The sequence below is a fragment of the Bufo bufo genome, chromosome 2 (assembly GCF_905171765.1).
Source record: "Bufo bufo chromosome 2, aBufBuf1.1, whole genome shotgun sequence".
NCBI classification, from domain to species: domain Eukaryota; kingdom Metazoa; phylum Chordata; class Amphibia; order Anura; family Bufonidae; genus Bufo; species Bufo bufo.
The window spans coordinates 212440260-212584438 of record NC_053390.1 but is presented as its reverse complement, the minus strand read 5'-3'; the positions used below and the strand labels follow the sequence as shown (position 1 = coordinate 212584438).

Genomic DNA, 144179 nt, shown 5'->3' with positions numbered 1-144179 from the left:
TACAGAGAGGAATTAATGTGTGTGATGAGGGGGGGGGGGGGTCTGATGTGCAGGGGGGTACTGGTACAGAGAGGAACGAATGTGCGGGGGTGGGGGGGGGGGGGGGTACTGGTACATAGAGGAACTAATATATATGTGTCTGATGGGTGGGTCTGATGTGTAGGGGGCCCCTGCACATCAGACCCCCCCATCACACACATATATATTAGTTCCTCTATGTACCAGGACCCCCCCCCCCACCACCGCACATTCGTTCCTCTCTGTACCAGTACCCCCCTGCACATCAGACCCCCCCCCCCTCATCACACACATTAGTTCCTCTCTTTACCAGTACCCCCCCCCCCCCCACCACCACCACACATTAGTGCCTCTCTGTACCAGTACCCCTCTGCACATCAGACCCCCCATCACACACATATATATTAGTTCCTCTATGTACCAGTACCCCCCCCCCCCCACCACCGCACATTCGTTCCTCTCTGAACCAGTACCCCCCTGCACATCAGACCCCCCCCTCATCACACACACACACACATTAATTCCTCTCTGTACCAGTACCCCCCCTGGCAGGGGGGTACTGGTACAGAGAGGAATTAATGTGTGTGTGTGTGTGATGAGTGGGGGGGGGGGGGTCTGATGTGCAGGGGGGTACTGGTACAGAGAGGAACGAATGTGCGGTGGTGGGGGGGGTACTGTACTGGTACATAGAGGAACTAATATATATGTGTGTGATGGGGGGGTCTGATGTGCAGGGGGGGGGAGCACCGGCGCCTAATAGAGTACCGGCACCTCTTTTGGCCCACTTAAAGCACTGCACGATAGCATCTTGCAGTTGATGGAGATTTGAGGTATGCACATCCAGGGCACGAAGCTCCCGTTCCACCACATCCCAAAGATTCTCTATTTGGTTGAGATCTGGTGACTGTGGGGGCCATTTTAGTACAGTGAACTCATTGTCATGTTCAAGAAACCAATTTGAAATGATTCAAGCTTTGTGACATGGTGCATTATCCTGCTGGAAGTAGCCATCAGAGGATGGATACATGTTCTCATTCTGTTTACGCCAAATTCGGACTCTACCATTTGAATGTCTCAACAGAAATCGAGACTCATCAGACCAGGCAACATTTTTCCAGTTTTCAACAGTCCAATTTTGGTGAGCTCGTGCAAATTGTAGACTCTTTTTCCTATTTGTAGTGGAGATGAGTGGTACCCGATGGGGTCTTCTGCTGTTGTAGCCCATCCGCCTCAAGGTTATGCGTGTTGTGGCTTCACAAATGCTTTGCTGCATACCTCGGTTGTAACGAGTGGTTATTTCAGTCAACGTTGCTCTTCTATCAGCTTGAATCAGTCGGCCCATTCTCCTCTGACCTCTAGCATCCACAAGGCATTTTTGCCCACAGGACTGCTGCATACTGGATGTTTTTCCCTTTTCACACCATTCTTTGTAAAACCTAGAAATGGTTGTGCGTGAAAATCCCAGTAACTGAGCAGATTGTGAAATACTCAGACCGGCCCGTCTGGCACCAACAACCATGCCACGCTCAAAATTGCTTAAATCACCTTTCTTTCCCATTCTGACATTCAGTTTGGAGTTCAGGAGATTGTCTTGACCAGGACCACACCCCTAAATGCATTGAAGCAACTGCCATGTGATTGGTTGACTAGATAATTGCATTAATGAGAAATAGAACAGGTGTTCCTAATAATTCTTTAGGTGAGTGTATATACATTTTTTTCATACACATTGATATCTCTATACACTTTCACTTTTTTACAAATGTAATGCTGATACAAAACCTATTACACACCTAAATAGCTCAACACCAACCCACCATTATCGATCAACCACTATTGGCGCCCAAAAGGGTTTATTCAAAAATAGGTGAGACCTGGAGGGTATCTCCACCCACCAGTCCCCCTATTTTGGCATACTACCATATCCTTTACAGGCAGACACCCTTGTCGACCTGACTAAACCCGGAGCAGCCTCTAGTATCTAGCACCCAACCTTCTTTTCACCCCACTCCTACAAACCCGAGGCGCCTCAAGTCTTTCAGATCTAGTGGAATCCTTTCCAATAGATCCGTCTGACCCTCATACTTTCTCTCTGCTTCACTGAGCCAGATATGCCAAGCAGCCACCTGGTCCAATCCTAACACGTTCTTCAGGCATTACAGACTGGACGTTGCTTCCAACAGGTACCTTTCCTTTGGCCGGAAAGTGCTATCCGCTGTAGTCCCACCCTAAATGGCTAGTGATTTCTCAGCTAGTCCTCCTGCTCAGTGCTGTTGGGGAGGCGTATGGAAAAGATTGTTACTTACCGGTAATTGGATTTTCCATTTAGCCTCCACAACGGCACTGGGATTTTTACCCACCCTTACTTGTTTTTTGATGTCCTTTCTGAGAGATTGTCTATATTTTGTTTATCAGTTAATGTGTCCTAATGGCCATACACTGTGCTCGCTTGATTTTTTCTTTTGTTGATCAGGGTGCTACAATAAAGTCGTTTTTTCTGCATCATCTTGAGTTCTCGGATACTTACTGGAGAAGGTAAAGGGGAGGAGGCTTTTAAAGGTTAGTTCTCCACGTTGTTTCCTGTCCCTGGGAGGCGGGGTATCCTCCTGCTAAGTGCCGTTGTGGAGGCTAAATGGAAAATCCAATTACCGGTAAGTAATTATCATCTTTTCTGTGCATTGCCATATTCTGACAGCCATAACTTTTTTTTTTTTATATTTCTGTCTACAGAGCTGTATGAGGGCTTGTTTTTTGCATAACAAACTATTTTTTTTATTGGTATCTTTTTTCTAGTATGTAAGTCTTTTTGATCACTATTATTTAATTTTTTGGGGGGGACAAGATGACAAAAAAAATGGCGAATGGTGCGTTTTTCTTTTTTTTGTTTATATATTTTTTGTGTGGGAAAGGGGGGTGATTTAAACGTTTAATATAGTGGGGTTTTTTCAATTTTTTTTTTTAACTTTGTTTATTAGCACCCATAGGGGCCTAGTACATGGGACATGGGATCTTTTGATCCCCTCTCCTAATAACCCTAATAGATCTCTATCAGTGTGAATAGGCTTTTCGCACACTCCATTCTGAGCTATGCCTCGTGCATAGCTCAGTATGGAGAAAGCCATGTCAGGCCTGGATCGCTTCAGCAGCGTCCAGGCTGCCATGGCAACCGATCGGAGCCCTGTGATTTTACTGCGGGGGCTCCGATCGGAAGGCAGAGGGATCTACATCCCTCTGTCTTCACTCACAGGTGCCGCGATAAATGTTGATCACCGGACCTGAGGGATTAAATGACGGGTGCGGCACGATCGCCGCTTCCTGTCAGTGTGGGCGGGTGCCGGCTGTATGATACAACCAGCACCCGACGTGTATGGAGCGGGCCTGCTGCAGGGGCCCACTCCATACATTCCCTCACACATTATGACGTATAGGGGTTAAAGAGGTTGGCCACTATTTATTACTACCTGCACATGTGCTGGGAACAGCACATACAGGCAGCTAGTAATTTAAACAATCGACGTGGATGTCACTTGGTTTTTTTATGCTTACTGCTAATACTAATTGATGTTTACATGCTGGTTTCTCACCTGGTTTCTGGCGCTGTGCTTCGAAACTTTTGAAGGAGGATCCTGTCCACGGTACTAAAACATTAGAAACACCCACAAAGTGACTACATTTTAAAACGTGAGGTTTTCCTCTTTGGGAAATTTGGATGTTTTAAGCTTTTGCCTTTTTAGGAAATTGAATGGAATTAGGTGGAGAAAATGAAAATAGCATTTTTTTTTTTTTTTCTAAAATGCTCTGATCCGGGGGCCTTCTGTCATTTGCAATGATACAATATATGTGCTTTTTACACCTTGCTTTGGCTTCCCGCAAGCCTTCAAAGGACTGAAGTACATTTTGGAGGCCTATTTTTCTATTTCTGGTTTTATGGCACCATACTGTCAGAACAGATATTGTACAGTGCCAAAACATTAGAAGCACCTTCAAAGTGACTACTGACTTTTTATGTTAAAAAGTATTTATCTTTTAAGGAAAAATGTATATTATTGGGTGGAAAAAAATATTCCTCCCCCCCCCCCCCCCCCACAAATTGCTTGATTCAGTGCATACTTTTCACTTTCACCATGTGTCCTTGGAAAAACACACATTTCCACACATTCCTATAATTCTGCTGTTTACAATGATACCCTACATGTGCTTTTTGCATCTTGTTTGGGCCCTCAGCAAGACCTTAAATGACTGGAGTGCATTATAGTTTGGCGGCCTATTTTTCAATTTTGTTTGTTCTCTGGCTGTCTAGTAACTGTGAGTTCACAGTGATCTGCAGAGCCAGCAGATTGTAAGGTAACCTGATACTTTTATGCGTCAGGTTACAGTTAACAGCCTACCACCATGATCTGTATAGTCATGTGGCAGTAGGCAAGTAGTTAACAATGCAGACCGACTGTTGTAACTAATAAGTAACTAATATGAGATTCTACATATCTTCTTGATATCGGTTATTTCCTTATAGAAATTGTATCTCTCTGTAGTGTTGCTGATGATATCACAAATTCATGTACTTTTAATGTTTCTGATCCTCTCATTTCACTTGCTTTTATGTAACGCTCTAATGCAAATACTATGTAAATTGCAGTATCATATGTAATGTTTTGCTGCACAATAGTTGGAAGTATATATGGTTGTAATAGTGGCGGTAACTGTTTTATAGTGGCACAAATTGTATTACAATTAACCAGATAACGGCAGCATCTGGCAATCTCATGGATTAGCAGAGACCAGAGTAATGTGATTTATCATTTAATAACGCCGGCAGTACCCTGCTTTATCGGATTGACCTCTGGTCAGATAATGTTTATCTCACACAGTTTTTCAGTGTGTTGAGTGATAAATATACATAAGCTTTATTTTAATGAGCATGTACAGATGTGCGCCTGACATTTTCATAATTTAGTACCACACAGTATTCAGGCAAATCATTATAACAGGCATGCATCCATTCATTTAAAGAAGTATTGCAACAAATGGTTTCGTTTTTTTCCCCAACATAGAATACGATGTGGTAACTCATCAGCAATATTCATCCTAGCTCAGTTGCATCCATTATGGGCAGCTTTGTCATGTAAACACCTGTCCAGAACTTTCTCCTGTGGAGATCAGTCTCTCCTATGTGGCTGATATCTTGTGAACTACAGGCTTACCTTAGAATCTATCATATCTCTTGTGGGGGCACTCAGACTTCTCCCCACGAGCTGCACCCTCCTAGTTCCTCTTTATGCCCCCTAGTGCTGGAAGGGCAAAGATGGAGAAGGAACCTAGTAGCAGGAATCAGGTAAGTATGATTACCACCACTGATCCAGCCATACTGTGGTGGTGTGTACAAAATTTCATGAAGGTACCCCGAGAGAGCAGTGATCTCAGGTGTCCCTGCGCTCATCTAAACAGCGGAAGACCATGTGAAATATGTTCTACTCTTTACAATGTTTTACTTGACCTACTGCCTATACTTCTCAAGGGGGGGGGGGATCCTCTCTCACCGTTTTCTGGTCACCCCAGGGAAACCCCCGTCTTGCAGATGAATATAGCTGTGTACTGTATTTGTTCGTTAACTGTTGGATAGCTTAGTCGATGCTTTCATTTCCCCCTTGCTTTGATAGTGGTAGCAGAGGGGTGATTTGCTTGGTATTTGTATCTCACTCTGTTGGTTCACATGTGTTACAGTGAGCTGTTTGTTTCCCTTTGTTTGTTCCGCCCCCCACCTTTGTTCTTCCCACCCCTTTCTAATCCCTGATATACAATGATGGTGATTATGCTTTTCCCTATAGAAATATGGCTTCTATCAAAATATGCTCATGCAATGTGAATGGCTTGAATGAGCCCGCCAAGAGGAACCAAATCCTGTATAACTTTCATAAGCAGAAGGTTGCTATAGCCCTCCAGCAGGAAACGCACTTTTAAATTGAGACACGTTCTCTCTTGCAGGAATTGTTTTTTCTCGGTGTGGTCCCATAGCACATTCGCCGATTCCGAAGCCAGAGGGGTCTCTATAACCATTCACAAATCGGTCCCTTGCACCATACAGTATAATGACCCCCCAGTGGCCCCCCACACAGTATAATGACCCCCCCCCCCGTGGCCTTCCATTCAGAATAATGACCCTCCGTTGCCCCCATTCAGAACAATGACCCCCCCCCCCCCAGTGGCCCCCACACTGGGGGTTATACTGTATGGAGGGGGCACTGGGGGTCATTATACTATATAGGGTCACTGGGGGTCATTATACTGAATGGAGGGTTATTGGGGATCATTATACTAAATGGGGGGCACTGAGGTCATTATACTGTGTAAGAGGCCATCACTAGCTAGAACTGACTGGGCCCCACAGCAAATTTTTGTACGCAACCCCCGGTGAGTTCACATCACGCCTATATTAGGTGAATTTCTGACAAAGATTGTGGCCGGGTCCTTTGCGCCGCAATCTGCAACTTTTCCCCACTCATGCCAGGTCTAAAAAAGGTGGCGTGGGCAGGGAAGGGGATACAGTTATTGTTAATCATGAATAATAAAATAGATGGCCCTCATGATACACAATTAAAAACAAAAACAAGCAAAAAAAAGCTTGTCAGAATAAGGCATCACAAAATAAATCAATAATTGGAAACAAGATGCTTTAGAATTAATAGTGATAATAGTGCACGGCGGCACTTGAAATAATAGCCAGTTGTCCTACCACTCAGTTGTAAGTTTCCAGAACTGGATTCTCCCAATAGGCAAGATGAAGGTATCCAGAGGGATAAATAAGGGAAAGGTTGCAGGCAGGGCAAAAGGAGGACTGTAAGTCCCTAATATAGCCGTATAATTGAGGTGCCACTCTGGCCCTGATGACCTAACCACAGAGCACCCGCCCTGACAAGAGCGACCCTGTCCGGAACCTTTCCCTAAATAAACTGGCCCTAGTTTGCCCTATAGTAGTTAGTCCCTACATGCATGTTTAAAAAAAAAATCTCATCAGGGGAAACAGGGCATTGTATCAAAAATGCAAGTAATTGATACTGCAAAAATCCAGCTTATGATACAGCTAGGTTTCAAGCTTCACCAGTAGGTAGACGGTGCCTATGGTGTGGCACAGTGCTGGTAAGAGGGGGAGACTCATTAGATCAGGCATGCTAAACCTGTGGCCCTCCAGCTGTTGCAAAACTACAACTCCCATCATTCCTTGACAGCCTACAGCTATCATCCTACAGAAGGGCATTGTGGGAGTTGTAGTTTTACAACAGCTGGAGGGCCACAGGTTGAGCATCCCTGCATTAGATGAAAGACCCACTCCTCAACAAATGGGCCTAGTTCTACCCACGGACGGTGTTGTGGCCTAGATAGTTATTGTATAACACCACCATACAGTGACTGGATACTTCCATACAGTGACCGGATAAAACCGCCATACAGTAACTGGATAGCACCACCATACAGTGACTGGATGAAAGGGTATAAGGGGGCACAGTATGGGGTGGGGGACACAGTCACGTGACACTGTGACATTAGAAGGTCCTTATGGTGCATGAGGTTTACACACCACAATAATGAGAGGCAGAGGAGTGAGACAGGTGACCGGGGCCCTGGATGGATAGGAGGGGTGGACACAGCAAGTAGGTGGAAGGGGCTCTGAGGGGGATTCATACAAGAAGTAGGGGCAGGAGGTCTGTGCAGGGCAGCAATTAGAGATAGGGTGAAACAGGAGCTCTGGATACATGAGGGAGGAAAGGAGACAGCAGGGGATCCATGAGGATGAGATGGGACAGGATATGGGGGGCAGGTATGGAGGCAAACTGCTTAATGAGGCAGTAAAACAACAAAATAGTATGAAGCTGTTGATCTACAGCATCCAGCAGCAGCTTGAAGAGTTCCCTGACCATACCCCCCTCTGTATTGATAGAAGAGCTCATAGCAGCGCAGTGGGCCCCGGCACTTGCCCGGGTATGCTGGGTGCTGGCGCCGGCCCTGCTCAGAGACCATGTCTGCGTGACAGATGTTAGATCTGCTATTTTGGAATTTGTGGAGGTGCATGCAGTGGATTTCTCTGGTCCCACGATCCAATGGGAAGCCCTGAAATGTGTGGTATGGGGTAGACTCATATCGCACGCCTCTAGACTTAAGAAAATGCGGTCTGCAGAGATTCAAAAACTCCTTCAAAAGTTATCTGTACTGGAGAGGAGACATAAAGGTTCCCTCTCTTCTGAAGACTACCGGGAGCTGTGTGACACAAGGACGACCCTTAGGAAACTGATTGACCAAAAATATTTAGGAGCTAGAGACAAGCTCAATAGGCTTTTTTATGGACAAGGAAACAAGAGCGGTAGATGATTGGCAAGGATGTTGAGGTCCAGACAAACTACCTCTTACATCCACACCCTTAACTATAGGGAGGGAGGTTGCATTCATGCCACAAGGGACATCCTACAGAAATTCCAATACTACTACGAGGCTCTATATAACCTCTAGAAGGGGAAATTTGCAGCTCTACCCAGACCTTAAGACTAAGAAAATCAGAGACTATATCTTGAACCTACTAGGCCACAAGCTCTCTATGGCTGATAGGGATACCCTGGAAAGGGAGATAACCTTGCAGGAGGTCCAGGGGGTCATAAAGCGATTAGAGGTCGGTAAGAGCCACACTCCCCTTCTACAAGATATTCCTGGATGATGTCTCTAAGGCTACTTTCACACTAGCGTTCGGAGCGGATCCGTCTGATGTTTCATCAGACGGATCCGCTCCGATAATGCAGACGTTTGCATCCGTTCAGAACGGATCCGTCTGTATTATTACTTAGAAAATTTTCTAAGTTTGAAAGTAGCCTGAGCGGATCCGTTCAGACTTTACATTGAAAGTCAATGGGGAACGGATCCGCTTGAAGATTGAGCCATATAGTGTCATCTTCAAGCGGATCCGTCCCCATTGACTTCCATTATAAGTCTGGACGGATCCGCTCACCTCCGCACGGCCAGGCGGACACCCGAACGCTGCAAGCAGCGTTCAGGTGTCCGCTCACGGAGCGGAGGCTGAGCGCTGGCAGGCGGATGCATTCTCAGTGGATCCGCCTCCACTGAGAATGCATTAGGGCCAGACGGATGCGTTCGGGGCCGCTCGTGAGCCCCTTCAAACGGAGCGCATGAGCGGACACCCGAACGCTAGTGTGAAAGTAGCCTAACCCTCTTACTAGAATGTGCAACTCTCTTACTGATGGTTCTTCCTTCCCCCCCTCAGGCGTTAACTGCACATATGTGTACTTCCTAAAACGGGCAAGGACCCCCTGGTCTGTGGTAATTACCGGCCGATATCATTGATCAACATAGACGTGAAGATCTATGCTATACTTCTGGCCAATAGATTGAAGATCCACGTTCCTTCCTTAATACATAGCGACCAGGTGGGCTTTGTCCCAGTACGGGAAACAACACATTGGAGGGACAACACATTACGCTTTCTGGCCCTTATTGTGCGACTCATAACACTGCTTCCCCCCTTTGTCTTCGCTCGATCGATGCTGAAAAAGCCTTTGACCGGGTGGATTGGGTGGTCTTGGGAGAAGCCCTGAGATCCTTTGGTTTGGGACCCTGCATGGTAATCCATATTCTCGCTCTATATAATAACCCTAGAGCTCAGGTTCGAGTCAATGGCTCTTTGTCCTCCCCCTTTCTGATACATAATGGTACCAGGCAGGGGTGCCCACTCTCCCCTCTGTTATACAGTACATCATGGCCATGGAGTTACTGGCTAGGGCCCTCAGGGCTAATGACTCAGGAGTCAACCTGGGGGAAATGTCGTCCAAGATAGCTATTCAAGCAGACGACCTCCTCGTTTATTGTTCTAACCTGGTTATTGGTTTCCCCAATATTTTGAAGGAGTTCTCAACCTTTGGAGACCATAGCAACTTTAAAGTAAACCTCCACAAATCCGAAATAGTTAACATATCTATACCTCTTAGTACTGTATCTATGTTGCAGTCTTCTTTCACTTTTCAGTGGGCGACGGGACATATCACTTACCTGAGCACAGCTATCCCTGCAGTGGCCGGGTTTGGGGTGGCCCCAACGCTACGCTGGGTCCCCCGGACACCGTTGAGGTGTCATCACGTGTAGCTGCTCTCTGGAAGGGATAGTAAGGTATGGTGCACCTCAATGGGAAATAAGTCCAGAGAGTCAGGTTCTGCAGTGAGCCAGGGTGCTTCTTTACTGGATGAATTCAGGTACAAAACGATACAGGCGAGGCATTTGGCTGGCTTCTCCAGTCTCCTCCCTGGCCAAAGAAGGGTTTTGATGCTGAGGAAAGGCCTGGGCTAACTGACCCTCTTTCTTTTAAGAAGGCTGGTACCCTGGTCCAAGGCTGGTGATCCAGGGTCTGTGGCAGCGTATCCCCGTCTCAGCGTCTTCTTCTGGTCACTCAGTAGTCTGGTAGTCTCCTCTTCCAAGCACTGTTCCCTAACTGCAGCACACTAGGGGCTTTGACTACTCTCTTTTATATACAGTTTTTGCTAGACTAGAGCCTTCTAGTGGAAGGGGTGGAGTGGAGAAACTCAGCACAAACAGATACATTGTTTCAGCTCCCGTCTGGTATAGACTTACATTAGAGCTTCAATGATACTCCATGGCAATGACATGACAAAAACAAGTTTCCAGACATAACAACTTAGCTAAAACAAGACATTTAAAAGGTCAGACTGTCTGCTTTTTGGTGGTAAACAAGCCTAGGTTTTTCCCTCCAAAATATGGTGGTAAACAAATCTGGATTTTTCCCTCAAACATGGTCTTCTTTAACCCCTTAAGGACCCATGACGTACATGTAAGTCATATCTTGACGGGACTTAAAGACCTATGAAGTACTTCATGAGGTCTGCGGGGCTCTTGGGGAAGATCGGGGTGGAATCGCGGCACCATTGCTGCTCTTACCGGCAGGCAGCCATGCCGGGAAAGACAGCATGGTGCCGATCCACCTCTCTGCAGCTCCAAGTGCTGCGATTGGCCGATCAATGTGTCGGTCACATCGCAGCGCAGGAAGCTGTCAGCAGCTGCGGGGAGGGTCGGGAGGAGGTCAGTGGATGGTGGCCAGGGCTGAACTGGTCAGCACCGGTCACATCCGAGGTGAGGCAGGGGGCACCAGTGTTTTGGGTCCCCTGCCAGCGCTGTGATTGGCTGGAACAATGCTCCAGCCAATGGTAGCGCTATTAGCTGCACAGGAAGATGCAGAACTTCCCTACAAGCAGCGATTCTAGCTGGTGACTGCTTGCAGAGAGGTTCTGTGCTGCTGTGGCTTGCTGGAACTTATGGTGTACCACCACTGTGAATTTAACCCCTTTGCTGCTGAAAAGAAGAAAGAACAACAACATCTGCAATAGCTGCACAGATATTTTTTTTTCATTTGCAGCTGTTCTAGATCCCTCCGTTCCTGTCCCTGTCCCCTTCCACCCCCAATCATTTTTTTACGGACGCCATTCATTTGGTCCATGCACTTTTTTTGGTATTTATTTTTTTTACCATTTTCCAGCTCTGCATCACTTTTTCTGCGTGCAAGCTGTGACCGCCAAGTGCTTTTCAGTGCATACCTGCCAGATTATTTGTGCTGATTTTTTTTGCCAATTTTTAATTATTATAATTTTTTTTGTTAAAAAAGAACTGGTAGTTAGGGCTTTATATAAATATATATATATAGTTCTATATATATTTGTGGTCATGGCTACGGCCAAGAGATATCCGACGAACCCTAGGGAGAGAAACAACGGGAACAACCTAACCCAGCTAGGCGTGTCTTAGCTAACCTGACTAAATGACTTGTTGTGTGCCCTAAGCCATGATCGTGGGTAGCCCTATAAGTGGGCATACCCTGTGGAAATGAGAAGACAAGGGAGGGTGGGGCACCTGAGAACACACGCCTGTGAGTGAGGCTGTGGCTCGTATATGAAGAGCCTCCACCCCTCCCACAAATGCAGGCTGACTAATCAGCCTTACCAACTTGTGGTCATGGCTACGGCCAAGAGATATCCGAAGAACCCTAGGGAGAGAAACAACGGGAACAACCTAACCCAGCTAGGCGTGTCTTGGCTAACCTGACTAAATGGCTTGTTGTGTGCCCTAAGCCATGATCGTGGGTAGGCCTATAAGTGGGCAAAAACCAAATCAAGTAGGGTAGAAAAGGAACTCAAATGGCATGTGCAAACTAATCCCCAAGCCAACTGCAAGGCGTCAGTGATCTAGAGCGAAAAATTCGGGGTGTATGAGGCAAGGCCAGAAGGAGACCTACAACCCATCTTGTGGATGACAAGGCCAGAGACATGATGCTCAATATTGCGGATACTGCCGTTGTGAAATGGATCATGAAAACCAACTGAACCTTGTAAAGTTTTGGTTCTAGGGAGTACTGGCAATGCCCTAGCCTCAGGAGATCGTGGGACTGAAACCTAACTGCCTAGACTATGCAAGAATGAGGGCCAAAAAGAACTATGTAGATAGGAAGATAATCCTTGAATAGTTCCCTAGTTCCCCAGACAACAGCTATCTGCTAGCCGTGGTCCGCGCGTTGTTCTACTGTGTGCCCCTGAGAATTGTTTTAACGCTTGAGACGTGAAGACCGACCTACTATCTGAATCTTCTACCATGAGGAAATGCTGAACCTTGTCCAAAACCCAATTCAACGTGGTTGTAGGGAGTCTGAGGTTAGTGCGGCAAGAAGCTACGAAGCCATAATATACAAGATTCTGTCTATGACCTCCCATGAGTGAGGGAATGCAATTGCAATGAAGCTACCGGCGAAAATGAATTCCCGGTCGTGGTAAAAAGGCAAAGACTTTGCCCGGGGACCTGGTTGACAAGATATGATCGACTACGATCAGAGACTGAAATGCTAGAGGGAATTACCCTACTTGTTCCTCCTCTGGCAGGACCTGAACGAAAGCATGAACAATTAAAGCAAGACAAAATATCTGTGTTCGACATGACAATGATGCTGTAGGGCGAACCGGACCAGTTTGCGGTCATAACATAAAGTGAGCGATCAACATGGATTAATAGGAAATTAGGGAAGCAGGTATGTACAGTACAGGCCAAAAGTTTGGACACACCTTCTCATTCAAAGAGTTTTCTTTATTTTCATGACTGAAAATTGTAGATTCACACTGAAGGCATCAAAACTATGAATTAACATATGTGGAATTATATACATAACAAACAAATGTGAAACAACTGAAAATATGTCATATTCTAGGTTCTTCAAAGTAGCCACCTTTTGCTTTGATTACTGCTTTGCACACTCTTGGCATTCTCTTGATGAGCTTCAAGAGGTAGTCACCTGAAATGGTTTTCCCTTCACAGGTGCGCCCTGTCAGGTTTAATAAGTGGGATTTCTTGCCTTATAAATGGGGTTGGGACCATCAGTTGCGTTGAGGAGAAGTCAGGTGGATACACAGCTGATAGTCCTACTGAATAGACTGTTAGCTGCTTTTTTCTTGCCCTAATACAAATTCTAAGTAAAGAAAAACGAGTGGCCATCATTACTTTAAGAAATGAAGGTCAGTCAGTCAGCTGAAAAATTGGGAAAACTTTGAAAGTAAGGGCTATTTGACCATGAAGGAGAGTGATGGGGTGCTGCGCCAGATGACCTGGCCTCCACAGTCACCGGACCTGAACCCAATCGAGATGGTTTGGGGTGAGCTGGACCGCAGAGTGAAGGCAAAAGGGCCAACAAGTGCTAAGCATCTCTGGGAACTCCTTCAAGACTGTTGGAAGACCATTTCAGGGGACTACCTCTTGAAGCTCATCAAGAGAATGCCAAAAGTGTGCAAAGCAGTAATCAAAGCAAAAGGTGGCTACTTTGAAGAACCTAGAATATGACATATTTTCAGTTGTTTCACACTTGTTTGTTATGTATATAATTCCACATGTGTTAATGCATAGTTTTGATGCCTTCATAGTCATGAAAATAAAGAAAACTCTTTGAATGAGAAAGTGTGTCCAAACTTTTGGTCTGTACTGTATGTGATACATACGGGCCAAATCGGCACAGATGGACAACCAACCAATCAGCCCAGCAGGACTGAAAACAGTCATCGGGCCCCCGAAGCCATGGAGCCAAAGCAGTCATCGGGCCCCCTAAGCCATGGGGCCAAAGCAGTCATCGGGCCCCCTAAGCCATGGGGCCAAAGCAGTCATCGGGCCCCCGAAGCCATGGGGCCAAAGCAGTCATCGGGCCCCCAAAGCCATGGGGCCAAAGCCGTCATCGGGCCCCCAAAGCCATGGGGCCAAAGCCGTCATCGGGCCCCCAAAGCCATGGGGCCAAAGCCGTCATCGGGCCCCCAAAGCCATGGGGCCAAAGCCGTCATCGGGCCCCCAAAGCCATGGGGCCAAAGCCGTCATCGGGCCCCCGAAGCCATGGGGCCAAAGCCGTCATCGGGCCCCCGAAGCCATGGGGCCAAAGCCGTCATCGGGCCCCCGAAGCCATGGGGCCGAGTTTTTTTGTTTTGTTTTTTAAATCAAGAAATTATAACTATAATAAGTGACCTGAATAAGGTGCAGGTGAAATTAAACCATGAGCCTGACCGATGTGGCAGGCGATACCCAAGATAAACTATGTGGCCTGAATAACATGCAAGGCGAAATATCGTTAGGAATGAGACCTGACCGACATGGAAGGTGACCCCCAACATGAATTCAACTGCATAACCTGAAAAGACGAAGGGAAACGTGACAGAAAATGGAGAAAATAACGGACATTAACTAAAATGAAACCTAAATAACATAAGCTGGCAAGCAGGTAAAGATGTGAGTCATTCAAAAGCATAGCTGCACAGGTGGACAGACAACCATTGGTTGGACCCCTGAAGCCATGGGGCCGAAGCAATCACCAGGGGCCCATGGGGCCGGGCAGCCGCCGGGATGCGAACCTTAGAATTAAGGACGGCTGGGGAAAAGATTGGGGCTTAACCCGACTGGTTTAGTAATCAAAGAAAGACAAAGACATGGGGTAAAGCTTCTTAATGAAATGAGGCTGAAATGAACCGCAAGTACTAATCTGTAAAATATAAATGAACAAAAGAAAATTCTGAAAGGTGTGCCATGGAAAATAGTATCAGATGGCCGTATGACCTACCAATGTCGATGACAATTGTGAAATCCTCTAAGCCAAGAGCCACTCCAGCGAGTCCCTTATGGCGGGAGCCATGCGTGCGAGTCCCATATGGCGGGAGCCATGCGTGCGAGTCCCATATGGCGGGAGCCATGCGTGCGAGTCCCATATGGCGGGAGCCATGCGTGCGAGTCCCATATGGCGGAAAAAGTATCAGATGGCCGTGCGAACTACAAGTGTCGGTGAAAATCGTGAGGTCCTATAAGCGAAGAGCCACTCGGGCGAGCCTCTTATGTTTTTTTTTTTTTAAACCACTTATGCAGCACCAGAATGCCTTGGGGACTCGCATAACCATGACCCCTTCCAACAGCAAACCTGGGACACTAACCAGCCTACAACCATGTCGTACCCCTAACAAACAAAACAAAACATGAAAAACGGTCATGGGGCCCCCGGAGCCAGAGGCCCCCGAAGCCAGAGGGATGATGTTGCGGTGACGATAAGTAATTAAAACGTAAGCCGAACCTGATGGGATATGCAGAGACTTGAATGATTGGATTGGCTAGAAGGTGGCCTAAAGAACATAACTGCCAACAGGCGTTGAAAATATAGACATTAGTAATCCGAAGCACGTGCATACATAAAACACTAACCACCGCGAACCATAAAACGTAAACATTAAATTGAAACCGAGATGGGAGAAAAACAAGAGCCTGAGTCATTGCAAGTTCGCTAAGAGAAGTTTCTTATCGTGACAAACAAATGAACAGCTTGTGAAAACATAGCAGGAAACTTACTCCTATTGGCCCACTGACCTCCGCTGGGGAGCTGTTTGGTGAACTGGGGCAGGAGACCAATCTGAGTGAATACGAACCAGAAGTAAAAGGAGACCAGTCTGAGTGATTATGAACCAGGATTAAAGAACCAGAGCGGCGGGTGCAGACTGCCCCGGTGAGATTATTGAGCAAAACCATGACGTAGCAATGAACAGGAGAATGCAGCTTTGAGTGGAAACAGAGTACAACACATGATGTAACAACAAATGGGTGAATGGAGCTTTGGATGTGACTGGTACCTAAAAAACATGGTATGGGCGCAGCTCTGAGTATGGGTAGCGCATGAAAAGCATGGTATAAAGCAGACGTATGAATGCAATCTGAAAGTGAGCAGAGTATTGACGTGATGCGTAAGCAGACACGTAAACGCAGCTCTAGTAGTGAATGGAGTATAGGACAAGATGTAAAAGCAGACATGCGGACGCAGCTTTGGATGTGAACGGAATATTAACTTGATGTTACAGCAGACATGGAAAGCGGCTTTGGTGAGTGGGGTATACGACCTGATGTAGCAGTAGAAGTGTGAACACAACTCTGGGTATAAGCAGAGCATGAAATTTGGTATAACAGCAGCTCTGGTTGTGAACGGAGCATAACATAGATGTAATAGCGACATGAATGCATTTCTTGAAATGGGCCTGGAAAGAACCTGTAGTAGCATATGACGTGTGAACGCAGCTCTGGGTGCGAGTAGAGTAAACCTGATATACCGATAGACGTGTGAATGCACCTCTGGGTGTGGCCGAGAATGAAATTGGTAGAACAGAAGCTTTAAATGTGAGTGGAGCATAAACATGATGTAACAGTGAAAGTGAATGTGTATGAACATGTTGTGACAGCGGACGTGTAAACACAGCTCTCACAGTGAGCAGAGCAAACATGGTATACCAGTCGACGCAAGAACGCAGCTCTGGTTGTGAGTGGAGCAAGGTGTGAACACCAGGGTGGTGCGTCCCGAGATTAAAAATGGAGTAGCAGTTGTAAGCCGAGTACACAACCTGTAATAACAGGCGTGTAATACGGATCTGGCTGTCGGCTGGGTACGGAATGAGATGCAACAGCCAACAGGTGACCGCAGCTTGAATGTGAGGCCAATCTGAGTGAATACGAACCAAGAGTAGGAAAGTGCTGGACAGTAAAGACGCGCGGATGCAGCATAAGACATGAAATAAAAGCCGAAAGTGTAAATGCTGCTCAGGATAACATAAAAGTACATGGAGCAGTGAAATACGTGAAGTCTAAAGATGGTGGTAGCAGGGGGAGGTGGGAGACTCGTGGCAAGGAACAGCTAAAGCAAGAGGCCTAAACAATAAACGCTGCGTCCGATCTCCAAACATGACGTCACGTGCAGCCCGGGTAACTCTTCCTTTACAGCAAACCGCCTGAAGTAACTTTTCATACGAGATGAACAAAGCAAAGTAAAACTTGTAAGATATATAGGAACTAACTCCTATTACCAACAAACAAAGTTGAAAAGAAATAGAAGTATTTAGCCCCAACGAACAAACCTGAGGTAGCAGATTCTGAGGCGAAGCCTCCCGTTCGCCAGGAGAGACTGCCCCGGCCCAACCTACTTACGTAGTATGGCGAGTGCATGCTACGGTAGCAGAGAGCAAAATAACAAGCTCTATTCTGGCTCCATGCTGCAAAGAAAGATTCCTACCACCAGAGACACTAGTTTGCTAATGATGCCCAGCGGCAGCTGTGCACCTGAGAATCCATGCCTGTGAGTGAGGCTGTGGCTCGTATATGAAGAGCCTCCACCCCTCCCACAAATGCAGGCTGACTAATCAGCCTTACCAACATATATAGATATAAGTTAAATTTTTAGCCAGTGTAGTAACGTTTTATACTACAGTTTTTGCACGCACACACGATCTGTGTGCTTGCGTGCGTGCTGCAGAGCACCAATCAGTAGTGTGCTCAGTAGCATCTGCACATTTTTGAGGGGGTTTTTTCCCACATTTTTTTGTGTGTGTGAAAAAATAAGGAAGGGAAGGACCCAAAAAAGATGCAGGGTGTGCCACAAAGGAGGGATAAGAAAATACACCATTTACCAATGCGAAACCTGGCCTGTGCATGCAGGACTGCTTCAGAATCTACCATTCTTCCATGGAATATTAATTTTTATGCTCCCTGAAATATTTCCACTTTATATCTGATTTAGTCCACCACGCTTGAATATCCACTTTCCAACAACCACTACATATTCTTTTCTGTGAGACACCTGTTTGGTAAAAAGTACCCTTTCCACCACTTAAAATGTTCGTACAGGGGTGCTGTTTCAGAAATGGGGTCACTTCTTGGGGTTTTTCATTTCTGGGGACCTCAGGAAATTATTTAAATGCGACATGGCAGCTAAAATCCATGTCTGCCAATTCAGGCCTGCAAAAACCATATTTTGCACTTTGCCTGTAGAGGCCTGCTGTGTGCAAATACAGCAGGCTACAAGCACATATGGGGTGTTCGCAAAATGGGGAGAAAATGGGGAACATATACTGGGGTGCATTTTCTCCTTTAACCCCTTGTAAAAAGTGAAAAATTAAGGTCTGCTAGTAATTTTTCATTTTTACAAATGTGTGCTTTGAAATACTCTCTCTAGTATTTCTGCCTTCTGTGAGACACCTGTTTTGTAAAAAGTACCCTTTCCAACACTTAAAATGTTTGTACGGGGGTGTAGTTTCTGGAATGCGGTCACTTTTGGGGATTTCCACTAAAGGGCCACCTCAGGGTGTCTTCATATGTGACATAGCTCCCAATTACCATTCCAGCTAAATCCTCTCTCCTAACCACCATATGGTGCTTCTTCCACTCTGAAGCCTGCTGTGCGGCCATACATCATTTTTTTAGCACATATGTAGTTTTGGCGTATTCAGGGGGGAAATGGGTAACAAAATGTGGGGTGCATTTTGTCCTGTTACCCCTTGTGAAAGTGAAAAATGTGGGTGTAAAGCAACTTTTTCTTGAAATTTTTTTTCATTTTTTATTTTTACAGCCAAGTGTTTCCTAATTCTGTGAAATGCCTGATGGGTCAAAATGCTCACTACACACCTTGAAATATTCCATGGGGGGGTGTAGTTTCCAGAATGGGGTCACTTTTTGGGGGTTTCCACTCTAGGGGTACCTCAGGGTGTGTTCAATTGCAAGATAGCGCCTGTGAATTATTCCGGTGAAATCTGCCTTATAGAAGCCATTTGGTGCTCCTTTCCTTTTGACCCCTGTGGTACGCCCATATAGCAGTATACAAGCACATATGGGGTATTGCTGTAATCAGGAGAAAATGGGCAATAAATTAGGGGGTACATTTTCTCTAGTTCCCCTTTTTGAAAGTGAAAAATTTGGGCCTAAAGTCAAATTTTCGGGAAAAAATGAAAATTTTTTATTTTCACAGCCAATTCCATGATTTACCTTTTGAGGACAAAGTTATCTCTACACATCTTGAAAATATTCCTTGAGGGGTGTAGTTTCCAGAATGGGGTCACCTTTTTGGGGGTTTCCACCCTAAGATCCTGCAAAATCTGTCCTCAAAAAGCCCTTTGGCGCTACTTCCCTTTTGGACCCTGACATGCACCCATACATTATTTTTTGAGCACATATTGGGTGTTGGTGTATTCGGGGGGAAATGGGTAACAAAATGTGGGGTGCATTTTGTCCTGTTACCCCTTGTGAAAGTAAAAAATGTGGGTGTGAAGCAACTTTTTCTGCAAAAAATTGTAATTTTTCATTTCACAGCCAAGCGTTTCCTAATTCTGTGAAACCCCCGATGGGTCAAAGTGCTCACTTCACACCTTGAAATATTCCTTGAGGGGTCACTTTTTGGGGGTTTCCATTGTAGGGCCACCTCAGGGTGTCTTTATATGCGACATAGCTCCCAATTACCATTCCAGCTAAATCCGCTCTCCAAAAGCCATATGGTGCTCCTTCCACTCTGTGGGGCACCTAAAGGGTTAACACAGTTTCTAAAATCAGTTTTGAATAGCTTGAGGGGTGTAGTTTCTAAAATGGGGTGATTTATGGGTGGTTTCTAATATGTAAGCCCCAGAAAGTGACTTCATAACTGAACTAAGATTTGATTCTAAACTTCTAAGGGCTCTTTCACACCTGCGTTATTGTCTTCCGGCATAGAGTTCCGTCGTCGGGTCTCTATGCCAGAAGAATCCTGATCAGGATTATCCTAATGCATTCTGAATGGAGAGAAATCCGTTCAGGATGCATCAGGATGTCTTCAGTTCCGGAACGGAACGTTTTTTGGCCGGAGAAAATACCGCAGCATGCTGCGCTTTTTGCTCCGGCCAAAAATCCGGAACACTTGCTGCAAGGCCGGATCCGGAATTAATGCCCATTGGAAGGCATTGATCCGGATCCGGCCTTAAGCTAAACGTCGTTTCGGCGCATTGCCGGAGCCGACATTTAGCTTTTTCTGAATGGTTACCATGGTTGCCGGGACGCTAAAGTCCTGGCAGCCATGGTAAAGTGCAGTGGAGAGCGGGGAGCAGTATACTTACCGTCCGTGCAGCTCCCCGGGCGCTCCAGAGTGACGTCAGGGCGCCCCAAGCGCATGGATCACGTGATCGCATGGATCACGTCATCCATGCGCATGGGGCTCTCTGACGTCATTCTGGAGCGCCCCGGGAGCCGCACCGACTGTAAGTATACCGCTCCCCCGCTCCCCGCTCCTACTATGGCAGCCAGGACTTTAATAGCGTCCTGGGTGCCATAGTAACACTGAAAGCATTTGGAAGACGGTTCCGTCTTCAAATGCTTTCAGTACACTTGCGTTTTTCCGGATCCGGCGGGCACCTCCGGCAACGGAAGTGCATGCCGGATCCCAACAACGCAAGTGTGAAAGAGGCCTAAGCCTTTTTAAAATTATTTAAACTTTTTAATATGATTCAAACATGAAGTAGACATATGGGGAATGTTAAGTAATTACTTGGGTAAATTTGGTATTTTCTTTATAAATAAAAATGAAATTTTTTGACTCCATTTTACCACTGTCTTGAAGTACAATATGTGACGTCACGACATGTGAAAGCACGCGCTATCTGTGATTATGGATCTCTGTGTGATGCCATTCAAATTTGGTACATAGTTTTCACGGATTGTTGCTAGGCTATGCTGTTGTGCATTTTCATACATATACAATATTATCTAATGACATTATAATCAAAATGAATGATCATCTCCTTGCCTTTAAGAATAAGATCAGCCTGAACCAAAGTTATATTATGTGGCTGAGGAAGCCAAGATGAGTTCATGGCAAGTTCAGTCTATATAAAAAATAATAATTGGGAACATAAATGGACATTGTATTTAAAAAGTTATTACTAAAGATATGAGACCATCTGGTAAGGAGTATGCCAACTCCCTAAAACATGTCTGTCTGGAGGGAACATGGTTACTTGATAAGGACTCATGTCCTTGGAGCACACCTGCTGTATGAGGTTCAATTTATATATTCATAATTATATTATATATATCTTTGCATGGTATATTTAGTTTACAACATATGTTAATCAATAATTCATATAATGTGTTATCTATGTGTAACAATGTATCGATTTATATATATGTTATACCATGTATTTACCATTTAGAAGAAACAACTACAGAAACAAGTAAGTTTAAGTTAATTGGATTTCAAAACAATAGTTATTCATGGATGTAGATAAATGAAATGTACAAGTTCCGATGCCAAGCATCAAAGCCGCTATATAAAATTTTCATCAAGTCAACCTATATTTCAAAAAGATAGGAGAAGACAGTCAACTCCAACAAGTCCAGGATATAGGTAATTAAAAGTGTAAGGAAAATACTTTCCTCAGTGATTTATGGTAAGCTAGGTCAACAAAGTTCATGTGAACATATTATTAGATATTTAATTTTAATGCGTAAAAGTTGGGATGTTCACCTACAGTACCGCAGTGCCATCTGGAGGCAGATGGGCAACATTATATTATTTCATTATTTGCTCTATACCATATTAGGAGTTGAGATAACGTCATGAGGTTATTAGCATGCGAATACACCCACCCTACCTGATTGGGAATCCCTAACCTAAAGGGGATGATTCTTAGATAAGGGGGGGGAATAATTACTCGTTTGCGGAGTAGCATAAAAAAAGGCTAGCTAGCAAGAGAGAAAAAAAGGGCGAGAGCTGGAGATTAAAGAGGGAAAAGAGAGAAGTGAAGCTCTCTAGAGGGGTTTATCAAGATGAAAGCCATAATGAGATGCGCTATGATGGACCACCCAGCTTTCCTAGGAGCAGAAGTGAGATTCCTGCTAGGACTTGGTAAGAGACACAGAAAATGATATTTCATTTTATTAAGACTAATTTGATAATGTGGGTGAAATTATACCATCTAGATTGGCGAATAAATAAATAATTAAATTAATTGATCATCTCTATATTGAGATGTAGTCTTAGGATATTGTGAGGCTTTATTCTACCTGCAGAAGAATCTAGACTCATAATCTAGCAAAGCATTAAATAATTGCTTTTATATATACAGTACAGACCAAAAGTTTGGACACACCTTCCCATTCAAAGAGTTTTCTTTATTTTCATGACTATGAAAATTGTAGATTCACACTGAAGGCATCAAAACTATGAATTAACACATGTGGAATTATATACATAACAAACAAGTGTGAAACAGAAAATATGTCATATTCTAGGTTCTTCAAAGTAGCCACCTTTTGCTTTGATTACTGCTTTGCACACTCTTGGCATTTTGAAGAACCTAGAATATGACATATTTTCTGTTTCACACTTGTTTGTTATGTATATAATTCCACATGTGTTAATTCATAGTTTTGATGCCTTCAGTGTGAATCTACAATTTTCATAGTCATGAAAATAAAGAAAACTCTTTGAATGAGAAGGTGTGTCCAAACTTTTGGTCTGTACTGTATATATATATATATATATATATATATATTTGATAGAACATTCTTCGCCAAGCTAAGTGATGGATTCCCACAGGAAAGACGTCAAGTCCTTCCCATTTAAGATCCTAGATCCCTGTTATTTGTCTTGATAGTCTTACCAATGTTATATATGTGAAAATAGTCCAGGATGGGGCGGAAGGATATAGTTGTCTATTCTAAGTTATATCCTTGGATGGATTTGCCCATCTTGAAGCCATGTGATGTGTAGTTGGTTAGGGGGGCAGAATATATTTAGCATTCTATATTGATGTCTAGGATTAGACATGCCCATCCTGATATCATGAGGTTTTCTCTGAACAGAAGTAATGTATTAACTTATGTTTCTACTTTGATATCCTAACCTAATAATAGCTTGGTTATAATGTGACAAGTTATTTTCACTCACATGTATTGTTAAGCTTGTAATGCTTTATATTAACGCTATATATATTCATTTGCATGTATCATTGTGTTTATTTACTTATATGTTTATAATCTTGTAACCAATAAATCTGCATATTTTTATAATACCTGTGTTTTATTGTATAATGCAGAACTACATTTTATCATTAACGTCATCTCACGTCAAAAAGAACTTATTTATCTGAGGAAATAGTCAGACTCAGATGTGAATTGTATCAATTAGGTTGTCTACAATTCACCAGGTCATGATTTTAAGAATTTATGACAAATTTTATAAATTTAATTTTTTTATGATTAATTATTTTTATGACCATAATTAATAATTCTTAATTGAATTATTACCCACCGACAATGCTCTGGCAATTAATTTTCAGTCTAATGGTGTCTATGAAATAGGGATAACACATGGAAAGCAAAAATTACACAGACTAAACACTAATGTCATCAGGGACATGCATGTGTGAAAGAGGCCTTAGACCACATGCACACGACCATATGCTGTCCAAGAAATACGTGTGTCGGATGCATCTCCCGGACTGACGGTGGCTCCTCTGATACAAACACACTGCATCATAGTGATATATGATGTAGTGAGTTCCTATCTAAAGCGAGGCTATTTTACTTTACTCACATCATCATGGGTAGTTAGACTTAAGAAGCCGGTTGCCTCTGTCCCCAATCCCCCTCCTCCCCAATCTCCCCCAAAGCTAGAACTATAAAAAACGTTATGGGTGTCAGAATATGGCGACACAAAGCAATATTTTCCCCACGCCTCCACAACGGCACTACGTGCAGGGTTATCCCGCCTTCTTCAGGGACAGGAAATCGTTTCGAGACCAGCCAATAAAGGGCCCCCTCCCTCTTACCTCTCCAGTTGTTTTCCTGTCCCTCATAAGGTCGGGAACTCGTGGACCAGCTAACATTCGTGCGGCCTTCAAGTTTGTTATCCTGGCGCTGCCAGAGGGCCGTCGCAGGGGAAAGGATCGCGGGACACGGCAGTGTGGTCCCTCCTTCCCTAAGGTGTAATCCCAGCATGGGCTGGTCACCCCGGGCTTTATCCCCGCATTCCAGGTGGAACCGGCATCTCTGTGTGGCATGGGGGAGCGTTCCTGGGCCTGGGAATGCTCCCATAGTCCTCCTATAGCTGCCCCGCGCGCCTTAGTGACGCGGGTTATTGCGTAATCACAGGGGGCCGCGCGGCGCATAGGAAGGGGGCGGAGCTCCACAGCGCTACAGGAAGAAGTGCGGGCTGCCGGCGTCCTCGTGCAGCTAGCAAGCGCTCCTCTAACTAAGCATGATGTAGGCTGAAAGAGACTCCCCTAGAAAGCCCACAGACACCTCCAGGCCTTCTAGCCCGGTAAGCCTCCTCCCTGTTCATTGTATGTAGGGTGTTTGAAGCACTATTAAGTTAAGTTAGGCTTGCACACGTTTTCTTTTGGTGGCGGTTCCAAAAAAAAAAAAAAAAAGTTTTATGTCTCCTAGGGGAGAGAAACCTCTAAAAGGGAACTGTCCATCAAAAGAAGATGTGCCATATGCAAGAAAACGCTCTCTGGCTCATATAAAAAACCTTTGTCAGAAATGTTGCGACAAAGTGGTCTCAGAGGAAACCCATTCCCTGGTGGAAAGTCTGAGAAGCATGATTAAAGAAGTGGGGGCAGCTGTAGAAGCTAAGCTATCTTCCATACCGCCCAGACCTTCCACTTCTAGCGCCCCTATTATGGAGCAAGATTCTGACCCAGATGAAGGAGAGATTTCATCCAGTTCCGACTGATATTTCGGAAGACTACTATGGCCGACCTCTGTGTTCAGTTGAAGAGACGGAATCCTTGTTAAAAACTATCAGAGCCACCATTAATCTAGAAGAACCAAAAGAGCCACTATCTGTACAGGATCAAATGTTCGCAGCTCTGGGGGACAAGAAAAAATGAGTTTTTCCTGTCCATGTTAATATTAAGTCTTTAATCCAATCTGAGTGGAAAGAGCCTGAAAAGAGACAATCCGCCTCTAAGATATTTAAGAGGAAATATCCCTTTGCAGAAGAGGACTCGGCCACCTGGAATAAGACTCCTAGAGTGGATGCCCCCGTGGCAAGGATTTAAAAAAAAAATCTGCTTTACCCTTTGAAGATCTGGGACTTCTTAAGGATCCCATGGATAAAAAATGTGAAAGTCCTAAAAAAGACATGGGAAGCCTCCACCCCTATATTGTGACCAGGTATCTCAGCAACCTACACCGCCAGAACCCTGTCTCTGTGGTTGGGTCAGCTAGAGGAACATATTGAGTCCGGCACCCCTAGAGAAGACTTCCTTGTCTTAATCCCTATGCTGAAGCAGGCTGCCAACTTTATTGCCGATGCTTCGGCGAACATAGTAAGACTATTAGCCAGAACAGCCGCCCTGTCCAATGCTTCACGAAGAGCAATAAGGTTACGTACCTGGTCAGGGGATACAGCGTCAAAAAATAAGCTCTGTTCTTTACCATGTGAAGGGGATAGAGTTTTTGGCACGACTCTGGATGATATCCTAGAAAAGGCATCAGATACGAAAAAAGGGCTTTCCCACTGAATCTAAGTTTTTTTCACAAGAGGCGTTCCTTTCGGCTCCAAACACGTGGTAGATTTGACCAAAAGAAGAAGGATTCAGGACCGAAAAGTCCATCCGCACATCCTCCCAATGACGCCAGAAGGGCTGTAGGGAGAAGGCTCAGTTTTTGTCACTCTGCCTGGGAAAATATCCAAGCCTGCCCCTGGGTACTAGAGGTGATAGAAAAAGGATACAGTCTGGAGTTTAGTCATTATCCACCAGACCGGTATATGGAGAACACAAAATTAAAAGCGGAAAACCAGAAAGCAATGGACCTACAAATATCGCTCCTGTTGGAAAAGAGGGCCATCGTTCCTGTACCATTGGAAGAACAGAAGGAAGGATTCTATTCACCGATCTTTCTAGTAAGGAAACCGAACGGCTCCTTCAGAGCGATAAAAAATTTGAAAACCTTAAACAAGTACAAAAAGTTCAAAATGGAGACGATAAAATCCATGACCAACCTCCTTCCAAAAGATTGTTATATGGTAACATTAGACCTGGCAGATGCCTATTACCATGTTCCAATCCGGAAAAAGGACCAGAAGTTTTTGAGGACTGCGGTATGGTTCCAAGGATCTCTATGCCACTACCAGTTCCAGGTCCTTCCATTTGGCCTCGGTTCCGCTCCGAGGCTGTTCACGAAAATCATGACGGAAGTGGCAAAATATTTTCATCTGGCAGAGATTTTATTCTTCCCATACCTGGACGACTTCTTGATCGCGGCACCATCAGAAGACCTGCTGCTTCGTCACCTTCAGATTATACTAAAAACCCTGACGGGCCTAGGATGGATAGTCAACAGGGAAAAATCATGTCTGCTTCCCTCACGAATAAGGACATTTTTGGGAGTTCTGCTGGACTCTATGCTGATGACCTCCTTTCTTCCAGAACAAAAACACGACACCTTAAAGGGTTTCTGTCACCCCACTAAAGTGTTTTTTTTTTTTTGGGCTAGTTAAATTAGTTATATAGCGATATATTAAAATATAATAGTGTTCCTTACTTTGATCCAGCAGTTTAGTCAAAAAACGAAGTTTTATCATATGCAAATTCGGTCTCTACCAGCAAGTAGGGTGTCTACTTGCTGGTAGCTGCTGCAGAAATCCGCCCCCTCCTCTTGTTGATTGACAGGGCCAGCCGGGATCTCCTCCTCCGGCCAGCCCGGTCGGCATTTCAAAAATCGCGCGCCCGTGTTGAATCTGCGCAGGCGCTCTGAGATGAGGAGGCTCGTCTCCTCAGAACTCCCTCAGTGCGCCTGCGCCGATGACGTCTTCTATTTCGATGATGTCATCGGCGCAGGCGCACTGAGGGAGCTCTGAGGAGACGAGCCTCCTCATCTCAGAGCGCCTGCGCAGATTCAATACGGGCGCGCAATTTTTGAAATGCCGACAGGGCTGGCCGAAGGAGGAGATCCCGGCTGGCCCTGTCAATCAACAAGAGGAGGGGGCGGATTTCTGCAGCAGCTACCAGCAAGTAGACGCCCTACTTGCTGGTAGAGACCGAATTTGCATATGATAAAACTTCGCTTTTTGACCAAACTGCTGGATCAAAGTAAGGAACACTATTATATTTTAATATATCGCTATATAACTAATTTAACTAGCCCAAAAAAAAAAAAATCACTTTAGTGGGGTGACAGAAACCCTTTAATTTCCAACACCAAGAAGTTCCGAAAACAGAAACTTCCCTCTTTCCGGGATATAATGACAATCCTGGGTCTTATGACTTCGACAATCCCGTCGGTAAAATGGGCCCAGTACCATACAAGAACACTTCAGGCATTTCTTCAAAAAAAAAACTGGGACAAAAAACAAACATTCTTAAACAAAAGAATAAAAATCCCATCACGTGTAAAAACATCCTTATCTTGGTGGACAAATCGAACAAATCTTTCCCGAGGCGTGGCATGGAGGCAGACGAATCAGGTCGTCATTACTACGGACGCCAGCCAACAGGGGTGGGGAGCCCACATGGAAAAGCAGTTGGAGCAGGGTCTATGGGGATCACACCTACAACAAGCTTCGTCAAACTTGAGAGAACTGACCGCGGTGTGGGAAGCCCTGAAAGCCTTCGCTCCCTTCATCCACCTGAGGAATGTAAAAATCCTATTGGACAATTCAACGACTGTGGCCTACCTGAACAAACAGGGAGGAACAAAAAGTCGCTCTCTATCCTCTGTGACAGGGAAAATCCTAAGTTAGGCAGAGAAAAATCTACTGTCTCTGTCCGCAGCCCATGTGAGAGGAAAAGAGAATCAAGTGGTGGATTTCCTCAGCAGAGACCGACTAAAGGCAGGAGAATGGACTCTGAACCAACAGGTCTTCAACCAAATTAGTTCCAAGTGGGGCACTCCAAGTGTCGACCTGTTTGCCACAAGGAAGAACAGACAGATCAGGGACTTTTTCTCCCTGTCAGTTCTAGATCGTCCCCTGAGAGTGGACGCCTTGTCAACACCCTGGCCCCAGCAGCTGCTCTATGCTTTTCCTCCATTTCCCCTGATACAAAGGGTCTTAGCCAAGATCATAGAGGAGAATGCCCAGATCATACTAATAACTCCGTTCTGGCCCAGAAGAACATGGTTCCCGGTACTAAAGAACCTAGCAGGGGAAGACTTTTGGATCCTCCCTCCTCGACCGGATCTGTTGTTGCAGGGCCCAGTTTTTCATCCCCGAGTCGCCCAGCTTCGCTTAACAGCTTGGAGGCTGAAAGGCATATGCTGAGAGAAAAAGGGTTTTCAGAGGCAGTAATATCCACCCTTTTGCAAAGTAGAAAACCAGTCACATCAAGAATATATCTGAGAGCCTGGAAATCTTTTCTGCGGTTTAACAGCGGCAAATATGATCCTTCTGGAGAACCACAAGTGGCGCTAATCCTAGACTTCCTTCAGACGGAACTCGATAAGAGACTATCTGTAAGTACCTTAAAAGTCCAAGTAGCAGCTCTAAGTGTGTTTTTAAACAGCAAACTAACGGACATAAATGTTATCAAGTGATTCCTTAAGGGGGCAAGTAGAATCCGCCCAAAATTAAGGTCTTCAGTCCCGCCCTGGGATTAAAATCTGGTACTATCCAGACTAATGTATCCGCCCTTTGAACCTATAACAGAAATCTCCTTGAGAACATTGACTCTCAAGACAGTTTTTTTTGTTAGCCATCACTACAGCAAGAAGAGTAGGGGAGATCCAGGCCTTTTCCATCATACCTCCTTATCTTATGATTCTGGAGGATAGAATCATATTAAAACATGCTCCTGAATTTCTTCCTAAGGTTGTAACTAAATTCCACTGTCAACAGGAAGTTACTCTCCCCTCCTTTTGTTCCCAGGCGACCTCAGAGAAGGAAAAACAGTTTCACAACCTGGACGTTAGGAGATGCGTCCTACAGTATATGGAGGCCACGAAGGATCTAAGAAAATCCAACCAGCTACTTGTACAATATCTGGGTCTGCATCAGGGCCAAGCAGCTAGCTAGACTTCCATCTCTAGATGGATCAAGGCCTGCATTGTTCTAGCCTACGAGACGGAAGGGGTTGCTCCTCCACCTTTATTGAAAGCCCACTCTACCAGGGCATTGGCCACATCCTGGGCTGAAGGGGCCTCGGCCTCACTGGAAGAAATATGTCGGGCAGCCACATGGTCCAATCCTGGCACCTTTTTTAAACATTACAAATTGGACGTCTATACAAATAGAGACTTATCCTTTGGATGCAAAGTCCTGTCGGCAGTTGTCCCACCCTGATCATGTCTCCTATGTTCTTCCTCCATGTTGTGCCGTTGTGGAGGCGTGGGGAAAAGATGAAAATTACTCTTACCGGTAATTGGATTTTCCCTTAGCCTCCACAAAGGCACGAGGAATTCCCCCCCCCCCACAAAAAAAAAAGGGGGGATATATTCGATTCTTAATTATGTGACATTTGGTTCCATTACTCTCAGGAGAAAAGATCCTGACCTTGTATGTTGAATGATACTGTCTCTATTGTTTGTTATATACCTTATTAAATTTGGATTATTTTGCATCTATCTCCGAGTACTAGGTTACTAACTGGAAAGGTAAGAGGGAGGGGGCCCTTTATTGGCTGGTCTCGAAACTATTTCCTGTCCCTGAAGAAGGCGGGATAACCCTCCACGTAGTGCCGTTGTGGAGGCTAAGGGAAAATCCAATTACCGGTAAGAGTAACTTTCATCTTTTTCCTTAAAATTTTGTCTTTTTATTAACCCATTTGCGATTGCCGCCGTATATGTATAATGGAAGTCGTGTCTTTAAACATGGCGCCAGCTTGCATGTGCAGCAGATGCATGCAATCAGCCATAAGGCTGATTGCATACATTTAACACCTCAGATGCCGTGGTCAAATGTGACTATGGCATCTGAGTGGTCCGGAAGCTGGATCTGCACTCTTCCACTCCCCGGCTGAGGTCAGGGAACCGGTTACACCAGGGATCAACAACCTTTTGGCACTCCAGCTGTTGTGAAACTACAACTCCCAGCATGCTCCTTTCACTTCTGTGGGAGTTCAGAGAACAGACAAGCAAGTGTGCATGATGAGAGATGTAGTTTCACAACACCTGCAGTGCCGGAGGTTGCTGACCCCTGTGTTACACTATACCAATAGACTGAAGCCTCAAGCAGGCTTCGGTAGCTATTAGTAAAATATACCAATACAGGCCACTAGGTGGCAGCAGTGTATTGTTATATTGAAAATGAAGTGTTCAATGATGGCTGTATAGCCATCACAGAACACAATGTGCAAAAAAGTTAAAGGTTTTTAAAAAGATAAAAAATATAAAAGTGCACATCACCCCCCCCTTTCCCCAAACTCAAAATAAAAATACACATAATGGGTATCGCCATGTGCGAAAACGCCCATATTATTAAAATATAACAATATTTATCCCATACGGCGAATAGAAATAAATTGAAAACCGCCAATTCACCATTTTTTGTCACTTCAACTCCTCAATTTTTTTTTTTTGAAAAAGTGATCAAAAAGTCAGACACACTTCAAAATGATATCGCTGAAAATTACAGATCGCCCCGCAAAAATGAGCCCTCACAAAGCTCCCTACACACAACTACGGATCGCCCTGTAAAAAAACCCCATAAAACTATGGCAGAATTGTATTTTTTTTCCCAATTCCAACCCATTTGAAAAAAAAATTCCCGCTACCCACTACATTGTAGTAGGTCATCAATATCGGATCGGCTGGGGTCCGACACCCAGTACCTCCGCCGATCAGCTGCAAAAGGAGAATGTGCACGCAGTCTGCACGTGCTGTCTCCCGTCTCTCTTCCTGTTCGCCACTGCTTTGCCATAGACATAGCAGCAGGAAGAGAGAGGGGAGACGGCATTTGTGCGCTGCGCGTGCTGTCTTCCTCATACAGCTGATTGGCGGGGGTGCCGGGTGTCAGACATCCACCGATTTGATATTAATGACTTATCCTGAGGATGAGGATAGGTCATCAATATTAAAATCCCGGAGAACCCCTTTAATGAGTTTCACCCCAGATTTATCACTGAGACTTTTTTTTTTTCTAAAGTAGAGGGGTGGAGAAGGAAAACTGGAGTAGCTATTCTAGAAAAAAATGTTAGGTTTAAAGATGAAACATGTGACATTTGATAAATGTGGCATCGCAGACTGAAGCATCACTAACCAGATATTCCGCTCATGATAAATTTTGTTAAGATCTTTTTACACAGGACGATCATCGGGACTGATGGTTTGTAGAAATACTTGTTCCTGATAACTGTCTCCTGTAAATGTACCGCCAATCACTCGTTCATCGAGTGATCGCATCTTTTAGCCAGCATTCATAATGAACATTTCTGAGTAACAGGGATCTGCTGCCCAAAAACAATGAATCTGTATAGGCATGAGCGATTGCTCGTCCCTGTACAGAGGAAATGATTGCTGCACTTTAGGCCTTTTTCACACGAACTATACGGATTGGCTCCGGATGCGTTCAGGCTGCGTTCAGTGAACCTCGCCCCATTTTGCAAGCAAGTTCAGTCAGTTTTGTCTGCAATTGCGTTCAGTTGTTCACTGAAGCCCCATTTACTTCTATGGGGCCAGGGCTGCGTAACAAATGCAGAATATAGAACATGCTGCGTTTTTCCCGCAACGCAGAACTGATGCGTGAAAAAAACGCTCATGTACACAGCCCCATTGAAATGAATGGGTCAGGATTCAGTGCGGGTGCTATGCATTCACGTCACACATTGCACCCTCACGGAAAACTCGCTCGTGTGAAAGCGGCCTTATTGCAGCTCTCACCTCCACTAATCATCGGACAATTATTTGGAATGAACTGATACTTTCCGGAGAACTGGCCTGTGTAAAAGGACCATTATTCTGTGTGTCTAGGTAGAGGCGCTATACCCATTCATCTATGTTCTATTTTACTTCTAGGAATTACACACTCGCAGTAACCACCAGCTGCCCTTAATTCTTTCCAAATTATACATCTGCGCTCTGAAAAGCATATATTTCACTCCTACACATGTAATGGAATTTACACTGTAGACTATTGTGTGCTTTAGTGACTTGCAGGGTTTCTAGCTGCGTATAGCGATCTGGGATGGATAATAATTGTTTGGAGAAAGTCTGTCTCCATTTGTTTCAATCTATGAGAGCAAAAACTAGCCATTACATAAATTGTCATTTTTAATGGCAGTAATCGTCAAAGTACAATGTGTCTTAATTTGGTTAAGAATAAAAAATATTTTTCAGACAAAATATAAAAAAAATAAACAACATAAAACATCAAAATCTCATTTTCAGTTTTGACCTGATATTCACCTGCTGCTTTGGTAAAATAAAGCACAACCTGCATGAAATGTAAAAACAAAACAGTTGTATGGAATAGAAAAGTCCCAATTTTTGGCACAAGTCCTGTTTCGGGCCAATATTTTTCCACCACCCTCAGCAGGACCACCATGGTCCGACACAGTAGCACACAGTACACCTGAAATCTACAGCAGTTTCTTGCTGGTATAAATTTCACTCTCTGGTGCATGGAACTTCCGAAGGCACACCAAAATTATTAAGGGGCTAGTTCCTCTTAAAGGGATTGTGGGATTGTTCACCCTGGGGACCTTTTGGCTGAACCCACCGCCCCCCCCCCCCCCAAAATTTCGGTCCCCAATGCACAGAACAGCCGCGTGCATAAGCCCTAAATCTGTATCTCATTGTTAGCAATGGGACATGCGCGGTTCGAATCTCTGAGCGAGGACAGCTGAATAAGATCTAATGTGTGGGTGCCAATAGTGCTCTCGCCTGTGCATGCGCAACATTTTGGGGCCAGGCCTTGGAGCAGTGAGGATTAGGGATGAGCAAATTGACTTCGGATGAAACAGCCGAAGTCGATTTGCATAAAACTCCGTACAGTGTTAGAATGTATTGGCTCTGATGAGCCGAGGTTATTACTTTGCGAACTCTCGACAATGATGACAACCGGAAAGATGGATCCGGTATTGCAATGCATTTGTCAGACGGATCCGGATCCGATGACGGAACTGCCTTCCCTAATCCTCTGCCGCAAGTGTGAAAGTACCCTTAATTAGATTTTTGTACAGCGTTTCTGTCTCTGTTCACACTTGCAGAACTGCGTATCTATCAGGTTTTAGCTTCTTTTTTTTGACATTTACAATAATGTAGCACGCTATAGTACCCAGTCAAACAATGGACACCTGACTCATTACAAGCTAATGAGTGAGAAAAAAAGATGGATGATAACAGATCTAGGAGGATCTCTCCTATCCGTGATGGAGCCTGTAAAAACAGACGCCATGTTGTTAGTGTGAGCAGACCCTCTTTCAGATAGGCATAAGCAGGGTTGCCAACGGTCCAGAAATTTCTGGACAGTCCTTTAAGGGTTCTCTGGGAATTAAGAAAATGAAAATACTTAAAATATTACTTTATTATTAATATATTCCCAAATACCTTTCTTTAGTTATAATGGATAGTTTTCTCAGATGCAATCACACAAAACCTGTCCTAAAGAGATGCCTCCTCCTCCTCCTCTCTACCTGTCAGGGATTATGATCCTGAATACAGCTGATAAGATCTGCAGCTGAATCTCTGTAGAAATGGAGATCATGAGGAGACATGAAGTACAGAGAGGAAGGTGGGGATGTGGCTAATGAGCAGCAGCACTTGTATGTAGTGTCCTGTCCGTCCTCTCTGTACTTCATGTCTCCTCATGATCTCCATTCCTACAGAGATTCAGCTGCAGATCTTATCAGCTGTATTCAGGATCATAATCCCTGACAAGTAGGAGAGGAGGATGAGGCAGCTCTTTACCTCAGTGTTGTGAAGTAACTTGTCCTCCTGTGTGATTAGGACAGGTTTTGTGTGTACCATTAGGACAGCGGCCATTTTATTTCTCCTAATGATTGCTTCCTAGACCAAACAAGCTATTATAACTAATGAAAGGTATTTGGGAATATATTTATGATAAAGTAATATTTAAGTAATTTCATTTTCTTAATTCCCAGAGAACCCTTTTAAAAATAAATGACTTGTTTCCGGTGTCCGTGAAAAAAAATAGAGGCATCCGTGATATATTTGAGGCTGGCGGTTCTTGACTAGATTATTTTGGTGGTAATTATCACTATTTTGCAGCTCACAATACATGCTGGTAATGAGTTCCTATCAGTATATTGAGTTATAGACATGTATTACTACTATTACTCTTTATCATTCACTATGGTTTTCCAATTTGTCTGGATTGTTATTTTTTTTTAGCTGTCTGTGGTTTTGGGATAAGTTGTCCAGAAAAAAGAAAAATTCTGGTTGGCAACACTGGGCATGTAATGGTACTTTCACACTAGCTTTAGAGGAATCCGGCAGGCAGTTCCATTGCCGGAACTGCCTGCCGGATCGGGAAATCCGTATGCAAAAAATCCGGATGCGAATCAGTCTGACAAATGCATTGAAATACCAGATCCGTTTCTCTGGTGTCATCCGGAAAAACGGATCCGGTATTTATTTTTTTTCAAATTTTTATAGGGCTGCACATGCACACTTGGTACCGGATCCAGCATTAATACATTTCAATAGAAATTAATGCCGAATCAGGCAAGTGTTCCGCAATTTTGGCCGGAGAAAATACTGCAGAATGCTGCGGTATTTTCTCCGGCCAAATACTGTAAAAGTGACTGAACTGAAGACATCCTGATGCATAATGAGTGGATTGGGATAAAACTGATGCTTTTTATTCCGGTATTCAACCCCTAGGACGGAACTCAATACCGAAAAACTTTAACGCTAGTGTGAAAGTACCCTAAGACGGCAATATTTTTATATCTGTATAACGACTACGATTGCCGCAACTCCTCCAAAAAACGAACTGAGACCGCAATAAAAGCCCAATGATTGTCCCTAATAAGAGAACAGGAAAGGGGGGGGGGGGTCTTATCTCCCTGCATCATAGCAAGAGATTTTCTAAAGCTATCTATAGAGTTTCACTAGAGCGCCCTCTGTTGTTGCCCTCCTAGCATTACACTTGGACCTTCTTGTCATTTTCATCCGGCAGGTGAGGAGTTAACTCAATTCCTCTCAGTCAAAACACAGTGAGTGGGCCAATCAGAGCGCCCCTTACATCCGCGCACATCTGGACCACTCAGCGGCACGCTATGAGCAGGGGGAGGATGGGTGGAAGATGAGATGGGGGAAGTCCCGAGCAGCCAATCGTCGAGTGACTTCCATGAGCCGCTGCAGCCGCTGCCCTGGCTGGGTTCGCTGCTTCCAATGACCCGCTGCCAGTCACCCTAGAGGCAGGTAAGAGCAGAGGACTTCCGCCGCATCCAGACGGGCAGCACCCACTCATCAGATCCCCGAGGATGGCTGCTCCTTAAAGTGACCGTGCCCATTAGATGGCATTCAGGAGCTCTCCTCCACCATGGAAGGGACACTTGGCTGCTTCTTAGTAGCTGCTGCCTGTTGGCATGCTGGGAGTTGTAGTTTCTCAGGGTGCAAGGCGTGGGTCCATTACTGTCTTCAATGGCAGCACAGTCTGATGAGTGACTGGGGTGGGGGCGTGTAAACCAGTCTTGTGATGCCCATGTTTGTCTTTTTGAGGCATCTGACCTCTGGCTTAGGGTATAACTGCCAGCTTGTCCTCCCACTTCAGAGGCTGGCACACTGGTTGCTAGGAGCCTGCTGATGGTGTTGGGGTGTCCTGCCAGAGGGTGAACAGGAAACAGTGGTGTCCGGGAGGGGACAGGCGATGGACTGGGAAGGGCAGGAACAGATCCGGGGCTGTGGGAACTTTCCACTGACGAGGTCTGTATACTCTCCGCTGGCAAATCTAGATAAGGTTGGTATGGAACATGTGCCACGTCTGTATCTTTATCATGCCCCTAAGATCTTTCGTGCGGGGTTAACCCTTTAGGCTGCTGTGTCTCCTAGTGCAGGCGATATTTTAGTCGTAAGCCGGAGCCACCATAGGTAACTATAGAGCGGTCGTGAAGCCCTCTCTGGATACAGTCCTGCATTCTTTACCTAGCCAGTGCCGTATACATGCGGCTTGTCCTGGATTAGCAGTGTCCAACCTGCGTTTGTAGGTGTAAGCATAGTAGGGCGGCTTATTCTATTATGTTGCTGTATTTAAAATGCTGTCCATACAGTTTTGTGTTGTGTGTGGGGGTTTTTTTTATGTTCGCCCCCAAAAATTTTTGCCCATGTAGTGTGCTTTTGTTCATGTTTGTATGCTTTTTTTTTTCTTTTTTTAAATAGGAAAGTATGTGTTCCCCTGTGATGTCACCTCCTCTGTAGAATAGTATGGGGAAAATACCACTATTAAGAACTCCAACTCATATTGTACAAGCGTTGTTTTTTTCAAGCAGAGAAAAAAAAAAAAAAAGACAGTCGGAGAAAAACGCCAGGCAAAATGCCAGACCCAGATCCTGCTGTAATTTCCATAAACTCATTACCCAAAAAAACGTGTGACAAAACGCCACTGCACATCCTGCAATTAGTATTTCCCGTAGACTCTCGTGCAACATCTGAATCTGCCATTTCTACTATAAATGCTGCAAACATGGCAGGAAAAGATACACAAAAATACTCTCAGATGGCAAAAAATAACAAAAGAATCTATACTCGCCCTATTTCTCCCCTGACCCTTCTTGCACTGCGCCCCAGTCCTCCCCGCTGCTGTTTTTTGTTTTCTTGGCTGCAGCGGTTAGGGTACAGCTGCACGGCAACACTGGTCACATGACAGCTGTCGCAAAGTAGCGCTGGTCACATAGAAATGAATGGGATCTTCGCCCCCCAGTCGCAAGAAATCCATCCGTGTTGAATTTCTTGCGACTGGTGCGGCAATCCCATTAATTTCTATGGGATCCCGTCTTTCGGTCTGCGCATGCGCAGGGACAAAGGAGATGCTATTTTTGCTTTTGATCTTCAAATACCGGATCCGTTAAACCGGATGAGCCGGATCCGAAAAAAAAAAAAGCTTTCAGTTTGTACACGGCTTGCCGCAACTGCCTGCTGGAAAAAAAAAAACGCTAGTGTGAAAGTACCCTAACATGGCCTAAAACGGGTGTATTTGTGGGTTTTTTCATGACATATTGATTAATCTAATTTTCCCCTTCCCTGACTTAGTTTGGGATCTTTATACCACTTAGGGCGTGTTCACATTTTTGACTTCTTTCCCGTTCTATTGATCTGTCGCAAGAACAGAAAAATAAAGAAAGAACGGATCCTTTATTTTAAGTATCCATTGTTCTCATTTTGCTTCTGAGTCAGTTCTGTCAGAGATCTGCTATTTTGGACAGGAAACCTCACTGGAAAATAAAACTGATGTGAATGCAGCCTTACATAGTGCAACTGCGAACTTCCCCCAGTATATCACTGTAATTAAAGGGGTTGTCTCACTTCAGCCAATGGCATTTATCATGTAGAGAAAGTTAAAGGGGTATTCCGGTTGTTTGAAGTTATCCCCTACATGGACAGGGGATAACTATTAGATCAGAGGGGACCCCATCCGATCATGTCAGCGGGGGCCCTGTACTGCCTGCAGCCCTCCTGATATCAACAGAGCGCCAATCGTACATGCGTGCAGCTGCTCCATTCATTGCTATGGGAATTCCAGAGATTCCTAGCAGTAGAACTCCCACCGATCTGATAGTAATCCCCTATCCTATTCTAATAACCGGAATACCCCTTTAACTTTCTCTACATGATAAATGCCATTTGCTGAAGTGAGAGAACCCCTTTAAAGGATAACTGTCATTTATTTATTTTTTGCTAAAGTGTAGGGCAAGTGATGGGTAACAATTTTGCAATAGACTTTATTTAGCCAAAACATTTATTTTTGGTAGAAAACTGGGGCTGAAATGGCCCTTAGCAGCACTCTTCAAAAGAGTGTTGCTAAGGGCCATCCGTCTCCGATTAGAAAAGGGGAGACGGGCTGTGCAGACGCTGTGCTTCCCTGGGAGACAGAAGGCTGGGCACAGGAGTCTTAGGAGTTAAAATTACATTTATATTCCCCCTTTCTATGCAATCTAATGCTCCGTTACATTCACTGACCTGCGATCCCTGTGATAATAAATCATGAAGCAGCCGCCGGAAGTAGAAGCACTGTGCGCAGTGAGTCGGCTGCTGCTTCATGATTTATTATCGCAGGTGAGTGAATGTAACGGAGCATTAGATTGCATAGAAAGGGGGAATATAAATGTAATTTTAACTCCTAAGGCCCCTTGCAGACGAGCTCATCCGGATGCGTCACGGTGCATTGCGGCAAACCCGCGCGAGTAGGTACGCAATTGCAGTCAGTTTTGACTGCGATTGCGTTCCGTTGTTCAGTTTTGCACGCGCGTGATAAAAAACTGAATGTGGTACCCAGACCCGAACTTCTTCACAGAAGTTCAGGTTTGGGTTCAAGGTTGTGTAGATTGTATTATTTCCCCTTATAACATGGTTATAAGGGAAAATAATAGCATTCTGAATACAGAATGCATAGTACAATAGGGCTGGAAGGGTTAAAAAAATAATAATAATTTAACTCACCTTAATCCACTTGTTCGCGCAGCCGGCATCTCTTCTGTCTTCTTTTGTGAGGAATAGGACCTTTGATGATGTCACTACGCTCATCACATGATCTTTTACCATGGTGATGGATCATGTGATGAACGTAGTGACGTCATCAAAGGTCCTATTCCTTACAAAAGAAGACAGAAGAGATGCCGGCTGCGCGAACTAGTGGATTAAGGTGAGTTAAAATGTATTTTATTTTTTTAACCCCTCCAGCCCTATTGTACTATGCATTCTGTATTCAGAATGCTATTATTTTCCCTTATGATAATAATGATCCCGATCGTCACCTCGCAACCGTGCGGGGAAATTGCACCGCATCCGCACTTGCTTGCGGATGCTTGCGATTTTCACGCAACCCCATTCATTTCTATGGGGCCTGCGTTACGTGAAAAACGCACAAAGAGGAGCATGCTGCGATTTTCACGCAACGCACAAGTGATACGTGAAAATCACCGCTCATGTACACAGCCCCATATAAATGAATGGGTCCGGATTCAGTGCGGGTGCAATGCGTTCACCTCACGCATTGCACCCGCGCGGAGATCTCGCCCATGTGAAAGGGGCCTAAGACTCCTGTGCCCAGCCTTCTGTCTCCCAGGGAAGCACGAGGCAGAAGCACAGCGTCTGCACAGCCGTCTCCCCTTTTCGGAGACGGATGGCCCTTAGCAACGCTCTTTTGAAGAGTGCTGCTAAGGGCCATTTCAGCCCCAGTTTTCTACCAAAAATAAACGTTTTGGCTAAATAAAGTCTATTGCAAAATTGATATCTATCTCTTGCCCTACACTTTAGCAAAAAAAATCACAGTTATCCTCTAAGGCTTCATATATAAACTGGAGAATAATGGATAATTTACGCAATATTGGATAACCATATCTCCTTAATATCACTTTGTACATATAGGGATGTGCTCTTTTATTTTTATCTTCCTTTTATGTGGTTGCGAATCCAAGTGTTGTATGTATGAGCCCTATTGTCTGCCTATTATTATTACTAACTGATATAGGCTTCAGGAAATGAATATGCATCCCAGGTTGGATTACCTGGGGAGGGGGTTGTGCGCCTGGTCACTGGAGAGCGCTGCCATCCTCATGTCAGGAACATGTTACCCGAATAGTGCCGCTTGCCATTGCAAAGGCTGAAATCTGCACGGAGGAGGACATGCCATAGATTTGAAAATCCTCACTGCAGGCCAATTTCCCTGCGGATAGTTTGCGCACCATGTACAGTACTTGAGAATATGAAAGTCTTATCTACTTAGCAGGTCCTGTATTGCGCTGCGGATATTCTGTGCGAAAATCCAAATGTAATACGCGTTGTGAGGGGAGATTTATCAAAACTGCTGTAAAGGAAAACTGGTTTAGTTGCTCCTAGCAACCAGATTCCACCTTTCATTTTCGAAAGGAAAGCTGAAAAATGAAAGGAAGAATCCGATTGGTTGCCATGTGTGTGTATATACCCCTTTCCACATTCAGGTTGATGCTATTCAGGAGGGATCCATCTTGGGCTTGGTTCAAAAACTGTATCTAAAAACCTTAAGATGGAAACTCAGCCTAAGGCCTCATACACACGACCGGTTTTGTGTTCCGCATCCGAGCCGCATTTTTTGCGGCTCGGGTGCGGACCCATTCACGTCAATGGGGCCGCAAAAGATGGGGACAGCACTCCGTGTGCTGCCCGCATCCGTTGCACCGTTCCGTCGCCCCGCCCCAAAAAAATAGCATGTCCTATTCTTGTCCGTTTTGCGGACCAGAATAGGCATTTCTACAATGGGCCGTCCGTTCCGCAAATTGCGGAACGCACACGGGGCGGCTTCCGTTTTTTTGCGGATCCGCGGTTTACGGACCGCAAAAAAATGGCACAGTAGTGTGCATAAGGCCTAATAATTTGAGAAATATATATATAGATTTTTTTCACCTGTTGATATCAGTAGCCATTCTTAAAATGGACAGAAACGTTGTGCCTTCCTCTGCAAGAACTGCTGTCATAGTCAGCCCCTAACCTTATGTCAGATTAGACAGTATGGACATCAAGGAGAGATCTTGTCCATTAACCGTAGTGGGAGCAATTCCCAAAGTATCCCTCTGATGCAAGGCTCCGACATGACACCGTATAGCCATACATCGCCCATTGGTCCAAATGTGAAAAAATAAATGCCGTGCTGTGTACTTTTAGTGTAGGTTCACACTTGTGTTAAACGGATCCGGCAGAGAACAGCCTGCCGGAGTTCACCGGATCTGGTCTAGCCAGATACTGCCATTCACCTTTGGAACCCATTAACTGTAATGGGTCGCTTTCCGATGAACTGTGGTTTTTGTCTGGCCAAAAACCAGCACTTAGCCTGAAAGTGTCCAGATCCCATTTTAGCTATTGGGGTCCAGGGGTAAATGGCATTATCCTGCTAGGCCAGATCCGTTGAACTGCGGCAGGCTGTTCAATGCCGGAACAGCCTGCCAGATCCGTTTAATGCAAGTGTGAACCTACCCTAAAAGTACACAGCACAGTATACTGTTTTTTTTTTTTTTTTTTTACATTTGGGCCAATGGACGATATATGGCTTACTGCACTTTTTTAAGTAGAAAATAGGCCTCGCTGCAAAAGTCCAAGAAGACTTTATTTAGCCCACGTTTAATGCTTCCGTATTCTGTAACAAGGACCCCGCTCACTCCCTGTCACTTACCCAAATGGCCTTATTGTTGGCTGTCGACTTGCACCCTTGGTTCAGTAGGTCACTAGTCTTCAGCCCTTGTTGGTGCATGCGTGTGTTAAGAACTGTTCACCATTGTCACGGATCAGCAGGTGTGAACCCACTGTGCCACTGACTGGCTGTACTCTGGAGGGGAATGTCTAAGCAACTACCTGGTTTTCACTAGAGCGTCAGATGGGGGGGATAGACTTGAGCCGTTAGGGTAGTTGCCAGGGGCTACTCCAGAGCAATCCCCGAATCAGTGGCAGCTGTCCCAGGAGATACCTGGGTAGGTACCAGAAGTACACGCGGGGTCATTACCAGGAGCAACAGTGCAGTACCGAAGGATGAGGCAGAGGCGTAGTCGGACAGGCAAAAAGTCAGGTCAGGCAGCACAGGTACAGGTCAGGCAATCTGGGTCAGCAACAGGAGAGAGACAAAGCAAGCAAGCAGAGTCCAGGAACAAAGTACAGATCAGGAGACCAGCAGGAACCAACCAACTCAAGGACCCTGACACTGAGGCATCTGGGAAGAGGGCTGAGCCACTTAAATACCTGCAGGAGAGCCGGGGTTGGTCAGCGAGGTCACCTGACCTAGCCCACACGCCCCAGGGAGTGATGCGCTCCGCTCTTAGACCAGTGTAACTCAGGCTTTGTCCAGGGCTGAGTGGAAGCTGTGGAGCGGAATACTCAAAAGCAACACCACCTACAGACACAGAGCCCAGGACCGCAGCGGTGAAATGGGAAGCACCGAGCACAGGTCACCACTGAGCGCGTCGCCCGGGACCGTGGCGACAAGCGGGGGAACAGCGGTGTACCGCAGCTGCTTTTATAACCATCGCTTGTAAGGATAAAGATAACGGTTCTTGTGTCGCGATCACTCGTAGTACGTTACGGGGATGAGTAATGTGGTGCTCGTGTTTTTCAGATTCGATATTAATAAAAAATTCAGCATCTTTCAGTTAGTATGCATTATTGACGTGAACATTATAGTCATTGACTCAATCTTTATTCACTTTATGGAATGAGTTGTATTAAAAATGAATAGTCGGGCTGGAGCCGTTTTAACATATTTGTGCATCTCTTAAAGGGATATTCCTATCATATTACGGCCATAGGATATTCTGTATTAAGATTGCTGGAGGTCTTACCTCTGGGATCCCTTCCTGAACAAAAGACGAGAAGCTTTTCCTCTGCTGCTGCAACACTGCTTTTTTTAAGTGAATGGGGCTGAGTTGTAGTGTCCTAGAACCCTATTGTGCAGGTAAAGCTGGCCATACATAAAGGTCGGATGACATGGAGGATTTTGGCTACGTCGTCCGTGAAATAAACAATGACATCAGGCTACTGTCTACTATAAAGGTGAGGTTGGCAGAAACGATGGCATAATTGGTAGAAAATAGCTGATCCCGCGGTCAATGCTGATTGCAGCATGTAAGTGGTTAGAGAGAGGGAGGGCACCCCATCAGCCCCTGCAATGCAATTACCGGGTGCCGAGAGGTTACCATGGCAGCCAGGGGCCTAATAATGGCCCCCAAGCCTACCATGCATGGGGTCTGTGTATGGGACAAAAATGTATTGGCTTGATATTTTTGAAACTCCCCTATGGATTATCCTGTTCTGTCCTGTATTAAAATCCAGTGCATGAAAGTAAAGTAGTGCGTTGGGAGGCACGGTGTGCTGTCCGCATCTTTTGTGGCCCCATTTGAAGTGAATGCGGATCAGATGTGTCCCAAAAATACTTTTGTGTGCATGAGCCCTTACTTTTATGCCCAATTTCTACAAGTCTGTTTGTTACTGGAGCTTTCGGACTGACAATCAGAGGGATTGCTTTAATTTTTTCTTGTAGTCCCTTTAAGGCCTCCTGCACACGACCGTTTTTTTTGTGGTCCGCAAAAACGGGTTCCGTTTTTCCGTGATCCGTGACCGTTTTCTCGTCCGTGGGTCTTCCTTGATTTTTGGAGTATCTACGGACATGAAAAAAAAAGACGTTTTGGTGTCCGCCTGGCCGTGCGGAGCCAAACGGATCCGTCCTGACTTACAATGCAAGTCAATGGGGACAGATCCGTTTGATGTTGACACAATATGGTGCAATTGCAAACGGATCCATCCCCCATTGACTTTTAATGTAAAGTCAGGAGTTAATATACCATTGGATCGGAGTTTTCTCCAATCCGATGGTATATTTTAACTTGAAGCGTCCCCATCACCATGGGAACGCCTCTATGTTAGAATATACCATCGGATTTGAGTTACATTGTGAAACTCATATCCGACAGTATATTCTAACACAGAGGCGTTCCCATGGTGATGGGGACGCTTCTAGTTAGAATATACTACGAACTGTGTACATGACTGCCCCCTGCTGCCTGGTAGCACCCGATCTCTTACAGGGGGCTGTGATCCGCACAATTAACCCCTCAGGTGCTGCACCTGAGGGGTTAATTGTGCATATCATAGCCCCCTATAAGAGATCAGGGGCTGCCAGGCAGCAGACCCCCCTCCCTCCCCAGTTTTAATTTCATTGGTGGCCAGTGCGGCCCCCCCCTCCCTCCCTCTATTGTAATATCATTGGTGGCCAGTGTGCGGCCTCCCCCGTCCCCTCCCTTTATTGTATTATCATTGGTGGCCAGTGTGCGGCCCCCCTCCCTTTATTGTAATATCATTGGTGGCCAGTGTGTGCCCCCCCTCCCTCCCTCTATTGTAATATCATTGGTAGCCAGTGTGCGGCCTCCCCCTCCCTCCCTTTATTGTAATATCATTGGTGGCCAGTGTGCGGCACCCCCCCCCCCCCCCCCCCCGCCACCCCTCTATTGTGTTAATATCATTGGTGGCCAGTGGAGAGTTCCGATCGGAGTCCCAGTTTAATCGCTGGGGCTCCGATCAGTAACCATGGCAACCAGAACGCTACTGCAGGCCTGGTTGCCATGGTTACTTAGCAATATTACAATATTAGAAGCATATACTGTCGGATATGAGTTTTCACGAAGTGAAAACTCATCTCTGAAAAAGCTTTTATGCAGACGGATCTTCGCATCCGTCTGTATGAAAGTAACCTACGGATCACGGACGCGGATGCCAATCTTGTGTGCATCTGTGTTCTTTCATGGACCCATTGACTTGAATGGGTCCGTGAACCGTTGTCCGTCCAAAAAATAGGACAGGTCATATTTTTTTGACGGACAGGAAACGCAGATCACGGATGCGGCTGCAAAACGGTGCATTTTCCGATTTTTCCACGGTCCCATTGAAAGTCAATGGGTCCGCGAAAAAAATGGAAAACGGCACAACGGCCACGGGTGCACACAACGGTTGTGTGCAGGAGGCCTAAGTATGCCCCCTTGCTTTGACTGGCTTGCTTACCTTATGCTTGGAGTGGGAGGCTGTTTGTATTGTGTGGGCTGATTTTTCTATTTGCTGTGAAATGCTTCTCTATCAGCTAGTGAAGCAGATTACGCCTACCTGCTATCTATAAGGTATTTATGAGTGAGAGGTAAATGCTGATTTCTCTGCAGTGTCTGGTGCTAAAGACTCTTATATTTTCACCATTTTGTTAATTTCTCAGGGGTTTGTAAAGATAAGTGCTCATTGTGATTGCAGGGAATGATTGATCTTGATTGTGCCGCCTATGTCACGATTAATGTGGCTTGTTCACATAGTGGAGCACACGGGAGCCCAGATTTACTAATGTGTCTGTGCCTAGGATCTGTGTAAAACATGCTACAATTTGGGCAGAATTTGGCACCACTAGGGTTCCTACACTTTTTCAGACTCTTGAAAAGAGCGGGGCTTAGCATAATGAAAGAAAAGCTTCACTGGATGGGGTCAGAGCTTGATGCAAGATGTTTTGTGCCAAAATGATACCACAATTCAGGTGTAAGATTCTGTCTCGAAGTAAGCCAACCAGTAGTTGGTAAAGAGTCGGAGAAAAGTGTCTATCCCTGAGCCATAGCCTTTCTACGCTTACGCCATCTTTAGGACTAGTAAATTTGGGCCATTATGGCTTACCACTAGCGTCTTCATCATGGTGTTTTTCCTCTATACAGAAGGTGATGTGAGCTACAGCATGCTGCATTTTTGAAAAATAGCCAGAAAGGCATCGTTTAAATTTCCGTTTTTCACTGATGTGTGCTGTCCACATTTACCACTGAAAGCACACACATACTTGTTTATTTTAATGTGTTTGTTCACACATCAGTATTTTTTTACTGACCGTGGGACAGTTAAAAAAAAATAAAAATAAATCACACACAAGTCTATGTCTGTGAAAATCACATCCGCGCCGTGTCCGTTTTTCACTGACCACTGATAAGTGAAGCCCTTGAAATTAATTTTCAGCTGGGCATTGTCTGTGGAATACGGATGTCACACACAGGGTAAAAAAGTAACACATGGCCAAGACACAGATCCTTCAAGGACATCTGCTTAGATGAAACGTGGTCTGCTGGGACCCTCGCCGATCATGAGACCAAGCACCCTATGGAGGCCCCCTGAATTGAATGGAGCGGCCAGTCAGGCATGCGAGTGGCCACTCCATTCATTTCTGTGGGAGTTTCAGATATAGCCAAGCACTCTGCTTGGCTATCTCCAATAGAAATTAATAGAGCGACCAGCAACTCAGTTCATTTTGGGGACCTCCACGGGGTACAGGGTGTTTGTTTTTGTGATTGGTGGAGGTTCCAGCGGTAGGATCCGCACCGATCTAAAAGTTATCCCCTATCTTGTGATTTTAAAGGGGTTGTCTCGCTAGGATATGCCCCCATTGTCTTACAGTTGCCCTGGGACTCACACCTATATCAGGAATGGAGCCCCGCAAGGTGGTGGCTGGAGAACTCCAGTCCGGCCACCACCAAGCGCGCTTCCCATAGAAGTGAATGGGAGCTCACCGTGCATAACCGGTCACTGCTGCCATTCACTTCAACGGGCCCAACGGAAATAGCTGAACCAACGCTCGACTATTTTTGGCGGCCCCATAGAAAATAAATGTAGGGCGCATGCGCAGTGCGCCCTCCAACACTTTCGGGGCTCTATTCTAGATATACAGTCAGGTCCATAAATATTGGGACATTGACACAATTCTAACATTTTTGGCTATATACACCACCACAATGGATTTGAAATTAAATGAACAAGATGTGCTTTAACTGCAGACTGTCAGCTTTAATTTGAGGGTATTTACATCCAAATCAGGTGAACGGTGTAGGAATTACAACAGTTTGCATATGTGCCTCCCACTTGTTAAGGAACCAAAAGTAATGGGACAATTGGCTTCTCAGCTGTTCCATGGCCAGGTGTGTGTTATTCCCTCATTATCCCAATTACAATGAGCAGATAAAAGGTCCAGAGTTCATTTCAAGTGTGCTATTTGCATTTGGAATCTGTTGCTGTCAACTCTCAAGATGAGATCCAAAGAGCTGTCACTATCAGTGAAGCAAGCCTATAAGACAATGGGGTCATATCCTAGCGATTCGTGACCGAGATGCAAGACGGCACAAGATTAAATTATATATTTAATCGCCTTAAGGGCACACTAGATAACACAATATACACAAAGAATATATACAGTGGTCTGAGGTTACAAATACAGGTAATATGGTACAAACAGGATTACACAGAGCACAGGTCAGTTACCGGGTAGATCAGTGGTAAGCAAACTTTTTAGTCAACTGAGCCAAATATCAACAAAACCGCAATTGAAATTTCTTTTAAGAGCCAATTTTTTTCCCTGCCCGGGAACTTCCCCTACCCTCGTCACTTCCTGTTGTGACACAGCACGTTCCGACGTTTGGAAGGAGGAGGTTCCTAATAGTGGGAGGAAATATGGGTGATATGAGATGTACATGCCCTCTCCAGCTTTGCTAGGTGAAATGGGGCCCTGGGGCGAAAAACAATAAGGGCCCCCCCCCCCAATGCACATTTCTCCAGTCCAAACAGAACCAGGGCGGCCCCATGGCACATTTCTACAGCAGTGCCAGTACATGCACAGACATCTCTCTCATGACCCCCACCAATCCAATGCACATTTCTCCAGTCCAAAAAACAGAATCAGGGCGGGCTAGTACACTGGCTGGCACTACTGGGACACGTGGAATTGGGATCCAGAAACTAAGTTGTTACAATTAATCAACCTACCTACCTGGCTGCCTCCTGTCACAGTCTCAGAAGATTCTTCCTTGTGTGGGCGGCGGGCCTTCCCTGGCAGAGTCTGGGCTGTGCATTCAAGGGGCTAAAGAGACGCTTGTGGCTCGCGAGCTGCGGTTTGCCGACCACTGGGGTAGATGAATGTTCCTTTGCTGTATTCACCTGGAGGGCAGTGATGTCAGCTGGTTGCAGGTCCCTCTAAACACATGGCACGATGTGACCCTCCTTCAGAGAAAAGACACGCCCGCTAGCTAGCACAAGCCTTTTAAACTAGCCGCACCTCCTCTTCCCTCCTTTTGGGAAGGATCCCCTACTCCTTTCCTGGGCTGGCAGCCAAGGACCCACAAAACCCATTAGGGCCCATAGCTCCAGACCAGAACGTCACAGGGGGATGGTTCTGGGACCAACAGATCCGCCTGGGTTTCCGGCTACCAGTAGAGTCCAAGCATGGTACAGTTATTTGGTTTCTGTGGGGAGGTATGTATATCTCCCCTCTCTGGCCTCCCACCACTACACTAAGACCATTGGCATGTTCATCGTGGCCACCGGGACACAAATATGTATCCGGTTTGCGCCTGCGATGGCCGGGCGGTTCATAATTCCTTATAAATCGCTGGTTCCGTGCTGTCTGCTAGATTTGATTGAACTGGGGAATGGCTTAGACCCCCTGCAGGGAGTTTTTTTTTTTTCACATCTTTTTTTATTAGTTTTTCCATTGTCAAATATATCATCAAGTACAGATTGAATCGGTGTTACATTCCATGACATAGAGAACATAATAGTTACAAAGTTTCTGGAAGGCTAACAGAGATTTAACAGATAAAGAAAGCCTCAATACTCAAAGAAAAAAAAATAATTCCCGTCATCTGGCCCGTCATTGACCATAACCTCTCCAAAAATGGGCAACTCCATAAGCCATGGAACAGATCTGTCTTCGGCAATCTGCATTTGGGGCATGCTATTTATCACTCTGGGTTCCCTCCCTGCAGGGAGGTTTTCCTGCAGGATCCATGCTGTCTGAATGGGGTGTGAAATTGTAAACAAAAGGTGGCCTGCCATATGGCTGGGGCATTGAAGCAGGGCCCTCCTATGGAGTCCAATACCTCTGTTATCTGACAGCTGATGGCTGGTGTGAGAACTTATTTTGCATGTACACTGACCAAGGTGAATTAAATGAAAATCATGGCTGCCATTCAACGATAATCCATATTCTTGACAGAGGCGCTTTATGCCGGTCTGATTACAGCAGGCCTCACCTGCAATCACCTCAGGTAGAAGGAAATACCCGTGCTGGAAGGGTGTGGATTGGCAGATCCCACTGCCAAGCCTACCCGCCAATCCAACTAAAATCCAGCCCAGAATTAATAAACAAAACTGGCTCAGCAAACTATGCTTTGCTGAGACCATTGCCACTCTCTGGATTTTTAGCTGTCCCTCTCACCCATCTGAGGTACCTGAGTGTGACATACACGCTTTCCAGCACTGTTCACATTACCACAGTTGCTAAAAGTTAAAAATTCTGGAATATCCCTTTTTAAGGCCTCTTGCACACAAACGTGCTGTGGCCCGCAAATTGCAGGCTGCAATGCACGAACACCCACCGTGGGGCAGCCGGAACGCCATCCAGCCGTTCTGCAAAAAGATAGGACATGGTTCTATCTTTTTGCGGAACGGAAGTACTGACGAAACCCCACAGAAGCACTCCGTAGTGCTTCCGTAGGGTTCCGTTCTGCACCGGTCCTCATCTCTGCATTTGCGGACCCATTGAAGTGAATGGGTCCGCATCTGTGATACGGAATGCCCAGGGAACGGAGCCCGTTTATTGCGGATCCGCAAATGCGGTCAGCAATACTTCCACGGAGCGCACACGTTTGTGTGCAAGAGGCCTTAAGCTGTGATTTCACAGCAGTCAGATGTATGTGTCGACAAAGACCAGGAAGTACATAAATTGACAAAGGACCCGGGGAGCAACGGTGGTGGTGGTGGTGGGGGGATTGGTAAGGTGAGTATAACTTACATTATTTTAAAGCTTTTTTATTTTATTTTTTCCCTTTTAAAGCACCCAAAACTCCTATTCTTTTACCACTTTTCATTTCCGATAAATCTATTCTATTCTGTTTCAAAGAAAAAAATAGGAAAAAAGTCCCAGCTATAAATAATAATAATCCCAGGATAAATACATTAATAATACACCAGGTTCCTTTTTAGCAGTTAATGGCAGTGAACGGGTTATATCAGAGGACCTGATGTCTTAGGCAAAAAATTCACTTTAAAAGCGGACCTAGAGAAATCGCCTACTAAGTGTGGGGAGCTGTGAATTCTTGTGTTCTCATCTCCGACATCTGAATTCATGTCACACAAGAAGTTTGCTTTTAATGAGGTGAAGGATAAAAGGGGACAACTGATAGTGAGAGAAGAGAAGCCAAGTGTCAGGCAGAGGAATGGCGCGATGTGTGCAGTGTATTTCATGTCTTGCAGACACACAGCTCCCGTTTTAATGAAGAACGTGCTACTTCATTAGGTAAGCATCCTATATATGTTCTGCCCTAGGATACAAATGTTCTGTGACCCATATATGCGGTGGAATCCACTTTGAAGACTGGTATTAATGAATTAGAAATGTTCTAATTCCTTGGTAGATGGGGGTTTCTATTGCTGTATTCTCCACACTGGAAGCAGAATCTCCGCCTGACTTAGGATATTTTGTATGTTGTGTGAAAACGAGGAGCAGGTATCATCCATCTAAGGCCTCATGCACACGACATTATTTTTTTCACGGTCCTCAAAACGGAGTTCCGTTGTTCCGTGATCCGTTTCCGTTTTTGTTTCCGTGTGTCTTCCTTGATTTTTGGAGGATCACCAGACATGAAAAGTGAAAAAAAAAAATCTTAAGTCAAGTTTGCCTTGCAATTGATAGGAAAAAAACGGACACGGATTACGTACGCGGATGACAATCTTGTGTGCCTCCGTGTTTTTTCACCGACCCATTGACTTGAATGGCTCTGCGAACCGTTGTCCGTGAAAAAGATAGGACAGGTCATATTTTTTTGACGGACTGGAAGCGCGGATCACGGACGCGGATGACAAACGATGCATTATCCGAGTTTTCAACAGACCCATTGAAAGTCAATGGGTCCGCAGAAAATCACGGAAAACGGAACAACGGACATGGAACACAACAACGGTCGTGTGCATGAGGCCTAAATCTGACCTTTTAAGAACTGTTGTAATCAGTCATCAGGTGGTAAAGGTGGTGTCCCACCATGGACATCTATCACCCATCTCTTGCGGCATCAAAAAGGTGACCTTTTTTGGATGGAGTAAGCCAGCTATATCTAATTAGCTGCCTAAATTGCTCACAATTAGGCTACATTCACACAAACGTATTTTGTCTCCATGTCCGTTCCGTTTTTTTTTGCGGATTGAATGAGGACCCATTCATTTCATTGGTTCCGCAAAGAATGCGGACAGCACATCGTGTGCGGTCCACATCCATATGTCCGTTCCGTAGCCCCGCAAAAAATATAGCGCATGTCCTATTCTTGTCCGTTTTGCGGACAAGTATAGGCATAGTTAAAATGGATCCGAAAAAAACCTAAAAAAAAAAACTGATCCAATACGGATGCCAAAAGGACGTCATCCGCATTTTGCGGATCAGTGTTTTGTGTACCGCAAAACGCATACGGTCGTGGGAATGTAGCCTTATTGTGACACTAAAAGGGAATTTGTTATTCAGTTTATGCTGCACTATCGGAGTTGCATAACGTAGTGACCGAGACCCTGATATCATTGCTAGGTCACTTATATATTTTTTTTGTAGTACTTTTAATAAAAGCACACTTGCAGAGCTGCATCTGGAGCAGAGTACGGAGTCCTCTTATTCATCAGTGTTGGGCTAATCCCACCCTACAATCACTGAATAACAGCTTTCTCTTTAGGTCTCATGCACACGTCCACAAATTGTGCGCCCGCCAAAATAAACGGATGCGGAATCCGTTATTTTTGGAGGATCCGTTTTTTTCTACAGATCCCTTATAATAAATGCCTATCCTTGTCCGCAAATGTGAAAAAAGTAGGACATGCACTATTTTTTTTGCTGAAGAGAAACACGGACAACGGACGCGGAACACAGACGGATGAACTATCAGCATAGGTCCCCATCCTATCCGCAAAAAAACCGTAACGGAGGCCGAGAAAAACAACTGTTGTGTGCATGAGGCCTTATACTGCAGATAGTGAGAACGCTGTCAATCGGCAGTGGTTAGGCGGGGCATCCGACAGCTCATGAATATTAAGGACTGCATTGCATTCTCACAGCTGCAGTGGGAGGCAAACGCTATTGTCCTCTCAGCACTGTGTGGGTTCTGTACTTCCTGGCCCTTGTAGTGGGTCACCATTATGCCACTGCTCTCTCGGTCTTCACACATGCAGTGAAGTCCTCGATATTTATGAGCTGCCATCTCCCACATTCATCCACTGCTGATTGACAGCTTTCTCACTTTGTACAGAGTGGGGAGAAAGCTGTCAATCAGCAGCTGGAAGGCAGAATTAGCCTGCTGCTCAGAAATACAAGAATATAATACTTTGCTCCTGCTGCAGCTAACTAAAGGGGTTGTCCAGCTGTTATTATTAATAGGTCATCAATATCTGATCGGTGGGGATCCGGCACCCCTGCCGATCAGCTGTGAGATGAGGAGGTGACGCTCCATGCTACCACCACTTCTGGTTTTCATACTGTGGAGCGGTGGCGTAGTGTAATTACAAGCACTCGCTCCATTCACTTCAATGAGCAGGTAAACAATGGAGGGAAGGCTGCGCTCGCACAGAGCGCGGCCTTCTCTTAAACCAGATGATCCGCGAGGGTGCCAGGTGTCGGATCCCCGCCAATCTGATATTGATGACTTATCCTAAGGATAGTTCATCCATATTAACCCTTAATGAGCAGACCAGTTTTGAGATTTACTGACTAAGCGTTTTTTTTTTTTTTTATTGTCTCGTTCCAAGAGCTATAACTTTTTTATTTTTTCGTCTTTATAGCTTTATGAAAATGTTTTTGCATTGCCTCTTTCCAAGACCCAGATCTTTTTTTTTTTTCCTATGGAGTTGTGAGAGGGCTTGATTTTTGCGGGACGACTTTTTTTTTTTTATTGCTTATTACGTTTTTTCGGTGGCAACTAATAAATTAGAAACCAGAAACCGCCTGTAAGCATCGTGCCAATGTCCCAAAATGGCCGCTAATGGAAGGTCACATGATCATTTCTGTCCATCAGTGGCCCTTTATTCACTAGGGACGGACTTTGCATGCTCTAATATATAGTGCTCATTTAGGCTGAGAATACTATTGCTGTGTAGCGCTCATGTTTGCCACAGTTTATGGCATTGTTTGGGTAGATGTTTCAGGAAAACGGTAGTATTAAGCAGGAAATGGCAGCATGCAAACTAGTCGAAATACATGGAGAGCAAGCAATTAAAATGGATGAAAAATTGGCTCATGAATACGGTTATGCATTAAACCCGGGATCAAAGCTAGAGTACCAGCAAACCAGCCGTAGAGATGAGCAAATTGTCTCATCAAGTTCTTCACTTGCGAGAGGTTGTCCCTGCTGGTGAAGAAGCTCCCGCCCCGAATAGTGGCGCGTGAACAGTGGCAGATGTGGAAGCAGTGCTACAGGCGTGAGATGTTTAGCAATTTCAATCAAGTGATAGGGGGGACTTGTTGACCAGATTCTCTAATCCTTAGTCACAACACATCACCATATACTGCTCAATCAGGAGAAAAGGGTTTTATAGATAGAGCTTGAGGCCATTGGTCAGGGTCCAGTTCTGGCACTGAACGTGTGTGGGAATGAGGGGATGAAACAGATTGTGAAACATTACCAGGTGGTGATTCTGTCTGCAGGTATCTCATCCCATTGAAGGAGTATTCCTGGGATATTTATAGCCAGGAATGACAGCTTTTCAGATCAGGAAGAGGAACACTTTGCATTGGTGTTAACCAACATTGTAGGATTTCACACTTGGAGCACATGAGAAGTGATCAGCCTGTGCTGGTAATAGCTTGAGGCAGGACTGGAATGGAGGATGGAAAGGAAAGAGAAGGAATTTCGTTTTGAGGTTTTATTTGTATCTCAGAGGTCTAGTAACCCCTCATGGACATAGCAAGCCCTGAACATCCAGTACACAATGCAGGCATATTGTCCAACCCTGAGGAGCAGCAGATTCCTTCTGCCTGCCATACATTTCAGTGGAGAACAGAGAGGTCTAAACCTTGTGTCTGTGTAAATTATAGCCAATATATGCTTGGTAATCTAACGATCCTATAATGGAAATTCTCTGTACCTTTTCAAATAGGAAAGTCGGTCCTGACTTTATAAGGATATGCATTTCTTTGTGTGCTTTTCACAGACCACACCATGTCATGGCTAAAATAGTGGTGCTTATAGAGTAGACGTTGGATGGTTTAATCTAATTTTGCAAACAACTCCAGACAAAAGATTACATTTCATTAATTGTAAGTATGGAAATGGGAATATTCGAGTAAGAGAGATTAATCCCATCTTCTGGAGGGGGGGGGCTTAATGAATTCTGTATTTCTAGAAGGACAGTTTGACTGGCAGTAATTAGATCACACTAATCCAAAGTTGTCCTACATTCTCAGTAAGACACTACATTTTTTTATAGAAAAAAGGACACCTAATGTAAAGTTTCATTTTAAGTGCAATGCTCTCCTTTAGGCTACATGCACACGAACGTTGTTTGTTTCCGTGTCCGTTCCCTTTCCTTTGCGGATAGGATGCGGACCCATTCATTTCAATGGGTCCGCAAAAAAAAGCGGGCAGCACACCGTGTGCTGTCCGCATAAGTATGTCCGTTCCGTTGCCCCGCAAAAAAAATAGTGCATGTCCTATTTTTTTTCTAGTTTGCGGACAAGGATAGGCATTATTACAAAGGTTCCGCAAAAAAAACAGATGTCATACGGAGCGTCATCCTTTTTTTTTTTTTGCGTATCCGCAATTTGCGGTCAGCAAAACACATACAGTCGTGTGCATGTAGCCTTAGTCGTTGATCCTTTTGAAAGTAGCGCCCACATTGTGTTTTTTTTACTCAGATTAAGGGTTGAACGTGTACCGGCTGGGCCCTTATTGCGGCCTGTAAACAGCAGGTTCACAATATACGGACACCGGCCGTTTGTGCACCACATCACGGATCACTTGAATGGGTCTGCAATCAGGAAGATGTGGTGCTTAAACGGAGCGCTTCTGTGGCTTTCTGTCTGTTCCTCCGCACCGCAAAAAAATAGAACATGTTCTATTTTTTTTTTTACAGTGCAGACGGATCACGAACCCATTCAAGTTGAGCAGCCACGTGGATGGTGCCTGTGTATTGGGGACCGCAATTTGCTGTACCCAATGCAAGGAAGGGGCTGTTCGTGTGCTTGAGCCCTAATTGTCATGTTGTGCTGTTTTATCATTCACGATATATTGAATGCTTTACTATATGAATGGGCATCCAGCTACTTCCAGAGGGAATACGTTCCAGTGAGAGTCAATTAGGCAGTAAATGGATTACACCTCTTGTATTTAGCTTGAGCACAGCTCAGGACCATTTAAAGTATTCTGCATCATAGTGTGCCACCACTACCCAATCTATCTAGAACCTCTCACTCCATTCCCTTTGTATACACTATTTTTTCAGCAGCTGTTGCCAGAAGTGCCTTTGGCTCCTTGATGGATTTAGGGAAACTTCCCAGTTAATGGAAACATGCTTATTTTGGTATTTGGCACCAATCCTAAAACAGCCGGCAAAGGAGCATCAGAAACATTTACTTTTCAAGAGGGGCAGAATGCACTTACTCAACATGATGGAAGGAGATTAACCACATAAAGAAACTGCAACAACTGTGTCGGCAATAATTTATCTCACTTTATCTACGTTTTAAATTAAGCTATTTTGTTTGTGTGTCTTTTTTTTTTTTCCCCTTTAAAAAGTATATAGTTCAGGTAATACGGAGAAGGCTGTATACATATATAGACAGTGATGTGAAAAACTATTTGTCCCCTTCCTAGTTTCTTCTATTTTTGTGTATTTGTCACACTTTAAAAGGGTTTTCTGAGATTTTAATACTGATGACCTGTCCTCAGGATAGTAAAATGCTTGAGAAAGACTATGATTTAGTCGAAACGTTGCATCGTTGGCACTTTTTGTACATTTTTATGGACCCAATTTGAATAAAGAACCCTTGAAGGACATGCTGCCGTCTATTCTGTTTGAACTGTCCTTAGAATAGGTCCTCAATATCAGTTCAGCGGGGGTCCGACACCCGGCACCTTCGCTGATCAGTTGTATGAGGAGACACGTGCGCTGTCTCCTCATAAGGCTGATCAGCGGGGGTGCCCTGTGTCGGACCCCCGCTGATCTGATATTGATGACCTATCCTGAGAACAGGTCATCAATATGAAAAGCCTGGAGAACCCCTTTAATTTATTATAGAGAAAATGCTGTTCAGCCCTATGTGAAAAATCTACTAAATCAAGCAGTTATTCTAATTCAGTTGACAACGGGTGCATTTTGCTATCAGCACCCAGGCAGGATTACCAAAATTTCACCCTGGAAGACTCATCCAGGTAGTCACAAAAGAACGGAGATGAGTATCTAAAGAACTGTAAGCAACACTTGTCTTAGTTAAGGTCAGTGTGCATGATTCCACAATAAGAAAGACCTAGGGTAAAATGGCATCCATAGAAGACTTGCAGGGTGCAAACCTATGCTGACCAAAGGCACATCTCACATTTGAAAAAAACATATAGATGACCCCAAGATTTTTAGGATAGTATTCTGTGAGCTGATCAGTCAAAGAGGAACGTTTGGGAAGACAAGGGACTCGTTACCTCTGGTGTAAACGCATTCCACCATAAGAACATCATACCAGCGGTCAAACGTGGTGGTAGTGTGATGCTGTTTGCTTCTACACAACCTGGACATATTGTTATAATTGAAGAAACATATACTTGCATAGTTTGTAAGGTTGGAAAAAGACACAGGTCTGTCTTGTCCAACCCATAAGGCTAGGTCTACACAACGACATTTGTTGCACCAATGTCGCGCGACAATTTTTATAATGGTAGTCTATGGTGTCGCACTGCGACATACTGCGACACGACAGTCGCAAAAAACCCATTCAATATGTCGCAGTGCGACACCATATACTACCATTATAAAAATTGTCCCGCGACATAGGGCACAACTACATTGCAACATATGTGTCATGCGACTTATTGTTGTGCGATACATGTCGTCGTGTAGACCTAGCCTAAGGCTACATGCACACGTCCATGCGGTTTTTTGCGGTCCGCAAACCGCGGATCCGCATAAAACGGAAGCCGCCCATGTGCCTTCCGCAATTTGCGGAACGAAACAGGCGGCCCATTGTAGACATGCCTATTCTTGTCCGCAAAACAGACAAGAATAGGACATGCTATATTTTTTTTGCGGGGCCTCGAAACAGAGCAATGGATGCAGACAGCACACGGAGTGCTGTCCGCATCTTTTACGGCCCCATTGAAGTGAATGGGTCCGCACCCGAGCCGCAAAAACTGCGGCTCAGATGCGGACCCGAGCTATGGTTGTGTGCATGAGGGCTAACAGTGTTGATCCAGAAGTAGGCAAAATGAGACAAAAGCCAATTGCCCTATTTTTAATGAGAACATTATATCCTGACTTAGAATGAGTCCATGAATCTGTGTCCCATCTCCAACAATTAGTACCTAAAACATACAGTATCACTACCATCACAACCATGAATTCTGATAGACAGCAATTTTTTTCAGGATTTTCTAATGTTAGTTTGTGACCTAAAGCTCAAGTGCAGTTGGATTGTGTTGCAAGACAATGATCCAAATCACACGAGAGTCCACCACTGAAGGGCTCAAAAGGGTTCTGATTTAAGTTCCATTAAATACTGAGGCTAGCCCTTAAACGGGTTGTCTGGGCTCTTAATATTGATGACCTATTCTCAGGATAGGTCATCAGTGTCAGAATGGTGGGGGTCAGACACCCAGCACCCCTGCCAATCAGCTGTATGAGGAGATGGCGTGCGCAGTGCGCACATGCCTTCTCTCCTTGTTCACTGTTGCTTTGCCATAGACAGCAGCAGACAGGAAGACATGGCATGTGCGCACTGCGCGCGCCGTCTTCTCATACAGCTGATCGGAGGGGGTGCCGGTTGTCATACCTCCGCCGATCTGATATTGATGAGATCATCAATATTAAAATCCCTGACAACACCTTTTAATGAGCAATTTGTGCTTGAAAACCATCCAATGTAGCTTAATTAAAACAATTGTGCAAAGAGTAGGCCAACATTCCTCCACAGCTTTGTGAAAGACTATCAATTATTAGGATTAGGGGGCAATTACTTCTTCACATCTGTGACATAGATTTTGAATAAATCTTTATATTCATCATTTAAAAACATTTTACTAAGCTGAAATAAGCCTAAATTAGTTGCACCGCTATCTGCGACTTCATCCCACTCACGGCAGTTCTAAAATTGTAGGCGGGGAAGGGGCGGGCCGTCAGGCCCGTCTCAGTCACTATTTTCTACGACTGTTTTAGGTGTAGAAAAGGTCTAAATCTAAGACCCCTCAAAGCTGTCTTACATTTTAGAACTGACAGTGGATGCGCCAAAGTTATGAAGAGACCGATGCCTCTTCATAACTTCTGCGATCCACTGCCAGCTATGGGGCTGTATTAAGACCAGGGTCTAAAACCCTGGTCATAATAAATGTGCCCTTTTGTGTTTTATAATCTGAAACATTCAAGTGTGACAAATATGCCAAAAGAGAATGAACTGGTAAGTGGCAAATAGATTTTCACAGAACTGTATTTGTAGTAACAATGTAGTACAGAATTTCACACCAGAGCTTATCATCAAACACTTCTAAACGTGCAAATAGTGGCCTCCATGTGTAAAGAGGTTGCCCACTTTGGCCAGTCCTACTTGTTAAAAGGTTCTTTTGCAGGGTACCCTGCTGCAATCTGTAGGGAAATATGTCTGTAAATTTCCAGTTTCTCTGCAGCGTCATATCAGGGGAAATGACGGGTTATGCAGAGCCCATTTAAATCAGTGGGTTGTCTGTGTAATGTAGGCCATGTCCTCCAGAACTGGAGACCTTTTCGTAACTCTGTCCACTTTAGCTAAGAGGTAAGAATCCCCCCTCTATTAGTACACTTCCTAATGGGGTATCTGAAGTAGGAACCTCCTTCTTAGTGTAAAAATAGAAGAAGGGATCTACAGTTTTTCAGGAACAATGCCACTTTTGCAGATTGCACACCAAAATGCTTATGTAGGAGCCAACTTTTTAGTATCTTGCTTGTTTTGGAGGCTAAGACTCCATTCACATAACCGTATATTTGGTATGCATCCGATCCACGTTTTTAGTCAATTTATTTCTGTGGGTCCATAGGGGAAAAAAAACGGCACACCGTGTGCTGTCCGCATCCGTATCTGTATGTCCGTTCCGCAGTCCCGCAAAGAAGGTAGAACATGTCCTATTTTTGTCTGTTTTGCGGACAAGAATAGGCATGGTTACAATGGGTCCCCAACGAATGCGACATGGATGTCACCGGGAGATCATCCGTCATTTTTACAGACCAGAAAATACATATGGTCGTGTGAATGCACTCTAACTAGGTGCAAAAAGGTCCACTGGGTTTTCTTCTTCAATTTTGCGCCACAAGTGACCAGAAGATGAACAGTGGAAGCAGAGAGCAGGGTTATTCTAGTGAATGACCGTGGGGATGAATCAACTTCCATGTTTTTTCTGGGGCAAAAGAAAAAAACTGTGCGGTACCATATTAGCCAGTGGAAAACTGGTTTATTGCTGTCATTAAGAGAAACAACTTGAGTCTTGCAGGTCTGATACCTTTTAATGGCTAAAAATATAGAAGCAATGTAACATCAATGAACCAATTTTCTGGGGCAACCGCCATAACAATACTTTGCATTTAAGTGCGATTTGAACATATAAGGCTACTTTCAGACTAGCGTTCAGAGCGGGTCCGTCTGGTGTCTGCACAGACGGATCCTCTCCTATAATGCAGACGTTTGGATCTGTTCAGAACGGATCCGTCTGCATTATAGTTTAGAAAAAATTCTAAGTCTGAAAGTTGCAGACGGATCCGTCCAGACTTTACATTGAAAGTCAATGGGGGACGGATCCGTTTGAAAATTGCACCATATTGTGTCAACTTCAAACGGATCAGTCCCATTGACTTACATTGTAAGTCTGGACGGATCCGTTTGCCTCCGCACGGCCAGACGGACACCCGAACGCTGCAAGCTGCATTCAGGTGTCCGCTTACTGAGCGGAGCGGAGGCTGAACGCTGGCAGACTGATGCATTCTGAGCGGATCCCCATCCACTCAGAATGCATTGGTAGCTGTACGGATGCGTTCGGGGCCGCTTGTGAGACTCTTCAAACGGAGCTCACAAGCGGAGCCCCGACGCTAGTGTGAAAGTAGACTTAGCCTACATTTAGTACCTTGGAGACGAGAGGTGCCAGACATTTCTGATTTGAATGTGCATGTTAGACGATACTGTAGATGTAGGTTTGCAACATACAATAAAGTATAGATAAGGCTCTGCTTAAGTTTGGCTACTGTACATACTGCTTGTGCTAATCTTAAAGGGAACCTGTCATCAACTTTATGCTGACCTCACTGAGGGAAGTATAAAGTAGTGACAGAAATGCTGATCTCAGCGGTGTGTCACACATCAGCTAAAAGTCAGTGGTTGCTGAGAACCAGCATCATAATCATTAAAGCCCAGGCCTTGAAAAGAGTCAAATCTACCTGAGAAGAGTCACGGTTATTCATAATCTCCTAATCTCCCGTCCATCTGCTGATGATTGGCAGATTTCTCCTAGAGAGAAAGGGAGAAAACTAGGTAGAAGACTGTCAGTCATCAGCAGGTGGTCAGGAGAGCAGGAATTTATGATTAACCATGACTCTTCTCAGGTGGCCGTGACTCTTTTCCAGGCCCGGTCTGCAATGATTGTGATGTTGGTTCTCGGCAACCACTTACTTTTAAATGACAGACCGCTGAAATCAACTCGCCTGTCTCTTCTTTATGCTGCCGTTAGTATGGGCAGCACAAAGTTGATGACAGGTTCCCTTTAACATTGACACCAAAATTACTTAATATTCTTGGTAAACAGATCTTGTATATCAGATAGCAATGTACCCCAAGTAACAGGAAGCACTTGTCTCCGGAGTCTGAATGGCCAAACAAACTGTTGATTTTTAAAGGGAACTTACAGGACCTTTTACATCCCTTTATAACATGTATGTGTTGCCGAATGTATTAAATTCCTAGGCATTCTATAAAATGTCTAAAGTATTTAGGCAAAGTATGAAATGCTTAATATTTTACACTATTCCTAGGCATTCTATATATTGCCTAAAGGAAAACCGACAAATGTAAAAAAAAAATCCCTTCCAGAAGTCCTCCTCGGGCAAACCAGCAAAGTATAATATACTCACTCCCAGAGGTAATTGGGCAAAGTATAGAATGCTCCATTCTGGAGGATGTTGCACAGCTACAGTGCCATAAAATCACCCCAGTACAGCGACAGCGCCATAACACAAGTGAGAACAATACTGGTCTCTTTCTCTTGTTTATCAGTAAAAAAGTTCTCTTCTGCTATTTTAGAACAAGTGTAGTTTATTGAGGACATTTGCATTTCTTCTGTGTAAGAACAAGTGCCAAACTATGAAGTGCTCTTGTGAGAGAGACAATTAAGTACAATTCAAAATGCCACTGTAGTCTTCCTTGTTGTAACAAGTGGAAACAGTACTGATCTTTTTCTCTTGTTTTTCAGTAAGAAAGTTCTGTTCTTCCGCTATTTTAGAACAAGTGTAGTTTATTTTACATTTCTTTCATGTTCAATCAAGGCTTCCTAACATTTAGTACTTGTTACTCTAGGATGCCTAGGCATTCTGTACAATGTCTGCATTTCATAGATTGCCTGCACACTCTGTATACAATTTGCCCCTGATTAGTCTTTGGGGTGTTGCCCCTGGTCCTGTCATGCTAGTCAAAGTCTTTCTGGCTTTATTGACCTTTTTCTCCCCGGAATATGTTATCACAAGCCAGCTCTGTGGGCATCTGCCACGTGTGGTGAAATGGGGTTCACCAGCTTCTGCTTGATCGGTGTACCAAACATGGGCTATTTGCAATAGTTACTATTTAGGCTACTTTCACACTTGCGTTCGGGGTTCCGCTTGTGAGTTCCGTTTGAAGGCTCTCACAAGCGGCCCCGAACGGATCCGTACAGCCCCAATGCATTCTGAGTGGATGCGGATCCGCTCAGAATGCATCAGTTTGGCACCGTTTGTCCTCCGTTCCGCTCAGCAGGCGGACACCCGAACGCAGCTTGCAGCGTTCGGGTGTCCGCCTGGCCGTGCAGAGCCAAACGGATCCGTCCTGACTTTCAATGCAAGTCAATGGGGAAGGATCCGTTTGACGTTGACACAATATGGTGCAATTGCAAACGGATCCGTCCCGTCAGGAGTCCCTATTAATATACCATCGGATCGGAGTTTTCTCCAATCCGATGGTATATTTTAACTTGAAGCGTCCCCATCACCATGGGAACGCCTCTATGTTAGAATATACCATCGGATTTGAGTTAGATCGTGAAACTCAGATCCGACAGTATATTCTAACACAGAGGCATTCCCATAGTGATGGGGACGCTTCAAGTTAGAATATACTGAGAACTGTGTAATAATTGCCCCCTGCTGCTTGGCAGCACCTGATCTCTTACAGGGGGCTGTGATCCGCACAATTAACCCCTCAGGTGCCGCACCTGAGGGGTTAATTGTGCGTATCATAGCCCCCTGTAAGAGATCAGGTGCTGCCAGGCAGCAGAGGCCAGACCCCCCCTCCCTCCCCAGTTTTAAATTCATTTGTGGCCAGTGCGGCCCCCCCCTCCCTCCCAGTATTATATTCATTGGTGGCCAGTGCGGCCCCCCCTCCCTCCCTGCCCAGTATTATATTCATTGGTGGCCAGTGCGGCCCCCCCTCCCTCCCTGCCCAGTATTATATTCATTGGTGGCCAGTGCGGCCCCCCCTCCCTCCCCAGTATTATATTCATTGGTGGCCACTGCGGCCCCCCTCCCTCCCCAGTATTATATTCATTGGTGGCCAGTGCGGCCTCCCCTTCCCCCCCCCTAATTAAAATCACCCCCCCCATCATTGGTGGCAGCGGAGAATTCCGATCGGAGTCCCAGTTTAATCGCTGGGGCTCCGATGAGTCCCAGTTTAATCGCTGGGGCTCCGATCGGTTACCATGGCAGCCAAGAGGCTACTGCAGTCCTGGCTGCCATGGTTACTTAGCAATTTTAGAAGCATTATACTTACCTGCGCTGTCTGTGGCCCGGCCGAGTGCTCCTCCTACTGGTAAGTGAAAGGTCTGTGCGGTGCATTGCTTATAGCACAGACCTTTCACTTACCAGTAGGAGGAGCGCCCGGCCGGTCACAGACATCGCAGGTAAGTATAATGCTTCTAAAATTGCTAAGTAACCATGGCAGCCAGGACTGCAGTAGCGTCTTGGCTGCCATGGTAACCGATCGGAGCCCCAGCGATTAAACTGGGACTCCGATCGGAACTCTCCGCTGCCACCAATGATGGGGGGGGGAGGGGGTTGATTTTAATTAGGGGGGGAGAGAGGGGAGGCCGCACTGGCCACCAATGAATATAATACTGGGGAGGGAGGGAGGGGGGCCGCACTGGCACCTGAGGGGTTAATTGTGTTGATCACAGCCCCCTGTAAGAGATCGGTGGCCGTCATGTACACAGTTCTTTTAGTATATTCTAACTTGAAGCTTCCCCATCACTATGGGAACGCCTCTGTGTTAGAATATACTGTCGGATCTGAGTTTTCACAAAGTGAAAAATCAGATCTGAAAAAAACTGTTATGCAGACGGATCCGTTCTGAACGGATGCAAGCGTTTGCACTATAGGAGCGGATCCGTCTGTGCAGACACCAGACGGATCCGCTCCGAACACAAGTGTGAAAGTAGCCTTAGTAGCCTTAGCTTTAAGGCTACTAAGTAGCCTTAGTAGCCTTAAAGGTCTAGAGGCGGCTAGAGATATTTCAGAATATATTGATGTATACCAGCAGTAATAAAGCATACCTTAGAACAGAGGTCGCACTACTTTTTTCCAGAAGAGTAAAAATACTCCCCTGACTATTTCTGAGGAGTATTTTTACCCGAGGAGCAGTACGAAAGTTGCGGTTATTCAAATGCATAATACGTAGGCTGGCACTTGCCCAAATCTGCGTTGGAGGCTACGTTCAGAGCAGATTCTGTCGAAAGACCAGACAAAAAAGCCTTGTATGCAGCACTTATTCGTCTGGTTAAAAGATAGATCCTGAACGGAAACTAAACAGACTCCATCATAGTCGGCAGAGTCTGTTAAGCTTCTTCCCTGTGGGGTGACAGGAGGAGGGGGGATCAGGGTCACCAGTGGGGTGACAGGAGGAGGGGTGAGCAGGATCACTAGTGGTGGGGGGATCCTATAAGATTTTGTGTTTTCCCCTTGTATTTCTATAGGTCACATCCTTCGAGATAACTATTCTGCACACACTTAGAGAGGGGGGGGGTGCTAGTTTATGGGGTGATAACAAAGTGGACAGAACCACGAGGAAGTAGAGGAGGGTGCAGAGAACTGGGAGACAGGATAGATCTATGAATGGGGGAGGGGGGAATCACCTACTTGAAGACTAACAGGCCGGGCTTTTTACTGCCACAACTCTCCTGCACACTTAGCCCGTGCCACCTGGGGGCTGGGGTGGGGGGGACACAGGCCTGGGGGGCAGCTCTTCTCTCAGACCGGGGACCAGTCATGCAAGTCCATGACTTCTTAGGTCTACAGCCACCTCAGGATCCGGCCCCTCCTTCTACCGGCTTCCCCTGCTGCAGGACTTGTATCACTCAGTTGCGCGCCCATACCAACCAATAACAAAGCTCCTTGCTGTAAGGAGCTTTGCTATTGGTTATTTCAGGCACAGGCAGCATCGTTGCACTGCCCGTGCCGTTCACTGCGCTGATGAATGTGGGGGGATAAAGTCTAAGGCGTATTGGTATACCTTAGACTTTTTCCAGGGAGTAAAATGGCCTGACGCTTGTACAGTTGTTATTGCGACCTCTGCCTAAGGGCTCATGTGCTGGCCGGACCTGTGCTGTGGACCGCAAATTGCGGTCTGCAATGCACGGGCACCGACCGCGGGGCAGCCGCATGCGGATTGTGGACCCATTCACTTAACCCCTTAAGGACTCAGCCCTATTTCACCTTAAGGACTTGGCCATTTTTTGCAAATCTGACCAGTGTCACTTTAAGTGCTGATAACTTTAAAATGCTTTGACTTATCCAGGCCGTTCTGAGATTGTTTTTTCGTCACATATTGTACTTCATGACACTGCTAAAATTGGTCAAAAAAGTTAATTTTTTTGCATAAAAAAATACCATATTTACCAAAAATTTTGAAAAATTTGCAAATTTCAAAGTTTCAGTTTCTCTACTTCTGTAATACATAGTAATACCCCCAAAAATTTTGATGACTTTACATTCCCCATATGTCTACTTCATGTTTGTAGCATTTTGGGATTGATATTTTATTTTTTGGGGATGTTACAAGGCTTAGAAGTTTAGAAGCAAATCTTGAAATTTTTCAGAAATTTACAAAAAACAAATTTTTAGGGACCACTACAGGTCTGAAGTCACTTTGCGAGGCTTACATAATAGAAACCGCCCAAAAATGACCCCATTCTATAAACTACACCCCTCAAGGTATTCAAAACTGATTTTACAAGCTTCGTTAACCCTTTAGGTATTGCACAAGAGTTATTGGCAAATGGGGATGAAATTTGAGAATTTCATTTTTTTGCCTAATTTTCCATTTTAACCCATTTTTTCCACTAACAAAGCAAGGATTAACAGCTAAACAAGACTGTATCTTTATTGCCCTGACTCTGCCGTTTACAGAAACACCCCATATGTGGCCGTAAACTACTGTACGGGCACACAGTAGGGCGTAGAGTGAAAGGTGCGCCGTTTGGTTTTTGGAGGGCTTATTTTGCTGGACTGTTTTTTTGACACCATGTCCCATTTGAAGCCCCCTGATGCACCCCTAGAGTAGAAACTCCATAAAAGTGACCCCATCTAAGAAACTACACCCCTCAAGGTATTCAAAACTGATTTTACAAACTTTGTTAACCCTTTAGGTGTTGCACAAGATTTAATGGAAAATAGAGATACAATTTCAAAATTTCACTTTTTTGGCAGATTTTCCATTTTAATATTTTTTTTTCCAGTTACAAAGCATGGGTTAACAGCCAAACAAAACTCATTATTTATGGCCCTGATTCTTTAGTTTACAGAAACACCCCATATGTGTTCGTAAACCGCTGTACGGGCACACAGCAGGGCGCAGAAGGAAAGGAATGCCATACGGTTTTTGGAAGGCAGATTTTGCTGGACTGGTTTTTTTGACACCATGTCCCATTTGAAGCCCCCCCTGATGCACCCCTAGAGTAGAAACTCCAAAAAAGTGACCCCATTTTAGAAAGTACGGAATAAGGTGGCAGCTTTGTTGGTACTAGTTTAGGGTACATATGATTTTTGGTTGCTCTATATTACACTTTTTGTGCGGCAAGGTAACAAGAAATAGCTTTTTTGGCCCGTTTTTTTTTTTTGTTATTTACAACATTCATCTGACAGGTTAGATCATGTGGTAATTTTATAGAGCAGGTTGTCGCGGACGCGGCGATACCTAATATGTATACAATTTTTTTTATTTATGTAAGTTTTATACAATAACTTCATTTTTAAAACCCAAAAAAGTTTTAGTGTCTCCATAGTCTAAGAGCCATAGTTTTTTCAGTTTTTGGGCGATTATCTTGAGTAGGGTCTTATTTTTTGCGGGATGAGATGACGGTTTGATTGGCACTATTTTGGTGTGCATATGACTTTTTGATCGCTTGTTATTACACTTTTTGTGACGTAAGATGACAAAAAATTGCTTTTTTACACCGTTTTTATTTTTTATTTTTTACGGTGGTCACCTGAGGGGTTAGATCATGTGATATTTTTATAGAGCCGGTCGATACGGACGCGGCGATACCTAATATGTATACTTTATTTTTCTTTATGTAAGTTTGAAACAAAAAAAATTATGTTTTAGTGTTTCTTTAGTCTGAGAGCCATAGTTTTTTCAGTTTTTGGGCGATTATCTTGGGTAGGGTATGATTTTTGCGGGATGAGATGACGGTTTGATTGGTACTATTTTGGCGTACATGTGACTTTTTTGATCACTTTTATTACCTTTTTTGGGAAGTAAGGTGGGCAAAATTTCAATTTTCTCATAGTTTTTATTTTTTTATTTTTATGGTGTTCACCGTGCGGGGAAAGTAACATGACCGTTTTATAGATCAGGTCGTTACGGACGCGGCGATACCTAATATGTGTAGTGTATTTTATTTTTTTAATTTTTATTCAGTGATGAATGTTTTTTTTTTAATCTTAACTTTTTTCACTTTTTTTATTTTTTTTTGACCCAGACCCACTTGGTTCTGGAAGATCCAGTGGGTCTGATGTCTGTATAATACAGTACAGTACAATATATATTGTTCTGTACTGTATTTTACTTACACTGAACAGATCTATGCTTTTAGCACTGATCTGTTCAGCACCATGGACAGCAGGATGCCTGAGCAGGCGTCCTGTTGCCATGGGAACCTTCCCCGTCTGCCACAACTTCGCAGATGGGGAAGGGTAAGCACAGGGCTGAGGGGGGCTCTCTGGGGGCTCTCTCCCTCTCCATCGGGGGGCTGCAAAGGCACAGCAGCCCCCCGATGGAGAGGGAGGGAGCTCCCTGACCGATGACAGTTAACTTTTTCCATACAGCGGTCCGTACGGACCGCGGTATGGAAAGGGTTAAACGGCTGACATCTGCACAGATGTCAGCCGTTTATACCAATGTGCTGGCACCCTGGTATACCCACTAGAAGCCAACGATCATTCATGGGGAGGCGGGCGGGGGATCGTGATCCCGCCTGCCGCACCGCCCGCCTCCCGCAACGCCCCCACCGCATGCGACACGGGTGAAAAATATTGATTATAGGCACTCAAAAGTTTCTGATCCGTGGGGATCAGAAACTGCAAAAAGCGCAGCAAACCGCAGGTCTGAATTGACCTGCGGTTTGCTGCGATCGCCGACACGGGGGGGTCACATGACCCCCCCTGGCGTTGTCACAGGATGCCTGCTGAAGGATTTCAGCCGAAATCCCGTTCTGATTAACCCCTGGGGCGCCGGAATACTGATTTCAAGTTAGGACGTACCGGTACGCCCTGAGTCCTTAAGGACTCGGGAAATAGGGCGTACCGATACGCCCTGCGTCCTTAAGGGGTTAAATGGGGTCCACGGTCCGCACCGCAAAAAAGTAGTGCATTCACTACTTTTTTGCGGTGCGGAGGCACGGCCAGAAACGCCACGGAAGCACTCCGTAGTGCTTCTGTGGGGTTCCGATTCGTCCTTCCGCACTGCATCTCCGGGTTTGTCTCTTGAATGGGTCCGCATGCGGGGTGCACACGGCCGGGATCCCCCGTGTATTGAGGACCCGCGATATGCAAGCCACAATATGACCACGGCGGGGCAACGGCTGTGTGCATGAGCCCTTAGAAAAACTTTTACCAACTCCCATGCCATGTGGTACATGACTGGTCCACCGGGTGTTTCTTCAGCAGACAAATGCCCTGCGAAGAAACACCCAGTAGACACTTCAAAAGTAATTTGCATGTGGTGTAGAAAAAAATTTGTGAAAATATCTAAAAAGTCTTATCTAGCTCCACCCAGGTTCGCTTTTAAACTCAAACCACAAATGCCAGTTATAACCTATAGAACAGTTTTTAATGATATGCAATGATGTGTATTTGATGTAATATTCTGCTTTATAGTTTTCTCAAATTACTAAGTAACCATGGCAGCCAGGACTGCAGTAGCGTCTTGGCTGCCATGGTAACCGATTTTTAGTCTAGGAAAATTTTTAGTCTAGGAGTCCTGTAGAGACTCCAGCAGAGATGGCTGGCAGCTAATGCAGAAAAGTGCTCTGCACCTACAGCCCCAGCAGAGGTAAGTAGGAATCTTTCCATACATGGTTATTAGTCTAGCAGTCTTGAATTATCAGGATTTACTTATAGAGGAACGAACACTGGAAACATCAATTCAGCATTGGCAAGATAAGAGGATTTGAGCATCTGTAACCTATCACACACTGTAATTTGTATGGTTGTCCTGTACACATGCCCCGAGCATAGCAATATTAATATTAAAAATTTACTTATTCAGAAAATAACATTGGTATGGTTCATAAGCTTTACAGAAATGTAGGGACGTTAGTAAAGCAGCCCAAAAACTGACCCTTAGGGCTCATTCACACGAACGTAAGGGCTCCTTGCCCGTGCTGCAGGCCGCATACGGCGGTTGCACAATACACGGGTCACCAGCCGTGTGCATTCTGCATCACGGATGCCGACCCATTCAAGAGAATGGGTCCGCAAATCCAGAGGTGCGGTGCGGAACGGAAGCACTACAGAGTGCTTCCGTGGTGTTCCGTTCCGTGCTTCCGTTACGCAAAAATATAGAACTTGTTCTATCTTTTTGCGCAACGGACGGATCGCGGACCCGATTCAAGTGAATGGGTCTACGATCCGCATGCGGTTGCCCCACATTCGGTGCCCGTGCATTGCGGACAGCAATTTGCGGTCCACGGCACGGAGCTGTTAAGTTCGCGTGAATGAGCCCTTAGAGTAGCTAAACTTTTTTACAATTTTCTTTGAAACTGTTCTAAATGGCGCCAAAATAATTTTTGTAATTTGCTTTATTATGTAATTAATTATGCTGTTTTCCATCTCAAAAAAGGACCCAAAGTCCTGGATTGTACCGTTTCTTAAAATGATCATTCTGGTACGGCGCTAGCTTGGTGACTACCCCCACCCCCAAAAATGTGGTGTCTGGTGCCCCCTTTACACCTTGTATGTACAATTGAGTATGCTGGATCAGGACAATATATTCACACTTTGAGAAATGAATAGAAATGGGATATAAATGCTCCCAGTGGCATGCCCAACCATAGTAACACGCCATAGATGCTAAACCGCAGTGCAGAAGAGCTCAGTCTGCTGTGTGCCTGTGTTACATACGCACTGGTGCGCGAAGTATGTGTGGTGCTTTGTAGCCTACGACTGCCGTTTCTATGGTACTAATTAACACTTCAGAGCTGCTAGGTGCGCTAACATTGTCTTCATGCATCAGAATGATTTTCTTCTTAATTGATATTCATGCAGAATGTATTTGCATAAAATATTATTGTACCTGGTGGAAAAAGCTAATCAGAGATTCCAAACAGATTGTTCTTTTCCTAATAATATAATGTCCCTTCAAGAGAACATTGAAGTGATTCACCATTGAAAGGAATTGTATTCATAATTGACAGCATTTGAATGAATTATTTAAAATTCATAAACTTAAACTGCTGCAGGCGTTCCAGTATCTTTATCTATAATCAGCGGGAAATGTGGTTTAGTGGCTCTTTTCAATATTCCCAGTCAAATTAACAAATTTTAATAAGCTTGCGAGTAGCAATTTGGGCTTTATGCTCATGTTCCTTTGCTGATGGTTGCGCAGTGGAGTTATGTAAATCACCGTTGTTTACTTAGTGTTATATTTGGGTATTTGTGAGGACGTTGTCAAAAAATGAGCAGCCCTTTTCACTAAATGTAGTATTTTATAAATTGCAAAAAGTGGCCCTGGCGTTCTATTACCAGTATTTTCCACCAAAGCAGTAAAGAGGACCTGCAGTGCAATCCACCATGTTACCACCCTGCACCACTTAAAGGGAACCTGTCATGTGGATATTTGATTATAATCATTAACTACTAAAAAGTACCTTAGATGTATTCACTTACTGGTGTGACAGATGGTTATCTCATAATATACACACAAAGATGCCACATGCCGCATGCTAATGAGCTGATTTGAGTCCAGCGTGATGTCATTGAGTCCAGCGTATTTTTAATTCAGAGATATAGCCACTCCCCTGCCCACCTGCTGCTGATTCATATGGAAAAAAACTGTCACTCAGCAGCAGGTAGGCGGGGAGAGTCAGGAGCTCATGAATATTCAGGACTCATCATTATCAGCTGGAGCTTCTCAATACAAGATGTTGGCAGATTGACTGGGTCAATTAAAGAAAGTGACCCAGCATTGTGCTAAGAGTCTCAGGAGAAGCTGAGCAAATTGATGTATAGTTTTGTGGCAAAAGATTCAGTAAAACCTGTCATTTATCCATGTATATCTGCTTTCTCTACCTCCTGTGAAGAGCTATCGGTGCAGGAGGGAGGGTATATCAGTGATTTATACGGAGAGAGCTGTCAGTCACTGGTAACTCCTCCCTCCGGTACCAATAGCTGTTTACAGGGCTGCAAACATAAATCTAGAAATTCCAAGTTGAACCTTTTGCCACAAAACTATACATCAATCTGCTCAGATCCTCCTGTTCTACAACATGCTGCCTGCAGATTGCACGGTGTTTCGTGGTGACAGATTCTCTTTAAAGAGCAGTAAAAGACGTGTATAGTGTGCCAGATGAGCAGTGAACGTGACCTTACATAGTACCAAGATAAATTGCATTGAAATAAATTGTAAAAAATGTATATGAATGATGGCAGCACATGCCTGAGCTTTTAGGGTTTGGTAGTGGTGCAGGTCTTAGGAGGTACTGAATGTTATGGACCCAAAAGTAATCTAATGCTTATGGTCCTTTTACACTGGCTGATTCTCAGGCCATTATTGGGGACAAACCGTTAGTTCCCGATAATTGCCGGATCGTGAGTGGCTGCATTTACATACAGCGGTCATCCCACCTGTATGTACTACGATCGCTCGTCCTCATACAGATTAATTCTTTGTGGTCAGAAGATCCCTGTTTACACAGGGTGATGGGCTGACCACAAATGATGATTTTGGGTGGTAGCCGAAGATATGATCGCCAAATGAACGAGCATTTGCTTGTTCGTCCAGTGATTGGCCTTCATCAAGCCATGAGCAGTTCTGACTGACATTGGTACTGGCACATGGCTTGATAAGGGTCTATATTGACTCTAAACGTTGTATGATGTCATTAGAGCCTTAATAAACATTTGCACTTTAATTGCATCTACCCATGTGTGCTGTCCTGAGCTGTTGAAGTGAAGATCATTTCCCCCCCATTAATTTATTCAACTAAATTTCTTAACACCTGCCAATATTTTTAGGGAAACAGGTTAGGCTACTTTCACACTGCCGTTTCTGGGTCCGCTTCTGAGATCCGTTTTAGGGCTCTCACAAGCGGCCCAAAACAGGTCAGTTCAGCCCCAATGCATTCTGAATGGATAAGGATCCGTTCAGAATGCATCAGTTTGGCTGCGTTTTGGTCTCTGCTCCGCTTTTGAGGCGGACACTAAAACGCAGCTTGCAGCGTTTTGGTGGTGTCCGCCTGATGATGCGGAGCCAAACGGATCCGTCCTGACTTATACACACAATATGGTGCAATTGAAAACGGATCCGTCCCCCATTGACTTTCACTGTAAGTCAAGACGGATCCGTTTTGACTTAAACTTTTTTTTTTTATGAATAATGCAAACTGATCCGTTCTGGTTTGCATTATCTGTGTGGATCCGTCTGTGCAGATACAAGACGGATCCGCACCGAACGCAGGTGTGAAAGTAGCCTTAATTAAAGGGGTTTTCTGAGATATTTTTATTGATAATCTATCCTCTGGATCTGATCGGTGGCAGACTGACCCCGCCTTTCCTTCATTAAAAGGACTGTGATATTTGTGCAAACCCTTTAAACACATCAATGAGCTGATCACATATGGAGTTTGCTGCTGGGACTTCCATGATTCTGCTCTTAGCAGGTGAAGCAGCTGGTGAATTCTCATTTCCAACTGTGGTGTAGAAATAAAGTATCACATGCAACCATTTAAATTAGAGGTGGGACGAATCCAATTTTTTCCGAATACGAAAAGGTTCTCAAATATATCGAATCTTTCGAATCTCGAATCCTGCGAATCCTGTACATAATTGTGTGAACGCACGGTGTAAGAAACAAAGTCAGACCACGTCAGTATGTCTGAACCTCCCAGTCACAGTCGCACCCTATATGACCGCGATGACGCCTGCTATGACCCCTGCTCCTATAACTACAGAACATACAGGGTAATACAGCGCCACATACCTCTTACATCCAGTGACGTCTCCTTTGATGTAGATGTTCTCTTTCCTCATCTTCTCTTTTCAGACCTTCAGACCAGACACCATTTTTCGGCCATTTTTCGTCTCTGCAGTTTGACAAAAAAAAATCTTAGTTTACTACTTTTCCATCATCCTCCCATCTTCTAGACAAATCATCCTAACACCCCCAATACTGTTCCGCTGTGCTCCCCAATACTATACTGCAGAAACAGATAATACTCCTGATAATACTAGTACCACACAGAGCCCCCCATATAAAATACCCCTTCTTTGTGGCCTCAGTAGATGCCCCCATAGTGCCCCCCAATAATGTGCCAATAAGAAGTGGCCCCACAGTGCCACCCAATAATGTGCCAGTAAGTGTCCCCATAGATGCCCCCCTAATCATGTGCCAGTATCAAGTGCGGAGTGCCTCTCTCCTCCCCCCCATGTGCCAGTATCATAGTGCCATCTCCCCCCATAATGTGCCAGTATCATAGTGCCATCTCCCCCCATAATGTGCCAGTATCATAGTGCCATCTCCCCCATAATGTGCCAGTATCATAGTGCCATCTCCCCTCATAATGTGCCAGTATCATAGTGCCTCCCCTCCCCAATGTGCCAGTATCATAGTGCCTCTCACCTCTCCCCCTGGCATCCACAGATCCCCCATCCTATAACAGTGCCATCCACAGACCCACCATCCTATAACAGTGCCATCCACAGACCCCCACCACCCCATAACAGTGCCATCCACAGACCCCCACCACCCCATAACAGTGCCATCCACAGACCCCCCCCACCCCATAACAGTGCCATCCACAGACCCCCCCCACCCCATAACAGTGCCATCCACAGACCCCCCCCCACCCCATAACAGTGCCATCCACAGACCCCCCCACCCCATAACAGTGCCATCCACAGACCACCCCCCATCCCATAACAGTGCCATCCACAGACCCCCCCCACCCCATAACAGTGCCATCCACAGACCCCCCCACCCCATAACAGTGCCATCCACAGACCCCCCCACCCCATAACAGTGCCATCCACAGACCCCCCCACCCCATAACAGTGCCATCCACAGACCCCCCCACCCCATAACAGTGCCATCCACAGACCCCCCCACCCCATAACAGTGCCATCCACAGACCCCCCCCACCCCATAACAGTGCCATCCACAGACCCCCCCACCCCATAACAGTGCCATCCACAGACCCCCCCCACCCCATAACAGTGCCATCCACAGACCCCCCCACCCCATAACAGTGCCATCCACAGACCCCCCCCCCCCATAACAGTGCCATCCACAGACCCCCCCACCCCATAACAGTGCCATCCACAGACCCCCCCCACCCCATAACAGTGCCATCCACAGACCCCCCCCCCACCCCATAACAGTGCCATCCACAGACCCCCCCCCCACCCCATAACAGTGCCATCCACAGACCCCCCCCCCCACCCCATAACAGTGCCATCCACAGACCCCCCCACCCCATAACAGTGACATCCACAGACCCCCCCCACCCCATAACAGTGACATCCACAGACCCCCCCACCCCATAACAGTGCCATCCACAGACCCCCCCACCCCATAACAGTGCCATCCACAGACCCCCCCACCCCATAACAGTGCCATCCACAGACCCCCCCCACCCCATAACAGTGCCATCCACAGACCCCCCCACCCCATAACAGTGCCATCCACAGACGCCCCCCCACCCCATAACAGTGCCATCCACAGAACCCCCCACCCCATAACAGTGCCATCCACACCCCATAACAGTGCCATCCACAGACCCCCCCACCCCATAACAGTGCCATCCACAGACCCCCCCCACCCCATAACAGTACCATCCACAGACCTCCCCCCCACCCCTTAACAGTGTAATCCACAGACCCCCCCATTGCCGCTCCAGTACAGTTATAAAGTGTGTAATTTAATTAATAATGAATGATTCATGCTGCCCCCTCTGTCTGTAGTACATTCAATATATCCGACTTACAGGGCTACTGACATCGTAATGCAGGCCGGCCGGGCAGACGAGCGGCAGAGTGACTGACTGACGTCACCTGTCTGTGCCGCCTGCTTTATGAATGAAGCAGGCGGCGCAGGCAGGTGACGTCAGTCAGTCACTCTGCCACTCGTCTGCCCGGCCGGCCTGCATTACGATGTCAGTAGCCCTGTAAGTCGGATATATTGAATGTACTATAGACAGAGGGGGCAGCATGAATTATTATTAATAGAATACACATTTTATAACTGTACTGGAGCGAAGGGGCCGGAGCACAGTGAACGCACCGGCCCCCAGCTCCTCCTCTCAGTCCCTCCCACCGGATTCGTATCAGGTAAATTACGTCGGGATTCGAGTCCACGAATCCAGCAAGATTCGAGGGATTCGTGGATTTGACGAATCCCCCGTCCCATCTCTAATTTAAATCAAAGGGCTGTGCTATATGAATGAAAAGGTTGAGGTCACTAGAGGAAGAACCATTTGCATATCTCAATCATCTCAACTCTCATCTAATTTGATGGTGGGTCCTCTATAGTTGAATTTTGATTGTTGAATAAAAAAATCATTTGAGCTTCGTTGTCCGCTATTAGGATTGTGGTGGAAACTGACTTCAGGTTTCATTGTAAGATGGTTATGATTGAAAAAGTGGTGATATAACCCTTGTTTAAAGGTTGCAATTTCTGGTAGACTATGGGCCAAATTTATCATAGACAAAAGGCCTATGCAGCTTTATGATATCCAGGCGCGCTCCTAGATGCTGCACCTAGTATATGACTAGACATACGCATGTTATAAATTAGGCACAGCAGCTTGCAGTCTGTGCGCCTATACTGATATCTACGCCAGCCCATTACTGGTGTAGATTGCACTGTTCTTTTACACCAGAAAACTGGCTTAAAAAATGATAAATGTGGTGAGGCTGGTGGAGAAATACCACTTGTGGTGTTTAAAAAGTAGCAAACTTGCAGTTTGTGACTTTCACACCACAGAAGTGGTGTATTTCAAGTACTGTATATCAAACTCACAGAAAAATAAGAAATTGTACCCTCAAAATATTAGGATTGTATCTGTGCACTGTACAAACAGTGACTGATCAGAGCTGTGGAATCGGATTAAATTTGTAGTGGAATCTGAGTTGGCTGAAATTAACAGACCCTAGCTTTGGCTTCAAACGAAAAAATCTTACAGGATGGTGACGAAAACATTGAAAAGCATCATGTTAATATGAATTTACTATAGAAAATGTATTATTACTAATTATGATACATGAGCCATTTATGAAGGAGTTAGAGTCAGAAGTTTGGCTTGCCAACTCCACAGTCCTATTTATGATGGCAAAATTTGAGCCTGTTAATATTGGGAAAGCATTGTCTGACCTGAATGGCTTTTTTTTTATTTATTTTTTCACAAATTTTGTTTGTTTTTAGGTTCCAATGGGATCACTTTAAGTGAGTGCATGAAGCTTGGTCATACACCATGTCATCATGCGTGTCCAAGAGGGCTTCTTCTGAGAGGTCCATCCTGCAAGACGACCATGAAGCATCAAGTCAGCCTCATATTGTCTGTAGTTTCTCAGCGCTGAGTTTAGACCTAGGGATGGAATCTATTATTGTGGTCACAGAATATGATTCCAGCATCTCTGAAAGGGACCATGACCAGAGTGGACAAACTGGGCAGCAAGTGGACGAACCTAAAGAGAACTTCAAGGAACTACCTGATTTTCATAGACTTACGGAAAGTGGATGCATAACGGTTAACACAGAAGGTATAGTTAGAGATAATACAGATCAGAGAGCCAAACTTAACATGACCAATAGAAAACTTTCACTTCAAGAACGTACTCCATCTGTGCAGTCTCCAAATGACAATGTAGGAGTGAATGGACGATATATTTATCCATCTCTTCCATATTCTCCCGTGACATCACCGCAGTCTTCTCCTCGTTTGCCAAGAAGGCCAACAATTGAGTCAAACCGGGTTTCTATTACGGGTTTTCAGGTATGCACATTGGCTCTTGAAGACTTTTATAAAATAGATTTAAAGGCTATGTACACCTTTTAGGGACAATTTTTTTTTATTTTTTTATTATTGCCTTTTACTCATTATGAGGTAAAAAAAAATTCTAATTGGTCTTTATTAAAAATATGGAGTCCTTTTCTTTGTACGGAGCATCTCGCTCTACTAACAGGATGTTAATTTTTTGTCTCTTCAGTCGGGCAGGAAACTGACGGGCTCCTTATCTCTGCTCTCTGACCTTTATAAACACTCACTAAAGCTCAATCCTTATCTCACTGATAAGAATGTGGCTTAAATAAGTGTTTACGACCTCAGGGAATTTAGATGACCTCCACAAAGTGAAAGTAGGATTCACACACAAACCGTTAACTCTTTGTGACAGAACGGCTCAATATTTTTATTAAAGACTAATTGAAAAAATAATTTTTAGCCCAAAATGAGTAAAATGCAATCATAAAAAAGCCTTTAAGCTGAGCTTGCGGAATTGTCTAAACTGTTATTTCCATGCTTCCCGTTATTCCATGCCACTTTTGAATGAAAACATTCAAGGGTCTTAGAGTTTATCCATATGTTTTAGTTGTGATATGGCCAAAAGTCTCGACTTTGGCAAATCATGTGCATTTAACCCATAATTTTCAAATTTTTTCTTCTTAAAGAATTATATTTAGGACCTGTTCCTAGAACTGCTTCTAGTAAAATAAAAATGTGATCAGCGTTTTTACATACCTAGGGATAGGGTATGTTCTCACTACTCAGTTTTCCTGTAGCAGCGGGATTGAAAAAACAGCTTGCATTAAGTTGTCACACTAGATCATGTATGAACCCAGCCTTGAGGTGTGTTCACACAATTTAAATTCAATGCAGATTTTGGCACACATTCTGTGCCGAAATTCACATGAAAAGTCAACATATCTGCATTCCATTGTTTTGACTGGGAATCTGCATTGCTATTCATACGGCTGCAGATTTTGAATGGGGCTAATCCACAGTTGGATCCATGGCATTCTATCTCTGGCAGAAATCAGAGAGTCAGCCTTGGATATCTGTTGCGGATTCCATGACACATAAATGTCAGATTTTTCTTTGAGTATTTCAAAGCATGTGAACTCATCGGTACTCGCTTTTACAGCTGTGATATATTAAATATACTCCTTCGTGCTCTCACCGACTGGAAATGAACAGAATATTTTTTCTTGTTGCTTTTATTGTGGACTTTGTAGCACCAGATGCTGTAAATGGAGATGCTCAGCCTACCTCCTGGGTTATGTTCACATGGCCACTTGTTACTTCTGTTGTTCGCACTCTGTTATAGAAGCAGAACAATGAAAATAATGGAAGCGCTGTTTTTGTAAAATTATTAAAAAGAGCGGCACCTGACAGACCTCATTGACTATAATGCTCATAGACTGTTATTTTTCTTGGCAAATTAACGCTGCATGATGCACTATTTTGTCTTGCATTTTTAGCAGACTCTATGACAGAGGACCTTAACAAAGCCTCTGACGCAGATGGGAACATAGCCTTACAGCCTCATAATAACAATTTTTGAAAGGGTGATGCTAACAAAAATAAATTGTCATTTGTCAACTGTTTCTATGCCCGTTGTGATAACGTTATTTTCTTATGTTGAAAAGGATTGTGTCCAGCTCAACCAGTACAAGCTTAAAGATGAGATTGGTAAGGTGAGTGCAAGTGATTCCCAACCAGTGTCCTGCAGATTCCATTTTTGTTCCAGAAGCTGCAGTGATGATGGAATTCTATATATCTGGGTTGTACGCTTCAGTCTTATCCCCATTCATTGCCACTGCGTAAAAAACGGAACGGAGTGCACCAGAATGCATTCCGTTTCATTGCGCTCCATGACGCGCACAGGCAAAGTTTTTGAGGTGCGTCCCAGGATGCGGAGCAAGACAGATCCGTCATGACTCGCAATGTGTAAGTCAATGGTGACCGATCCGTTTTCTCTGGCACAAAAGAAAACTAATCCATCCCCCATTCACTTACAATGGTTTTAGAGACGGATCCGTCATTGCTATGTTAAAGATAATACAACCGGATCCGTTCAAACCGGGTGCAGACTTGAAGCGTTTTTGGTGATCCATAACGGATCCAGCAAAAACGCTGGTGTGAAGTAGCCTTATGTGATATTTTTATTGTTGTGCAGATAATGCTACATGTCAAATTTGTTTTTAAATTACTGCATTTTTCGCTTCATAAGACGCCCCTGATGATAAGACGCACCTAGGTTTTTGAGGAGGAAAATAAGAAAAAAAATACTTTGAACCATAAGTTGTGCTTTTGGTGGGTTTTGAACTAATAGTGGTCTGTGGATGACACTATTATGGGGAATCTGTGGATGACGCACTGTTATGGGGGGCATCTGTGGATGACGCACTGTTATGGGGGGCATCTGTGGATGACGCACTGTTATGGGGGGGCATCTGTGGATGACGCACTGTTATGGGGGGCATCTGTGGATGACGCACTGTTATGGGGGGCATCTGTGGATGACGCACTGTTATGGGGGGCATCTGTGGATGAAGCACTGTTATGGGGGGGCATCTGTGGATGAAGCACTGTTATGGGGGGGCATCTGTGGATGAAGCACTGTTATGGGGGGGCATCTGTGGATGAAGCACTGTTATGGGGGGGCATCTGTGGATGAAGCACTGTTATGGGGGGGCATCTGTGGATGAAGCACTGTTATGGGGTGGGCATCTGTGGATGAAGCACTGTTATGGGGTGGGCATCTGTGGATGAAGCACTGTTATGGGGGGCATCTGTGGATGAAGCACTGTTAGGGGGGGCATCTGTGGATGAAGCACTGTTATGGGGGGGCATCTGTGGATGAAGCACTGTTATGGGGGGGGCATCTGTGGATGAAGCACTGTTATGGGGGGGGGATCTGTGGATGACGCACTGTTATGCGGGGGGCATCTGTGGATGACACATGTATAGCATCTTATGCTGTATATGTGTCATCCACAGATTCCCCCCCATAACAGTGTCCCCGTGTAAATAGTGACCCCCAATGCAGGGGGTGGAGGTGTTGGAATCGCGGCGGGGCCCGATGCAGTCACTGTATTACACCGGCCCCTGCTCACAGCAGTCTTTATATGTAAAGTGTAGTCATGAGAGCTTTGTTAAAGTATCGCAATCCTCTGTAGTACTCATTATCAAACTACCGTAGCAGGCAAGCCGGCAACGTGACGTGACGCCACTTACTCCGTCACACGCCTGCTCCGCCTGCTTCATTAATAAAGTGGGAGGAGCATGCGTGTGACCGAGTAAGTGACGTTACGCGGTCGGCCTGCCTGCTACGGTAGTTTGATAGTGAGTACTACAGAGGACTGCGCTACTGCAGAGGATTGCGATACTTTAACAAAGCTCCCATGACTACACTTTACATATAAAGACTGCTGTGAGCAGGGCCGGTGTAATAGAGTGCAGTGACTGCACCTGGCCCCGCCGCGATTCCAACACCAGTTTCCGGCCTCCAGCCCCTCCTCGCTGATACATCACAGGCCACGCTGTGCAGCATAGCGGCTGGCGATGTATCAGCGTCACCAGAGTAAAAATGGCAGCATTCGCTTTCTAAGAAGCACTGCCATTCCCCCCCCACACACTTTTTTTTGGGGGGTGGGGGTTGCGTCTTATAAAGCGAAAAAATTTAGTAAATAACTTTTAATTTACAACTTTGTGTTTTTTGTATTTATTTTTTATATTTTTTTTCCTTTCAGCAGCAATATATGGTTTATACCATGTTTTAGCTATAGTTATAGCAGTTACCAGCGCAACTCAGGAAGTAATTATGTTGAAATTACGGTACTTGAATTTCGAAAGGGTCGTTATTTAAGATGAAATAAATTCCCTCAGAACTTGCACAAACTGTTAACATTTACATAATCACTTTTGAAATGGTCTGAAAATATTCACATTCCATGATATAAACGCCACTTCTGAGAGCAGTTCTTCGGGACTTTCAGTCCTCTGATCAGCTCTAGGTGATATGTTTTAAAGGGGACCCATCCGCTTTCCTGACGTCTGTTTTAGTAAATACTTATATTTTACATAATATAACAGTTCTGACTTTCTTTTTAAACTTTTGCGTTGTGCCTTTCCTCAACGCTACCAGCTTTTATTTGAAAGTTTCAGAGACTGTTTAGAGACACAGCCCCAACTGGTAGCACTCAGATTTCACTTACATGTCAAATTGGAGGAATAACAGATACAGCACAATACAGAGTTAAAAGAATGATGTTATAGTGATTTACATTGTGGAGAGTACAAGTACTTTTTAAAAACGGACATGTCATGAGTTGTCTAGAGTTCTTTAAAAGGGTTTTCTGGGTGTTTTATACTGATGACCCATCCTCGGGATGGTAGTATCTAATCGTGGGGGGGGGGGGGACGGGGGACTCCAAGGACCCCGACTGATCAGTTTTTTTGAGTAGGCCATGGCTCATTCTATACACTACATCATGAAAGGCTTAAAAGCCTGCATTGCCAGAGCATATACAGTGCCTTGAAAAAGTAGACATCCGCCCAAAAGACTTTCAGCAGTAATTTCAATGAAAGGTGCCCCTACAAAGAATTGATTCGGGGGGAGGGGCTAAATACAAATGCACGCCACACTTTCAAGATTTTTATGTAAAAATTTTTTGGAAAACCATATATCGGTTTCTTTTCACTACACACATACTTGCTACTTTACTTGCTACTTTGTGTTGGTCTATCACAAAAAATCCCAATAAAATACATTTAAGTTTGTGGGTGTTAAGTGAAAAAAATTTGGAAATGTTCAAGGGGTATGAATACTTTTTTAAGGCACTGTATGAGTACAGTAGGAAATTAATAAAATTGTAGTAATTTAACTTTTGAATGGTGTGTATATGCTTTTATACCCTTCAGTAAGATATTCAAGCAAGCCCTGCCCCTATTGCCACCAGATATAGGTTAGCTATCCAGTAAGTCAGTGTTTGACCTTTTAAACAGACAGAGCTTGCTAAGAGCTCATTTTCATATCTTTCCAGAATTCCAGATGAGCGTTGTCTGGCCTATAAGACTCAACAGGCCATTTAGGCATTCTCCATAAGGAGATCTAGTATCCCCTATCCGCTTTAATAAGGAATATTATTCAATTTTTTGATATGACTAATTCAACCTGCAAATGTCTGCTTTTCATACAGTGTTTTCAAAAAATATTAATTCACCCTAGACGTTTTCCTAGTGGATGAAATGACTTTTTTTTAAAAACGGAATAGACACTTAAAGGGGTTCTCCGGGAATTAAGAAAATGAAAATACTTAAATATTACTTTATTATAAATATATTCTCAAATACCTTTCATTATTTATAATGGCTCGTTTTTGTCTGGGGAGCAATCATCAGGGGAAATAAAATTGCTGCTGTCCCATTAGTTTATAAATTCACAGCCTGATGAATGTTTAAAAATAAAAAACAAAACCTTTATTTTAAATCCGTTTAAAAGGAGGCAAAAAGCCTATATGTCACAGTGTGTCCCATTAGTTCACACAAAACCTGTCCTGATCACACATGAGGATAAGTTACTGTATTTTTCGCCCCATAAGACGCACTTCCCCCCCCTAAAATGGGGGGAAAACGCTAGTGCGTCTTATGGGCTGAATACAGGGCAAAGAAATATAAAATGTGCGGCGCATTGATTATGCTCGGTACATCGCAGGCTGCGCTGCTTAGGAATAGCAGCCTGCAATGTACCAGACAGTTACCTGAAGAGGGAGAGCCCAGCTTCCGCAGCGCTGGCTTGCAGATGAGGATCGGCCGTGGCGTGCGCTGAGTGGTAGGGTGTAGGGCAGCTGGTGTACGCTGATAGAGACCGGCCAGCCCTGTCTGGGGCTGGTTGACAGGGACCAGCCAGCATATTTGCAGGCAGATGTTGGTGGGAGCGTGTCAACTGAGGGGCGGAGCAGGCTTTCCTGCCAGACATGCCTGCTCCGCCTCTAAGTCTTCACACTGCCTGCTCCTGTGCACAAGGTATGAGGGCTGATGAGAGGCTGGGGAGCTGATGGGGGGGCTGATGAGAGAAGCTAGGGGGCTAATCTGAGGTCTGCTTGGGGTCTTATTTATATTGGGGCTGTTCTCCGAGGTCTGATCGGGGATCGTACACTTTGGTGTCTGAGCTGAAATCTGATTGGGGGTCAGCTAAGTTTTTATTGAGGTCTTATTAACATTGGGGGGTCTAATTGGGGCTGTCAGCTGAGGTTTGATTAATATTGGGGGTCTGATTGCTGGTCTGACCTTAGGTCTAATGAAAAAATTAAATCTTATTGTCATCCTCTAAAGTGTAGGTGTGTCTTATAGGCCAGTGCGTCTTATAGGGCGAAAAATACGGTACTTTACAACACTGAGGTAAAGAGCTGCCTTATCATCCTCTCTACTTGTCAGGGATTATGATCCTGAATACAGATAAGAACTTTAGCTGAATCTCTGGGGAATTTAGTTCATGAGGAGATGTGAAGTACAGCGAGGACGGACAGGACAGACTACAGTAATGGAGACTGTAAACTAGTGCTACTGCTCATTAGCCACACCTCCCCCTCCTCTCATGTCTCCTCATCATCTCCATTCCCACAGAGATTCACCTATGTTCAGGATCATGATTCCTGACAAGCATAGTAGAGAGGAGGATGAGGCAGCAGTATGGCTCATTGTGGTAAAGTAACTTGTCCTCCTGTGTGAATAGGACAGGTTTTGTGTGTATTGATAGGACGGCGGCCATTTTATTTCTCTTAATGATTCCTCCCTAGACAAAACAAGCCACTCTAAGTAATGAAAGGTATATGTGAATATATTTACAATAAAATAATATTTAAGTATTTAATTTTTTTTAATTCCTGGATACTCATTACAGTTATTAGCAAAATGTCATGTGAGTTGGGAAAACCCCTTCAATTTACATTGAGTTGTTTAAAGCACTATACTAAATTACTTGAAACACGTTGCATATAAGTGATCATCAGTTGGCTAATAATCTGTACCGAAAATCTGCAACTAAGTACAGTATTGTACAAACTAAATGATCTTACAAAATGTGATTAGTATTTAAAAGTGGTTGGTTTGCATTCCTGCAGGGCTCGTATGGAGTGGTGAAACTGGCATATAATGAAGATGATAATACGTACTATGTAAGTGGACACTACTCCTATGGCGAAAAACCTTGTGGCATACAATAGTTCTTCTATATTATACACTGCCTGTCCAAAAAAAAAGTCCCCACCTGGATTTAACTTAAGCAAATAGTTATGAGCCTCCTATTGTATAATTACTGCATGGGCGATTATCTTTTAGCTGGCAACAAGTTATTTAACCCCAACTGGTTCAATGAGTTGCTTTTCATTTCTTAAACAACCATGTCGAAAGACAGATCTCGTGGTCGTGGAAAAGATGCATTAAAAACTGGAAGGATAGTGGGGACCCATCGTATTCGAGGAAGAAATGTGGCGGGAAAAAAATCCTGAATGATCGTGATCGGCGATCACATTTGGTGAAAACAAATCGAAGAAAAACAGTAAAACTCAGGGCTATGTTTAATAGTGAAAGTAAGAGCATTTCCACACGCACAATGCGAAGGGAACTCAAGGGATTAGGACTGAACAGCTGTGTAGCCGTAAGAAAACCACTAATCAGTGAGGCAAACCAGAATAAAAGGCTTCAATTTGCTAGGGAGAATAAAGATTGGAGCAATGGAAGAAGGTCATGTGGTCTGATGAGTCAAGATTTACCCTGTTCCAGAGTGATGGGCGCATCAGGGTAAGAAGAGAGGCAGATGAAGTGATGCACCCATCATGCCTACCGTACAAGCCTGTGGGGGCAGTGCTATGATCTGGGGTTGCTGCAGTTGGTCAGGTCAAGGTTCAGCAACAGTATGTGCTCCAAGAATGAGGTCAGCCGACTACCTGGACATACTGAATGACCAGGTTATTCCATCAATGGATTTTTTTCTTCCCTGATGGCACGGGCATATTCCAAGATGACAATGCCAGGATTCATCGGGCTCAAATTGTAAAAGAGTGGTTCAGGGAGCATGAGACATCATTTTCACACATGGATTGGCCACCACATAGTTCAGACCTTAACCCTATTGGGAATCTTTGGGATGTGCTGGAGAAGGCTTTGCGCAGCAGTCAGGCTCTACCATCATCAATGCAAGATCTTGGTGAAAAATTAATGCAACACTGGATGGAAATAATTTTATTTTTTTGGACAGGCAGTGTATATATGTGTCTGCTCTTGGAAGTGGGTGTATATTTCATCTACATGCATTACTAATGATTCTGCATGAGTGAATTTGCATGTTGTTGGTTTATGTTATGGGTCATTCCATAGTGTTCCTGGTTAGCAGGAGCCTTTGTTGTACGTTCTGGCATTTATTTGGGTTACATATTAATGACAATTCTCCTGTGACAGTCCGCAAGTAAATTCTTTTCGTTGTTCTTTTCCGGCATAGAGTTCCGTCGTCGGGGCTCTATGCCGGGAAAATCCTGATCAGGATTATCCCAATGCATTCTGAATGGAGAGAAATCCGTTCAGGATGCATCAGGATGTCTTCAGTTCAGGACCGGAACGTTTTTTGGCCGGAGAAAATACCGCAGCATGCTGCGCTTTTTGCTCCGGCCAAAAATCCTGAACACTTGCCGCAAGGCCGGATCCGGAATTAATGCCCATTGAAAGGCATTAATCCGGATCCGGCCAAAAGCTAAACGGCGTTTCGGCGCATTAGTGGTTCCGACGTTTAGCTTTTTCTGAATGGTTACCATGGCTGCCAGGACGCTAAAGTCCTGTTTGCCATGCTAAAGTGTAGTGGGGAGCAGTATACTTACCGTCCGTGCGGCTCCCGGGGCGCTTCAGAGTGACGTCAGGGCGCCCCACGCGCATGGATGACGTGATCGCAACCATGCGCATGGGGCGCTCTGACGTCATTCTGGAGCGCCCCGGGAGCCGCATGGACGGTAAGTATACTGCTCCCCCGCTCCCCACTACCACTATGGCAACCAGGACTTTAATAGCGTCCTGGCTGCCATAGTAACACTGAACGCATTTTGAAGACGGATCAGTCTTCAAATGCTTTCAGTTCACTTGCGGTGTTACGGATCCGGCGGGCACTTCCGGCAAATGGAGTACACAACGGATCCGGACAACGCAAGTGTGAAAGAGCCCTAACTTGGACTTTCTGTACTGTCCGGCACTGTAGCAATCGACACAGATATGTAAACTGTTGATGCAGGGCTGTAGTTATAGGGAAGTAATGAGGAAACACTGAGATGTTTCTATGAACTGTCTGTTAAAGAATAAAAATCCACAGAAACAAAATAAAAAGCAACATACAAAGAAATTATGATAATCATAAAGTACATGGTCCACCGTTATATCAGTATATTTATTATATATTTGAACGTATTCTCTTTTCACTTTAATACAGGCAATGAAAGTTCTTTCAAAGAAGAAACTAATGAGACAGGCTGGATTTCCACGTGAGTTTTACATTAGATTTGTGACTGTATGCACTACTGGAAAATGAAAAAAGAAAAGGTGGAAAACTTGATCTGAGATTAACAAAGTTTAAGTATAAACTGCTGCTGGGCCTTGTGCAATGATCACAGAACCAAGGTGGTGCACCAGGGTGTTGGTTGAGGCAGGATCACATTAATATTGGGTAGCATCTCTCCATGCTGTGATACAGGCTGCCACTCCGACACGGTAATGGTCATACAGATGTTGGATATCTTCCTGCGGTAGATAGTCCAGCCAAACTGCTTGTTGGCTGTAGTGCATGAAAGATCAGTCATCCCATCCATTCTTCGACATTCTCGCTGGGGGAGAGATCTGGTGATCAAGTTGTCTAGGCGAGCTGCTGCATACCCTGAATAGGGTGGCCAGTTTCTGGGCGAGTGTTATCTCTTGAATCAAAAAAGGCAGTATGACTGGTTCCACAATGACCTGGACATACCAAAGGCTGGTCAATGTTCCCTCCACGAATGCCAGATGGGAATGGCCATGTTTACTAATGCACCCCATACGATGACACCTGATGTTGGTTCTATGTGTCTCCGCACTATGCATGATGGCAGTAGGAGGTCTCCAGCTCTCTTGTGAACTCTGATGCGGTCATTGTCCTCACAAAGAGTATTTATCCTTTTTTGTTCCTGCTTGGTTCTCCTAACTAGTCAATGTAAGGTATGAGACAAGCATCACTCACCCTGCCTCTAAACATAGTTTTTCACCACAAGACTCAGGACTTTGTGTGGAGATGAGAACAAAGTTATTTAACCACCATGGTTAGTGTACTTGTGAAGCTTTTGTATTAGTGAGTAGGACAGTTTTAGAGACCTGCACACTGCTTGTATTTCAGATTGCCCGTTTTATAGGGAACACATAAGTATTGCTGTATAGTGCCAGGTAATTGGCCATAATTGGTTTACATTATTTAATGTGTATGGTAATATTCCTGGGGTGCAACCCTGATGATCTAGGGCAATGAAGGAGTTAATGTTGATATCCAAGGTGGGCCAGGGTAGATAAATGGTGAATTTCCAAATCCTTGGTGGTTTAGGGCAGATAAAAGGATGATGTCAATATCCCTGAGAATCCAGGGCAAAGAAAGTGTTAATATCAAAATCCCTGGTGGTCTAGGGCAGAGAAGGGGTTATTGAGAGTATTGTTGATGGTTTCTGACAGAGAAGGGGGTAATTTTAAAATTCTCAGTGGTCTAGGGCAGGTATGCTCAACCTGCGGCCCTCCAGCTATTGTAAAACTTAAACTCCCATCATACCCTGCTGTAAGGTGATAGGTGTAGGCTGTCCAGACATGCTCGGAGCTGTAGTTTTGCAACAGCTGGAGGGCCGCAGGTTGAGCATCCCTGGTCTAGGGCATTGTAGAGGTTGATCCTTCAGTCCTAGTTCCCAGTGGGTAAGACTAGTTTCTCATTTGCGGCACAGAGACCAGGCCCCCAGGAATCGGCAGGACATAAACCGCAGCATGTAGTGGTTTGTGTCTGGCCGATTCTCCGCATTTTTGTTGGATCTCAATCGGACCCCATTATGCTTAATAGAGCCGTCGGGCATTTTGTTTGCTGAATCTGGAGAATTATAGCAGGATGTTCTCTGCCGGAATACACATCGCAGATGTGAAACTAGCCTTACATGCCTCTCCAGGCTTCAGACTTGTACTGGCTATAACAGGAGGCTGAACCCTGATTGTTCTGCCACCTGTTCTCCCCATTCACTGGTCATGGGGAGGGTACAGAAAGGATTGTGCAGCTGTACCTGTATATCTGCACAGCTCTGATTGGGCAGACTGTTCAATTAAAGCTCTGCCCTCCGCATAGAGGAGAGCTCAGGGAGCCTGATTGGGGGAAGTTTTTAACAATGCTTATGGAAACCTATAATATACATGTTTTTGAATGAACATGAATATCTAATGGAAAAAATGCACAATAGACTGGTAATAATTAGGGATAAGCGAAGCGAGCTTCGGATCCTATATTCGAAGTCGCTTCGCTCAAAACATTGGTTTAATGCTGTACGGAGATCTGTCTCCATACAGCTTTAAAATTTATGGCCTTCGATGAGGTGATGTCAGTTATTCGGAAACCCACATAAACACGGGGAGAACATACAAACTCCATGCAGATGTTGTCCTTGGTTGGATTCGAAACCAGGACCCCAGCGCTAACCACTGAGCCAAAGTGCTGCCCATAAAAAAAACATCCGAAATTATTTTATTTATTTTATTTTCAGTTTGTCTCAGGTAAATAGTTGGAGCACACAGGTGCCTTAAGCACATTTTAACCCCCTTAGAAATTGAGTTGGGAGTGAGAGCTACAGGTTTATGCGGCTCTCACTGTTGCCCCTTTCTAACGGCTGTATGGCAGCTAGCTCTGAGATTCTGGTATGGGTTTAAAGCTCAGCTTCTCATCTTTAAAACTAAACCACTTCACAGCTCTAGCTCAATTGCAGCCTGATATATTACCGGTTAAGGGCTCATGCACACGACCACGCCATATTTTGCAGTCCGCAAATTGCAGATATGCAAAACACTGACGCCCGTGTGCGTTCCGAAATTTACGGAACGGGCCGCCTATAATAGAAATGCCTATTCTTTTCCACAAAATAGACAAGAATAGGACATGTTCTGTTTCTTTTTTTTGTGGCCCCAAGGAACAGAACAACGGATGCGGACAGCACATAGACTGCTGTCTGCATCTTTTGCGGCCTCCTTGAAGTGAATGGGTCTGCACCCGGCTCTGATGCGGAGCTGAACCACGTTCATGTGCATGAGCCCTAAAGCAGCCCCTTTAGCTGGCTGTGTTCTTGCAGCTCTCACTCAATTTTAGCCTAAGAAAGAGCCCCCAGAAGCTCCTCTCCCTCCCTTCAGCCACACAGCCCAGACAGCAGTTGTTCAGAACCGCATTGTTCTTTTCTGCCTAAATGAGCGTGTAAAAAAAAAACACACAAAAATAATAATGGTTATTGTTTTTTCCTATTCAGACACCAAAATGTTAATCATTAAGTCTCATGTACCCTATAGCGATGCCAATTAAAACTATATCTCATCCTGCAGAAAACAAGTCCTTATAAAGATACATCAATGGAAACATTAAAGTTATGGCTCTTGGAATGCGACAACATAAACTATTGTCTTTGCATGAGTCATGCTATGATTGTGCAAAAGTGGTTAAAAAAAAAAATTAAAAATAGAACTACACATATTTGGCATCTTTGTAATTATACTGACTGATAGAATAAAAGTAACATGCTAGCCATACATCGTAATACAAAAAACACTGGCACATTATCTTTCCCTTCCCTCCCCCACCCCCCATCACTACCGCAAAAAAAGTTAGCTAACAGTTTTGGTCAGCTCCTGTTACACTGTCATCTGCTGACCATTATAACAACCAGCAATGGTGCATGTGGTCATCTCATTAAAGTACCTATCCAAATAAATATGTGTCATGTTATTGCTCTTTTGTGCTAGATTATTTTTTAAGTATGTGCTAATGTCTGTAAAGCGCTGTGGCATATAGTAGCGATATATAAGTGCATAAAATAAATATCCGTCTTCAATTTTTCATCCGTTTTCCTCTTGCGGCCACGTACAGGGAGGTTGGATACAGTCCTGTAGACTTTAAATTTCTGAATAATATGTGCAATTGTAGGAGCAGGAATATCATGCTCTTTGGAGATGGTCTTATAGCCTTTACCTTTAACATGTTTGTCTATAATTTTCTTTCTAATCTCCAGAGACCACTCTCTCCTTAGCTTCCTTTGGTTCCTGTTCAGTGTGGTATCCACTATGACCCCAAACAGCGCAGTGACTACTTTTCATCCTTTAAACAGGCAGACTGACTGAATACTAGTTTGTAGACCTCTGTGATGCTAATTACAGGACACCTTAGTTTCACATGTCACTATGGTCAAATTATTTTCAGTCTTTTTCTACATCATTTTTGTCCAGGCCAGTTTCTTAGTTTGTTTCATAAAATTATTGTGTTGAACCACAATTCTAAAGCTTAAAGGGAATCTGTCACCTATTTTGACCCTATTAAACCGTTAAAATAGCAATGTGCAATAAAGAACCTTCTTACCTACATGTGTCTTCTTTCTTTTATTCAACTTTTCATTCTTATAAAAAAGCAATTTTTCTGATATGTAAATGAGGTTCCAAGGTGCCCAGAGGGGCGTTATTACTCTGCTCTGGTGCCCAGTAACGCCCCTCTTTAGTGCCCAGCCGGCCTTTCTTCCAAGCCCAGCACGCCTCCTCATAAATAAATGTCCTCCCATATATTGGCTGAACGGCGCCGCCCCCTCCACCACGTCATTTAATTTATTCACTTCATCGGGCGTTCCTTCCTCCTCTCTTGGCCTACGGCGCCGCCCCCTCCCATTACGTCACATGTATTCATAGCACCGGCCCTCCCTTCCTCCTCTCCTGTCTCAGAGGCAACAGCGCTCGGATTATGTCACTGGGCTCGACGCATGCCCAGTTACAATATTGAGGCTGTTGCCCTCTGGAACAGGAGAATCGTGCAGGCGCAGGCACTCACCGATACTGCGCCTGCGCGGGATTTCTGAGGACAGAAGAGGAGGAAGGGAGGGCCGGTGCTATGAATACATGTGACGTAATGGGAGGGGGCGGCGCCGTAGGCCAAGAGAGGAGGAAGGAACGCCCGATGAAGTGAATAAATTCAATGACGTAATCGGGAGGGGGCGGCGCCGTAGGCTAAGAGAGGAGGAAGCACGATGGTGCAATGAATAAATTAAATGACGTGGTTGAGGGGGCGGCGCCGTTCGGCCAGAATGTGGGAGGACATTTATTTATGAGGAGGCGTGCTGGGCTTGGAAGAAAGGCCGGCTGGTCACTAAAGAAGGGCGTTACTGGGCAACAGAGCAGAGTAATAACGCCCCTCTGGGCACCTTGGAACCTCATTTACATATCAGAAAAATCGCTTTTTTATAAGAATGAAAAGTTGAATAAAAGAAAGAAGACACATGTAGGTAAGAAGGTTCTTTATTGCACATTGCTATTTTAACGGTTTAATAGGGTCAAGATAGGTGACAGATTCCCTTTAACACATTTGCACATATTATTTTACTTGCAAATAACTTCCATTTTCCATTTACCTTTACCTAATCTTGCTCTCTTCTCTTCAAAGGTCGCCCACCTCCCAGGGGAACAAAAACCGCTTCTGATGGTGGTTCACAAGCCAAGGGACCCATTGAGCGTGTCTACCAGGAAATCGCAATTTTAAAGAAACTTGACCATCCTAACGTTGTTAAGTTAATTGAGGTAATTTTGAAAACTGAGATTTAGACATTAAAAGGTTATCCAGCTTTCTAATATTTGAAGGCCTATCTTCAGGACAGACCATCAATATTAGATCGGAGGGGTCCAAATCGCCTTTAAAATTAGAAAAAACATCCTGAAAATGTCACTTGTTTTGTTTATATACATGTAATTTATTATTACTTTTGCACAATAAAAACATTTTGAGAGGAATTATTTTTGGGATGAACTGTAGTTTTCATTGACGTTTTAATTACATTTTTAAATGTATTTTTCTGAACACTTTTGAACTTTATTTACAGTATTGTTTGGTCCCACCATTGTATACCCGGCACAGTGCCGTAAATATGTGCCTAGTATTGTAGCTGAGTACTATTCACTTGAATGGGACTGAGCAGAAAGGCCAAATGACCATTGAATGTGTCATCACAGGCCGATGAAGAAGCAGCATCTCTCGCATAAGCACTTCAGATAGCTATTCAATTCCCGGAAAACCCAGGTAAAAAACCAATACATTTTTTTGCTGATGTGCATTTAGTTGGACAAACACTTTTTTTCAGCTGCTTTCACTTTTTTTCACTTGTGCTACAAAAAAAAAATTCAAGTTGGCCAATTCAGTTTTTTTTTTTTCTATTGTAAACTTAAAAATGTAAAAATGTTTGAGAATTAAAAAGTTTTTATTTCCCATCATTCTGCATTCAATAGCCCATAATGACAAAGTGAAAACAGAATGTTCAAAATGTTTTGATAATTTATAGAAAAGGAAAAACTAAAATATTACATTTGACATAAGTACTCAGTACTTAGCTGCAATTACAGCCTCCATTCTTCTTGGGTAAGATGCCATAAGGTTTGCACACCTAGATTTGGGGATTTTCTGCCATTCTTCTCTGCAGATCCTCTCAAGCTCTGTCAGGTTGCATTGTTTGGCGCTCAGCCAGAATGACCATTGAGTTCTTGGTGACCTGTCTTACCAAGACCCTTCTTCTCCGATTACTTACTTTGGTCAGGCAGTCAGCTCTAGGAAGAGTCCTGGTTGTTCCAAACATCTTCCATTTAAGAATTATAGAAGTCACCGTGCTCTTGGAAACTTTCAGTGATGCAGATTTTTTATTATTTGTTGTACCCTTCTCCAGATCTGTGCCTCCACACAACCCTGTCTCTGAGATCTACAGGCAGTTCTTTTCTCCTCATGGCTTGGTTTTTGCTATAATATGCATTGTCAGCTGTGAGACCTTTTCTACTGGACAGGGCTGTGTCTTTGTATATCATGTCAAATCACCACAGGTGGACTTCAGTTAAGGCCTCATGCACACGACAGTATTTTTTTGCGGTCTGCAAAACGGGGTTCCGTTGTTCCGTGATCCGTTGCCATGCAAATGATGGGTAAAAAACGGACGCGGACGCGGATGACAATCTTGTGTGCCTCCGTGTTTTTTCACGGACCCACTGACTTGAATGGGTCCGCGAACCGTTGTCCGTGAAAAAAATAGGACAGGTCCTATTTTTTTGATGGACTGAAAACACGGATCACGGACGCGGATGACAAACGGTGCATTATCCGAGTTTTCAAGGACCCATTGAAAGTCAATGGGTCCACAGAAAATCACGGAAAACGGAACAACGGACACGGAACACAACAACGGTTGTGTGCATGAGGCCTAAGGTGTAGAAACATCTCAACGATGATCAAAAGAAACAGGAGGTCCCCAGAGCTAAATTTTAGATGTCATAGCAAAGAGTATGAATACTTCTGTCCATAAAATTTTTGTTTTTCCTTTTTAATAAATTGCCAAACATTTCTAAAATTCAGTTTTCTCTTTGAGTGCAGATTACAGTACATTAAGATACAGTTTTTGCTGTTTCTTTTTTTTTGTTTTTTTTAAAGCAATTTTTCCAGTTATTTAAAAAGCTCCTTCTAGCAGGATCAACTCTTTTAAACATGTTCTATTTGTTGTTATATGGAGGCACGTAGAAAACCAACAGAAGCTCTCCGTAGTGCTTCTGTGGGCTTCCGCAGCCGTGATATGGAGTTTACACGGCCGGTGTCTTTATATCGCGGACCCACTGTTTGCAGGTCAAAATATGGGCATCGTCCGCACACGTTGGTATGCATGAGCCCTCCTTATACGGTGTTGCATACCTCCTGTATCCAGTGATGTCTCCTCTAATGAAGATATTCTCTTTCCTCATCTTCTCCATTCAGACCACCATGACAAACAGACATCTGGTTCCTACTTTTCCATCATCCTCCCACCTCATGAACACACCATCCTGCCACCCCCAATACTGTGCCTGCTGTGCTCCCTAATACTTTACTGCAGAAACAGTTCCCCTGAAAATACTAGTACCACACAAATAGTGCCTCCTTGAATATCTATTAGATCACAATGCCGTAAAAAAAATAACTGCGCCCAGAAAATAGTGTCCCTAATGTTCCCCCAAAATAATTGTGCTAAACTGATTCTGTGCCAGGGTGCCCCCCACAGTAATAATTGTGTGCATGGTGTTAAGTGCCCCCAAAAGTAATAATGCCCCCATTGTGGCCATACTAGTAATCATGTTCCCCATTGTCCCCAGTAAGTATAATTCTCCTTATAATGTGCACCAGTACAAAAACGACCCCCTTATAATGTGCATCAGTGCAAATACCCCCTTACAATGTGCACCAGTACAAAAAAAATACCCCTTTCAGACTAGACCTGCATATCAGATCCTCAGATGAGACCCCTGGCATCAGACCTTCATGCCAGACCCCCAATATCAGACCTCAGATCAGACACCCTTTTGTGAGACCCCATATCAGACCTCAGATTAGGACTCAATTTCAGACCCTCATTCCCATATCAGACCTCAGATCAGGCTCCCTTTAGACCTCCATTTCAGACCCCCACATCAGACCTCAGATCAGGACTTTATGTGAGACCCCACCCCCATATCAGATATCAAATCGGACCCCCTCCCCCAAGTATAAGACCTCAAATCAGACCTAACCCCCCCCCCCCCAAGTATCAGACCTCAGATCAGAGTTGAAAATAAATAAGTTAACTTACCTCTCCTGCTCTCCGGGTCCGGTGGTCTCCCTGGCTCTCTCAGCTCCTGGTCTTCTCTGGGCCCACGCTGCAGTCACCTGACTTCCTGCAGCGCCAGGTCATAGTGCACACACTACGTCCTAACGCTGTACCACTCACTAATATTCGCTAAGACACACTGCATCTTATAAAGCAAAAAATACAGCGCCACTGGCAAGGGGGCCCTGTGGGTCCACCTGTCTAAGGGGCCCAGTCACAACTGCGACCCCTATAGCTACGCCACTGGTCCGGGTTCAGATATTGATGACCTATGCATAAGATAGGTCATTAATATCAGATCAACAAGGATCCGACTCCCGGCACCCCAGACAATCAGCTGGATTGAAGAGAACACTGCGTTTTCAAGTGAATGGGATGGAAGAGCGGTTATTGCACCTACTCACTGCTGCAAAGCTGGCGATGAGGAGGCAAACCATAAAGAGAAGGAGCGCTGCGTTGTGTTCAAACAGCTGATCAGTGAGGGGGCTGGGAGCTGGACCCCTGCTGATCTGATATTGATGACCTATCCTGAGGATAGGTTATCAATATCGGAAACTGGAAACCTGGCTTGTGATTACAGGTTCTGTTGTTTAACAAGAAAAAAAGCTATGATGCAAATGAGGGTGTCGGGGCACTAAGGGGTGTGGCTAGCACTGGAAATCTGTTGCCCTGACAGGTTAGGCCCCGCCCTTCGGTGCTCGGAAGCCCTTATTTGTATATAAGAATAAAAGTCTCAGGAATGCCGCAACCAACTTTCACAAGACAGATATAATTTCAATCAGGAGGAAGCTGCTACTGATTACAAGCAGCTTACTTTGTACTGCAGTTCTACTACAGCAAAACAGTATTTTATTTTCCCTGCTGCCTGAGAACAAAAAAGGATAATCAGAAGAGTTAACCATGCATCCCACCCAAAAGAGAAAAAATATATCATATGAATTATTTTTATTTTTTTTAGTACATTTGCAGGTAGAACATAAGATTTCAGCCATGTTTATCTTCTGACATAATAGGAGGCTATGATGCCTTTCTTTTCACGGATGAATGTCTTTGAGTCATTTTGCTTTCCACCTATTATTAATACCCCTGTTTATCATTGGGGCTGCTGTATACACGTTGCCCCTGCAGCACTAGAGGGCTTTTGGGGTTAATTCAAAATCCTTTAGCGACCACTACAGAAGATCCTACATCAGTTCCCTTGGAAACATGCAAACTGGATGAGGTCTATGCAAAGTCGGAATAAGTGAAGCCCGATTAGCCTGGTTTTTATCAAAGCTGTATATTCCCAAGTGTAATAAAACATTAGAAATGATACTACAGCCGTAAAAGATTGTATTACTGTTTAACCGGCTTTAATATCCCAGCAACAATTCGCTGTTAATAAAAAGGAATAAAAGAAGCTCATACCAACAAATGTAAAGCAGCCAGAAAGTGTGTCTAGGGCCCCTTTCACGCCAGTTTTTTTTCTCTAGGTATTTGGATATAACCCTGTTCTTGATGTGTTATTTATTTCATGGCTGTGCAGGAACAGGTTTATTTGCCACAACATACATTTTTGCAAAGAAATCTTTCTAAAGAGCATAGAGGAAAAATGTTGTGTGAAAGGAAGAACGTTTTTTGTTTTTCATTTCTTTTTTCTTCCGTCGGCATGCTTCTCCCTCCCCTCTTACAGCATGTTGTAACAGATGCAGAGAGTGAAATTGCAGCTGCACCCCCCCCCCCCCTTCCCCTTCCCTCTCTGCCTTCTAGTTAAAGAGGACCTTTCACCAGAATAAAGTATCTAAACTGACTATACAGACGTGTAGAGCGGCGCCCAGGGATCCCCCTGCACTTACTGTTATCCCCGGGCGCCGCTCCGTTCTCCGGTTATAGCCTCCGGTATGTTCATAGTTAGGCTCCACCCAGGGGAACCTGCCGGCGTCTCTTTCTCCTATGCTGTAGCGCTGGCCAATCGCAGCGCTCAGCTCATAGCCAGGCTATAACCGGAGAACGGAGCGGCGCCCGGGGATAACAGTAAGTGCAGGGGGATCCCTGGGCGCCGCTCTACACGTCTGTATAGTCAGTTTAGATACTTTATTCTGGTGAAAGGTCTTCTTTAAGTGTTCTTGCATGGCAAGGCCACTTACTGTTATCTCACATATATATTCTTATTATTATTAGAGCCAAATTTACCACCCTAACTCCTCCCACAGTTTTTATACTACATAGACAGTAATATACTGAAACGTGCGGATTGTTCCCGATTGGTGCGGATTGTTCCCGATTGTGGTCCCATAGGAATGAATGGCGGAATGTTCAAAACTAGAGTGGGAGCTGAAAATCAGGACATAATCTCTAAACTGTTAAGGGACGGGTGCTCTTGCTCAGTAGTGATTTCACCCAATCACAAAACAATGTAATCTACGTTTTCCAAATAGCAGGCACTCACCAACTGGTTATATATAGAGTAATCAATAAAGAGCGGTTAATATAAACAATTATATCATTTATTAAAAAATATAGTTAAAAACTACCCCAAAATAAAAAATCTCTACAGATAAAAATTAAGGCTTATGTATAAATAACGTGCAATTAACAGTCATCTTCGTTCACAAGATTAAATAATCATTTGCTATTGCTTATAAATCCATATATCCCAGAATTTCCAATATTGATCGATAACAGTCTTTTGTTTGCAAGATTTGCTAGTGGCTCCAATAATCTTAGTATTTATAGCAAGTTATGGTGGTGATTGATGGTATTTCTTTAAACCAATGGCATGTATCCTGTTATGCTTAGTAATATTTTGTATGTTGCTTTTTATGATTGGTAACAATTTGTATCAGTGGTTAATAGTGACCTCCAGTAGTTATCAACAAAGGTTGTCAATAGCAACAATAACATCAGTGGTTAGTAGCAGCAGTTGTTAATAGCAGCGGTTGTTAGCTGTGATAGTCAATAGCAGCGATAGTCCATAGTAACAATAGTTAATAATAGCGATTACCACCAGCTGCAGAATTCAGTTATTCGTACCACCAGCAATTGTAAACAGCGGGTAATGGTGGCTATAGTGACCGTGGTATTCAATAATACTAATAGCTTGTGGCAGCATTGGCAATGGCACAGTTCAACAGTGTGGTATTCAAACTATCTTGAAACGGCTTAATTTTGCTCTTGATACTTGCCAGGGATTTGTTTATGACAGCCGTGTTGGGTACCTTAGTGAGGAACACTCATGTGTTTTAAACCCACTGTTTGGTTGTTTTGTAGAGTCACACTGGTTAAGGTGGCGTCCCACTCGATATTCAGTGTACTCACCCCCCTTGATCACGGTGTCTGTGATGTTACTCCAGTTTGGTATCCGAATGTGCGCTTGTGTTTGTTCCTGCTACGGCCCAGCGTCTCACGTGATGACCGTAGTTCTCGCTTGAAATCCCGCAGAATTCAAAGATTGCTGTAATATTGGTTGACAGCAGAAATTCGGCTAACAAACGCTGTTAGTAGTATCCAAAATCTTTCATCGCTGTTTTTCTAAATATAGAAAAACCTTAGTAGTTAATGTAGCTTAGTATAAATTTTCGATTATATAGAAAAAACGCATGTGCGATTTTCATGCGTTTTTCTCATATTTTAGTTTTATATTTAGTTTCCATAGTACACTGCTCAAAAAAATAAAGGGAACACTTAAACAACACAATGTAACTCCAAGTCAATCACACTTCTGTGAAATCAAACTGTCCACTTAGGAAGCAACACTGAGTGACAATCAATTTCACATGCTGTTGTGAAAATGGGATAGACAACAGGGGGAAATTATAGGCAATTAGCAAGACACCCCCAATAAAGAAGTGGTTCTGCATGTGGTGATCACAGACCACTTCTCAGTTCCTATGCTTCCTGGCTGATGTTTTGGTCACTTTTGAATGCTGGCGGTGCTTTCACTCTAGTGGTAGCATGAGACGGAGTCTACAACCCACACAAGTGGCTCAGGTAGTGCAGCTTATCCAGGATGGCACATCAATGCAAGCTGTGGCAAGAAGGTTTTCTGTGTCTGTCAGCGTAGTGTCCAGAGCATAGAGGCGCTACCAGGAGACAGGCCAGTACATCAGGAGACGTGGAGGAGGTCGTAGGAGGGCAACAACCCAGCAGCAGGACCGCTACCTCCGCCTTTGTGCAAGGAGGAACAGGAGGAAGACTGCCAGAGCCCTCCCAAATGACCTCCAGCAGGCCACAAATGTGCATGTGTCTGCTCAAACGGTCAGAAACAGACTCCATGAGGGTGATATGAGGGCCCGACGTCCACAGGTGGGGGTTGTGCTTACAGCCCAACACCGTGCAGGACGTTTGGCATTTGCCAGAGAACACCAAGATTGGCAAATTCGCCACTGGCACTTTGTGCTCTTCACAGATGAAAGCAGGTTCACACTGAGCACATGTGACAGACGTGACAGAGTCTGGAGAGGCCGTGGAGAACGTTCTGCTGCCTGCAACATCCTCCAGCATGACCGGTTTGGCATTGGGTCAGTAATGGTGTGGGGTGGCATTTCTTTGGAGGGCCGCACAGCCATCCATGCGCTCGCCAGAGGTAGCCTGACTGCCATTAGGTACCGAGATGAGATCCTCAGACCCCTTGTGAGACCATATGCTGGTGCGGTTAGCTTTGGGTTCCTCCTAATGCAAGACAATGCTAGACCTTATGTGGCTGGAGTGTGTCAGCAGTTCCTGTAAGACGAAGGCATTGATGCTATGGACTGGCCCGCCCGTTCCCCAGACCTGAATTCAATTGAGCACATCTGGGACATCATGTCTCGCTCTATCCACCAACGTCACGTTGCACCACAGACTGTCCAGGAGTTGGCAGATGCTTTAGTCCAGGTCTGGGAGGAGATCCCTCAGGAGACCGTCCGCCACCTCATCAGGAGCATGCACAGGCATTGTAGGGAGGTCATACAGGCACGTGGAGGCCACACACACTACTGAGCCTCATTTTGACTTGTTTTAAGGACATTACATCAAAGTTGGATCAGCCTGTAGTGTGTTTTTCCACTTTAATTTTGAGTGTGACTCCAAATCCACACCTCCATGGGTTAAAAAATTTGATTTCCATTTTTTAATTTTTGTGTGATTTTGTTGTCAGCACATTCAACTATGTAAAGAACAAAGTATTTCAGAAGAATATTTAATTAACTCAGATCTAGGATGTGTTATTTTTGTGTTCCTTTTATTTTTTTGAGCAGTGTATTTATTCGTACTATACTCCTTTATGTACTATTTGGGTAATAGTGTTCAACAAAGTAATATCTACTGCTTCTTATATTGGTTATTTCAGAATTTTCATAGGTTCTCTTCAACTATTTGTAGAGCATCATTGAAAGATGTGTAGATGTATCGAAGTGTAGATATTAGGTAGAGTGCCCTCCACCAAGGGGAGATCGGAGTGCTGGTAAAACAGCCTGACTCCGATGTCCCATCAGCAAAGGGCACCCACCCCGTTCTCACAAGAAGCCAAACAATTCAAAGTCTGAATTCAAGCCATCCATCCGGTAGTAAGGTGTTGTCTAGCTTCCTATCTTGACATTTTTGCAATATGGTCACCCCCCCTCCAATGTACCTCTATCTGCAGCAAATGTTAATTTGCTTGGATCTTTATTATGATGGTATTTAAAGTGCTTAGAGTGCTTTTCATAGCCATTTCGAATTTTGTTCATGTGCTCTGAGATTCATGCTTTTAAGGCTACTTTCATACTAGCGTTGTTTGAATCCGGCGTTCAATTCCGACACCGGAACTGCCCGCCGGATCCGGAAAAACGTGTGAAAACTGATTACATTTGAATCCTGATCAGGATTTTGATCACAATGAAAAAGTGCATTGGAAAAAACGGATCCGCCATTTATGGACTTTAACTTTTTTTTTCACATTTTTCGGGTTTAACATGCAAAAGCCGGATCCGGTTTGACTGAACACACAGCGCCGAATCCGGCGTTAATGCAAGTCAATGGGAAAAAGACCGGATCCGTCGTTCAGTCAAAGTGTTCAGGATTTTTGGTCGGAGGTAAAAATACAACATGCTACGTTTTTCTGAAAAGCCTGATCAGTCAAAGACTGAACTGAAGACATCCTCATGCATCCTGAACGGATTAGGCCTCTTTCACACTTGCGTTGTTGGGATCCGGCATGCACTTCCGTTGCCGGAGGTGCCCGCCGGATCCGGAAAAACGCAAGTGTACTGAAAGCATTTGGAAGACGGAACCGTCTTCCAAATGCTTTCAGTGTTACTATGGCACCCAGGACGCTATTAAAGTCCTGGTTGCCATAGTAGGAGCGGGGAGCGGGGGAGCTGTATACTTACAGTCCGTGCGGCTCCCGGGGCGCTCCAGAATGACGTCAGAGCGCCCCATGCGCATGGATGACGTGATCCATGCGATCACGTGATCCATGCGCTTGGGGCGCCCTGACGTCACTCTGGAGCGCCCGGGGAGCCGCACGGACTGTAAGTATACTGCTCCCCGCTACACTTTACCATGGCTGCCAGGACTTTAGCGTCCCGGCAGCCATGGTAACCACTCTGAAAAAGCTAAATGTCGGCTCCGGCAATGCGCCGAAACGACGTTTCGCTTAAGGCCGGATCCGGATCAATGCCTTCCAATGGGCATTAATTCCGGATCCGGCCTTGCGGCAAGTGTTCCGGATTTTTGGCCGGAGCAAAAAGCGCAGCATGCTGCGGTATTTTCTCCGGCCAACAAACGTTCCGTTCCGGAACTGAAGACATCCTGATGCATCCTGAACGGATTTCTCTCCATTCAGAATGCATTAGGATAATCCTGATCAGGATTCTTCCGGCATAGAGCCCCGACGACGGAACTCTATGCCGGAAGACAATAACGCAAGTGTGAAAGAGCCCTTACTCTCCATTCAGAATGCATTAGGATAAAACTGATCAGTTATTTTCCAGATTTGAGCCCCTAGGACGGAACTCAGCGCCGGAAAAGAAAAACGCTAGTGTGAAAGTACCCTTGATAGTCTTTGTTCTGCCTATGTACTGCTTTTTACATGGGCATTCTATTATATAGAGGACATTAGCTGTATTGCATGAGAGGAAGGTGTCTATTTCGTATGTAAAGGCATTGCTTGTCGAAGTTATGTTGGTTGTTTTTTTAGGGAACTTTGTATTCTTGCAGTTGCTGCATGTGTTGCACCTATAGAAACCTTTAAGATTGAATAGATTTTGGGAGGGTCTGTCTTTGTGTTTATTTTTCACAGTTGGTGCTACTTTGAGCGATAGGCTTGGTGCCCTAGTATATACAATTTGCGGTCCTCCAGTTAATAATGGGCCTATCAGTTTGTCGTTTAAAATGTGATGCCACAGTTTTTTTTTATGATTGTTTCTATTTTCCTATGCTGGGCATTATAGGATAAAATTATCCAAATTCTTTCTTCTTTCTCCAAATTTTTTGTTATCTTTCTAACTTCTGATTAAAAAAAGGGATGATTGCTAAACTGCCACCACTCCCTCATTTTCAAGCCCACCTACACATCTTATATCAAAACATTCAGCTATCCCTGCTGCCACTAAAAATGTCCTGATAGTTTTCACAATATGACCATTTGTTTGCAACTCACGCCGCCTATTGACATTCAATGAAACTCCACTCTAGCCACCTCAAATTTGAAGGGCAACTGCGACTGTGCCTTAATTTTTAACATTTCGGAGACATACTATGCAACAAAATGTAGGTCTGGGTCTTGTGATTCTCACAATATAAAGCTCTTCGCTGTAGGATTTATAATTTTTAAATTGCAACCGTTTGAAGATTGCAACCGCCAGTGAAGTGAGCAAGTTGGAGCAGTTTGTTTTTAACCGCTCTTCTCTGCCCTTGCTGTAGAGTGAGTTGCCATAGGAACCCAGGTGTGTGAGCAGCCAGCAGAGTGACAAAAGCTAGAGTGTGAGCTGAAAAATCAGGACTTGATTTCTAAACTGCCACCACTTCCTCATTTTCAAGCCCACCTACACAAATCGGCTGCTAATGTTTTTTATAAATGTGTGTTTTAATGTAACTGTGAAGCACAACATTGCAATTAAATGTGCTATATAAATAAATAAAAGTTGAAATGCATTTCTCACTCTATCAAGCTTGCCATGTGCACTTTTTAAATTTGATCAATTAATTGGTTAGTGTAATGTTTACTATCTTTACTCACTCCAAACACTCCACACAGTTACTCTGCCCAGTCCAACCTTTCCACAGTTAGGCCTCTTTCACACTGGCGTCGCGTGTGAGGGCCAGATAGGATGCGGGTGCGTCACGGGAAAATGCACGATTTTTCCGAGCGAGTGCAAATCGTTTTAATGCGTTTTGCATGCGCGTGAGAAAAATTGGCATGTTTGGTACTCAGACCTGAACCCGGACTTCTTCACAGAAGTTGGGGTTTGGGTTAGTTGATTGTAGATTTTATCATTTTCCCTTATAACATGGTTATAAGGGAAAATAATAGCATTCCTAATACAGAATGCTTAGTAAAATGTCCATTGAGGGGTTAAAAATAATAAACAAATTTAACTGACCCCATCCACTTGGTCGCGGATCTCCTCTTCTTTCTTCAGGACCTGGGTAAAGGACCTTTTGATGACGTCACTTCGCTCATCACATGGTCCATCACCATGGTGATGGACCATGTGATGAGTGCAGTGACGTCATCAAAACTCCTTTACGCAGGTCCTGAAGAAAGAAGAGGAGATCCGCTACGCGACCAAGTGGATGGGGTGAGTTAAATTTGTTATTTTTTAACCCCTCCATCCCTAATTTACTTAGCATTCTGTATTGAGAATGCTATTATTTTCCCTTTATAACCATGTTATAAAGGAAAATAATAAAGATCGGGTCCCCTTCCCGATCGTTTCCTTAGCAACCATGCGTGAAAATCGCACATGATTGCGATTTTCACGCAGCCCCATTCACTTCTATGGGGCCTGCGTTGCTTGAAAAACACACAATATAGAGCATGCTTCGATTTTCACGCAACGCACAAGTGATGCGTGAAAATCACTGCTCATGTGCATACCCCCATAGAAATGAATGTGTCCGGATTCAGTGCAGGTGCAATGCTTTCACCTCTTGCATTGCACCCGTGCGGAAAACTCGCCCGTGTGAAAGAGGCCTTACTCCAGCCACTCCAACCACACAACAGTTACTCAAGCCACTCCACCCAGTTACTCCGCGCACTCCAGTTGTAGACTACTGGTGGAGGCAAGAACACTTCACACAATTTCCCCAGAAATTGTAGCTTTTCTAGTTACAGCAGTTACTTTGGTTTTGTTTGGAGGCTTAGGAGGTTTTATTAATGATAGGGACCCTTTATTTCTGCAAAGCTGCACTTTTATAAGGCTGGATTCACAAGTGTTTATGGCATTTTGCCAACTTTTTCTGCATTTTCTTGACTGTTGTCTTTTCTGGAAGATAGTAAGGCCAACTTCAGATATTAGCTAAAAGTCTATGGGAATTATGAAATGCAGTACACATTTTTTTTTTCTTTTCAAAGTGGCATATTTTATCTTTTTTTCCCCAGCCATTTTTCCATACCCTTCTCTGTGAGGAGAAAAAATGTATCCCACACTTGCATGAAGGAAAAATGTCACAGAAATAAAACTGTGGCGAGAGAAAAATCCATGCAGTTTTATGTTTGATGCAGATATATTTAGGTAGCAATAAAATGGCAAAACATATGTCTGAGGGTAGGAGCCCCTAAGGAAAGAAAATTTTGAATGACAAGAGATTATATATCTCCTTAGAAATGAGATCCTGCCAAACAATTTCCCATATCTCAGCTTAGATAGTGCTATATTCCTTAGGCCTCTTTCACACGACCGTATGGCTTTTTCAGTGTTTTGCGGTCCGTTTTAAACGGATCCGTTGTTCCGTTTTTTGTTTCCGTTGTGTTTCTGTTCCGTTTTTCCGTATGGCATATACAGTATACAGTAATTTCATAGAAAAAATTGGGCTGGGCATAACATTTTCAATAGATGGTTCCGCAAAAAATGGAACAGATACGGAAGACATACGGATGCATTTCCGTATGCACTCCATTTTTTTTGCGGACCCATAGACTTTAATGGAGCCACGGAACGTGATTTGCGGCCAAATATAGGACATGTTCTATCTTTCAACGGAACGGAAATACGGAAACGGAATGCATACGGAGTACATTCCGTTTTTTTTTGCAGAACCATTGAAATGAATGGTTCCGTATACGGAACGCAAAAAACGGCCCGCAAAACGGAAAAAAAAAAACGGTCGTGTGAAAGAGGCCTAAGGCTACATTCACACGTTCGTGGTGTGTTGCGGACCCGCAAATTGCGGGTCCGCAACAGACCAGCCCGTCACCCCCATTGAAATGCCTATTCTTGTCCGCAAGCTGCGGACAAGAATAGGACATGCTCTATCTTTTCGCGGAGCTGCGGACCCAAAATCGGGGCCGCGCCCCGCAATTGCGGCTGCAGACAGCACACTGTGTGCTGTCCGCAACCATTCTGTCGCCATAGAGAATGAATGGGTCCACACCCATTCCGCAAAATTGCGGAAAGGATGCGGACCCATTTTGCGGACGTGTGAATGGAGCCTTAGTGTGATATTTCTAGCAAATGATTATATTGAAGTTAAGGCAACAGATGGGATTGAAAGGTATCATACCATTAAGTTAGCCCTACAAGCTCCACCACGAAGACACATTATAGACTATAATGCAGCCTGCTACATATTTATACATACAAAAAACAACAGTACTTCGTCTCCCCATTGCCGTAATACATTCTGCCCATGGTGTGATTTTTTTTTTTTTTGTTTTTTTTTTTTTATATACCTTCTCTGTTAACCTACCTAAAACATAAGTAAAATATATACAGAAAAGGAAAATTGGAAATATCATACAAAATGAGTAAATAGAGAACATTTATGGTTATTGTTCCTTTTACACTGCTATACACAGGCCGATTATTGTTTCCTAACGGTCATAATGGTAATTGACTTGTGTAAATAAAAAAGATTTGATTTCACAGAAGCATGGCAAAAGACTTTGTTTTTTCATAAGTCAGTAAAATATATAGAGGCTTGAAATCTTTTACACATTGTACAAAATATTGTCCCTGGTCATTACAAATCTTAATAATGCTGTCCAGGTCCAGGTCGGCCTGGAGAACAATTTGCCTTGTGTGTAAACCTTTCAGATTATTGATGGCAGTTACATTCACATAGCTGGAGATGTGTCAGCCGGCGCTCACATGATTACAAGGCAGAAGATAAATGACAGCAGAGCCTCGCTAAGACTGGCTGCTACTGACTTGGCGGCCGATGTGGAAAACTGTACAAATGTGTGATATAAAGCAAGCACGCACAGTCCTGATGTACTTAATTGTGTCAACCACATTTGTGTGTATATCTTTGAGTATCTGTGTATATGGATGTGTTTTAAATAAATAGCTGCAAAAAGCGGGGGCAGAGTGGAATTTGTGGTCCGAGAGCCCAGGAGTCAGTGTGGCCCCCAGACTCCAGACCATTTTTTTTTTTTTTGTGATCGGACAGAAAATAATATGAAGTACTTGGGATAGAGGATAAAAGTTTGTAATTAGTCAATACCTTTAATGTAAGTAAACCAGATGGTCTAGGGCAGAGAAGGGGTTGAAGAGCTATTCTGTTGTCATGAAATTGATGACCTATCCTCAGGATAGGTCATAAATTTCAGATTAGTGGAGGTCCGACTTTCGACACCCCTGCTGATCAGCTTACCACAGGTATCCATTTTGTTGAATATTATCAAATCATGGATGGCAGGTGGGCTCTGAGAAATGGAGTTGAGAAATGCTGATCTAGAGTATTAAAAAGGTTAATTTCGGTATACCTGGTGGGCTACAGCAGTGAAGAGATTCATGTAAGGATTCCTGGTGGAGGGAAGTTGAAGAGTTAATGTTGCATACCTGGGGACCAATGGTTACTTCTCCCTCCAGACTTCTGCAATGCCCTGACAATAACTTTCTGCTTCCTCCCTGAACTGATCACTGTGATGGGTGCAGGGAGGGATGGAGAGGACTGTGCAGCTGTATCTGATGGCTGCGCAGTTTTTTGGTTGGGCAGAGTGATTCAGGAGTGCTTTTTCCAATCAGTATTATTGTGCTCAGAGGTACCTGTGTCGCTGCTGTGACCCCCTATATTTGCCATTGAACACGGCACTCTCGTATCCTCTACACTACAGTGATCACGTGTGAACACTGAGCCCCTGGTTTGAATTAACCCTTTGGAAACCATGGATTCTGGTATTAAATATTTCATAAATTAATTAATCAAGGAATGTGGACGTTAACCCTCCCCCCCATAGACCACCAGTCTCCATAAACCAACCTACATCACCAAGGATGTTATCAGTAGGCCCCAAGCCACTGTAGTAATTTTCGCCATCACCACTTAACCCTCCTCAGACCACCTGCAATGTTTATATTAAAATTTAAGTCACCCTTATCTGCCTGAAGCACAGCATTAACCTTTAAAGAGTAACTACACTTTACAAAAACGTTTGATGTCTCATGTTGACATACTTATCTAAGGTGTTGTTCAGTAGGGGTCCGAGCGCTGAAACCTCGCTGATCGCTAAAACAAGGAATTAGAAGCGAGCACTGTCTCTCCTCACTTCTGAAAGTCTGAGACAGCGCTCACCTGAGTGATTTTAACTCCTCATTTTAGTGACCCGTGGTCTCAGTGCGCAGACCCCCTTCGATCAAAGCCTTTGATATGTCACTATGACATGAAGTGTAGTTAATCGTTAAAGGAGTTGTTGCACTTCAGCAAGTGCCATTTATCTATAGATAAAGTTAATACAAGCTACTTACTAATGTATTGTGATTGTCCATATTGCCTCCTTTGCTGGCTGGATTCATTTTTCCATCACATTATAAACTGCTCGTTTTCATGGTTACGACCACCCCGCAATCCAGCAGTGGTAGCCGTGCTTGTACAATATAGGAAAAAATGCCGGTCTCTCTAGTGGCTGAGACTGTGGGAGCGCACATAGGCTGGTGCTTTTTCCTATAGTGTGAAAGCACGGCCATCGCTGCAGGATTGCAGGGTGGTCGTAACCATGGAAATGAGCAGTGTATTTTGTGATAGAAAAATGAATCCAGACAGTGAAGGAAGCAATATAGATAATTAACAATACATTAGTAAGTGCCTTGTATTAACGTTCACTACATAATAAATGCTATTTTCTGAAGTGACACAACCCCTTTAACCCCTTAAGGACCGGGCTCATTTTCGCCTTAAGGACCAGGCCATTTTTTGAAAATCTGACCAGTGTCACTTTATGTGTGAATAACTTTAAAACTCTCTTACTTATCCAGGCCATTCTGAGATTGTTTTTTCGTCATGACACTGATAAAATGGAGTCAAAAAAATGCATTTTTATTTATAAAAAAAATATACCACATTTACCCAAAATATGGAAAAATTTGCAAATTAGTAATTAGCATAGTAATACATCCAAAAATATTTATTAATTTACATTCCCCATATGTCTACTTCATGTTTGGATCATTTTGGGAATGCAATTTTATTTTTTGGGGGCATTACAAGGCTTAGAAGTTTAGAAGCAAAACCCACATTTTAAGCACCAGTTCAGGTCTGAAGTCACTTTGTGAGGCTTACATAATAGAAACCACCCAAAAATGACCCCATTCTATAAACTACACCCCTCAAGGTATTCAAAACTGATTTTACAAACTTTGTTAACCCTTTAGGGTTTGCTTGACTGGTTTATTTACACCATGTCCCATTTTAAGCCCCCTGATGCACCCCTACAGTAGAAACTCCAAAAAAGTGACCCCATTTTGCGGGATGAGATGTCGGTTGGATTGGCACTATCTTGGGGTGCATATGACATTTTGGTTACTTTCTATTACACGTTTTGTGATGTAAGGTGACAAAAATGGCTTTTGACACCGTATTTATACATTTTATTTTTGCTGTGTTCACCTGAGGGGTTAGGTCATGTGATGTTTTTATAGAGCAGGTTCTTACGGACGCGGCGATACCTAATATGTATAGTTTTTTTGATTTATTTTAATTTAACACAATAACAGCATTTTAGAAAAAAAATAATCATGTTTTAGTGTCTCCATAGTCTGAGAGCCATTTTTATTTTTTTACTTTTTGGGCGATTGTCTAATGTAGGGGCTAATTTTTTGCGGGATGAGGTGCCGATTTGATTGGTACCATTTTGGCGTACATACAACTTTTTTGATTACTTTTATTACCTTTTTTGGGAAGTAAGGTGGGCAAAATTTCTATTTCATCATATTTTTTTTTTTTTTTTTTTTTTTTATGGTGTTCACCGTGCGGGGAAAGTAACATGACCGTTTCATAGATCAGGTCATTACGGACGTGGTGATATGAAACGTGTGTAGTGCTTTTTATTTATTTTATTTTTAATCAGTGATAAATGTGTTTTTTTATTTTTACTTTTTTTCCAAATATTTTTTTTTACATTTTTTGGACCCAGACTCACTTGGTTCTTGAAGATCCAGTGGGTCTTATGTCTGTATAATACAATACAGTACACTATATAGTGTACTGTACTGTATTTTCACTTTACACTTAGTCTGATCAGACTTATGCCTTTAGCAGAAGTCTGATCAGACTTAGCCTTACCATGGCAAGCTGGAAGCCTGTGAAGGCGTCCGGTTGCCATGGTAACCATCACCCGCTGCCACTACAGAGCAGCGGGTGATGGGGAGGGAGGGGGCCCCTCCCTCTGTGATCCCATCAAGAATCGGGGGCTGAAACGGCACAACAGCTCCCGATGGGAGAGGGAGGGAGCTCCCTCCCTGTTAACCCCTTTCATACAGCGTTCCCTACGGACCGCAGCATGGAAGGGGTTAAACGACTGACATCACAGCACAGATGTCAGCCATTTCAAGCAGAGTGTCAGCAATGTGCTGACACTCTGCTAAAACCGCTCGGCCATCCTGGAAATGAGAGGGCACATAACAATGAGGGCTACAGGGGGGGGGGAGGGTTAAAAATAAAAATATCTGTAATTTAGAAGTTTCTGATCCCCCACAGGACCTCTCTCGGGATTGTCGGAATGGTTTCAGCAGGCACTCTGTTCCGATCCCGCCCGCCGCGCCCTTGTCCTTAAGTACTGGGACATCAGGGCGTACATGTACGCCCTGTGTCCCCAAGAGGTTAAGAATAGTAGATGTAGAGCAGCACCCACGGACCATCAAACGACCACACCGGAATGCATTAGCCAAACCACGGCCGCAGATCTTCAGCAGCCCACCGAATAGTATAAACAAACAGGTAACGGCGATGCTGCCATTACCTGTTTGTTTGTACAACCCTTTAAGGTCAGTAGTCTTTAGATGGCCATACACATTCAATAGCTGTTGGCCAAATGATCGTTGGGCCGACAGCTCTCTCTCCCGGCTCCCCATACACATTCACATTCAGTTTGGCCAAACATGTATGTGTATTCAATGGGTGAGAGGGGAGAAAGTTGCTGCCAGACACTTCTGGCGGCAGGTTATCTCCGGGGAGAACAAAAAGATCGGGAGAAAGCATTGACTTCACCTGATACTTCTTCGCCCCATGATTATCTAGGGAGCGGGGTTCAGGAGCCCCACACACACATTAGACTGTCGCCTAATCGGTCATTCTCAGCTAGTTTGGCCAACAATAAAATAATGTGTATGAGGCCTTTCGAGTTTAGAGTGACCCAGTGATTGTAGGTGGACATCAGCAGGTAAAAGTCTGGTTGCACAGTACAGAAATATTTCAGCTGTGGTTATTACTGGGGACATGAAGCATCGAGTTAATAAGTTTAAGGGGGCAGATACTTTTCACACAGGTTGCATAGATGTTGTTATACATTCTGTAGTAGTTCTGTATCTGTGATTATGAGCTTCCTTATGTACTCATTATAAAGCAAACACAGAACTGTATGGTTACTCATGATAAAGGGTTTATTGCCTTTCAAAAAGCAGCAGTTGTGTAATGCTCGCCGTAATTTTCAAGTCCATGATCATTTCAACACCTGCGCCTGTACTTTGTATGGAGGATATAGTGAAAACATTCATGCCACCAGATCTTGCCTCGTAAATATTGGGTTCCTTTTTATGTCCTCTGGCTCTCTTCTGACTGCTTCTCTTCTGTTGCTAGGTGCTGGATGACCCCAGTGAGGACCATCTGTACATGGGTAGGGGAACTTTGCCTAATTTTAAGCAGCGTAACCCTTTCTGCCTTAAAGCAGTGCATAAACATCCTCTGCACCTAACTGTAATATATGATTTGGAGTACCGTTTCCAGACATGTTAATTATCATTTTGGTTGAAATTGTCCATTTAGATCAGCTATATACTAATGTGTATGGCCACCTTTACCTAAAGGGGTTGTCTGGGCTCAGGGCTGAACCCGGATATAAGCTCCCCTTGGCTCCATTACCATGTAGGAGTGGAGCATCAGAGCATTTCCTCGCTCCAATGCTCCCCTTGCCTTGTGCTGCAATGTGCAGGGCAATGTCTGTCTGTTGTGAGCCGGAGATGTACCGGGATTCACATCAGTATGCTAGGCGGAGACTTCCACCTGGCAGGTAGCCCAGTTGCTAAAACCGCCCAGAACAGCGCTATACACTGTCCATTTGTGCCGTGATACCCATCTCTAAAACCACCCAGAAGAGCGCTATACAGCATCGATTTGTGCTGGTGACCAGTGATGGCCAGTTTGCATTGTTCGCCCGCGAACATATGCGGGCTGCCATCTTTTTTCACAAGTCCGGCGAGGCACTGGTAAGCCCTTACCTGTGCCTGTGCGCGAGTCGGTCTGAAAACAAGTGCGGTCAGCGGGAGCAGGCAGTTCCGAGAACAGCCACCGGGGGCCTTCATTGGGCTGTTCTCGGAACTGCCTGCTCCCGGTGACCGCATTTGTTTTCAGACCGGCTCGCGGCACAGGTAAGAGCTTACCTGTGCCTCTCCGGACTTGTGAAAAAAGATGGCAGCCCGCATATGTTCGCGGGCGAACAATGCGAACTGGCCATCACTGGCTCCCTGCTAGGCGGAAGTCTCTGCCTAGCATACTGTTGTGAAGCATGGTATGTCACCAGCTCACAACAAACAGACAAACCAAAACTAAAACTGCCGCTGCATAGAGAATGTTTATTTTCATACCATTTGTTATATTTTATGATTACTAGACTGCTGGAATGTTTTTTATATGGAATACATAATAATGGCAGCTTTTTATGTTTTTTTTCCCCAGTGTTTGAATTGGTTAAGCGGGGGTAAGTTGATGGAGATAAGTTCACAGTTAATATTGAGCAATTTGTTTGTTAATGTCTCTTAAGGCTTCCTTCACAGGTTTTGCTGTTGGACAAACTAGTTTTAGGATTTTAAATTTTTTATTTTTATTTTTTTTCATATTGGCATCCTTGTTTTCTGCTTCATCTACTGTTAAGCATTGGTCTGAACTTTCAGCAGATCCTTAAATAATTTATTGATGAATTTTTTCGTTAATATGCCTAAACCTTGTAGCTCACATGCAAATGTCACAAACTGGAATAGTGGCAGCATCTTCCACAGTACAAGATTTTTCAACAGCGGCAAATAGAATAAAAGATTGTGTAACCAGCACCCGTCTTTATGTGAAAATCCCAAACACATGTACCCAGGCAAAGAAACCTCCTTACATATAAGACAATCCCCCATGCATAATGGATGCTTAACCCTGCATACTACTCGTATTTACAGTGATTTTAAATATTCCCCAGGAACATGTGTAAAATATTCGGAAACTCTAGAAGCAGGGGTGGACTGACCATAGACCTTACAGAAACTTCCTAGTAGGCCACCCCAAGCCTTCCTGGGCGCGTCAGGTACTTGTGTACGGGGCAAGCGGCTGCAGGTGCCCTTCTGAATTCAGCTGTATCGTCATTGAATACTGCGGCAGGGCAGAGTTGCTGGTGGCTCCCTGCCCCGACGTCCATCCTCACTAGGCCTGAAGACTGTGAGGTAGTGTACCTCACAGGTGGTTGCAAAGCGATGTCCCGTGTACAACATCAGGCATCTGTCTTATTTCTGATATGGACTATGAGGAGTGTCAGCATTTCATAAAATTCAGGTAGTTCTGTTCATCGAGCAATGACCTCATTCCACAAAAATCATAATTTTTCTCTAATAATGTAATCACATTTCATAAAAATCACATATATAACATTTCATTTATTTCCAACAACTCCTTTTTGGTGCGTTATTCTATGATTGTGATTGTGTATGTATTTATGTGTGTATATCTGTGTTTGTGTGTGTGTGTGTGTGTGTGTGTATATATATATATATTTATTTACACTTTGTGCACCCATAATATGTCGCGAGTTAGTGTCATTAGAAACAGTGAACATGCTCGGTGACATCTGCATCTGCCTGCAGTTTTCATTCTCAACCAATATATACGAATGTCTGCTTTAGAGGGGTTGTGCAACTTTGGGGTTGGCAAACCCTCCCTCTTGAGCAGACCTGTGAAGGGAAGCAGACTTACCTGCTTCCCAGTGCTGGCTCCCCGCTCGTTCTCTCCCTGGCCTGGGCTGCTCCGCTGTGCTCCAAGGATGTAAACTTCTGTTTTGCCACAACTGCAGTCATTCACTGGCTGCAGCGGTCACCTTCTCCCCTTGTGTCACGTGACCATTTAAAACGAGGTCTAACATGAATCTCTAGCTGTTACACAGCCAGAGATAGGCCAGTAGAAAGCAGCCCTCCCTCTCTTTAACCAGCTGAGATGTCAGCCAGCCGAGGAGGTGAGAGGGGCCAGTGGGGGGTAAGTCCTGAAAGCCTGCACAGGAAGAGACGTACTCAGGGGAGCATTGCATGGACTTCTGTGCATGCTATCAGTCCCTCTTCCCCACTAATCATAGAGCCCAACTCTTTTATTTTTTCCCCAGAAAAGGAGTCAGAAGATGAACGCTTGCTTATCTAATCACCGCTGTGCGCCTAATTAGGACATCTAGTGATGCCACGACCCAGACATGGACCAGAGTCCGGATCACGGCGCCAAATAAGTCGCACCAAGCACACCACCGACACACAAACATCAATAAAGTTTACATTTTACACTGTCCCTATCAGGTCTATACCTAATCTATGGAATCAAATATACAGACCACTTTTGTAGCGATACCTGTTACATGATGCCGTAATAGTGATAACAATTATCACTGGAGAGGAATATCTAATATATTTCTGAAAGATGGAAAAAAAAAAAATAGTCAGAAAAGATATTTCGCTTGCTGACTGTCACTATAACAGTTTTAAATTTTTTTTTTTTAAACAACGGTATTCAACCGCTTTTCAGACGGGTGTAATACAGGGTCTTATTTGTGCCCATATTATAGAGGCAACACCCAGACTTCCCGTGGTTCATCAGAACTAGTGGTATTACACTCTAACTCATTTTCTGATGAACTGCAAGAGGTTCTGATGTTGTGTCCATAATACGGGACTAATAAAGCACCTATATATTATACCTGTCTAAAAAAGTGGCCTTCATTAATGCACTTTATGATGTTCAGGGATGTATCATTGTTAATTAGAATTGTATAGTGGGATGGAAAATTATATTCGACAGAATTCCCAATACTGTGCATTCTGGCGGTTTTTGTATTTCTTCAACACATGCAGCACTGAGTATAGATATGTATGGCATATATGATATCACATCTTACAGTTTTTTTATTTTTATGTTTTATTTATCACAAGAATTTTAGTCTCAAATTAGAATTTTTGTCCAATTTTTGGTGATAATCATTGATGTAAAGTTGCATGAAGATGGTTGTGTGCATTAATTATTAGGTTATATTTTTAGACACAGTGAAGGCTATTTATGAAAACTGGTATTCCTGTAGTGAGTGAGATGCACCTAACGTATTTAGAATAAATGGTGAATATGGGTGGTGAGCCATGGCATCTGCTACCATATTATAGTATTAGGTCCATTCACACGTCCGTTGTTTCTTTCCTGATCTGTTCCGTTTTTTGCGGAACAGATCTGGACCCATTCATTTTCAATGGGTCCTGAAAAAAAATCAGACATTGAGCTGTCCGATTTTTTTCAGGACCCATTGAAAATGAATGGGTCCAGATCTGTTCCGCAAAAAACGGAACAGATCAGGAAAGAAACAACGGACGTGTGAATGGACCCTTAAAGGGGTTATACCACAACTGTTACTGTTACATATTTCTTAGGGAGGGAAGCAGCTCATCAAACACCTGCATTTCCCAGGATGCATTGCATTTAGCTCTTGTTAACCTCTTCCTCCAAAGCATAGAACATAGTCCCTCACTTTTAACCCCAGTGATGCATGTTGTATGTAGTGCCCTCTCCATCTAACTTCTCCACTGTCTAGAGATAGATACATACTTACCGTATTCTACCTAAATATAGGGATATGAATAAAAGGTGTCTGGACCACTTCACCTGCTACTAAGATCCCTATGATAGCAGGGAAAGGGAGGAGGGAAGCTACAGAGCAAATTATAATGTCCACCTCTAAATGCAGGAGAAAGTGGATCAGAAGAAGACAGAAGAGTGCAGTACCAGAGAAAAATGTGCATAAAGAAAATTAACACTATTTTTCATGGGATAACCCCTTTAAAGTTTTAGTTTTTTTCCAACGGGATGCTAGTTCAGAGGGGGTTAAACAAATTTAATAAACATATCACCAATCTCCTGATGCTCCTATTCCAATGCTGCTCAAGCCCCCTGGTCTCTACTGCCTGGTCCCATAGTGACATATACCGTAGGAGATGCCTGCTCAGCCAGTTGTGGGCAGAGGTGGGTCAGCACTGCAGCCAATGATTGGCCAGCCATTTTCTGGCAACTCCTAGTGACAGGACCAAAAACTAGAGAACAGCAGAAATCCAGGCAGCGTCAGACAGAAGCAGTGGGGAACCAGTTGAGTATTTATTTTTCCCATCTTATTTTAGTCTGTAAAGCCCCTTTAAATGAGTTGTCTACGTTGGACAATCCCTTTTTGCTGGAAGGGCCCCCAAAAATGAGCTGATTACAGGGAGCCCCTCTGCTGGAACCACCAGTGATCAACTATGACCTACTCATTTCTACTATTTTATTATCCCATAAATTAGGTTGTGGAAACTAACTGATCATCACTGATGACTGTTGCTCTTGGATGCAAACATGTTCCTTTCACTGTCCTAACACATACACATTGCAGCTGTCACCAAGTCTGTTTGTATAGTGGTGACTGTTACCATGACACCACAGATAGCAAGGGTAGGATGTGTTTCTCTTAACCTCTGGATTGCCACAGTGTTTTATTTGAGAACAAAGGGCAGGTGTATAGACACTGCTAACAGAGTATTAACTCTGATGTCAGCAGCTTTACACAATGTTTAGGGTGGGTTTCTTCGAATTGAGAAATGTGCCACAAAGTAGTGATCCTGGGGTCTGGACTTTCTCTCATTGACTAGCCCTATGGTCAGTCTCTCCCCAGCCTGACCTGGATGATTACAAGGAACACTTGGTTGCATTTGTATGGCCATATGAACATAAAATAGTATTTAGATTTAGTGGCTGTTCAGATGGATTACTGGAGAAAGAGGAGTGATTACCTAGGAAGCCTCATTCAGCCAGTCATCCTGTTCCTGCATCGTCTGCGTTTATGAAGAAGAAGGCTAATGGGCCTCTTAGATGTCACTTATTGTCATTGCTTCATGTAAGTTTCCAGTTGTAGCACAGCTCTGGTTTATAATATATGCCGGAACAGTGCATTATATGTAATGCAGTGTATTTATCAAGTTACTCAACCAAATGTGAATTTACACTTCAAATATGAGTATACTAACCATATAAATATAATGTCTGGATCATCATGTAAGCTCTGAGGAAGTCTATGTGCACATCAGTGCTAGAACTCCACTAGTCTGTTCCAGCATAAGAATCGAATACTGGAACCACCCAATCCAGCATATTCTGGGTACTGCCAGAACCCGATGAAGCCCATTGACTATAATGAGGTCCGTCGGGTGTCAGTGTCCTCTGTGAATAACCCGCAATGTGCTGGACAGTATACCCCAGCATGCTGGGATCTGCAACTGAGGCTCCTGTTGGAACCTCAACCGCATGTGTGAACCTAGCCTGAGGCTCTAATTCTTCTGATTACGAACTGTCTTTTGAGGAGCTTATTTTGTGCAGTGGGGGTCATGATATTTTTAGCATTTCAATTCGAAATCTAACTTGTAGTAGCTTTAGTGAGCTTTTATGGTATTCTGGCAACTGATTCATGAGAGCCTTAAAGTTTTTTTTTTATATTGATGGACTTTCCATACCCCTGCCAATGAGATGTCCTGCAGTAGCTTCAGCAGCATTGTGTAGCGGGCAGAGCTGGTTACTGCAGCATTGGTCCTATTGAACTAGCTCTGTCTACTACACAATGTTGTGTCAGGGCCTAGCAATCAGATATTGATGGCCTAACCTGTGTTCTAGTAATTTGAAAAACAGAACTTTAGCCAAACTTTGATTTAAAAAAACAAACCCTGTCGCTTAGTTATTCAGTGAACTTTCTGGCAATTTCACAATATTTCCGTCAGTCCCCAAAAAGCTGGTTCAAAAAGGACCGCTAGAATGGCCGCACTTTCTGCCACCACATTAAAACAGAACTATGCCAGTATCTTTACACGTGAAAGCTTGGCTGGTGTTCAAACATCTGAATTCCTAATAATGGCTAGTTTTACTGTTTATGATTATTATTTTTTTCTTTTATATAGGGCAGTCATGGATGTTCCTACTACCAATCCGCTAACAGAAGACCAGGCACGTTTTTACTTCCAGGATCTTATTAAAGGAATTGAGTTTTGTGAGTCTATATTTTCTTATCCCTGTGTGATGTGGATGGGAAAGCAGCGCTACCAGGCTTTCCCTATATGTCCTAGCAGCATTTAAACACCTGTTATATGCTCAGATAGACGAACCTAAAACACTTGACAGAATGGATCAAAAATGTTCATGTTGTCAATTCTTTCCATACTTCAAATGACAAGTAAGATATATGTACACCGTTATGTAGTACTTATTAATGTTAGATTTCCCAATGAACCACCTTATCCCTATGACAAAGTTCTGGTCAGAAATGTTATATTCCCATATGAAATAAGTTGGTCATGTGAAAGGTCAAATGATGACCAGTGTTGCACCAGAACGTGAAATGAAAGCTGTGTATGTTGGGTAAAATGTGATTTCTTTTTATATTTCAGTACACTATCAGAAAATCATACATCGCGATGTCAAACCATCCAATCTCTTGGTGGGTGAAGATGGTCACATTAAGATTGCTGACTTTGGAGTCAGTAACCAGTTTGAAGGAACAGATGCTTTTTTGTCTAACACAGTGGGTACGCCAGCATTCATGGCTCCTGAGACCCTCTCTGAAACACACACAATATTTTCAGGAAAGGTAAATTAAAAACCTAAAACTATAATATTGTGCAGCAGAGATAAATTACAGTGGTGCTTTTAAGTGTGTGAACTCTTCAGAATTTTCTATATTTTAGCATAAATGTGTCCTATAACTATATCAGATTTTCAGACAGCTCCTGAAAAGTGTTAGACTTGGTCATTTATTTATTAAAATTATCCAATATCATGTCTGAGTGGCAAAAGTATGATTAACAGATAACATGAAGGTGAAATTAAGGTCGGGTGTTTTCAATCAATGGGATGGCAATCAGGTGTGAGTGGGCAAACATTTTGTACTCCACCAATCCACAGTCAGATGATTGTGTACAAATGGAGGAAATTCAAGACCATTATTACCCTCCCCAGCATTGGTTGACCAGCAAAGATCACGCCAAGAGCAAGGCATGTAATAGTCCGCAAGGTCACAAAAGACACAAGGGAAACTCTAAGCAACTAAAGGCCTTTCTAACATTGGCTAATGTTAATGTTCATCATCAGGAGGACACTGACTAACAATCGTGGGCATGACAGGCTTGGAAGGAGAAAGCCACTGCTCTCCAAAAGGACATTGCTGCCCATCTGAAGTTTTGACAAGGCAGAAGGCTACTGGAACAATGTTTTGTGGTTCGATAAGAAGTGTTGTTTTTTTTTAATCTAAGGAAAACTTTGCATTCCAGCATAGAAACACGGTAGTGGTGGTGGTAGTATCATGGCTTAGCCTGTTTTTCTGCATTTGGGGCAAGACAGCATGCGATCATTGATGGAACAATGAATTCTGAACTATACCAGCAGATTCTAAAGGGAAATGTCACCTTATCTGTCCATGGGCTGAATCTCAACAGAATGTGTTTCATGCTGCAAGACAACGATCCTGCGCATACAATTCGTTCTACCAAAAAATTATTGAAGAAGGATACATTAAAGGGCTTCTGTCACCCCACTAAACAGTTTTTTTTTTTTTTTTGTGTACTTATAATCCCTATACTGCGATTTATCCATACATAATGTGATTTTGGTTCAGTAGATTCTGTTAAAAACGTACTTTTATAATATGTAAATTACCTGTCTACCAGCAAGAAGGGCGGCTACTTGCTGGTAGCAGCCGCATCCTCCTATCATAATGACGCCCCCTCCGCATGTTGATTGACAGGGCCAGCGGACGGGATCTTTCTCTGGCTGGCCCTGTCTGCTATCAAGATCTCGTGCCTGCACCGTAACGGTATTCAATCGGCGCAGGCGCACTGAGAGGCGGACGCTCGCTCGCTCGGCCGCTCCATCCTCAATGCGCCTGTGCCGATGACGTCACATCTACACCCGACGCAGGCGCATTGAGGATGGAGCGGCCGAGCGAGCGTCCTCCTCTGTGCGCCTGCGCCGACTGAAGACAGGTACGGCGCAGGCGCCAGATTTTGAATGCAAACAGGGCCAGCAGAGAAAGATCCCGTTCGCTGGCCCTGTCAATCAACATGCGGAGGGGGCGTCATTATGATAGGAGGATGCGGCTGCTACCAGCAAGTAGCCGCCCTTCTTGCTGGTAGAGAGGTAATTTACATATTATAAAAGTACGTTTTTAGCAGAATCTACTGAACCAAAATGTTTAATCACATTATGTATGGATAAATCGCAGTATAGGGATTATAAGTACACAAAAGAAGCCCTTTTAACAGAAGCCCTTTAAAGTGTTGGAATGGCCAAGTCAAAGTCCTGACCTCAATCCAATAGAAATGTTTTTGCTGCACAAGGGGTCACACCAGAAAGAAAAGGTTCTCATACTTTTGCCACTTAGACAAGTGACATTGAATCATTTTCTTCAATAGATAAATGACCAAGTCTAATTGTTTAACTTGGTTGTCTTTATCTACGTTTAGAAATATAGAAAATTCTATAGGGCTCATAAACTTTCAGGCACTGTAGATTATATTGATATGGTATGTATGTGGTTATAAACTCATTGTTAATCTAGTGAAGACATTTTTGTTTTAGAGGACCCATTGGGTCTGTTGTAATTCTGGTCCAATTTTTTAAAAATATATAATTTTATATTAAACAAATCATTTAACTATATAACATTTATAGTCCATCTCATATCCATTTTCCTGTATCATAGTTATTTATTAAAAGGCCTGCACTGCACCTTTATACACATCTAAGAGCTGGTATAGACTTGCTCTATAATTAACACCAGTTTCTGATGTAAATCTTAGAAAAATGTGTTGGACCACTGGAGGCCCCTACCTGTATTTTTTGACAAGTGTTGAAAGTGATGTAAAATTGGAAAGAAAAAAAAAAATTCACAGTTTTGTGTGCACCAAAGTTTGCTACTTTCTTTTACTCTAGAAAACTGGTGCAAGTTGCATATTTTAATTCTCACTACAATCTACTGGATTGACTGTGCCATTTGAGTACACTAAACTGTAATGTGATAAAATGTTTTTAAGACGATTATGTGTTGTCCTGCTGGAAGTAACCATTAGAAGTTGCACATAACTATCTCTTTTATTACTGAAGAGGCAGGGAGTAAACAACGGAAATGCAAAATCACAAAGGGGATAAACAGTTTATCTTCCTGGTTCTGTCTGTGTAGGGAAGTGGCCGATAGAGTGGACCTGCAAGTGAGGAAAGGATGAGAGATCCAGACTCCTGTGGGTGAGACATGAACTTATGCTCATGCCATCACTCAAAGTCCAACCTACCCCAATCCCCCACCTCCCCCCCAAAAAAAAATAATTAAATAACAAACAAAAAAACACACACACACTTACTAGTTAGAGTGGAAGTTTGCTCTTCTTTTTTTTTTTGGTAAAAAAATAAATGGTAAGATGTCCCCTATAATATCCTCTGTGTTTGGTTAGGGGGGATTGCACCAGCAAAAGTTCATGTATGTATTCCTTGGACATGATTATGGGGCTGCCATCTTGCCTGACCTGTTCTTAACAGCATTTACAAGGCAGCCCCATGGGCCATAGACACAATGGACCGGAGGGGACCTCATTGACTTCTATGGGAGAGTTTTCTAGGCATGTTCTGTGACCTGTGCAGAGGTCATTGTACAAGGAAAGAATAGGTAAACTTTGACAATCATCTGTTGTGAATGATGGATCCTGTCTTATCTATACACAGAGGTGATATCATTACAGGCAGGATTAGAATGAAAGATAAGTCGATAACTGTAGTAAAGTGATCTGCACAGACCAAGAGTTTGCACTTATTATTAGGCTTATTGGCCAGTGTGTGAACTGCAGGATTTTTATTTTTTTTTACATATAGATATTGATATGGAAATGTCTAAATAACATCACAAATTCTTAAAAAATATGTAAAACATAAAAACGTGATTTAACCACCTCCGGACCGCCTAACGCAGGATCGCGTTCCAGAGGTGGCAGCCCTGCGCACAGTCACGCATATATGCGTCATCTCGCGAGACGCGAGATTTCCTGTGAACGCGCGCACACAGGCGCGCGCGCTCACAGGAACGGAAGGTAAGAGAGTGGATCTCCAGCCTGCCAGCGGCGATCGTTCGCTGGCAGGCTGGAGATGTGTTTTTTTTAACCCCTAACAGGTATATTAGACGCTGTTTTGATAACAGCGTCTAATATACCTGCTACCTGGTCCTCTGGTGGTCCCCTTTGTTTGGATCGACCACCAGAGGACACAGGTAGCTCAGTAAAGTAGCACCAAGCACCACTACACTACACCCCCCCGTCACTTATTAACCCCTTATTAGCCCCTGATCACCCCATATAGACTCCCTGATCACCCCCCTGTCATTGATTACCCCCCTGTCATTGATCAACCCCCTGTAAAGCTCCATTCAGACGTCCGCATGATTTTTACGGATCCACTGATAGATGGATCGGATCCGCAAAACGCATCCGGACGTCTGAATGAAGCCTTACAGGGGCATGATCAATGACTGTGGTTATCACCCCATATAGACTCCCTGATCACCCCCCTGTCATTGATTACCCCCCTGTAAAGCTCCATTCAGATGTCCGCATGATTTTTACGGATGCACTGATAGATGGATCGGATCCGCAAAACGCATCCGGACGTCTGAATGAAACCTTACAGGGGAATGATCAATGACTGTGGTTATCACCCCATATAGACTCCCTGATCACCCCCCTGTCATTGATTACACCCCTGTCATTGATTACCCCCCTGTAAAGCTCCATTCAGACGTCCGCATGATTTTTACGGATCCACTGATAGATGGATCGGATCCGCAAAACGCATCCGGACGTCTGAATGAAGCCTTATAGGGGCATGATCAATGACTGTGGTTATCACCCCATATAGACTCCCTGATCACCCCCCTGTCATTGATTACCCCCCTGTAAAGCTCCATTCAGATGTCCGCATGATTTTTACGGATGCACTGATAGATGGATCGGATCCGCAAAACGCATCCGGACGTCTGAATGAAGCCTTACAGGGGCATGATCAATGACTGTGGTTATCACCCCATATAGACTCCCTGATCACCCCCCTGTCATTGATTACACCCCTGTCATTGATCAACCCCCTGTAAAGCTCCATTCAGATGTCCGCATGATTTTTACGGATGCACTGATAGATGGATCGGATCCCCAAAACGCATCCGGACGTCTGTATGAAGCCTTACAGGGGCATGATCAATGACTGTGGTTATCACCCCATATAGACTCCCTGATCACCCCCCTGTCATTGATTACCCCCCTGTCATTGATTACCCCCCTGTAAAGCTCCATTCAGACGTCCGCATGATTTTTACGGATCCACTGATAGATGGATCGGATCCGCAAAACGCATCCGGACGTCTGAATAAAGCCTTACAGGGGCATGATCAATGACTGTGGTTATCACCCCATATAGACTCCCTGATCACCCCCCTGTCATTGATTACACCCCTGTCATTGATCAACCCCCTGTAAAGCTCCATTCAGATGTCCGCATGATTTTTACGGATCCACTGATAGATGGATCGGATCCGCAAAACGCATCCGGACGTCTGAATGAAGCCTTACAGGGGCATGATCAATGACTGTGGTTATCACCCCATATAGACTCCCTGATCACCCCCCTGTCATTGATTACCCCCCTGTAAAGCTCCATTCAGATGTCCGCATGATTTTTACGGATGCACTGATAGATGGATCGGATCCGCAAAACGCATCCGGACGTCTGAATGAAGCCTTACAGGGGCATGATCAATGACTGTGGTTATCACCCCATATAGACTCCCTGATCACCCCCCTGTCATTGATTACCCCCCTGTAAAGCTCCATTCAGATGTCCGCATGATTTTTACGGATGCACTGATAGATGGATCGGATCCGCAAAACGCATACGGACGTCTGAATGAATCCTTACAGGGGCGTGATCAATGACTGTGGTTATCACCCCATATAGACTCCCTGATCACCCCCCTGTCATTGATTACACCCCTGTCATTGATCAACCCCCTGTAAAGCTCCATTCAGATGTCCGCATGATTTTTACGGATCCACTGATAGATGGATCGGATCTGCAAAACACATACAGGCTTCTCCCTGGAGCCTTCCAGGGGGGGTGATCAATGACTGTGGTGATCACCCCATATAGACTCCCTGATCACCCCCCCTGTCATTGATCACCCCCCCCTGTCATTGATCACCCCCCCCTGTCATTGATCACCCCCCCTGTCATTGATCACCCCCCCTGTCATTGATCACCCCCCTGTCATTGATCACCCCCCCTGTCATTGATCACCCCCCCTGTCATTGATCACCCCCCCTGTCATTGATCACCCCCCTGTAAGGCTCCATTCAGACATTTTTTTGGCCCAAGTTAGCGGAATTATTTTTTTTATTCTTACAAAGTCTCATATTCCACTAACTTGTGTCAAAAAATTAAATCTCACATGAACTCACCATACCCCTCACGGAATCCAAATGCGTAAAATTTTTTAGACATTTATATTCCAGACTTCTTCTCACGCTTTAGGGCCCCTAGAATGCCAGGGCAGTATAAATACCCCACATGTGACCCCATTTCGGAAAGAAGACACCCCCAGGTATTCCGTGAGGGGCATATTGAGTCCATGAAAGATTGAAATTTTTGTCCCAAGTTAGCGAAACGGGAGACTTTGTGAGAAAAAAATTAAAAATATCAATTTCCGCTAACTTGTGCCAAAAAAAATAAATTTCTATGAACTCGCCATGCCCCTCATTGAATACCTTGGGGTGTCTTCTTTCCAAAATGGGGTCACATGTGGGGTATTTATACTGCCCTGGCATTCTAGGGGCCCCAAAGCGTGAGAAGAAGTCTGGGATCCAAATGTCTAAAAATGCCCTCCTAAAAGGACTTTGGGCACCTTTGCGCATCTAGGCTGCAAAAAAGTGTCACACATCTGGTATCGCCGTACTCAGGAGAAGTTGGGGAATGTGTTTTGGGGTGTCATTTTACATATACCCATGCTGGGTGAGAGAAATATCTTGGTCAAATGCCAACTTTGTATAAAAAAATGGGAAAAGTTGTCTTTTGCCAAGATATTTCTCTCACCCAGCAAGGGTATATGTAAAATGACACCCCAAAACACATTCCCCATTTTCTCCTGAATACGGCGATACCACATGTGTGACACTTTTTTGCAGCCTAGGTGGGCAAAGGGGCCCATATTCCAAAGAGCACCTTTAGGATTTCACAGGTCATTTACCTACTTACCACACATTAGGGGCCCCTGGAAAATGCCAGGGCAGTATAACTACCCCACAAGTGACCCCATTTTGGAAAGAAGACACCCCAAGGTATTCCGTGAGGGGCATGGCGAGTTCCTAGAAATTTTCATTTTTTGTCACAAGTTAGTGGAAAATGCTGATTTATTTTTATTTTTTTATTTTTTTTATACAAAGTCTCATATTCCACTAACTTGTGACAAAAAATAAAAACTTCCATGAACTCACTATGCCCATCAGCGAATACCTTGGGGTGTTTTCTTTCCAAAATGGGGTCACTTGTGGGGTAGTTATACTGCCCTGGCATTCTAGGGGCCCAAATGTGTGGTAAGGAGTTTGAAATCAAATTCTGTAAAAAATGACCTGTGAAATCCGAAAGGTGCTCTTTGGAATATGGGCCCCTTTGCCCACCTAGGCTGCAAAAAAGTGTCACACATCTGGTATCTCCGTACTCAGGAGAAGTTGGGGGAATGTGTTTTGGGGTGTCATTTTACATATACCCATGCTGGGTGAGAGAAATATCTTGGCAAAAGACAACTTTTCCCATTTTTTTATACAAAGTTGGCATTTGACCAAGATATTTATCTCACCCAGCATCGGTATATGTAAAATGACACCCCAAAACACATTCCTCAACTTCTCCTGAATACAGAGATACCAGATGTGTGACACTTTTTTGCAGCCTAGGTGGGCAAAGGGGCCCATATTCCAAAGAGCACCTTTCGGATTTCACTCGTCATTTTTTACAGAATTTGATTTCAAACTCCTTACCACACATTTGGGCCCCTAGAATGCCAGGGCAGTATAACTACCCCACAAGTGACCCCATTTTGGAAAGAAGAGACCCCAAGGTATTTCGTGATGGGCATAGTGAGTTCATAGAAGTTTTTATTTTTTGTCACAAGTTAGTGGAATATGAGACTTTGTAAGAAAAAAAAAAAAAATCATCATTTTCCGCTAACTTGTGACAAAAAATAAAAAGTTCTATGAACTCACTATGCCCATCAGCGAATACCTTAGGGTGTGTACTTTCCGAAATGGGGTCATTTGTGGGGTGTTTGTACTGTCTGGCCATTGTAGAACCTCAGGAAACATGACAGGTGCTCAGAAAGTCAGAGCTGCTTCAAAAAGCGGAAATTCACATTTTTGTACCATAGTTTGTAAACGCTATAACTTTTACCCAAAGCATTTTTTTTTTTACCCAAACATTTTTTTTTATCAAAGACATGTAGAACAATAAATTTAGAGCAAAATTTATATATGGATCTCGTTTTTTCTGCAAAATTTGACAACTGAAAGTGAAAAATGTCATTTTTTTGCAAAAAAAATCGTTAAATTTCGATTAATAACAAAAAAAGTAAAAATGTCAGCAGCAATGAAATACCACCAAATGAAAGCTCTATTAGTGAGAAGAAAAGGAGGTAAAATTCATTTGGGTGGTAAGTTGCATGACTGAGCAATAAACGGTGAAAGTAGTGTAGGTCAGAAGTGTAAAAAGTGGCCTGGTCTTTCAGGGTGTTTAAGCACTGGGGGCTGAGGTGGTTAAACAATAGGTAATTTTTTGATAATTCATCCCCTTTAAACCCGCCATTCCTACACAGACAAAGAACCAGGCAGTACAACTTTTCATCTGCTTTCCAACTTTATACGAATATTGCTCCTAGCTGTGTTCCTGGGATTATTCAAAAGCAAAGATTCTGGGCATTATTATGATGCCAAGATGTAAGATGTGAACTTTACCTTGTAGCTGCAAAAATTATGACGCTGCAAAAGTAATGACGCATTGCACACAGACAACCTTGGCAGTGAAAGGGTTAAGTTTCTGTGTACAGGTCTGTCTACCAAAGTGTCAACTGAGTGCATGATATATGCATGTTTAAACACTTTCAAATATTAGAAACCCAGGTTGCCTGATACTTGCACATATTTTTCATGTGCGGAGTACGAAGTGTTCAGTAAAGTTGCCATGGATACCGAATCCTGCGATATTTGAGTGTGCAGCAGGTGAACAGCGCTAATACCTGAATACTTGTTTGGTTCCCTTTTTCTGCAGGCTCTGGATGTTTGGGCTATGGGAGTCACCTTGTACTGCTTTGTATTTGGTCAGGTATTTATCTACAGCATTCTTTTATTTTCCTGTTTATGTATATTTCTATATACTGTATATGCATTTTACAAAAACAGACAGACGTTAAGTCTGTAAAGGTTCTCATCCATCCAGGTCATGGTATATCAGTAGTAATAATTTTTTTTCTTGAAAACGTTTTGGACAAAGGACAGTTATTTGATGACAGTAAGGTTTGCATCTTAGACAAAGTGGAGGACTGGTTCAAAGGAAGCTATTTATGTTAAACTGGAGAAAACAAGCTTGAGTAGAGGGGGGGGGGGGGGGGAGATATATTGGCTGCCACTTACAATGCTGCTCTAACACCTCTTTGAAGGCAATTTAATCACACCTAATAGTTTCAGTCATGCAAATGCAATCAACATCTTACCTCCATTATTGAAGCATGAGCCACCAGTCTTTAATGCCAGAGATTTCTTGTACAAGCCGTTCTAATTGAGAAAGCCAGTCGGATAACTAGCAAAACATCTTCAAGAAAAAAATAAAAAAAAATAAAAATTGTTCTGATGTATTATTATTGACCTAGGCAGAAAACACATTAACACTCGCTTCCCATTTCTGCTTTCTCCAACCTCACGGCATATTATCAATAGTAGGTATGTTAAATCTGGTTCTAGTGCCAGTAACAATATTAAATGCTCAGATTAGACCCCCAGATCAGATTCTCACATCAGACCCCCAGATCAGATTCTCACATCAGACCCCCAGATCGGTTCCTCCCATCAGGAGCCCATATGGGTTCCTCCCATCAGGAGCCCATATGGGTTCCTCCCATCAGGAGCCCATATGGGTTCCTCCCATCAGGAGCCCATATGGGTTCCTCCCATCAGGAGCCCATATGGGTTCCTCCCATCAGGAGCCCATATGGGTTCCTCCCATCAGGAGCCCATATGGGTTCCTCCCATCAGGAGCCCATATGGGTTCCTCCCATCAGGAGCCCATATGGGTTCCTCCCATCAGGAGCCCATATGGGTTCCTCCCATCAGGAGCCCATATGGGTTCCTCCCATCAGGAGCCCATATGGGTTCCTCCCATCAGGAGCCCATATGGGTTCCTCCCATCAGGAGCCCATATGGGTTCCTCCCATCAGGAGCCCATATGGGTTCCTCCCATCAGGAGCCCATATGGGTTCCTCCCATCAGGAGCCCATATGGGTTCCTCCCATCAGGAGCCCATATGGGTTCCTCCCATCAGGAGCCCATATGGGTTCCTCCCATCAGGAGCCCATATGGGTTCCTCCCATCAGGAGCCCATATGGGTTCCTCCCATCAGGAGCCCATATGGGTTCCTCCCATCAGGAGCCCATATGGGTTCCTCCCATCAGGAGCCCATATGGGTTCCGCCCATCAGGAGCCCATATGGGTTCCGCCCATCAGGAGCCCATATGGGTTCCGCCCATCAGGAGCCCATATGGGTTCCGCCCATCAGGAGCCCATATGGGTTCCGCCCATCAGGAGCCCATATGGGTTCCGCCCATCAGGAGCCCATATGGGTTCCGCCCATCAGGAGCCCATATGGGTTCCGCCCATCAGGAGCCCATATGGGTTCCGCCCATCAGGAGCCCATATGGGTTCCGCCCATCAGGAGCCCATATGGGTTCCGCCCATCAGGAGCCCATATGGGTTCCGCCCATCAGGAGCCCATATGGGTTCCGCCCATCAGGAGCCCATATGGGTTCCGCCCATCAGGAGCCCATATGGGTTCCGCCCATCAGGAGCCCATATGGGTTCCGCCCATCAGGAGCCCATATGGGTTCCGCCCATCAGGAGCCCATATGGGTTCCGCCCATCAGGAGCCCATATGGGTTCCGCCCATCAGGAGCCCATATGGGTTCCGCCCATCAGGAGCCCATATGGGTTCCGCCCATCAGGAGCCCATATGGGTTCCGCCCATCAGGAGCCCATATGGGTTCCGCCCATCAGGAGCCCATATGGGTTCCGCCCATCAGGAGCCCATATGGGTTCCGCCCATCAGGAGCCCATATGGGTTCCGCCCATCAGGAGCCCATATGGGTTCCGCCCATCAGGAGCCCATATGGGTTCCGCCCATCAGGAGCCCATATGGGTTCCGCCCATCAGGAGCCCATATGGGTTCCGCCCATCAGGAGCCCATATGGGTTCCGCCCATCAGGAGCCCATATGGGTTCCGCCCATCAGGAGCCCATATGGGTTCCGCCCATCAGGAGCCCATATGGGTTCCGCCCATCAGGAGCCCATATGGGTTCCGCCCATCAGGAGCCCATATGGGTTCCGCCCATCAGGAGCCCATATGGGTTCCGCCCATCAGGAGCCCATATGGGTTCCGCCCATCAGGAGCCCATATGGGTTCCGCCCATCAGGAGCCCATATGGGTTCCGCCCATCAGGAGCCCATATGGGTTCCGCCCATCAGGAGCCCATATGGGTTCCGCCCATCAGGAGCCCATATGGGTTCCGCCCATCAGGAGCCCATATGGGTTCCGCCCATCAGGAGCCCATATGGGTTCCGCCCATCAGGAGCCCATATGGGTTCCGCCCATCAGGAGCCCATATGGGTTCCGCCCATCAGGAGCCCATATGGGTTCCGCCCATCAGGAGCCCATATGGGTTCCGCCCATCAGGAGCCCATATGGGTTCCGCCCATCAGGAGCCCATATGGGTTCCGCCCATCAGGAGCCCATATGGGTTCCGCCCATCAGGAGCCCATATGGGTTCCGCCCATCAGGAGCCCATATGGGTTCCGCCCATCAGGAGCCCATATGGGTTCCGCCCATCAGGAGCCCATATGGGTTCCGCCCATCAGGAGCCCATATGGGTTCCGCCCATCAGGAGCCCATATGGGTTCCGCCCATCAGGAGCCCATATGGGTTCCGCCCATCAGGAGCCCATATGGGTTCCGCCCATCAGGAGCCCATATGGGTTCCGCCCATCAGGAGCCCATATGGGTTCCGCCCATCAGGAGCCCATATGGGTTCCGCCCATCAGGAGCCCATATGGGTTCCGCCCATCAGGAGCCCATATGGGTTCCGCCCATCAGGAGCCCATATGGGTTCCGCCCATCAGGAGCCCATATGGGTTCCGCCCATCAGGAGCCCATATGGGTTCCGCCCATCAGGAGCCCATATGGGTTCCGCCCATCAGGAGCCCATATGGGTTCCGCCCATCAGGAGCCCATATGGGTTCCGCCCATCAGGAGCCCATATGGGTTCCGCCCATCAGGAGCCCATATGGGTTCCGCCCATCAGGAGCCCATATGGGTCCCGCCCATCAGGAGCCCATATGGGTCCCGCCCATCACTTACCTCTCCTGCTCCGCCACTACTCTCCAAGTCCTGCGGTCCCTCATGAGGTCATGCTCCCTGATCTTCTCTTTGCCCATGCTGCAATGTTAACTGACTGCGTGCAGTGTCAGGTCATAGTGCGTGCACTACATGCTGATGCTGTACGCAGGCAGGACAGGGCAGCGCGGCCTCAGGGAGGGTGAGCACCAGCAGCACCTCACACCTTGCTCCCTACACCTTCTGCATACTTGTGAGCGCTTCCATAATGGAAGCGCTCACTAGTATTCTCTTTATAAGACTCACTACCATGTGTATTATAAAGAGAAAAATACGATACTTCCTAATAGAGCAAAAAAACTAAATCGAAATACAGCCTGATTAATCGACATAATCTTGCCCATATCAAATATTTCACTTATTCTGGTTACAGCCATCACAGCTCTACTCCGAGTCTCCCCTCCTCTGCTCTTTCGATGTTTGTGTCAGATTCCTCCACTCGCTTCAATTGCCTCCTTCTACTGCTCCAACTGCTTCCGCCTCCCCCATTTCTCCAATTTCCTCCACTTCTCACCAGTGCTTCAATTGTTGACAGTGAACTATGAGTAAAAAAACAAAATAAAGATACATTAATTGGAATCAAGGTAAAATGTTCAATTTAGGGTCCATTCACACGTCCGTAGTGTATTGCAGATCCGCAAATTGCGGATCTGCAATACACCCGGCCAGCACCCCCATAGACCTGCCTATACTTGTCTGCAATTGCGGACAAGAATAGGACACGTTCTATTTTTTCGGGAGTCGCGGACCGGAAGATCAGGGCCTCGCTCCGGAAATGCGGATGCAGAGAGCACAATTGCGGAACGGATGTGGACCACACTTGCGGATGTGTGAATGGAGCCTAATAGTGATTTTGGTTATGATCACCCAGGCCACATCCTAATGATTACTGTAAACAGACACACATCACATTGTCCATTGAGAACAATATTACAACTGGAATCAAATTAGGCTGTACACAGAAATGCCAAAGAAAAGAAATAGTAACAGCTAATTAACATCAGTCAATTTGGCAAAAATGTGTGAACCTAAGTAACTGTTGGCTGAACCCACCGATTTCATCAGGAGATTTGATGATCTTGCTTTTGTGTGATCAGGCAGTCGAATCCTTTTGTAGCCACTGTTACAGGTGTCTGTCAGAGATATATACTTCTCATCCCCATTGAAATAAGCATGCATATCTATGGTGGAGGCTGGAGAAAAGGCAGCCAAAAGGGCATATAGCTGACAGCTACAGTATTTCAAGATTATTACCTGCATTATTCTATGTTGTTTGGTGAAATAATTTGCTCAACTTACTTTTTTGTATTTTTAGTGTCCATTTATGGATGAGAGCATTTTGTCACTTCATGGAAAAATAAAGAACCAAGTTCTGGAGTTTCCAGACCAGTAAGTTCTGTTTCTTGTCTGTTGTGTACTTCTTAGGTTTGGTGACACTGGTTTGATACCACTGATGAAATAAGATTTATTAACCTGCCAGTATAACACAATCATCTGCATATATATATTTCTTACTGACCTTTTAACAAACTTTGCATGAATCAATAGTACAGTGTGTGTACATGAGGAATAACACTATTTCTGGCCATTATATTATTTGTATCTGGCATTTTTAGCTGTTTTCCTTTGTGCTTTTTGAATTTCTGGTTTGCAGCTCTCTCAAACATTATGAGTGGAGAATAGCTGCTATACACTGCACACACATAAAGTAGAAGAGAATCTGCTTCCTAACTCTCTCTGTCCCTCAGAAGCAGAACATTACAGAGAAGTACTGACCTGTATGCATGTGAACGAAGCTGCTGAGATATAACATTCCTATGTAGCTGTGCAGTCTCTCTTTCTCTGTGCCTCTCTCCTCATGCTCACTCCTCCCCCTCCCCTCCCCATAGACTTTAATTTACATGTGTAAAATGATCCCCCTGCAGAGATAATCTGCCCTAGACTGGAAAAAGGCTTTTTTTTTTCCCAAAGTAAATCACAGCTGATAACAGGGGAACTAGACCTTTCTCACTGATGAAACACATTACAAAGTTTCTTGTGGTTGTTTGTACTATTGACTTATGCAAATTTGTGTTAAAAGTTAGGGACTATATAATGTTAATAAGTCCTATTGTACCCACAGGCCAGAAATGTCAGAAGACCTGAAAGACCTTATTCTGAAAATGTTGGATAAAACCCCAGAGTCTAGAATTTCGGTTCCTGATATAAAGGTGCACTAATCTTGAGCTGTATTTGGAAACGTATCTATAATATGTGACAAATTAATTGTTTAGAATTGAAATTAACCCTAACGATTAAGGTACATGGAGTTGTAGTAAATAATTCTTTTAAAGTATTAAAGTGTATTAACAAGGTATCCAAGTCATATGTGACTTTTACTAGGGTAATACCCCAGAGACATGCTGCATAATTCAGCACACTTCAATCTGAATACTAAGCTCAATATGTATTAGTTCCCAAGCCCTGATTCTGAATGTGTACCAAGGCCCCCCATCCATCACATGCCACTTGCAGTACATGTTTTTACTGGAAGAGGGGCCATTGGGTCTAGTTATTAGCATTAACTCTTCTAAGCTCTATATCAAGAACATACTGAGAGCATTCCTTCATATTCCTCATTTTAGCTACATCCATGGGTGACTAAAAATGGTGCCGAGCCTCTCCCTAGTGAAGATGAAAACTGCACCCTGATTGAAGTAACTGAAGAAGAGGTGGAAAATTCTGTGAAGCACATTCCCAGCTTGGCAACAGTGGTAAGTTCAACATGATACCCGTTCTAAGTGTTTTATAGCCACTGCCCTATCTAGACAACCAGTCCTCTAGAAGAGAATCCATTGGCAATCATTTGATTAGTGAGGGTACAATTTACAATCTTTAGGAGAAACGTGACATTACATAACTGCCAGAACACTGCAGTTTCTCATTAAAGGGAACCTGTCACCTGAATTTTGGGTATAGAGCTGAGGACATGTGTTGCTAGATGGCCGCTAGCACATCCGCAATACCCAGTCCCCATAGCTCTGTGTGCTTTTATTGTGTAAAAAAACCCGATTTGATACATATGCAAATTAACCTGAGATGAGTCCTGTCCCGTAGATGAGTCTGGGACAGGACTCATCTCAGGTTAATTTGCATATGTATCAAATAGTTTTTTTTACACAATAAAAGCACACAGAGCTATGGGGACTGGATATTGCAGATGTGCTAGCGGCCATCTAGCAACCCATGTCCTCAGCTCTATACACAAAATCCCGGTGACAGGTTCCCTTTAATGAAGAACAGGAACATAACTTTATTATCTTCATAAAGTTAATGAAATGTCAGCTGATGTGCAGTGGTAGCCTAACTGATTACTCGGGTCCATCCCTTTTCTGCCTTTTTCTGAGATCCAACGGAAACCATGGCTGTTTCTATTAATATGCAATTTGTTCTCTTTTATAGATATTGGTAAAAACTATGCTGCGGAAACGTTCCTTTGGGAATCCATTTGAAGGAAGCCGAAAAGAAGAAAGATCTATGTCTTCTGGAAATTTACAGACGTACGTTTTCATACATCTTACAGTTGTGATATATGATTATTAACGTAACACTGCTGATTGTTTCAATGTTGGATACCTTATACTGTAAATCTGACTGGTCAGTGCCATGAAAATCCAGCATTGTCACTCGCAAATTTAGTTGTGAAGAAGTCTGAACCCATTCAAGACTTATATAGCAAATAGCTTGGTTAAAAAAGCATTCATTAATGGAGTTTCCCTTTAAACGTTTGTTTCAGTTTTTGTAAACTGTCCCTTTAAATTATTGCTACAATAGATGCACAGATAATCTGGTTGCTAGAGCATTAATGAGCGTGCATTTCAGTTATCTGTGTGACTAAGCCAACTAAGCAGTCGACTCCAATGGACAGCATCTTTTCTTCGCTAAAGTGTAAAAATAATGAGTTTATTTCTTTTCGCTTCTAGAAAAAACAAGTCAGGGAATATATCCACGAAAGGTAACAAGAGCAGAAAATAATTTTTCAACCTTCTTAACAGTCCGCTCTTCAGCTCACACAGTTTTGCATGACTTAAGCTGCTCAGCTTAAGGGCTACAACATGTTCTGTATACTCTGGATCAGTGGCTCTCAGCTCCAGTACCCCAAGCAGATCATGATTTGGGGATATAGTCAGTTTACCTTAAAGATTTCTTTCAGATTAAAAAAAAAAAGAATTTGGCAGCTGCTTATCAAATGAAATAACTAATAATAAAAAAAATGTATTAAAAAATATTTGGAGTAATACATACCATTATTTTAACTATCAGAATACAGAAAACTCGGCTCTCCAGTATTTTTTTCATGTTTTTCTTTCCTCAGCTCTTCATCTCTTGTCTCTTCTCTTTCTGTGGGAGGGCAGCATCTCCTAGGAGCACATTGCACTCTGCTCTTGCTACCCCTTTCATAGAAGATAGTTTCTCACACACAAACCCAGTGATTTGATATAAACAGCACTATGGTATAGAATGACACCCCCTTCAATTTCCTTGTCCACTGTCTAGAAAGAGGGACCGCTATATTCATTTCTATGAATTTAGAATTAGGGACGAATGAATGAAAGGTGTTTGGGCCCCACTATGTTCAGTACTGGGATAACTTCTTTAAAACCACATGCACACAGGAATTAATTTGCTGCATATTTTCCTTGCAGATTTTGTAGCGAATTTGCAGCATTATCCACATGTGTTACATGTAGATTTTGTCATGGATTTAGTTGTGGATCTACCCTGGATTTCACCCTTTGCATTACATCGGCAAAAAACAACTCCCATGCTGCAGATATCAAAATCCGTACTAAAAATGTTTTAAAATCTCATCTACTTAGCTGGTACTGTATTACATTGCAGATTTGTTGTGTGGCAAATCTTGACATAGTACGCAAGGTGTTCATGTGGCCTAAATCTCCTATGGCTCCAGTGCTGCTAGTCCTGTGGGTCCTGCCAGTCGCTCTTTACCATCTTCACATGTGATCCGCAGGGGATTTTTAGAGGGAAGTTTGCTTATATCTGTTATTTTATCTCATAAGCAGCTGCTACATTTTTATGTATTTGTTTTAAGCCTTGAAATCTTTTAAATTCGATTTCTGTCCAGTGGGTAGCATTTGAACTCGCAATGTTCACAAGACCACCATTCTTCTACTAAGGCTGACATTGCTGCTTCCTCCCTTGATCAGGCATGCCACTTCTTTCCTGCTCTTGTATCATTTGTTGCTACGTTTATTCTTGCGTTATTTTTCTTATGATATGTATCAGTGCATAGCCACATAAATATGACTATTATACTCCTCCTTGTGGAATAATAAACCTTTCAACCTGCTTATTTAACAGGATTCAAGGCAGTGATGAAAGCCTAAGAGACAACAATCTGCAAGAATTAGGAGAGGACGAGGTTCTATCTTGAGGGCATCTGACATGACTAGGGCTTCATCTATGACCTGGGCATGAACGTACCATGTATAAACTGAACCGTGCATGCTACTTATGCACCTTATGTTACTGCATGCGCTAAAGACCTTAATGTTCTGCCTTGGTTGTTAAACGTTATCAGTTACTTTGCTATGGGCTCATGCTTCCAGAGAACTTGTGGAGACTGATCCAGAGACGGTGCTTGTATTGTATATTGCAAAAAAATGATTTAAGTGGCTTGTAGCTTATGTCTTAATGATGCCAAATATTACACACGCCATGCACACGCATAAGGCTTGCAGGACACTGTACGTCAATCAGTGGTCCTACTGCACATTCATGTATTGTCTGGACACCCTGGTGCAGGGAGGACTGAAGAGACTTATTCAAAAATAGGTAGTCATGCGAAAGAAGGATCGCGAGGCTGTTATACTGCCTGCTGAATGTGTACAGAGCATAGCCAACAGTTGAATACTAGACAAAGTGTTTTTTGTTTTCCCTGTAAACTTTGCTCTGATGTGCTAAACAGAAGATGACTACATTTTATACATATGTAGAATAAGCTACAAGTATATTGAGATTTTGGTGACATTTTTCCTGGCAAAGCAGCCAGTAGCAATGTGACAGTAAAGTCAGTAGGTGGAGTGACAAGTCAGAATATTCATAACGCCAACTTCTTATGTTGGACTAACATTTACCACGAGGCGTACTATGTACATCCACCTGTGGAATTGTGGGCCTCATGTATATGAATTGTCAATGCCATATATAAAAATGAAAACGGATCCCAGCACATGCTTATATTGCTTACTGGTGTAACTGCGAGAAGAAGATTGATGTGGATGGTGTTTTCAGTCCGTCAGTCGACAGTGCCTATGGCCAGACCACAGAGGAGCTGCTAGGCTTGTAGACTAAATCAGCCATGTCTCCACAAAGGAATAGGATAGTGTAAATAAGCATAAATAAGAGACCTTTATGTAAATGGTATACATGAAAAAGAAACCTTAAAGGGTACCTAAACCTTCACGCAAAGCACAGAAGGTGCTGCCGCCCTTCTCAGAGTGATATGCACCTTCCACGTGCATTGGCTCTGCTCTGTTTCTGAGGCGCGCCGAATATGGATCCTATATACTTTCTTTGAATCTGTACATGCTGCCAATGCAAGTGGATGTGCAGATCGATTTGAGAAGGCCCACTGCACCTTACTTTGTGTGAAGGTTTAGGTATCCTTTAACCAGAAGTCAATGCAATGTAACTGCCACAGATTTTTATTTTTTAATTTCCTTAGCGTTCCTCATTCCCAAACTGGTCCTGTTATGATGTCTATTGTCTCAGCACATCTAGTATCCATGAATTAACCTTGTGAGTCATCAAGAAAGAAAAGATTAAGGTGTTGTTGGATTCCAAGTTGCAAAATTGGGACAAACTATATCATATCCAACAGTTTTTCCTGTACCAGGGATACAACTGCAAAAGCCATATACATCTACTATGTAAACGGCGACATCTGTCCCTGGCCATAAAGCTGTACTGTAAGTCTTCCCATTACCGGGTGCTCAGTTCCTTTAGGAGTAGTGCACTATTTTTATAGACCTCCCAGGCAGTTTGGGCTACAGCAGTATCATCTCAGGACAGTTCACTTTTGGATTTGTGACCTCCTATAACTCTGCCACTTACGTCTTTCCACAGTAGGGTTTACTGAGTAAAATATATGTAATAAATACGTTATGCATTGGAACGTTTATGGGAAAAGACTGTTGAAGGAAAAGATTTTTTGAACCACAGCAAATTTTATACTGAAAGGTTTGCAAATAAGCTTTCACTTTTATTAAATGAGTTATCTAAGACTAAACTTTTTTAACTGACCTCTTCAGAGTGGCTGGACCCGTAGTAGGGTTCTTACTTACCTGGTCTCTGCTGCTGGATTCTGGCTGCATCGCTTCACGGCTGCCTCGGCAGGACATAGGTCTCTGGGAATCAACATCCTGTTGACTGGTGTCACTTGACCGATGCAGCCAATCACTGACCCCAGTGGAGGTCTGTCACTAATGCAGTATGTGACCCAATGATGTACCGCATGGGTGACAGGTGGATGCAGTGGTCACGTGACACCCCTCAATGGGATGTTGATTCCTAGAGACCCCAGGACCTGCCGAGGCAGCTGTGGAGCGATGCAGCCTTGTAACTCGTCCTCTTCATACATTTATTATTTTCTTTTCAATTCATTGGGTCTTCAGTCTGGTCATTTGTCCTGAACGTGGAACGTTCACTTGATTATGTTAGGGATTTTTTATTTTTGCTTCAGTCTTTCATTTTTTAAAGGGGTTGTCTCACCTCAGTAATCACCATTTAATCACTTCCTTGTAGTTCTAGGATGGTTTCTGTAATATAGATCCACTTTCCAATTTACAGAAATAGCGTGGTGTTCAACAGGCAGGAAATGCTCAAACCCATATGCAGTTATGCACATATATACAGGAGAGCAAATCCTGCACTTGTGGCCCGTTGCTAATGGCGATCCCCAGCAAAAATGCATACAATGGAGGATGCCCGCAGCGGACCACAAGTACCACAAGTGACATCCTACACAAGATAGCAATTGTGTAGATGTGATAAACAATATAACAATTTAATAACAAGGACAGGTGCACTCTGCGATCTTACTAAGCCCTCAAACTGGTGTTAAAATTGAGAGATTAGCCAACATGTCCTACATGAGGACATGTCGAAGCCCGAGCACCGCCAAGGTTTCTCCAGTAGCTCGGGTCCTAACACTCACCTACCTGAGCCGTATGGGCAATACCAGGGGCCAGTGGGCGAATTACAGGAATGTGAGGACCAACTCACAGACCACTCACCAGTTAACTCCAGCATCTACCATGCCAGCAATGGGAGGAGGGAGGAGTCTGCGAGTCCCACTCAATACTGGCTGATAAGGCCCAGGCCTCACAGGTGCACCTAAATGTGGCCTGTAGATGGAAAACAGGCACATTTAAATTGGAGTTTATACACCTCCATATACAGGCAAACTAACAGAAATAGCGTGGTGTTTAGACAGTTCAGATCTTTGTTTGACCACTACTGTTATATACAAGTTTAGAAACTGTCTCAAATAAGGGATGCAACCCCTTCAGCTTTGTTCCCATTTATTGTCAATGGGGACAAAACTGAACAAACTGGAACAGAATGCATTCGGTTCCGGTTTGTTGCGTTCTGTGACTGGACACAAAACTGCTGCAAACTGTGGTTTTGTGTTTAGCTTGTGAAACTGTAATGGTGCTGGAACCGGATCTGGCGCCCATTGACTTACAACGGCGTAAATGCTGGATCCAGTTTGTGCATTTTCGATTTAATACAACCGCATCCGTATGGAGCGGATGCGGCTGGTTGTATTAAATTGAACTGAAACATTTTCCTCCGGTTTTGAGAACCTCTGCTGAATCTCAAAACTGGAAAGAAAAACGCATATGTGAAACTAGCCTAAGGGTACTTTCACACTAGCGTTAAAGTTTTCCGGTACTGAGTTCCGTCATAGGGGCTCAATACCGGAAAAAAAAACGCTTCAGTTTTGTCCCCATTCATTGTCAATGGGGACAAAACTGAACAGAAGGGAATGCTTCAAAATGCATTCCATTCCTTTTAGTTTTGTTACCAGACCGTAGAGCAAACCGCAACATGTTGTACTTTGCTTTTCGTCCTGGGGATGCAGAGCAAAACGGATCCGTCATGACCCCAATGTAAGTCAATGGGGACGGATCCATTTTCTCTGGCACAATCTGCCACAATAGAAAACGGATTTGTCCCTATTGACTTTCAATGGAGTTAATGACTGATCCTTTTTGGCAATGTTAAAAATATGTTAAAGATAATACAACCAGATCCGTTCAAACGGATGCAGATGGTTGTATGATCAGTAACGGAAGTGTGAAAGTAGCCTTTAACCAAAAACACAACAGCATTTAATTTGCATCCGTTTAAGAGGACCTTTTATGGTTTTGTATTAATTGAGATCAATATCTTTACTTGCGGGGTACCCCCCGCTGATGCTGCCACCCTGCCTGATTTTTTAAAATATCGCTCCTGCACCCCGCTGTGCCCCCCCCCCCCCCCCCAGTTTTCCCACTTAGTATGCTAATACTGAGCATCAGTACAGGGAGGAGGAGACGGCCCTGTTTCTCAATGGGCGTCTCCTTCTCCCTGGCTGTGTGTGCCGCGATCCAATCACAGTGGAGAGCGTCACAGCCAGGGATAAGGTGAGTTGTTATTTTTTTTCTGCAGATGATAAAAATGTGATGTGAACTCAGCCTTTGGTGGTCATGACTAACAAGGCTTATGTTTGACTCTTGGTTTCTCATTGGGAAAATGTAAAGATACTTTGCACAGGTCTCTGGTTGAGGCCGCACATGATTTGCCACTTATCTGGGTAGCACGGCAAGAGAAGAAATCTAATGGGAACAAATGGAGGGTAATATTCCTACTATTTTTATAGAGATATGATTTATCAGAACAATGAGGGGAATTTTTGAAGTCTGTTTCTGCAATTTACATTGCACAGTGATTGATAAATTTGTCGACACTTTTGTCTAGAGATGTTACTCCAGTAGGGGGTGGCCCACAAGGGTAGAGTAAGTATGATTGTACATTTCTGAAACTTTTTAAAGAGTAACAGTTGATAAACCTGGTGTATGCCTAATTAACATAGCTAACCGTGTCCACTCTCCCACCCACTTTCACTACTTTTAAGTAGTGAAAGCAGCACTAAAATGCAAAAAAGTCACAAAATACCTCTTTAAAGTGCAGAACTTAACATAAAAAATATTTGCTTTTTTTATATATATATATATATATTTGTATATATATCAGTCAGGTCCATAAATATTGGGACACTGACACAATACTAACATTTTTGGCTCTATACACCACCACAATGGATTTGAAATGAAACGAACAAGATGTGTTTTAACTGCAGACTGTCAGCTTTAATTTGAGGGTATTTGCATCCAAATCAGGTGAACGGTGTAGGAATTACAACAGTTTGCATATGTGCCTCCCACTTGTTAAGGAACCAAAAGTAATGGGACAATTGGCTTCTCAGCTGTTCCATGGCCAGATGTGTGTTATTCCCTCATTATCCCAATTACAATGAGCAGATAAAAGGTCCAGAGTTAATTTCAAGTGTGCTATTTGCATTTGGAATCTGTTGCTGTCAACTCTCAAGATGAGATCCAAAGAGCTGTTACTATCAGTGAAGCAAGCCATTATTAGGCTGTAAAAACAAAACAAACCCATCAGAGAGATAGCAAAAACATTAGGCATGGCCAGAACACCTGTTTGGAACATCCTTAAAAAGAAGGAACGCATCGGTGAGCTCAGCAACACCAAAAGACCCGGAAGACCACGGAAAACAACTGTGGTGGATGACCGAAGAATTATTTCCCTGGTGAAGAAAACACCTTTCACAACAGTTGGCCAGATCAAGAACACTCTCCAGGAGGTAGGTGTATGTGTGTCAAAGTCCACAATCAAGAGAAGACTTCACCAGAGTGAATACAGAGGGTTCACCACAAGATGTAAACCATTGGTGAGCCTCAAAAACAGGTAGGCCAGATTACTGTTTGCCAAACGACATCTAAAAAAGCCTTCACAGCTCTAGGAACATCATCCTATAGACAAATGAGACCAAGATCAACTTGTACCAGAGTGATGGTAAGAGAAGAGTATGGAGAAGGAAAGGAACTGCACATGATCCTAAGCATACCACCTCATCAGTGAAGCATGGTGGTGGTAGTGTCATGGCGTGCAGTATGGCTGCCAATGAAACTGGTTCTCTTGTATTTATTGATGTAACTGCTGACAAAAGCAGCAGGATGATTTCTGAAGTGTTTTGGGCAATATTATCTGCTCATATTCAGCCAAATGCTTCAGAACCCATTGGACGGCGCTTCACAGTGCAGATGGACAATGACCCAAAGCATACTGCAAAAGCAACCAAAGAGTTTTTTAAGGGAAAGAAGTGTAATGTTATGCAATCACCTGACCTGAATCCGATTGAGCATGCATTTCACTTGCTGAAGACAAAACTGAAGAGAACATGCCCCAAGAACAAGCAGGAACTGAAGACAGTTGCAGTAGAGGCCTGGCAGAGCATCACCATAGATGAAACCCAGCGTCTGGTGATGTCTATGCGTTCCAGACTTCAGGCTGTAATTGACTGCAAAGGATTTGCAACCAAGTATTAAAAAGTGAAAGTTTGATTTATGATTATTATTCTGTCCCATTACTTTTGGTCCATTAACTGTTGTAATTCCTACACCGTTCACCTGATTTGGATGTAAATACCCTCAAATTAAAGCCGACAGTCTGCAGTTAAAGCACATCTTGTTAATTTCATTTCAAATCCATTGTGGTGGAGTATAGAGCCAAAAAATGTTAGAATTGTGTCGATGTCCCAATATTTATGGACCTGACTGTATATCTCAAATAGAAAAGCTGTAATGTACTGTATCACAAGCATTATAGGAGTCCACTGTCCTGTGTTATATATTATATTAAATGCTACCTACATGACTCTACCACTCTGAAGTATTGCCCGGAGCTGTGGTTGCATCCTGTTCAGTTTACAATATCTCTGCTGTTACTAACTTATGTTAATTGCATGTTTAAAATAGTTGTACAGGATTAAAGAAATAGTCATGATTTTCTTCTAAAAACCGTGCCCCTTCTGTCCACGTGTTGTGTGCGATAGTGCAGGTCAGTCGCATTTACTTTAGGGATTTTCCATTCCTTTTAAATTAGTGGCATATCCTCAGAATAGACCATCAATAGTTGGTCGGTGGATATCCGACACTCCACACCCATGCCAATCATCAGTTCAGGAGCAGCTCTGGTGCTAGAACTACACAGCTGTGTTCACTGTGTAGTTGATGGAGCTGTTTACTGCAGTGCTGATCCCATTCAGGACAGTGGGAGCAGCGCTGCATCAACCGTCTACATCCACTACACCAGGGATGCCTGACCTGTGGGCCTCTAGCTGTTGCAAAACTACAACTCCCAACATGTCCTGATAGCTGTAGGCTGTCCAGGCATGCTGGGAGTTGTATTTTTGCAACAGCTGGAGGGCCGCAGGTTGGCTATTGTATAGTGCAGGGATGCCCAATCAGATATTAACCCTGAGGATAGGCTACCAGCATGAAAGGACTGGGCAATAATACAAGGCACAGCTCATGGAGGGATGCAGTGCTGTTTCAGGAATATATTTACATTTTAATAAAAATCTGACCCATGACAACATGTTTGTGGAAAAAATGTATCAATAAGATTGCAGTTTTACCCAATCACCCCCCCCCCCCCCTTCTATGTGTAATATTTTATGTGTAATATGTTTAATATTTCATATAGATGAGAATGCAGAAGGCAAAATACCTTTGAACCTTAGGCTAGTCCTCGTATAGCTCTGCAGCTAGACTCCTGAGGTGGCCTTCTGAGGAGGCAGAGTTGGTTTCTTACTTTTTCGGCTTTCTCGTTCTATAAACTATACAGTATAAAGGATCTCCAGGTAAACTGATTGGGTTAGTCTTGTTAGGTCCTTTCAGAAAAGCTCCATAAGTGTTTCTACTAAGCATTCTTTTTCTACTTCAGAGATAATTTTTTTTGGATTAGTATTTTTCTCATTTTGGGCAAAAAATCTTTTTTTCAATTGGTCTTTATTTAAAAAAAAATATTGAGCCGTTCTGTCACAGCTGTGTGCATCCTACTTTCACTTGGTGATCTTATAACCCTTATCTCTAAACTACTAAGAGGTCATAAACACTTATTTAAGCCACATTCTTATAAGTAAGATAAGAACTGAGCTATAATGAGTGTTTGTAATGTCAGAGAGCAGAGATAAGGCTACTTTCACACTTGCGTTAGGAGCGGATCCGTCTGGTGTCTGCACAGACGGATCCGCTCCTATAATGCAAACGCTTGCATCCGTTCAGAACGGATCCGTTTGCATAACCATGAACAAAAAAAACAAAAAAAAATTTTTTTTTTTTTTTTGTTCATGATAATGCAAACGGATCCGTTTTGACTTTACATTGAAAGTCAATGGGGGA

The 144179-nt window shown here is 44.1% G+C and overlaps 1 protein-coding gene across 4 annotated transcripts; it reads left to right on the top strand.

The window, feature by feature from the left end:
- Positions 1-35554: 35554 nt before the first annotated feature.
- Positions 35555-136136, top strand: CAMKK2 (calcium/calmodulin dependent protein kinase kinase 2). 4 transcript variants are annotated; one of them, XM_040416115.1, is made up of 17 exons: positions 35555-35679; positions 76547-77117; positions 78770-78817; positions 84248-84301; positions 86596-86647; positions 91831-91964; positions 111209-111245; positions 112304-112325; positions 117820-117908; positions 118306-118505; positions 127259-127312; positions 131960-132033; positions 132767-132854; positions 133269-133397; positions 134086-134183; positions 134607-134638; positions 136006-136136. In XM_040416115.1, exons 2-17 carry the CDS (start codon positions 76596-76598, stop codon positions 136029-136031), a joined length of 1659 nt encoding a protein of 552 aa, XP_040272049.1. In that variant the 5' UTR covers positions 35555-35679; positions 76547-76595; the 3' UTR covers positions 136032-136136. The 4 variants fall into 4 exon arrangements, with proteins under 4 accessions (XP_040272049.1, XP_040272046.1, XP_040272047.1 ...); XM_040416112.1 differs by lacking the exon at positions 134607-134638 and having other exon boundaries at positions 136006-136082; XM_040416113.1 differs by lacking the exon at positions 134607-134638 and having other exon boundaries at positions 35574-35675; positions 136006-136082.
- Positions 136137-144179: the final 8043 nt, after the last annotated feature.

Bases quoted from the DNA above. Each gene is read 5' to 3' on its own strand.
- CAMKK2 (XM_040416112.1), top strand. From the start codon at position 76,596: ATGTCATCATGCGTGTCCAAGAGGGCTTCTTCTGAGAGGTCCATCCTG. The intron at 78,818-84,247 runs GTGAGTGCAAGT...GCATTCCTGCAG, and splicing joins TTAAAGATGAGATTGGTAAG to GGCTCGTATGGAGTGGTGAA. The intron at 127,313-131,959 runs GTATTTATCTAC...TTGTATTTTTAG, and splicing joins ACTGCTTTGTATTTGGTCAG to TGTCCATTTATGGATGAGAG.